At 48.1% G+C, this 143,213-nt stretch overlaps 1 protein-coding gene across 1 annotated transcript; it reads left to right on the top strand.

Moving 5' to 3' along the window:
• The first annotated feature begins 31,998 nt into the window (after positions 1 to 31,998).
• On the top strand, positions 31,999 to 124,567 carry PTH1R (parathyroid hormone 1 receptor). The gene is made up of 13 exons (XM_039726539.1): positions 31,999 to 32,510; positions 70,307 to 70,412; positions 81,889 to 81,999; positions 84,968 to 85,086; positions 94,704 to 94,798; positions 97,379 to 97,565; positions 100,925 to 101,078; positions 107,634 to 107,694; positions 109,621 to 109,687; positions 113,013 to 113,107; positions 114,909 to 115,050; positions 115,525 to 115,566; positions 116,677 to 124,567. The coding sequence occupies exons 1-13, from the start codon at positions 32,436 to 32,438 to the stop codon at positions 117,037 to 117,039; spliced, it is 1,617 nt and encodes a 538-aa protein (XP_039582473.1). The 5' UTR covers positions 31,999 to 32,435; the 3' UTR covers positions 117,040 to 124,567.
• Positions 124,568 to 143,213: the final 18,646 nt, after the last annotated feature.

Raw genomic sequence — 143,213 nt, 5'->3', positions numbered from 1 at the left:
TTAATCACAACCAAGCACAGGGAGATCCCAGAAAATTCCCTGCAGTTCCACAACTCCCACATGCAACAAATGGAGTCACAGCTTGGATTCCAGGATCCCAGAGGTCTTTTCCAACAGAATTGGTTCTGTGATCCTCTGAAATGCTGGATTTTCTCCATGGATAAAGCTTCACAGCAGGGAAGGTTCAGGAGTGTTTGGAATTTGGGATGGACAATTCCAAAGGATATGAAAGGTGGGCAGAGTTCATCCAGTGGCTCCAAGCTCCCTGTGGGTTCCTCAGGAATCAGCTGCTGGCTCCAAATGTTCATCCTATCTGACTGTGCTTCCATCACAGAATTCCACCCCAAACAGAGAATATTCCTGCTACATCCCGTGGAAAGTCTGGAAAAAAGTGCTGTGGAGTCACAAAAAATTTTGGTTTCCATAAGTAAGGATCAGTCAAAAAAAAAAATTATGGGGGAAACCTCAAACTCCTCCTGGGCTCCCAGCACAGGAAAGACCTGGAACTGCTGGAAATTAATCCAGAGGAGGCCCCAGAGAGCTCCCAGGGCTGGAGCCAGGCTGGAGAGCTGAGAATGTTCACCTGGAGAGGAGAAGCTCCAGGGAGAGCTCAGAGCCCCTGGCAGGGCCTGAAGGGGCTCCAGGAGAGCTGGAGAGGGACTGGGGACAAGGCATGGAGGGACAGGACACAGGGAATGGCTCCCACTGCCAGAGGGCAGGGATGGATGGGAGATTGGGAATTGGGAATTCCTGTCTGGGAGGGTGGGGAGGGTCTGGGATGGAATTCCCAGAGCAGCTGTGGCTACCCCTGGATCCCTGGAAGTGTCCAAGGCCAGGTGGGTTTACCCTGGGACAGTGGGAGGTTTCCCTGCCCATGGAATGGGATGGGATTGGGATAACCCTTAAGGTCTCTTCCTACCCAAACCATTCTGGGATCCTATGCCAGGAATGATGAACTGTGATGATCCCAAATTCCATTTCATTCCCAATCCAAGCTCTCCGTTACGTTCCAGCAGTGGGATGCTCCTGAACTAAACCCCCTCTGATGGAAAAGTTGGGCACAAGAAGTTTAAATAACTTTTTTTAGATTCTCAAGGAACAACATCCAACAAACATCCATGGATTCCGTGGATCGATAAAGGATATCGGAATGAGCATTCAGCTGATTTTTTTAATAAAAAGCAGGATTTGGGGTTCTCTAAAGCTGCAGCCCCAAGCGCTCACCAAAGTCAAATCCTGAAGCTGCAGCCATGAGGAAAAGAAGGAGAATTCTCCCTGGTTTATTTCCCAACCACAGCAACAGCGGGAGTCAGATTTCACGAGGCTGCGATGACTCTGCAGAGTAAACTTTGGGAAACTTTGGAAAACAACCCCATTGTCGGGAACCACAGGCTGCTGATTGACAGCCAGAGAACAATGGCTTCACACACATTCCCAAAGCCAGCCTTTATTCCTTCTTTTTGACTTCTGGGATTGGCAACACTTGAAAGGCTTGGAATTTTCAACAGCTGGGTTTTCAGATCTTTCTTTCTGAAAATCACATTCAACACCTTTAAGTGATATTTTAATAAGATTTCTATAAGTCTAATAATGGTCTAATTAATAATTATGAATTAGATAATTTAATGTGATGTTTAAGGGGTTAAAAATTCCAGTTGGGAAGAGAATAAAGTCTGCATTAGCCATGCTGAAATCACAGCTGATCCCCAATAATGACAGCGATTAATTCTCTATCAATTAATGCCAAAAATCCAAATATTTACTCAGGAGCGGGACTGGGAGCTGGGAGCTTTAGGAGTTTCTTGGAATAAATCCTCCTGTTCCCTGTGTCAGCCAAGATTGGCAGCCCGGGGTCTGACCCTCTCCATCCAGGGAATTTTATGGATTTGTCCGTTCCCTGCGGATCCAGATAATGTTTGTGCCATGATTTATCTGTGCCAGGGGGGAATGCCGTGTTCCCACAGTGTCCTGGCGTAAATATTCCTCTTTTGTCAGCAAGAGAAGTCCGGGATGCCGATGGCAAAGATAAGGATCCGTGCCAGGGATTCTGACGGATTCCGGCTGCGCCCAGCTCCAGGAAAGGAGAAAGATGGGAGTGAAGAGGCTCCTCCGAGTTCAAGTTGCTCTTTGGAGCCGTTATTCCCGCCTGGATTTTGGCCAGGAGCTGGAGCTCTCCCGCCCTTCCAAGAGCAGTAAATAAAGCAGTGGCCTCTCCTTAAAAAGGCCGGAGAGTTCAGCTGAGTGTTGGGAGCCTTTTCTCCATCCCGGGATGGCGCAGCTGGAGCTGGAATTGCTCAGGAGAAGGGAGAATTCCCACCTTCCACAGGACGCTCCTTCCACCTTCTCCAATGCCGTGTTTGGGTCTCCTTATCCAGCTTTCATTCCAGGCTCACTGTCCCACCCCAGACTTTTATCCAGCTGCACTTGGGAACTTCACCTGCGTGGAAAAATGGAAAGGGGACTGGGAATTGCAGTCCCACAGGTCCACAAAGATAGGGATATCCACATCCCTAAAAATCCCGGTGCCAACATGGCCATGAAGATTTCCACGCATAGCAGGGCCTGGGATTTAAGGAGGCTGATGGATAAAATCCTGCAGAGATTGAGGCAAGAAAATATTCATATTTCTATGGAAATTTGTGGTTATGTAATCATAGCAGAGAGAATCCCAGGATTATTAAGGCTGGGAAAGGTCTCTGGGATCATCAAGTCCAAACTGCCCGATCCCCACCACAGCCCTGAGTGCCACATCCAGGAATTCCTTGGATACCTCCAGAGATGGGTACTCCAAACCCTCCTGGGAAATTCCAAGGCCTGACCACCTTTTCCATGGAGAAATGATCCCAAATATCCAATTTAACCCTTCCTTGGAACAATCTGGGGCTGTTTCATCTCATCCCTTGTTCTCTTGGAGCACATTCCAACCCCCTCAGCTGTCTCCTCCTGTCAGGGAATGGTGCAGAGCCAGAAGATCCCTCTGGAGCTCCTTTCCCAGCTCCCTCAGCTGGGAATTTCTCCCAGATTAATCCTGGAGCATCTCCAGGCATCCTCAGGGTGCTCGTGGTAGAATTGGAGTGGCTGAAATCCAGGGAAAATCACCCCAAAGTGAGACTGGAAATGGAGCTCAGCTTTTATCCTGAAGGAACTGCTGGACATCAAATCCCAACATGGAAAAAAGGCTTGAGATCAGCCCTGGCTTCCCTGCATTTTATTTTTTCCTGGATATTTTGCATCTCCTCAATTAATCTTTCCTATGGTTTTCCAAGGAATTCATCAGGGCCTGTTAGAAGCTCACAATGGATTTGGTGTGGAAATTGGAAATTCTCTTCTCCTACCCCAAAACTTTTTTCCATCTTCTACAGATAACCAAAATTCCCTTCACATTCCCAATTTTAGCAGCTAGGACGGTCTTTACATTTTTTAAGGAATTTTTATTTTTCATTTCAACTTAATTCCAGTTTGCAATTTCATTTTTAATGAAACATCACAATAGGAGGCTCTAAAAGAAGGAAGAAAATCATCCTTAAAATAATTAGGAAGGGCATGGGCAGCTCCTCAAGCTTTCCCAATGTTTTTGAAAAGAAAATTAATTTATCCATACTGGTTTTAGGAGTTTTTCTGCCTTTAACACACACACACAAAAGTGGATTTTTGCCCCCCAGACTTAAAAATTATTTTAAAAAATGTTTAGGACAAGCACCAAAATATCTTTCTAGAGAAAAAAATTGATGGAATCCCTTCCAGCACTGGAAAATTCCCAAAGTTAACTACATTTCCCAGGATTCTGTGGGTTTTGTTTACCTATTAAGCTGTGGGGAATGATGGGAAATTCCATCTGTCCCATGGAGAAAAATAGGAACGTCTGAACTTTGGAATCCCTCAGGCGTCACAACCACACTGGGGTTCTTGATGGGATCCAAACATTATTCCCAATCCCATTTTCCTGAGGAAAAGCTCATTGGTTGTTGTTCATCCTTAATAACTCAGCACAGAAATTTCCTTTTTCTTTTCCCTTCCTCCTGTTCCAGGGAATAGGAAAATTCCTCAGCATAGGCATCGTCTCCCTGGAATAATTAAAGGAATGATTAAAGGACAACCCTTCCCTCCCCAGCACTTCAATTTCATCCATTTCTCATCCAAAACACCAGGAATTTTCCCCTGGATCAGCTCAAATATCCCTTTCCTGTGCCACGAGGAGTTCCTGCTCTCCCAAAGAACCCAGGAACAAAATTAGAAATCAGGGAGAAAAACCAGCTGAGGGAAAGGAACCTCCAGCCCCAAATTAATCCCTGAATTCTGCTGTTTACTCAAGGAAAGAACACAAGGAATTTTTTTTCTCTCCTTTTTTTATCCTTGCCCCGAGGAAACCAGAGAAGGGTTTTAAAAATCCCAAACCTTCAGCATTTTCCTTAAATTACGGAGTGGGAGTTGGTGAGGGCACAGCGTGGCTCCTTTTTGTGCTGCTCCTGCATTTTTGGGTGGCTGCAGTTCCTCTGGAATGGTTCAGGCTCGGATTCTGTTTTGTTTTTCTGGTTTCCCTCCTCTTCTGGCCACGTTCCGCAGCAACTTTATCCTTGGATTTGGGGAGCTGGTAGGGATCAGGGCCAAGTTTAGTGAAGAATTCATTGTCTGGGTGATGTCAGGGTTCCAAATCCACGGCGTGGGCAGTGCCCGCAGCAAGATCAGGTGCCAAGGGAAGAGGAGAACACCTAAAATGGGAAGGGGATCAGGACAAACACTGAAAAAAGGGGGAATTCCAGATTTTGGGGGAAATATTCTGATTATTTCTCTGATTATCATTTTGTAGAAATGCAGCTGCAAAGAAATCTTGGTGTTTGGAGCCTGTCGTGGTGTTGTTCTTGCAGGAACGGTTGGGAAAGGCTGGCATGGGGCATTCCCAGACTCCAGGGAGAAAAGTGCCAGCAGAGAAATGCTGGGAGAGAAATGCAGCTTGGGATCCCTGTGGGATGCAGGGAAGCTGGGAATGGCTTGGGAATGGCTTGGGAATGGCTTGGGAATGGCTTGGGAATGGCCAAACCCATCATCCCCTGCTGGGGAGGATCACAGCAGAGCTCAACTGGGCCTGGCCTGGGCTGGGCACTGTATAGAAATCCCGGCTTTAGCCAGGTCTGGATTCCTCTTTTCCTTCTCTGTCCAACTCCATCCAAAAACACAGGGATGGCACCCAAAGCACCCACAGAGCCCAGCCTGGGTCCTTCCCTGGGAGATCTGGAGCCTCTGCCCTGGAGCCAGGCTGGAGAGCTGGGAATGCTCCCCTGGAGAGGAGAAGCTCCAGGGAGAGCTCAGAGCCCTTCCAGGGCCTGAAGGGGCTCCAGGAGAGCTGGAGAGGGACTGGGGACAAGGATGGAGGGACAGGACACAGGGAATGGCTCCCACTGCCAGAGGGCAGGGATGGACGGGAGATTGGGAATTGGGAATTCCTGGCTGGGATGGGCAGCTGTGGCTGCCCCTGGATCCCTGCAAGTGCCCAAGGCCAGGTTGGAGCAGCCTGGGGCAGTGGGAGGTCCCTGCCCATGGCAGGGGTAGCATGGGATGATCCTTACGGTCCCTTCCAAATAATTCCAGGATTCCCTGATTCTCCTTTCCCTACAGTTCTGTATTTCCTCTGGGATGACTGTCCTGGCTTCCTCGGAGCAGGATCATCCTGAAATCCAAAATTTTCTTGGAAAAAAAACCCAAACTAAACAATAAAATGTTTGTCCAGGCCCCTTGGAAGAAAATTCCTGGGGAAGGGGAAGGGGAAGGGGAAGGGGAAGGGGAAGGGGAAGGATTGAGGTTTAAGCAACACAGAGAAATGCAGAGGAGATGAAGAGGAATTTTGGATTTCACTTCCAGCCTTCTGAATATCCCTTGGGAGAGCCTCAGCTTCCAGTCTGGGACACAAGATTGGATTTTCCAGCACATTCCCATCCAAACTGGGCTGGGATTGTGCCTCTGGCATTACAGGGATTACAGGAACCTAAAATAGAGGTGGCTTTTTTTGGCTAATTTAAACTAAACTGCTAATTTAGACTAGACTAAACTGCTAATTTAAACTAAACTGCTAATTTAAACTAAACTGTTAGTTTAACACTAACCTGCTGTCTAGTTTAAACTGAACTGCTAATTTAAACTGAACTGCTAATTCAATTTGAACTGCTAATTTAAACTGCTGCTTAATTTAAACTGAACTGTTAGTTTAAACTAAACTGCTCTCTAATTTAAACTAACCTGCTAATTTAAACTGAACTGCTCATTTAAACTAATTCCATGCCAGAAAAGCCCTCGTTTGGGGAGGAGATTCCTCAAATTCCCAGCTCCAAACCCTGAATCCCAATGTCCCACACAGATCCCTCTGGCTTCTAATTATGGAAATTATGTAAATTACGGAAATTATGGGCTGTGCAAATGCAGAGTAAGGGAAAAGAGGGAGTGAGGGCTGTGGTTCATCCCAAAGGTGGGTTAAATCCCGGGAAACTCAACCAGCAGTCCTGTCCTTAAACTTCTTCCCACAGCACAGGGTGGATTCCAGAGGCTGGCAGAAGATATTCCAGGAATTTTAATTCTGCCTGCTCTCAGAGTCCAGGAATACAGATTTAAAGGGAATGCTGATTTAATGGGAATATTGATTTAAAGTGAATGCTGATTTAAAGGGAATGCTGATTTAAAAGGAATGCTGATTTTAAGGGAATGCCAAATCAAAGGGAATTCCATGGAGAGCAAAGACCCGTCTGGAAAGAGGAAGAGGGGTAGGACTGAGCTCTCCGCTGAGATTCCAGCCTGGATTATAAATCCAGGTCTATTGGAGGTCACTGAACCACTCAGAATTTAATTTTAATGTGGGACAGTGACAGAATTTCAATGTTATGGACAGAGAATTCATAATTCCCAGCACCCTGCAGGAGGTTGTGGCACTCAACCCTTGCTCCTGAGAAAAACTGGGAGGAGAATTCCAACTTTATAAGGATCAGCGAGATCTCACGGAGGAAGATTTATGGAGGCTCCAAGTAAATTGTCCTCCTTGGAGTTGAGAATCCATTCCCAGCTCCAGAGGAACCTGGAGAAGGTGGAGGCTCCCACTGGTGACCCAAATCACCCAGACGTGAAACTGTTTTGAACTGGACATAAAAATGGATTTATTTTGTATTTGTGGGGCAATTTTAGGTCGCTTTGGGGTTTTCCAGGTGTTTTTCCAAGGCCACCACAACACAGTTCCAGGTGTCTTCCTTAAATCCTTCAAGGTGAAAGATCTTTTTAGCTAAAAATGGCTGATTTTTAATAAAAGCAAACAGAAAGGGAAGGATAAAGTGGAGATGGACACACTTAATTCCAGGGCCCAGAAAAATGGGATTCATCCATTCGATCTTTGGGAATTTCCACAGTTTGCTGCCTTGGAATAAAAGCCACTGAAATCGCTGTTGGGTTTAACCTTTTTCTCCTGAAAATTAAACTGGATTTCTGTGGGGTAGGATCAGCACTCTGTGGGATCACCATCCCAGGAAACATTGAAGGACCATCAAGGAGCAAGAAATTCCATTTAAAAAATGTTTTCCCAGGATATGAACCAGCTTTGAAAGGGAGGAGTAAAGAGTTAACCTTTTGGAGAATCCAAATCCATGATTCCCAGGAAGTAAACTTACTGTTCCCGATGAAAAAAACCTTTTGCTCCTAGATGAGATAATCCCTGGGAGTTGTAGGGATTGCAGGATAAGGATTCATAAGGATTGACATTTTATCATTTAAAGTTCTGAGATGTCACGGACACTCCGAGGCTGGGATAAAAGCTGGAATCTGACTGAGAGGAGCAACATTGGATTACTCACAACTCACAAGGGCTTCTCCCAGGGTGGGAATTGTCTGTTCCTCCCTGCAATTCACTGCCCTCTCCTTGATGTGGTTGGAGGGGAGGATTATCCGTAGGAATATTACAAATCCTTGCTGGCTTTAAGGAAAGGAAACATTTACATTGGCCCGATGTCCAGGATAATAAATCCCAAATTCAGCAATCCATTAAAACAATGGCCGTAGGAACTGGAGGCGGATTTTGGGACACAATTCTGAGCCCCTGTTGGAGGGAAATGATGCAAGAGGAGGGTGGAGAATTTGGGATACTCCTGGTGTTGTTTAAAAGTCATCTTTGGATGGACACAAAGGATTTTCCCTCCCTGTGGGTGGGTGTGGAGTTGTTCCATCAATTCTGTCACCTGCTGAGTCCTTATCCCACAAAACCACAGGGATGAGACCCCCCAGATGGCAGAGCCTCCTTTCCCTCTTCCAAGTTCTTCCCACTGCAGCAGGATCCAGGAAAATCCAGAAACACAGGGAATTTGGATCCTATAGGATCATGGAATGGTGTGTACCCAGCCCGAAGGATTCAAGGAATACACCAGGGAAATTTTGGCTTGGGAATGGCCCAAAAACTGTGGGGGAAATGGACCTGAGATGGAGGGAAAGGAATCCCAGATTCCCAGCAGGTGATCAGATAAAATCCAGCATATGCCAAAATTCCCAGCCAAGGGAATCAGAAATTCCAGAGGGGATCCCTTTCCCTCCCATGCAGCTGTGGAGAGACAGAAGAAGATGAACCAAAAAATGTCCAAACCCTCAAACCGCCCTCAAAACCATCTGAGAGGGGACAGTGGCACGGAAGACTTTTTCCATTGGAATTCTGGCCTTAGGAATGATTTGGGATGAGCCAGGATCAGTTTTCCACCTCCAGCCAGGATTTCAGGCTCCAGGATGGCCGTGACAGATCTGCTGGAGCTTCTCCTGGTCCTTATTTTTAGATCATCTTGTGCAGTCCTTCCCTCAGGATGAGTCACTTGGAATTGGCCGCTGCAGGAGTTACACAAAAGTTTTATTTTCTCCCAAAATTCTGGCAGGGGACGGAGCTGAGCACTGTCAGCATTCCTGGCTGGAAGTGATAACTCAGCTCCAGCTGCCAGGAGGAAAACTCATCCTGAAAATGCTCCCGGGGGAAGAAAAGAGCTTTAAAAACTTGTGGAGGCTGGAAATAAATGGGGTTTTTTCAGCTGATCTGGAGCACCAGAGATTCCAAAAAATTTCAGCTGATTGGGAGCTCCAGAGATTCCTGAAATTTCAGCTGATCAGGAGCTCCAGAGATTCCCAAAATTCCAGATGATCAGGAGCTCCAGAGACTCCCAAAATTCCAGATGATCAGGAGCTGCAGGGATTCCCAAAATTTCAGCTGATCAGGAGCTCCAGGAATTCCCAGAATTGATGGTCCTGGGGAAAGAAAGAAACCCAAAGCCAGGTTTAGGATAAAATTCTGTTTCTGAGTTGAAATCCTTAAGAGATCCAGGAAGGAAGCACTTCCATCCATTATAAAGCGGATAACGGGACTGATAAGGGGTCAGCTCTTATCTCCTCCCAGGGGGGCCTTATCAAAACAGATCCAAGCCATTGAGGAAAAATTTGGGAATGTTTTAAATGAGGATTGAGGTTTTCCCAACTCCCTGTGGAATGTCGCCAGGAGAGCGATGCTTTGTGAAGGGTTCCTGTCACACTGCCCTTCTTAAATGGGGTACAGGGATAAAATCCATGGAATTCAGCAGGATCATGGATTGAAAATCCTGGGATTTCAGCCTTTGGATTGGTCCTGCAGCTCTCAGATAGATTTTATGGAGAATTTTTTTATGTTATTTTTTATATTTTTCTTCCCTTCCATAGAAAACCTGCCCTGATTCTGGCATCTTGGAGACACAAAAAATCAGGGAATGGAGGGAAAAGGAGGGGGGAAAAAGGGGAAAAAAAACCCCAGTTTTGTATCCCATTGGAATTTGCTTTCCAGCTGCTATATTGGAAGTGTGAAATTCCTTCTGGAGATAAAAACATCTGGATCTGAGGCATCTCTGTCTCATCTGAGGCTGGGCTTCATTTCCAGATTCCGAAGAGTGGGAATTCCCTATGGAATTCTCCTTTTCCTGTTTGCAGGTGACAGCACGAAAGAAATCAAGGAATAAATCAATCCCTGGGATCAGTTGCTTAGATCAGGGATTCCAGGATCCTGCTTCAACTGGATCAAGTATTTTATTCAAATATCCACATTTATCCAAATATTCCCTTTATCCCAATATCCAGCTGAAAATCCAAATGTTTTATTCCCTTTATTCCAATATCCAGCTGGAAATTGGGATGGTTTATTCCCTTTACCCCAATATCCAGCTGAAAATCCAAATGTTTTATTCCCTTTATTCCAATATCCAGCTGGAAATTGGGATGGTTTATTCCCTTGATCCCAATATCCAGCTGTAAATCCCGATGTCCATGAGAAAATGAAAGCAATAAATATGGAAGCATCCCATGGGATTTTTCCCTGTTCCCTGTGCAATGCACATCCTGCTTTCCAGGGCCTCCAGGATCCCATTGGGAATCACATCTGGGATTCTCCTTATCATGGAATCATGGAATGGTTTGGATTGGGAGGAACTTTAAAGATTTAACATTCAACCCTTTCCCACGGCAGGGACATCTTCCACTGTCCCAGGGTGCTCCAAGCTCCATCCAGGCTGGCCTTGGACAATTCCAGGGATGGGGATTAAGGCTGGAAAGACTTTTTTAGGGTCATTGAGTCCAACTGCAAATATCCTTGAGGGGCACCTTGGCCCCACAGGGACTTGTAAGGAATTTTTCTCCGTTTGGATGTGGTTGAACAACTCGGACACTTCCAGCCATGAACCTCCTGCCCTCTGCGCCTTCCCAATTTCCATGGAAAGAGATAAAAATAACTCCATGGAAAAGCTCCGTGGGCAGGGATGGCCTCGTTTGTCAGAGGTGATTAACGCCATGAATAAATTATCTCCAAGTGCATTAATTAATGTCCTGTTCTTTCCATTCCGAGGGGCACGGATTGAACCTTGGGATGGAGCTCCCAGCCAAAAAAATGGTTAATCCCAAAAAATGGGCACGAGCAGGAGCCAAGGACACGAGAGCAAAACAAAGGTTGTGCCAACAGATCCGGCAAAATGAGCATGGAGCAGGAAGAGAAATCCATGGAAGAATTCCCAGCGGGAAAGGAGTTACTCATTTATCCTGAAGGTCATTGTTGGCACTGGAAGAGGAGTTAAAGATTGACCCAGCCCGAGCTGAGGCTGGAAAACAGGAGGGGAATCTGGGATTGGAATCTGATCCCAGGCTAGGTGATCCCAAGCCACAGGAATAACTTCCTACATTTTCAACAGGATCCTGGGAGCACTTGGGTAACACCTGGAGCAGGGACAGCTGTTCCCAGAAAATCTGGAGAGCAGCAGCCTGCATGCATCTCCCTGATGATTCTGGAAGCTCAGATTCCCAGAATCCCAATATCCCAGGATCACAGAACCACAGACTTCCAGAAGTTCCGAATGCCAGAATCACAGAATTTCAGAATCCCAATATCCCAGAATGCCAGAATTCCAGAATCCCAGCATCCCAGAATCACAGAATTCTAGAGTCCCAGAATCCCAATATCCCAGAATCACAGAATTCCAGAGTCCTGGAATCCCAGAATCCCAGAACCACAGAATCCACCATGGGTACAGCTGGATAGAACGCAAACTGTGATCCAAGTTCCCTGCTCCAGCAGGACCAGATTTTCCCAGTCCCTCCCAGCTTTTCCAGCTGTAATTCCTCACATCTCACTTCCAAGAGGATCAGCTGGGATCAGCTCCAGATCCATGTCCCATATTCAGGGCTCTCTGTCCCATATTTCCTTGGCAGGAGTGGGAATTCTCGCAGAATTATTAAAAAAAAAAGTCCCACAAATATCAAAATGTGATGGACCTGGAAGTGCTGGTTTATGGCTGGACTCAGCCCTAGAGGGCTCTTCCTTAATGATTTCTTTAATAATTTCCTTATTAATTTACTTAATAATTTCCTAACTCCACAATTTTTTATCTAATTTATGGGATAAAAGATACAGAAGTGAAACCACTTCAAACCCTCACAGGACTCATATGGGGATGGCAATATTCCCAAAAAAAGGCCAAGAAAAGGGGCAAATGATGGGAATGCTCTGCTTGGAAAATTCTCTCTTCGGAAATCCATTTCAAAATTGTGGTATTTTAAAGTGTGAGGATGAGGAATTGGAGGAAGGGCAGAACTTGAACCCCCCCTCACCCACAGGAATTTGGGGTGTATTTCATGTTCCTGCCGGGAATGGGCAGGATTGGGATCCTGTGGCTGCTTCCATAGGAATTCCTCACTGGGATTTCCTTTTCCTGGATATCCCTTAAAAGACAATTTATAGTTCAATTTAAAAAATTGAAATTTTACCTGCTTCCCACTCCCCCCAAATTCTTTCCAACAAGATTTTTATTTTGAAAGCTGCAAGGAGAGTTAAACTTGAGCTGGGCAAGAGAACTGAGCCAGGCCTAAAATTCAACTCGGGCAATAAATTCCTTTTTTAAGCTGGAGTTTGAACTGAGGGGCTTTTAATGGGAATTCTTTGCGTGGTTTAGAGGGATTTGATCCATTTCTGTTCTATGTTGGAATTCCCTGATTTTGGAAAAGCGCTTTTCCCTGAGGTTTCTGAATATCCAGCAGCAGGGACTGGAATTCTGTCTCAAGGATTGAGGGCATGGATCACACCCAGAATCACCTGGTTATGATCCCCAGCACCTCCACAGCCTCCCTGCCCTTTCCTCATGATGCAAACACTCCCATGGCAACAAATATTTCCAGGGATTCGAGTACAGGGATCCTAAAGCACTTCCCGGAATTCTGGAATGAGGACACGGCTATAGGATTGCAAATTCCCTTTAAGCCAGGCCCAGGCACACCTGGTCTTGGGAAAAGGTGCAGCAGTAAAAGTTGCTGGTGTTGACCTGGAAAATCCTGATTTGTCTCCTTATCCAGAGGGGATAAAGATTTGTTGGACCTTTCTGTCTGAACGGAATGTTCCGCATCCCATTATCCGTGAACTTTGTGCTCATCTCAGTCCCACCAAATTTTTCCACTGAATTTTCCTCATTGACTAAAAAAAAAAATGGTAATCTCTGTTTCAGCAGAACCACACCTGGGATTTTCCGTGGTTTTTATTTTGTTTTGAAATGGGAATATCCAGGTCTGAGCTGCTCCAGGGACAATATTCCCTGATATTCCCTCTGTTTCTCAGCCCTTGATGAACTGTAAATTCCCAGATTTGTAGCTGCTGTGTGGAAATCTTCACCCAAGAAGGTTTTCCTGGAGCTTTTCCTTTCCAAAATTGAGTTTCAGTCCTATCCAGGATCATTTAAAGATAAATTCCCCCATTTCAGTTCCTTTCCATTCATTTTCCCCATTTCTCTAAAAGCTTGAATGCTTCCAAGTTCTTGGAATGCTTCTTTATCCCCATTTTTTGCAAATCAAAAGGCAAATCCAGTGTTCCAGGATGCATTTAAATGTTTTCAATTCTTCTTTATTTCCATTTTTTGCAAATCAAAAGGCAAATCCAATGTTGCAGGATGAATATAAATTTTGGAATTCTTCTTTATTCCCATTTTTTGCAAATCAGTAGGCAAATCCAATATTCCAGAATCTATTTAAGCTTCCTCATTGCAGCTGATGGAAATTTAAGTTCTAACATTTTCAGTGACTTTCTCAGAGCACAACTTTCATCCAAGAGCTGCCAGGGATTGTGCAGGACCCTGAATTCCATGGGGATTTGCTCATCCCAGAAGGAAAACTCAGATATCACAGACAGGCTGGAATTCCATTTTCAGCCTGAACAAATCTGGAGATTTTTCTTACTCTACTCATCAATTTCTAAGCTCGGTTTCATCTCTCATTATGAATCTCTGAGTTGTTTGAACCAAAACTCGTTCTTTAATTCCCAATTTAATCTCCTCCAAGTGCTTTGGGCTGTCCCAACACCACTTGGATCTCCCCCATCCCAAGCCCCCAAATCCAAAGCTGCTGTTCCCAGCCCTAGGGGATAATTCTTGGAGTTGGTTTGGTTTCCCCAGAGCCAAATACTCTGGGAAAAGCCGGAATTTGTCAAACTTCCAACATAGTGAAGGAGGAGCTGGACTTTTCTTGTCCTTGTGGGTCCCTTCCAAGCCTGGACATTCTATGGGTCTATGATTCCAAATATTTGGAATCTCACTTTTCCCAAAATTTTTTACTTTTCCTGCTGCCCAACATCTCCCATTGCCTTTCAGGGAAAGTCTGGAATCCATGGATGCACTGAGCTGCAGATGACGCCAGGAACTCCTTTCTCCCTTCTCCATCTCTCTCCATATTTTCTGAGTAATTCCTAAAAAAATCCCAACTTTACAAGAGTTCAGATTAATTTAATTAGTTCCATCCTTGCTTCCCAAGCCCAGAGCAATTCCATGAAGTTAAAGCAGTAAAGATTGTCAGTGATTCCTTCAGATTCAAATTTAAACTTCCATGAAAATAAAGATGAGCCACATCTGGCCACAAGAAGAATAAAAACTGTTAATGAAGCAAATCCTTGATTATCCTGGAAAAAGCAGGGGCTGGGACGAGGCTGGAATAAAACAAATCAGCACATCCTGCCTGGAAAAAGCAAAATCTGGGATACAGAAGATCTGATGGTGAGCAGGGTTAGCATTCCCTGGAAAAATGGGAAAGGAGATGGAACTTAAGTCTCCTTCAAATGGGGCTTCAAATGATGCCTTGTGCAGGCTGCCCTAGAACAGAGACTGGACAGAGCTAAAGAATAAAGCAGGGATTTATTCAAAGGATCTCCTCCATGGATCCACCTTGGGCAGCACCAGAGCCCAGCCAGGGCTGCACCCAAGATGAACCCAAATGGTCCCAAAATGCACGAGCACTGCCGGGGTCTCTCCCTGGGCTCAGCTCTGCTCCATGTGCACATTGCAGTTCAGTGTCCAACCCCAGCTGCAGCCCCTGCAGTCCCATCCTGCTTGTTTTTCTCTCTGCAGCCCACGGGGTTTGTGCTCCTGGGCTGAGATTTGGATCATTTGTCCTTGGTGCCCAGCTGGAGCAGGAATTGTTTTGTCTCTCTGCTTTGTGCAGAGAGCTCCCCATGCCCTGATGTGAAGCCCAGACCCACACACTAAAGCAACACAGAATATGAAAATATAAAATAACAGAATAAAATATTTTTAAAAACCCCAACATATTCTGAAAAATATAAAAGCTAATACCTGAGGCATCACAAGTGCTGACATCACTCAGCACTCCCTGGATCCCAACCCAGGCGCTGTTTCTGTTTTCCTGCTTTGATTCCTGATCCCAGGATCATTCTGCTGACTGCGGTTCTGTGTGTGGCCGAGAACAGACCCAGCCTAAAGCCTTTGGCAAAACTTTGGAGCAGCTGCTTCTGCTTCCAGAAAAAACTGGGGAAATTCATCCCCAGGGAATAGGAAAGGTTCAATTGTAGGCAAGACCAGCGGAGCACTTTAGCCTGGACTCCTCAGGCCTGGTTTGGGCTTCTCAGGGCTGGTCTGGGCTACTCAAGCTTGGTCTGGAATTCTCAGGTGTGGTTTGGGCTACTCAGGCCTGTTTTGGGCTACTCAAGCCAGGTCTGGGCTACTCAGGCCAGGTCTGGGCTATTCAGGTCTGGTCTGGGCTACTCAGGCGTGTTTTGGACTACTCAGGCCAGGTCTGGGCTGCTCAGCCTTGGTCTGGGCTTCTCAGGTGTGGTCTGGGCTACTCAGGCTTGGTCTGGGCTACTGAGGCCTGTTTTGGGCTACTCAAGTTTGGTCTGGAATTCTCAGGTCTGGTTTGGGCTACTCGGGCCTGTTTTGGGCTACTCAGGCTTGGTCTGGGCTTCTCGGGGATGGTCTGGGATTCTTAGGGTTAGTCTGGGCTACTCAGGTCTGATCTGAACTTCTCAGGCCAGGTCTGGGCTGCTCAGGCGTGCTCTGGCCGTCTCTGGGGCCCAGCAGAAGTTTTCCTCTCTGTCCCCGTGCCCCCAAACCGTTCCCGGATGTTTTGCTGAGCTCGCAGCTCCTCTGGGTCCGGCTGACCCTGGGCTCGCCCGTCCCGAAGGAATTGGAAAATTCTCCCTCTCAGGTGTTCATTACCCACCCTGGGTGAGCATTGGGTAAATCATCAATTTCCAGCTGGATTTTAGCCTCAAGTTTGCTGAGGTTTGTGTTGGTGGGGGTTGAGTCTTAAAGAAACCTTTCCACAGGCAGGGAAGAAGAAATCATGGAATTATGGAATGGTTTGGGATGGATGGGACCTTAAATCCCATCCCAGGGTGCTCCAAGCCCCAGTGTCCAACCTGGCCTTGGACACTTCCAGGGATCCAGGGGCAGCCACAACTGCTCTGGGAATTCGGTGCCAGCGACCAATCTGGAAATATTTTTTAGGGTAATCCCCCAAAAAGTGTTATTCATAAATTTCTGGAAACTAATACATAAAAATATTAATATAAAAATAAAATATAGAAACATTAATACATAAATTAATAAATATATAAAACAATAAAGACATAAAATATTGACTATATCAATTATTAATACAAATATAGTAAATATATTAAATAATAATAAATATTGTGATAATATAAACAGTGATAAATATATAAATTAATTAATGTGGAATGATTAATATATAAGAATAGACATGAAAATTAATAATCTATAAAGTAATTAATAAGAATAGATAGATAAATAGATAAATATTTTTTAAAACATTTAAAAATAAATATAGAAAAGGAGCCCCTAGCAGAACCGTGACTTGGAGGGGAGGAACCCACACAATTAATTGTGGGAAAAGGAATAAACAGTAGAAGCTTTTTATATAATAATGGGATTTTATTTGCTCTATAAATGGGAATCAAGAGCAATCAGAATTTTGGCTGTGCCAGGATCATTGGAACAGCACAAAATCCCTGTTTGTGTTTTGATAAAGCTGGAAAAACTTGGAAGGGATCAACAATAACTTCATTTTTTGAGCCACCCTTGTTTTGGCAGCCAGTTCCCAAACTTTGCCCATGGCAAAGTGCAACAGGACACCAGAAGCAGCAGGATGGCTTCTAATAAAGCCTGGATTAATTAAACTCAGCCTTTGCAGAGTGTGGGCTGAGTGACCAAAGAGCAGCTGAGCCCAGACATTCTCAGAATCCAAACAGAGGCACAATCCCTGTTTTTCCACTGCCTTTTCCACTGCTTTGCTCCTTGACTTCGTTCTGCAGCTGATTTTATTGATTAGGTTGTAATTAATGTGATTAATTAATGCAACAGCGCAGGCGGGCGCAGGCGAAGCTGCTGAGGTTTGCAGGAACAAAACCCTGCAGGTTTGGCTGACAACACAAGAAGTTTCCCTTGGGTGCTGTGGGAACGAGGAGCTGAACCTTTCCTTCTTCGCCTTCCTGGATTTGACACCTCCAGAACTGACAGGAAATTCTCCAAAGTTGTGCTACCCCAATTCCAATAGTTTTTTGGGATGTTAATCACAAGGACAAAGGTGGATAAACCCAAAGGTGATCAGATGTGTCCCAAACACTGAAATTATTTTTAGTCCAGCTGGAAATTTGCGTTAAAAAAAAACAAAGCCCTCAAAAATGAGGAATGTTGGTGACTCTGGCTGGGAAAACACATCCCAGCCTGGCCCATCCCGCTGGATGAGAGGGTGGATGTGACCCAGCTGCATGTGGCAGCAACCAGAGATCCAATCGTGTCCTGGGCTCATCCAAAGGAAGGTGGGGAGAAGGTCCAGAAAGGGAATTCTGCCCCTGTGCCCCACTCAGGTGAGGCCCCACCTGCAGAGCTGCCCCAGCCCTGGATCCAGCACGGGAAGGAGCTGGAGCTGCTGCAGAGAGCCCAGAGGAGGCTCCGGGGTGATCCCAGGGATGGAGCAGCTCTGCTGGGACGGAAGGCTGGGAGAGCTGGGAATGTTCAGCTGGAAGCTTTGGGGTGAGCTCACTGTGACCTTCCAGGATCTGAAGGAGCTGCAGGAAACGTGGAGAGAGACAATTTCCAAGGGATGGAGGGACAGGACACAGGGAATGGCTTCAAACTGCCACAGGGCAGGGATGGATGGGATATTGGGAAGGAATTCCTGCCTGGGAGGGTGGGGAGGGGCTGAGATGGAATTCCCAGAGCAGCTGTGGCTGCCCCTGGATCCCTGGCAGTGTCCTAGGCCAGGCTGGACACTTGGAGCACCCTGGGATGGTGGGATTGTCCCTGCCATGGAATGGAGTGGGAATGGATGATCCACAGTGAGGTCACTCCAAAGCTTCTCTTCTCCAAGCTGAGCATTCCCAGCCCTCCCAGCCTTTCAACATTCCTGAATATTGCATAAAAATAAACTCTCCCCTTCATTTCATGCCAAGGAAATCTGGGATTCCATTTGAGATCCGGGACCTCTGGGCTCTGACCAGGGCTCCTGACCCACCTGAGATATTTTGGGCCTTGAAGTTGCTGAAGACTCAGCATTTCCCAAGTTATCCCAGGCTGACAAATCCCAGGACTTCTCTTGTCGGTGCTGCTATTCCCACAGCACTCTGGGATTGCAGGACTCTGGGATCTGTTTTTAAATTACCTTCCCAGTGAAGATTCCTGGAAATCCAGCTCCAGACAGGTTTGTCTGGGACCTCTGCCACCCTTGAACTCAGCGAACTGAGGTGGCGGAGGAGCATGTTCTTCTTATCACCTTCCCATGTTTGTCCTCCTTAACTCCTGGAATTCCATCGGAATTGCAGGGGAGGCAGGAATGGGGTGAGAAGGGCCAAGGGTTACTGTCGTAAAGTCATGTGGGAATTCTGCATCTGCATTCCAGAAAAAGAACAAAACAAATCCAAAGGAAAATCACGCTGCAAGGTCTAAACCAGCCCTGTGTTGAGATATCCCAGGAATATTCCACAGTTTTTCCCTCCAGCCTCTGCTTTCCTCTCTTTCTGGAAATCATGGATGAGGTTTTGGTGTTTTCCTGGATTTTTTGGGATTTTTCCACCTGGAAAGTCACGAAGCAATTCATCCCCACTGCCTCTAAGTCAGCAAAAATTCCTTACGTTAATAAAGTCTCCGTTAACAAAGAACAGTTGAAAATTCCAAAGGGAAATCCTTCCCCTGGGAAGATATTTGGGACAAAGTGGTGAAATCACCTTCCCTGGAATTTAAAAAAAACCCAGTGGATGTGGCACTTTGGGATATGGTGTAGTGGGAATTTGGTTGAAGGTCGGAATTGATGCTCCTGGAGGTCTTCCCCAGCCTTCATGATTCCATGATTGGCCTAAACCTAGAAAAATCCTACAGGAGAGAACTTCCCACAGGGAAAATAACCCAAATATTTCCTTCCAGTTAAGGAGTGTTAACTTTGGAATAATGATCTCAGGAATAATTTGATTTAGGGAATAATTATGGCGGTGAAGAAGTGGGACAGACTCCCTGCAGCTCCAGGAAAAGAATGGAAGCTCTTCCCTTCCCAATTCCTGGATTTTCACAGGGAGGAGGGTGGGATGAAGGAAGAAGATTCCTTTTTCCAGGTTTTTGTGTTTGTTCTTGGGTTAAACATTTCCACATGATCCAAATATTTGCACTTGGGTCCAACACAAGGCTGAAACTCCTCTCCCAGTTGGATCACGGGCATGGATATTTTATTGGCATTGCTCCCCAGCCTATGGAAATGGGAATTTCCTGCTCATTCCTGAATTCCCATGGAAATTTCCCCCACACTGGCTGGGTCAAGAAATTTCTGGAGTTAAAAGCAACTCCGAATCAATGGAATTAGTTTTATTCTGGATGAGTTTTCCTGCTGGTCCAGTAGGATTTTGGTGGTCCAAACATGGATTGGAGGGAGCACGAATTCAGAATTAATAGGGAATATTCAACATATATTTATTAATTTTAGATCATTTATTTATTTAAATACATATTTATTGATTTTATTGATTTTATTTACTCACATATGTATTTATATATTTAATATATATTTATTATATGTATTTCCAACATGCATTTATTTAACATCTATTTCTTCATTTAAAATATATTTATTTAAATATTTTCTATTTTAAAAATTTATTTAATTAAGATTTGTTATATTAATTATGAGGAATCTCATCCTAGGATACCTAGTAGGAAATTAATCATTCCGCTGGATTTAAATTGGGCATTTGGCTTTCCATAAAATGTCCATCATGGAATTATTTATAAAAAGGGGTCATGCTGGGGCTAGAAATCCCTAAAGGCAAATTTCCATGTTCCTTTTCCCATTGTCCAATTCTTATTTCCAGTCACTGGAGAGGGATCACCCCAAGTTGGATATCCCCACATGAGGATGGATGTGAAACAAAACCTCTGGAGCTCCAACTGCTCCTTGATTCAGAAAAAAGGAATCCAGGTCACGGATTTCACCTGGACACTCCCATTCCATCGGGAGAAAAATCATGCACAGCCTTATTTGAAGTCACCAGGCAAGGATTTATGGGATTTGGGATCAACTCCCAGCTCTATAATTCCAGTTTTTATGATCCCCTGCCATCACTCCATTCTTGGGTGACTCTGTTCACCATCTGGGAAAGAGACATTTTTCCTTGACTCATCCATAAAATTCTTGGAGTAGGAGCCATAAATCTTCTAATAAATGCAGCACTGAGCCAAACACATTGTCCTGGCTGAGGAGTGCTGGGATTCCTGCTCAGCTTTCCTGGGATTTTCTCTATTCTTTGGGAATTCTCCTTCTCCTTCTCATCCTCACCTTCTCTCCTTCCTCTTCTCATTTTCTTCTTCCTCTTTCTTTTTCTTCCTCCTTTCCCTTTCCCTTTCCCTTTCCCTTTCCCTTTCCCTTTCCCTTTCCCTTTTCCAGAATTTACAAACATCTTTATCCCTGCATCTCCATCCCATAATTTTGGTGACTGGTTTTCCATTGCAGCCTCTTGTTTAGGAGTTGGTTTTTTGGTTTTTTTTCTCCTGGAATTTTCTCTCCACTCTCACAATCGATTTTGATGGAATTTACACAAAATACTTACGGGACTTTCATCCTTTTGGGAAATTTATTTGAAATTGAGCAATGGGGTCGAAGGTTCCTGGGGCAGGGACTGGGAGGCCTGGGATTCCCAGGGATAAAACACATGGAATAAACTAACTCAATTTCTTATTAAAAATAACTGGGATGAACTTGATGGTGTTGACGAGGGAGCTGGGAATGTTCATCCTGGAGAAAAGGAACTCCAAGGGGACTTTCTGGACAGGAGGGGGCAGCCAGAGGGAATTTGGATCTGCTCCCTGGGAACAGAGACAGGAGGAGAGGGAAGAGCCTGAAGTTGTTCCAGGGAGGGGTTAAATTGGATATTTGGGATCATTTCTCCATGGAAAGGGTGGTGAGACCTTAAAACTGTCCAGAAGGGTTTGGAGTCCCCACCCCTGGAGGTGTCCAAGGAATTCCTGGATGTGGCACTCGGGGCTCTGGTGGGATCAGGCCCAGCTTGGACTCGATGATCCCGGAGATCCTTCCCAGCCTCGGTGGTTTTAGGATTCTCTGGATGCAAAAGCTGCTTTTCCCAGCTCTGTTCCTCCTCCACACCCTCCAGCCCCTCCCTCAGCCCTGCCAAAACTCTCCAGATGAATTTAGGAACTCCAGAAGAGGATTTTCCAGGGGTTTAATCCCAAACTCCTCAGGATTTTTGGGAAGCAATTAACTCTCAGTTCCAGCATATCTGAGGAAGGCTCAGGTTGGTCACCAGGAGGAATTTCTCCATGGAAAAAGAGGTCAGACTTTGGCAGGAGCTGCCCAGGGAGGTTTGGATTGCCCATCCCTGGAAGTGTCCAAGGAATTCCTGGATGTGTCGCTCAGGGCCCTGGGGGGAATTGAGCACAGCTTGGACTCGACGATCCCAGAATTCTTTCCCAGCCTCAATGATCCTGGAATTCTGTAATTCCAGCCCCACATGCACCTCTCCTAATCCTCAACATGAAGCTTCATCCATCCAATTTAATTCATGGATTTATTCTTTTCCCGGTCCTACACATGGAGAGGGATCCCAACGTCATCCAAAGTCATGCCTACAAGGACATTTTGGATGTAAAGATTCAAATTTTTCCCTAGACGAGACCTTGTTTCTGACTAGCTGGATACTAAAATAAAAATTCCTGAGTTGGGAACTTTATTATCATCCCAAATTTCCTTTGTGACCCATTCCTGCTAAAGCAGCATTGTTTAAAACTAAAGATTTTACTGAACAAGTTGGAAAATGTTCCTGCAGTGAAAATTCCTGAAATCCTGGCAAAAAGCAAATGTTCCAAAGGTTGGGCTGGATTTTTTTTTCTTCCTTTCTCCTTTCTTTTAAATTCCCATTCTGCTCCTTTATCCTTATGCTTGGCTGAGTTGTTGGAACTTGCAGAAGCCAACTTCCAGCTTTTCCTTAGGCAGCAAAAAATTTTATGGAGTGAAACCATCCTGGATCCCAGAGTATTTTATGGATGGTGTTTCCACAGTTCATGGAAGGAAGTGTGGAAGCACAGGGTTCCCTCTGAATTCCATCTAGAGTTTAAGGAAAATCCCAATTCTCAGCTGCCAGATGTGAAAAAAATGGGAATATAAAAATATATAAAAAGGAAATATCAGAACAACTTAAAATTATTTAAAATATTTCCATTCCTGTAAAAAGAAGGAAAAATCCATGATTTTCTATTAAAGCCTGTTTTCATCCAAAACAGATTTAGGAATTGCAGCTTCTTTTTCATACAAGTCCTTAAAAGAGTGGGAAATGTAAAAATGGGAATATAAGAACAACAGGGAATGCTTAATAATTTAATTCCATTTTAACAAGATATAATAAAATAAGTCTTTTCTCCACCAACGCTTGACTTGGAAAAGTTGGAAAGTGACAGATCCTTGGAACCTCTTGAGGCTTCTAAATTTCTACAAATCCATGATAGGAGTTGGTTTGAAGCTTTCCTAAAAAATCTGTGGAATTTCTTTATTAAAAATAGAATTTTAAGTGATAAATGGGAGAATTCCATTCAAATAAATCAGTTTGGAGGAGCTGGAAGTTGGATGGAGAGGACATTTAAACTGGAATCATGGATTTATCCCTGATAAAATGAATTGTGGGATCCTCAGGTTCAAACCTCTAATGAAGGAAAAATCATGGATTGAAGCCGTGGCTCTCCCTGGGCTGGAATTTAGTGTGGGAATGGAGTTTTCCTTGACTTTTCCCAGCTCATCCTTGGTTCTGTGCTTGGAAAATGAGATTCACTCCCATGGACACACAGCCAGATATTCCCACTGTGTTATTTGGGAACTTCCATGGATCCAGGAAAAGGAGAGCAGAAGGATCCAGGGAATGGCTTCCCACTGCCAGAGGGATGGATGGCATCTTGGGAAGGAATTCCTGGCTGGGATGGAATTCCCAGAGCAGCTGTGGCTGCCCCTGGATCCCTGGGAGTGTCCCAAGCCAGGCTGGACAGACTTGGAGAAATCTGGGATAGTGGGAGGTGTCCTGTCCATTCCACTGGGTCTGCATGGGATGACCTTCAAATTGTTCTGTCTCACCCCAAGAGGGAAATCTGGGAAAATCAGGAGATCCTCCAGCAAAACTGGCTCCATGAATTCCAGAAGAGCTGGAAAAACCATCCCAAGGATTTGTGGGAGAATTTAATGCTGAGATTCCCAGAGCCAGGTTCAGACTGATCCCAAAACACTGGGAGAGAAAACAGAGGGATGAGCCCTGATATTTTAATATTTCCAGGATATTCCACCTCTGGGAGGCCTGAACTCCCAGGAAAGTAGCCAGTGGGACCCAGATGGACTGTGGATCCTCCATGGGCTTGGAAAATCAAGAGCATTCCCTGCTCGCAGTTCTGGAATTTCAGAGAGGAGTGAGCTTGGCCAGGGAGGGGTTTCCTACCTGGAAAATCCCTTTTTTCCTAATTTTTTTGTTTTGTTTTGTTTTACCCCAGAACTGCTGATCCACGTCAGATGGAAATTCCACCCTCTGGAATCTCCTGTCTCCAGCAGCACTGGTGATGGATAATGAGGAAACAACAGGCTGGTAACTCCTGGGAGTAGAATTCCTCATGACCATGAGAACAGTGGGAACATCCGATGGTTTTCCATGAAATTCCCCAGCCTCCAACAACTCCAGACTCAGGGACCTCCCAAGGCACAGACATTTCATCAGGTTTTAAAAGCCTGGAATGTTTTATTCCTTATCTAATCCCAGCTGGAATCCATGCAAACAAAATCCTATGCAAGGATTTCCTCATCTCCAGCACCCACCTCGGAGGAGCCACCTCCTTCTTTTGCTTCACACTCCTGGAATTTTCATTGCTGTGTTCCAACCCTTTATTAGGATAAGTCCCAAATCCCCATTTCCCCTGTGGCATTTTCCATGATTTTCACAGATCCTTTTCCAGCTTGAAAAGCTTTCCCCAAACCAGGTTGGAACCCAACAACCTAAAAACGCCCAGGGCTGGACATCCCTTCTCCAGGGCTGATTTTTCCAGGATGGAGAAGTGGATCTGCTGGGACAAAGGTTATGGATTCTCCTGGAATGTTTGGGAATGGGATGAAGGTGCCATTCCATGCTCCAGCTCCCACAGCAGCCCCACAGAGGGACCTTGCTGCCCCTGGTAGCCCCAGCGGGTTTGGGGCCATCACCTTTGAACGCTTATCGGAGCTCCGGCGGACTGTGAACTCCCGGGAAAACTGCCCTGGAGGCGGCTCGGGACAGGCCTCACGTGCTCCCACAGGCTCAGCCCAACGGATAAGCACGGCTTTATGAGAGCCAGGCAGTAAATCCCGGTTTATGATCCCAAGGAACAGGTTCCGAGCTCAAACGGTGAAAAATAATCCCATCCCTCGTCATCCCCTTATCTGAGTCAGCAGTTGGGGTGGGGGTGATTCCAGCTGCTTTCATCCTGATTTTTCCTCCTGGATTAGATCATTCCCAGCCTCTTGGAGCTCATCCTTGTGTCTGTGATTTAAAAAATCGGGATTGCTCATCAAAAAATTGGGATTCATCCCCCATAAATTGGGATTGCTGGTCAAAAACTTGGGATTCATCATCAAAAAAATTGGGGTTCATCATCAAAAAATTGGAATTCCTCATCAAAAAATTGGGATTGCTCATGAAAATATTGGGATTGCTCATCAAAAAATTGGGATTGCTCGTCAAAAATTTGGGATTGCTCAAAAAAAAAAAGAGTGGATTTCTCACAAAGGAGCAACTGAACACAACCAGAGTTTACAAGGTCCCGGCAGCTCCCAAGGCTGTGTTTGGTGCTGTTGGAGCAGGGAAAAACCAACCCATCCCAGAGAATCCCCATTCCCAGATTTCCAGAGAAGTCTGGAGTCAGATTCCCAGCTCTCTCCAGGTTGCTCCAGCTCTTTGAGGCCCAGGATGACCCAGCAAGGCTGCTGAGGCTCTATCCCACTTTTTTCCATGCCTGATTCCCTGGCAGCCAGGAAAGAGCTCCTTGGCTGGGATCGACCTCACTCCAGGGATAATCCCCTAATCAGAGCTTCTCCCGCTCGAAAAAACGCTCCCATTCCTTCATCCCAGGCTGGCACTTGGCTCCTGAGGAGTTTTCCTGAATTGTTTTGGTTCCTGACAGTTCCCAAGGGATTTTCCAGCTCTGAAGTTTTTCTGGTCAGAGTTTGGGAAAAGGGAAAGAAGAATTTAAGTGAGGACAGGGACATCAAGGCAGGGGAGGGGGAAAGGGAAAATAATCCTATAAAGAGGGAGTAAAAAACTTCTTTGATCTGGAGAAAAATGTGGAGGCTCCAGACGCTCCTTTTTGTATTAGGGTGTGGAGAAATCCCTGGAATGGAGAAATTGGGATGAGCAGCAGGAACAGCAGCAGCAGGGAAGGGTGAAACCTCGCAGCTCAAGGTGCTGCTTTGGGGCAGCAAATTCCCAAGAAATTGGATAAATTATTCCAATGAATGGATAAATTCCAACTGTTTTGGAAGATGGAGACGGAAAATCAAAGAAGGAAGGAAGGAATGATCCACTGGAAGAAAAACTGGAAGTGCTCAAGGCCAGGTTGGACAGGGCTGGGAGCAACCTGGGATAGTGGGAGGTGTCCCTGCCCGTGGAATGGGATCATCCTTAAGGTTCCTTCCTACCCAAAGCATTCCATGATTCCAGAAAGTGATCCATGACCTCAAACCCTCCTCAACCCTCGTTCCTCATGTTTCTCTTCTCCCAGTCCAGACAACAAAAATGCTGGAAGGCAAATACAAATTTGGGAAGAGTTTTAGGAGTTCGGATTCTCACTCCAGCTCTCCAGGAGAATTCACTGGAAGTTCTCCCAAGTGGGATGAGAAACACACGGGAATTTCCCTCATCCTCTCTCACTTTTGCAGAGAATTACTGTTCCCAGAGTGTGGAACGCTGCTGGAGAAAACCAGAGCAAGGACCAGCAAGGAAATTACAACTGAACCAAAAAAGGGGAAGTTTTTCCCATATTTTGGGTGATTTCCCAATGGTTGGAGCTGTAAACCAATGGAAGGAGAGCGGGGATGGAATTTTTCATCCCTAGAAAATTTGACATGAGGTGAGGCAGTTCTGTTTGCCATGGAATTCCAGAAAGCTTGAGATGGAAGGGAACTTAAGGATCATCCCAATCCACCCCTGCTATGAGCATCTTCCACTATCCCAGGGTGCTCCCAGCCCCAATGTCCAACCTGGCCTTGGACACTTCCAGGGATCCAGGGGCAGCCACAGCTGCTCTGGAAATTCGGTGCCAATAACCAATCTGGAAATATCTTTTAGGGTAATCCCCGAAAAGTGTTATTCATAAATTTCTGGAAACTACTACATAAAAATATTAATATTTAAATAAAATATAGAAACATTAATACATAAAATAATAAATATATGAAACAATAAATATATAAACTATCAAATATATACATTATTAACATAAAGATAATAAATATATTAAATAATCATATACATTGTAATAATATAAACAGTGATAAATATATAAATTCAAGCCCCATCCAACCTTTCCTTGGACTCTTCGAGGAATCCAGGGGCATCCACAGCTTCTCTGGGAATTCCATCCCAGTCTTTTTCCACCCTCCCTGCCAGGAATTCCTTCCCAATATTCCCAACCAACCCTGCCCTTTGTCACTTTAGTGACCAGGAGAGAGAGAACAGACAAAACAGGAATTTCAACTCCCACAGAAGGGAAATGTTCCCCCAGCTGCAAATCAATTAAAAATCCAGGGAAAGGATAATTTTATGCTTAAATTGCATAAAAATTCCTTCCAATACAGAGCTGATCCCTAAAAGTGATCATTTCTGGCCCAAACTGAAGCAGTTTAAATGGACAATCCCCTTTTTTCTTTTTTCTTTTTTTTTTTCAGGATGCTGATTTCCAACAGTGGAAGCATCCAAACATTTGGAAAAGTTCATTTGAAGCTGTTGGAGAAACATTCCAAGCCCAGCCATTCCCAAGGGGCTCCATAAAACAACAACGTTACAAACGCTCCTTTTATTCCACATTCCTTCCCGCTTCCTTCAATCCCTGCTCATGGATACAATCGGAAAGGGAAGCAAAATAAAAGTGTCCGAATTCCCTCTGGGAGGGATGCAAGCCTGGGACAGGGAATGAAGTTCTCCAGTGGGAAGAATTCCAAGGAAAGACCTCCCACACTTGGCTGCATCATCCCAAACAAAACCAGGATGTGCTGAAGGATTCCCCTGGCTGTCCAAAGACTGCAGGGAGGGGAAAATTCCTCTTGGAAGCAGCTTTGGGATGATGGGAGATTCCAGAATCCTTGGGGCATCCCAAATTCCAGCAGTGGGTCTGGGGCTGCTCCTGGAATAAATCTGAGTTTCCAAGGAAAAGCTTCCAGGCAGAGGGTTGGAATTTCTGCACCTCGTGATCCTTTGATGTGGGGAAAAGCTGGAGAGGCTCTTTGGGATCATGTGGATGTGGAGACGCTCACATGGCCCCTCCGGAACTGGGATGAGATTCCCTGGGATTATAGGGAAGCTCTCCTCCCCTCCTCAGGGTCTGCATTCCCGCTGTTCCCAAAGCACAGGGAATGGGATGAGCAGGGTGGATCCTTCCTCAGGATCTGAGCTCAGCCCCAGCAGTGGGATTCCCCAGAAATCCATGGGAATGATACAGATTTGGGAATCAAACCCTAATTCCCAAGGATCCAAGAGAATGGTGGGAATTGTCCACCCCACCTTGCTCTGAGTGTTTGGGGAAAGGATTCCCTGGAAAAATCCACTTGGCTGGATTGGCCACTTGGCCGACTTTGCTGGGATTTGAAGCCCATCCCACCAAAGAATCGCTCCAGGTCCTGCAATTCCCATTTTTCCAGGAGAAAATGGGGGAATTAATCATTCCCTGGCTGTTGGATCTGGCAGGGGGGATTTTGGATCTAAGGAGCCTGAGGAGTGAGTTTGGATTTTGTGGATAAAAGGGATCCAGAATTTCTCCGTCTTGGAGTCAGGGGCAGATATCCCAGGAGAGCTTCTGGTGCCAGAGTTAAACTGGATAAAAATCCCTTTTTTGGCAGGGTTAAACTGGGGAAAATTTCCTTTTTGTGCAAGGTTAAACTGGGAAAATGTCCGATTTTATGCCAGGGTTAAACTGGAAAAATTCCCAGGTTTATGACAGCGTTAAACTGGGGAAAATTCCCTTCTTGTGCAAGGGTTAAATTGGGAAAAATTCCCAATCTTGTGCAAGGGTTAAACTGGGAAAATTCCCAGTTTTATGCCAGGGTTAAACTGAGAAAATTCCCAGTCTTGTGGAAGGGTTAAACTGGGAAAATTTCCCAGTTTTATGCCAGGGTTAAACTGAGAAAATTTCCCTCCTTGTGGAAGGATTAAACTGGAAAAATTCCCAGTTTTAGGCCAGGGTTAAACTGAGAAAATTCCCAGTCTTGTGGAAGGGTTAAACTGGGAATCATTTCCTTGTGCAGCTCCAGCAGCTCAGGGTTATCTCCCTTTAATGTCTTGAATTTGGGGTAGTAATAAAAAAATGTAAATATGGAAATAATAAAGGAAGTTTAAATAAATGAATTCAAAAGAAATAACTTCTAAAGAAATAAATTTGAAACAGATAAATTACAAACAAATAAAAAAATTATAAGTAAGCAAACAAACAAATAAATAAATAATAAAACGTCTCTAAACAATGAAATGTCTCTGAATTATAAAATATGTAGAAAACCAAACAGGATCAGAGGCACCCCTGGATCAAGCCCTGGACAGGAGGGACTGGACACAGAGGGAACACAAAAACCTGGATGTGGCCATTCCCAAACCATCTCAGATCCCAGTTTATTCCCATCCCCTCCTGGCACTGGGATCTCTGGACAAGGCCCCTATAAAATCCTCATTTTTAATATCTATAAACCTAGAAATGAGATTTTTCCCTGCTTTGCCCTCTCCCCAAGGAATCACCCACCATGGAGCCCCTGGAATTCTGCAGAGAAGTTTTCCCCTCCTTTTCCCAAGGCCTGTGGATCCCTGAGTCCTGGGAATCCCTGGGAAGGATTTCCCCAATCCCAGGCCTCCCTCAGTGGGAAAAGCAGCCAGATCCCACAAAAACCCCGGCAGAGGTGGGAATAGCTGCCCCAGAAATTCCCAAATTCCCCTCAACTTTCCCCACTCTCCCTAATTAATAACTTGGGAAAAACTGCTGGAAAAGCAGATTTGGGATCCAGAAGGAATGGGAATGGGAATGGGGTGGGAGGAGAGTGGGGGCACTGCTCTGGAATCCCTCAGCACCCTCCAGCCCAATCCCACTCCCCTGGGATGGGATCCATGGGATGGGACCGATGGGATGAGATGGGATGGGATGGGATGGGATGGGATGGGATGGGATGGGATGGGATGGGATCCAAGGGATGCAATGGGATGCAATGGGATGGGATGAGATCCATAGAATAGGATCCATGGGATGGGATCCATGACATAGGATCTGCGGGATGGAATGGGACGCAATGGGATGAGATGGGATGGGATGCGACAGGATGCAGCCATGACATAGGATCTGCGGGATGGAATGGGACGCAATGGGATGAGATGGGATGCAACGGGATGTAGTGGGATGGGATCCATGGGATGGGATCCATGGGATGGGATCCATGGGATGGGATGCAATGGGATGCAATCAATGGGACGGGATCCGTGGGATGAGACAGGGTGGGATGCAATGGGATGCAGTGGGATGGGATCCATGGGATGGGATGCAATGGGATGGGATGGGATGCAATAGGATGGGATCCATGGGATGCAATGGGATCCATAGGATCCATGGGATGGGATCCATGGGATGGGATCCACGGGATGCAATGGGATCCATGGGACGGGATCTGTGGGGTGGGATGGGATGGGGTGGGATGCAATGGGATGAATTCAGACCCGTCTCCCCCCACTTCATTCCCAACCCTTCCTTCCTGGATCCCCTGCAATCCCCATCGGGAGTGGGGGGTTCACCCCTGTGCGATCCCCCCGCAGCCGGGGAGATCCTTTGGGATTCCAGGCGAGGGGAAGGCGGAGAAGGAGGCGGAGGAAGAGGAGGAGGCAGAGATCGCACCGAGAGCGGCCCTTTTTTTATCCCTTCCCCTCTCTCCCTCTCACAGGAAGCCCAACTCTACCTTCGCTTGGAAAGAGCCTTTCATAAACCCAGCTCAAGGCTCCCATTCACGGCCATGGAGCTGGGAAAAAAAAAAAAAAAAAAAAACGGGAATTAAAAAAAAACCAACCCGAGCAAGCTGAGAGTTTGGGGTTTCTTTTTTTTCTTTTTTTTTTCCTTTTTTTTCTTTCGCTTCCCTCTCGCTCTTCTTCTTTCTTTCTTTCTTTTTGTTTTTTTTTTTCGGCGCTCTAAAAAATAACCCAGAAATGCTCGCAGCGAAAATTTGATGTTTTTACCGTCTGCTCCCCGAGAGAGGAGAGACCGGAATTCTTCGCTGCTCAACTCCTAAATATCCGAAAGAAAACCGGGAAATAAAGGGGGAAAAGGGAGAAAAAGACCCAAAAAATCCCTCAGAGTTTGATTTTTAAAGTCGAGTGAGTCAGCCCCGGCGCCTCTCTGTGTTTGCCCGCGTGGTGCATCCCTGGCAGGGTTTGTAACCCTTTCCCAGCCTCGCTCTTCTTCCCAGCGTGGAAAAACCAGCAGGGAATGCTGGATCCCACCGCAATTCCCAAATAATCCCCCCCACAGCTCGATCTGGGGAAAGAGCGGGTGGGTTGGAGTTTTTTAATTTATTTTTTTTTTCGCAGAGGAGTTTTATGAATGAAAGCTCCCGGCTGAGCTGGGAGGGATATCCCAGCCCTGGAAGTTGGGAATGCTGGAGAAATCCAGGCTGGGAGAAGGGGGGAGCAGCGGGATGGGCTCGGGGGGGGGCTCAGCTTGGGCCAATCCCGGCAGCTCCAAACCCTTCTCCCGGTTTTCAGGGATCCTGGGATCTCCCGGAGAACTCTGCGCCCATGTGGGTGGAAAAAAAAATTAATTTCCAAAATCGACATAACCCCAAATCCCGAGGATTTCAGGGAATTTCGGAGTGAGGGCAAAGCGCTTTTGCTCTGGGGGGAGAAATTTAAAAAAAACCTCCAAAACCCCTAAAATAAAGGACGGGAAAGGGATGGAAGGAGGGGACGGGAATTTTCAGCCCCACGTTTGCAGTCGGCTTTTCCAAACTGCAGCTCCGTGGAGGCAGAGAGAAGCCCAAAATTCACTATTTTTTCCCTAAAACCAGAGAATTCCCTGGCTGGCAGAACCAATTTTTTGGGACAGCCAAGCAAACCCCCCCCCAGTGCCGCCGGTGCCCCAAAGGCAGCTGCAGAGCGAAAACATTCCCAACTTTTGGGGCTTTTGGGAAATTTGGGATTTGTTTGCGTGCGGCAGAGAGGAGGAGAGGCAAAAAAAAAAAAAAAAAAAAAAAAAAAAAAAAAAAAAAGAAAAAGCAAAACCCCAAAAATAAAAGGGACGGAGGGCGGGGGGGAGTTTGGGGCTTTTTGTCCCCTCGGCGAGCGAAAAGATAAAATTACTGCGGCTAAAAATAAAGCGGTGGTTAAAGGTTCCCCCTCCCTCTGCCATCTCCCACCCCTTCCAGCCCTCTCCCTGCTCCCTCCCTCCTTCCCTCCCTCCTTCCCTCCCTCCTTCCCTCCCTCTCCCGCTGCCTCTCCGTGTTTGCGTTTGACAAAGAAATGATTTGAACTTCCCGGAGCCGCAGAAAATCGGGATCCCGAGGCGCACCCGGGCCCATATGGATGTGATTTCCCAGCCCTCTCCCAGATGATCCAGCGGCACCGGGAGCCGCGGCGCTGAGCGCCTCCGCTGCCTCTCCCCATGGGCTCCGCGGCGGAATTTTGGGAGCTGCCCGCCACTCCAGCCATGAGAAAACGAGGAAAAGCCCCGGGATCTCTCGTCATGTGCCTCTCCGGCTGAAAACTGGGGGAGCCGAAGGAAGGAAATCCCGCGGATCCTGGGGGGCACGCCGGGGAGGACGAGGAGAAATCCGCGCCGCTGGAATTGCGAGCTCGCCTCGTCCCGCTTCCCTGCGCGAGGCTGGATGCTGGAAGCAGCCCCTTGGATATGGGATCATATCTGGTGTATCCCAGCCTGGGTTTGATCCTCTGCTGCTCCGTGCTCAGCTCCGTCTACGCGCTGGTGAGTCCCGCTTTTTTATATTTTTTTTTCATTTATTTTCCCATTTTTTCCCGGAGGATCCGCGCGGATCCCGCCGCCAGGAGGGATAAATGAGGGGATGAAGGATTAAAAAGCTGTTTGGGGTTGTTGGGATCCGCCGGCGGGGCTGCAGGCGCTGCAGTGAAAATGTCTGTGCTTCCCGGGAGTTGGGATCGCTTGGAAAGCTCTGGGCAGGACGTGTGAGGTTTGACAGGGATCCGGGACAGCGTTTGGGGCAGAATTTCGGGATCTGCCTGTGGAGAAAGGACGACTTTGCTTCCTTTTTCATATTTTTATTTCTTTTTCTTCTCTTTTTCTTCTCTTATTTTTTCTGCTTTTATTTTTTTAATTTCTCTTTCTTTTTTAATTTTTTCTTTTTTTCCCTATTCCTTTTTCTTTCATTTCTTCCTTTTCATTTCTTCCTTTTCCTTTCCCTTCACTTTTTCTCTTCCCTTTCCCTTCCTCTTTCCCTTCCCTTTTCCCTTCTCCTCCACCTTTCCCTTTTGCTTCCCTTCGTCTTTTCCTTCTTCCTTTCCCTTTCCCTTCCCCTTCTCCTTCTTCCTCCTCCCTTTCCCTTCCCTTCCTCTCCACCCCCTCCAAGCCAATTTCATTCCCAATTCTCCTTTCCCTGCAAATCCCAATGAAACCGAGCCTCTCCTTTGGAATTAAATTCAGGGAAAACAGGGAACTTGTAGGAACCCTTTGCTCCTTGGCACTTTCCCCCCCATCCTGCACACACCGGGATTTCCAAGGCTGGAAAACCAGGATAAATCCATCCAAACTGGGAAATGGTGTGAGACCTGCAGCTCCAAAACCTCCAGGAAGCAGGGAAAGGACATTTCCTCAGGAATCAGCCCCTGGATGTGGAGCCAGTGCTGGAATTCCCTGTGACAGGAGCTCTCCTGGTTTTCCCCATCCCTGGGATTCTCCCTCCTGCCTCCCATTTCCCAGCGTTTTCCAGGAGGCAGCCAGGACACCCATGGGAAGTGGGATCTGCTCTCCAGGAGGGATGGAAATGGGATTTGGGATCGGGATCATTCCGGCTCCAGTCAGGTCCTTCCTGACCCTCCAGGATCCACCAGCCTGGGCCTTATCCCTGGATTTGGTACTTCAGAATCTTGTGCAAGCTGGGGGGGTTTTCCAGATTTTCCAGTGGGAAATTTCTCCTCACTAAATGAGAAGGAACAGCCCCTTGGAAAACAATCCCTGTCTGAGCCCATCCCTGTTCAATGTGCGGAGAAACCTCCCAAAATCCAAAGAAAATTGGGGAAATCAGGAGAACCGCTTGGAGATTTGCTGGGATTTCAGGGATGGATGAGGCTTTTCCCAGATTCCAGGGCTGGATCAGCATCTCCTGACTTTGGGGCCATGTCCAGGTCCTGCAGCACCTGCTGCCCCCTGCTCCAGAATTCCTGCAATTCCTGCTGCTTTGGGACTGGAAAATCAGGATTGGGAACCAGAGGCTGGAGCTGGGGAAATTTCAGGATGGAAAAAAAAAAACAGGCAAGGCTGCATCTCCCATTCCCATTATTCCCATTATCCCCATTATCCCCATTATTCCCATTATTCCCATTATTCCCATTATTCCCATTATTCCCATTCCTGTTCCCATTTCCATTCCTGTTCCCATTCCCATTATTCCCACTATTGCCATTATTCCCATTCCCGTTCCCAGCTCACTCCCCTCTCCCTGTATCAGGAATTCATAGTGGGATTTCTTTGGGATCGCCCATCCCAAGAGATCCTTTCTATCCCAAGGGATGAGCTGGGATGTCCCCCCATGTCCCCAGCACTGGCTCAGGGCAGGCTGGACATGGCAAAAATTGGGAATGAGCTCTTCCCGAATCCCAGAGGGCTGAGAAATCCATGGGATTTTCTGGGGAAGCACAGGAGTTTCCCTAAAACCCCTCCTGGACCTGGATTTGCCGATCCCACAGATCCTTCCCAGCTCGCAGCTTTCAGGTCCTGCTGCTCCAAACCCTGCTTGGTTTAGTTAGGCCAGGCTTAAATTCCTGTTTTAGATGCTTCCCTTGCTTTTCCAACCGCTCTTGATAGCAGAAGGAATTCCCAGATTCCTAAATCCATCCTGACAATCCAGGAGCTGCAGGGATCCCGAGTGTCCCCCTCAGGCAGGATAATGTCACCCCTTGTCACCCCCCATCCAGGAATTCCTTCAAGCCTGGCTTTTACTGGGGTTGTTCCTTCTTTTTCCGGCTAATTGGATTTTTAAAGGGACTTTGGAAAGAGGGAATGGGACCTGGGGTGGCCAGCAGGGAGAAATTGTGTGGATTTATTCTAAAATGTGTTGTTGTTATTATTATTTATTATGAAATGTGCTATTAATATTTATTATAAATGCTGTTGTTGTTATGGTTATTTATTCTAAAACGCGTTGTTGTTATTTATGGGAGGGTCACAAATATATTTAATATTCGGCTCTGAGGGAGTTGCTGCCGTAAATTTTCCCTTTCCTAGGAGCAACAAGGAAAAATCCATGGATGGATGGGGGTGCGGGGATTTAATTCAGGCTCTGGGCTGAGCTTAAAGCGCTCCCGAGCTTTTCCCCCGGGCTCAGCAGAGCCAGGCTCAGCTGTGGGCTGGGATCGGGAGATTCCCGCAGCCAGAGGCGGCTCCAGGGCACAATTCCCGGCTGAGCCTTGGGAATGCGGGCTCAGATCGCCGGGATCTCTGCAGCTCCGTGATGCTGGGGTGGGGCAGAGCCCGGAGTGTCCCAAAGCCGGCGCTGACATTCCCGGAATTCCCCTTGGAGCCGCCAAGGATCATGCCCAAGGCGATTTTGAGGGAATCGTGCAGGAGCAGGGCTGGGAAATAATTTCTGGGATATCCCAGGATTGGGATCTGGATCCGTGGGATATGCCAGGACTGAGAGCTGGATCTGGATCCCTGGGATATCCCAGAACTGGGATCTGCATTCCTGGGATATCTCAGGATTGGGATCTGAATCCGTGGGATATACCAGGATTGGAGCTGGATCTGATCCTTGGAATATCCCAGAACTGGGAGCTGGATCTGTGGGATATCTCAGGATTGGGAGCTGGATCCCTGGGATATCCCAGGATTCGGACCTGGATCTGGTCCCTGGAATATCCCAGGACTGGGAGGTGAATCTCGATCCCTGGGATATCCCAGGATTGGCAGCTGGGTCTGGATCTGCAGCAGCCTTGGCTGTCCCTGCATTCCAAGCAGGGAGGGAAATCCAGCACTGGGAAAAATCTCTGGGAAGGAGAGAAGAGCCTGGAAATCAGGGCCCTCTTCCCTGAGGCTCAAATCCTTCCAGGATCAGCTTCCCAATCCTGGGATTTTAGAGACAGACTTGTTGCAGCTCTCCCAACAATCCAGGGAAATCTTCCCAACATTTCCCGGAACAGCCCAATAACACCTGCCTGGGCAATGGGGGGAATTCCACCTGGATGGAGTGCCTGAAATCCGGCAGGGTGAGGGTGGGAATCTGGGACAATTCTGCCCTTTAGCCCCAGGATTAAGGAATTAAGACCGGCCTAAGGAGGAGAGCTCTGCAAGGACGGGCTTGAGGAGGATTTGTGGCACTTTGAAAGTCGGGTCTGACACCAGCGGAGCTCGGGAGAAGGGAAAATGTGGGAATGATTTTTGTTTGTGAGGTGCTGGCAGAGGGAAAATCTCCCCGTGTCCTTAAAGGTTGGATTTTAGGATCCGAATGATCTTTCCAATCTAATCCTGGGATTCACTGAGCAAAAATCTCCAAGGTTTTGCTCTTCCAACCCTTTTATTTTCCCTTTGTTTCCTGATTTTGCTCAGCCTGGGAGATCCCAGCCCTGCTGTCACTGGAGCAGACATTCTGATTAATCAATCCATTAATTAATTATTAATAATTATAGGACAGCAGCTTCCTGCAGGGCCTGGGACCAGAATATCCCAGTTTTGGGAAGCAGCTGCCAGGCTGCAGTGGGCTGAGCTTAGGGAAGTAGATCCATGTGGGAAAAGGGTGGGAAAAGGGACCATTCCCACTTTTTCTTGGCTGCCCGGCCTGCTCAGGGTGTTCAGGTGATGTTGAATTTCTCTCTGCTTTTGGGACCATCCCAAAAATTCCAATCCTGATCTTTGGGGGATTGGGAATCTTTTCTGGCACACCTGGAGAGAATTCCCCATTCCACGTCCATCCCTGGATCACTGGAGGAGATATTCTGATTAATCAATCCATGAATTCATTATTAATAATTATAATCCAGCAGCCTTCTGCAGGGCTTGGGACCAGAATATCCCAGTTTTGGGAAGTAGCTGTAGTGGGCTGAGCTCAGGGAAGCAGATCCATGTGGGAAAAGCATGGGAAAAGGGACCGTTCCCACTTTTTCTTGGTTGCAATCCCAGCCCCGGCCTGCTCAGGGTGTTCAGGTGATGTTGAACTTCCCTCTGCTTTTGGGACACTCCCAAAAATTCCAGTCCCGATCTTTGGGGGATTGGGAATCTTTTCTGGCATATCTGGAGAAAATTCCCCATTCCACGTGCATCCCGGATCCCTGGAAGTGTCCTGGGAAAGTCTGGATGGGGCTCGGAGCAGCCTGGGATGGGGGAAGGTGTCGGGGTTGGAATGGGATCATCCTTGGGGTCCTTTCCAAGGCAAAGCACTCTGGAATTCTGTGCTGTTGAGGAAGGTTTGGATTAAGGATGTGCTGGATGGGGTTTTCCTCTTGGACTCGTTCCTTGTTGTGCAGATCAATCCCACAGATCTGGGATTTCTCCAGAAATCGGGAAAAGGGAATGCTTTGAAGTTGGGCGGATGCAAGGAATGATAATGCTCGTCCTCGGAACTCAAATTTATTAAAAATTTAAACATTTTTTTAAACTTTTTAAAATTTTTAAAGTTTAAAAATAATAAAAATAGCAATCAAAATTTTAAAATAAAAAGAAGAGGAAAAATAAGAAAAATAAGAAAAGAAAATTAAAATTAAAAATAAAAATAATAAGAAAAATAATATGAATAATAAAAATAATAAAATAATAACAATAATAAAAATTAAAATAATAAAAGTTCTGTATAAAATCCCACAAATCCCAACGTCATCAAACCAAGACAGGCCCCAAACAATGGGAAATGTCCTTTCCCAAGCACATTCCTGGGAATGAGCCCATCCCTGCTCCCAGATTTCTGAGGGGTTCTCCTGTTGTTACTCAGAATCAGCCAAAATCCCTGGATCTGAACCTCTGATATCCCTGGATCTGAACCTCTCCAGCAGCGAAGACAAAACCAACAAACCCCTGGGGAGGGCAAAGCCCGGCCTGGCAGCTCGGCCCTCACCAGCCAAGAAAATTCCGGCAAATCCGCGCTGGATTTGTGGGAGCTGCTGGCCCTGGGAAGAGGAGGAGCAGGAGCAGAGTTGAGCCCACGGCGGGGTCGGGGCTGCGGGAGATGAAAGCCGAGGGTGGCCCTGAGTCCCGGCAGTTGTTGTTTGGTTTGTGTTGTCCCAAAATAGCCCGGAGTGGTTTTTTGGGATCAGCGGGATTATCCTGGCTGGAGCGTGGCTGTGCCTGCAGGGATCCCCTGGGCAGGGACAGCTGGAGGCATCGGGGCCACCCTTGTCCCTTCCTGGGAGGGACATCCCAGAGCTCTTCCCGGGATACGGGATTGTCCCACTGGAGGATTCCCATCCTTTGGAGAATTCCCTACATCCAACCCAGCTGGAATCAGGCTCCGTTTGCAGAGGGATTTGGGACACAAAGATCACTTTGGTCACCCTGAAATTCCAGCTTTTACATCTGTGGGGTGAGGGGGAAAACTGTCCTGGCACTGACACCCCATCCCACTGCATCCTATTGCATCCCACTGCATCCCATTGCATCCCATTGATCCCATCCCACTGATCGCATCCCATCCCATCCCATCCCATCCCATCCCATCCCATCCCATCCCATCCCACCTCCCTGACCCTCTCCAAGTGCAAACCATCCCCCAAATCCCAAGGTTTGGAGCCTTTCCACCGTAACGATCCCGAGGGTTCAAACTTCTCCCAGAAAAACTCATCCAAAGAAATCTTGGCCTCTGGAAAACGATCCCAGGATCCGTGTCTGGGGCAGGGAAGGGGTCAGGAACTGCTGACTCAGCAGCTCGGGCTCCTTATCTGGTTTTCCACACGGCCACCCCGCTGCTGATCCGGGCTCCCGATGTTATCTCGGCTCCAGCCACCCTCCCCCTCTCTCCGAGAATTCCCAGGGGCTTCTCCAGCCCCAGTTGCATCTGGAAGGGCAGGATTGGATGTTTGAGTGTCCTCAGGAAACCTTCTCTTCCCTTCCCTGAATTTTGGCTGGGGACTGAAATGGGATTTGGGGTTTTGGGGTTTTTTGAGGTTTTTTTAATTTAATTTTTTTGCATGTTTTAACAAAAGGCCCAAAATTCAGCTCCTGCTTTTCATGGATTCGGGGATAAGTGCTTTGTGGGGAATTTCTACCTAGAAGAGGACAAATTATCAATGAAGTACTATTTGTGGGATTTTGGGAATCTCTGCCACTTTTAGGTGATTTTCCTGCTCATTCCAGAGGGGATGGATAAAGTGGCCTTTAAATATCTCTTCCAACCCAGATTATTCCACAGTTCCATGATTTAATTGCTTTATTGCCTGGATTTATCCATCTGGCTGTGAGGACTCCTGGGATTGGAGATCCCTGGGCCCATCCCCTGTAGGAAACCTGGGATTGGGGCTGGGAGCTGAATCCTGCCCCATCCATGTAGGGACACGGAATTTCCCCAAAGGAAAAGCTGGCCCTGGCTCATCCTCAACCTCACTCACACCCAAGTGTGGGAAAAATTCCTTTTTTCCATAACCCCAAAACCTGGGAATGGTCTGGAACACAGTTTAGGGATACAGCGGGACCTGGGGCTCCAGGGAATGCTCATCTGCAGGAAACAATGGCGTCATTAATTGATTAATTAATTGATCTTCTGAATTAAAGCACCTTAAAAGAGCTGAAGACTAATTTGCTTTCACAGAATCCCAGAATTCCCGAGGGAGTTTCTTGGAAGGGACTTTAAAGTTCATCCCACTATTCAGGTGTCTTTTATTTTTCAAAGACACAAATCAAATTCCAAAATTCCCTGAAAACTTTGGACTGGTTTCCATGTTCTTTAACTGCCTGAAGCCCTGGCTTGCCTCAACATCACCTTGACTTCCTTCTCTGATCCCAATCCACATTTCCTCTTGGACATGGAGGAATCTGAGTGGCTTTGGGACTTTGAGCAAGGACACGAACTCCTTGTCCCAGGTTTATTCTGAGACTCAGATCAATATCCATTACAAGCAGCTTTTATTTTGTGGGTTGCAACTTGACTCCGCTCAATAAAAATACCGGAAAATGATCCCTAAAATAAAAGCGGGAGGGAGCTGATGAGGTGGGACTTCCAGGGTGATTATATATGGATCTATAATGGCTTTAAACTGGGAAAGGTGAGGGATAGGGGGGGTATTGGGAAGGAATTCCTGGCTGGGAGGGTGGGGAGGGGCTGGGATGGAATTCCCAGAGAATCTGTGGCTGCCCCTGGATCCCTGGAAGTGCCCAAGGCCAGGCTGGATGGGGCTGGGAGCAGCCTGGGACAGTGGGAGGTGTCCCTGCCATGGCAGGGGTGGAATGGGATGATCCCATAAAATTATTCCAATTTTAGGGTCCCCTCCAGCCCAAACCATTCCAGGGTAACACAGACATGGCAGATTTTTCCACGTGCTGATTTCCCAGGATTGTTTCTCCAGGATAGCCCCAGGACTGGGATAGAGCCAGGACTGGGTTTTCCTCGGGGTGTTTTTTCCTTGGCTGTACAAACCCATGGAATGTGGTACAAAACTGGGATGTGCTTGTGCATCCAAGAGAGTGCAAGGGTGTCCCTGCAGGGCTTGGGATGGAAGGAGAGATCTGGGTCGGATGGGAAGGAAAGGAATTCTGCAAATGGAGAGATCCCAGCTGGATGGGAAGGGAGAGAATTTTCCCAATGGAAGGAGGGTGGTGGGAAAGGAGAGAATTGTCCCAGTGGAGAGATCCCAGTTGGATGGGAAAGGAGAGGATTCTCCCAAAGGAGAGAGGGTGGTGGGGAGAGGATTCTCTAAGTGGAGAGGTCCAAGTTGGAGTTTGCCAAATAGAGAGAGGGTGATGGGAAGGGAGAGGATTCTCCAGATGGAGAGATCCCAGTTGGATGGAAATTGAGAGGATTCTCCTGATGGAGAGATCCAAGCTGGATGGAAAAGGAGAGGATTCTCCAGATGGAGAGATCCCAGTTGGATGGAAATTGAGAGGATTCTCCCAAAGGAGAGAGGGTGATGAGAAGGGAGAGGATTCTCCAGATGGAGAGATCCCAGTTGGATGGAAATTGAGAGGATTCTCCTGATGGAGAGATCCAAGCTGGATGGAAAAGGAGAGGATTCTCCTGATGGACAGATCCCAGTTTTCTAGCCCCATCTCCAAGCCCTGGTGATCTCCAGCAGCTCCTGTGGTTTCTCCCTGCCCTGGGCAATGAAACTCCCCTGAAATGATTCCAAGCAGAGCCATGTGGGGGCTCAGCAAGGCTGGAATGGTCCTGGGAAGGAGGACGGACACCCCAGAATTGTGGATTTTCTGAACCACAGGACAGGGCTGGATCCCGTTGTGGATTTGGAGCTGCTTTTAAGGGCTGCCAAATCATCTTGGAAATTTGGGCAAAGTGAGTTTCAGTATTAAAACCAGATTGGTCAGGAAATTATTTTTTTCTTCTCTGCTCCCCAAATTTTTTCCTGATTTTGCCTCAGTGTCATCAGCAAAGCGATCAATAAATTGAATTTTAATCACCTTTCCATGGATTTTGGATGCAGGACGCATGAAATGTGTATTCCCAATTTTCTGTGCCAGCAGCCAGAGGTGCCTCAGGCAGCTGGAAAAGGGGAGGGGCCGGAGCTCAGGTGCTGGAAAAGCAGCAGAGCTCCCGTGTTTGGGATCCAGGGAAGGAGCTGGGGCTGTGCCAGGGAATGGGATGGCAGGGAGAATCTCCATGTGGGATAATGCAGGCTCCCACAGCTCCCCTGACTCAGCACCCCGGGTGATAAGGGTCTGATAAGGACAACAGAGCCCCAGGGTGACCCGTCTGTCACCCCCTGCCTGGCTGAGGAGAGGCCACAGCAGGGACATTCCCGTGTCCTTCTGCTTCCCAGTTTTCCTATTCCTGCTCCCACGGAGGTGAATCCCCACTCTCCCATCCCTCCTCTCATTCCAGCAGAAATCAGGAATTCCCACCTAGAAGAGAATAAATGATCACTGAAGTGCCATTTGGGATTCGGGGAATCTCTGCCACTTTTAGGTGATTTTCCTGCTCATTCCAGAGGGAATGGATAAAGTGGCCTTTAAATGTCCCTTCCAAACCAGATTATTCCACAATTCCATGATTTAGTCACTTTATTGCCCGCTCCTGCTCATTCCAGAGGGAATGGATAAAGTGGCCTTTAAATGTCCCTTCCAACCCACATTATTCCACAATTCCATGATTTAATCACTTTATTGCCCACATTTATCCATCTGGCTATGAGGACTCCTGGGATTGCAGCATCCCAGGAGATCTCTGGGCCCATCCCCTGCAGGAAACCTGGGAATGGGGCTGGGAACAGACCTGGAGTAGGATATTCCTTAGCTCTGCGATTATTCCACAATTCCATGATTTAGTCACTTTATTGCCCGCATTTATCCATCTGGCTGTGAGGACTCCTGGGATTGCAGCACCCCAGGAGATCCTTGGGCCCCATCCCCTGCAGGAAACCTGGGATTGGGGCTGGGAGCAGACCTGGAGCAGGATATTCCTTAGCTCTGCATGGAAAGGCTGGGATTGCTGGATCTGGGAATTCACTTTGAGCATGGATATTTCCTTTTCCCTTTCCTTTCCCCCTTTCCCTCTGGAGGAACACCATGGCCAATCCCTAGGATTGGCCACCACTCCCAGATCCCAGGAATGTCGATATTCCCACAGGAACATGCATGGATATCCCATTGCAATGTACACCAGGGCTGGATTTATTTGGATACTGGATCTGGTTTCTTCCAATGGGTCACAGCCAGGTTTTCCCTCTCCAGGGATTTTCCTTCTCCATCCCATAATCTCCTGTGGAAAAGCCAATCCAGCTTTTCTCCTCTCCTGCCTTATCCCAGGGCTTCCCTCAGCTCCAGGAGCAGCATCTCCACTTCTTTCCCAGAAAAAGGAGGAGAGGAGGGAGTTCTGGATCTGCCTGGATGGAGGAGGAGATGAGGGAATGCTGGAATTGAGCGGCTGGAGTGAGGAGATGAGGGAATGTGAGAGCTGATCAGCTGGATTTGGGAAATATGGGGATCCCAGAGCTGGATTTGGGAAAGGAGGGATGTCCTGGATGTGCCACTGGAGCTGAGATATGAGGAATATCCTGGAGCTGGGACGTGAGGGGTGTCATTGAGCGGCTGGAGTGAGGAGATGAGGGAATGTGAGAGCTGATCAGCTGGATTTGGGAAATATGGGGATCCCAGAGCTGGATTTGGGAAAGGAGGGATGTCCTGGATGTGGCACTGGAGCTGGGATATGAGGAATATCCTGGAGCTGGGATGTGGGGGAGGTCCTGGAGCTGGGATATGAAGGATGTCCTGGAGCTGGGACTTCAGGGATATCCTGGATGTGCCTCTGGAGCAGGAGCACGTGGAGCATTCCCTGCGGGCTCCGGTGCCCCACACAGAGCCGCCCTTGTTGTCCCGAACATCCCATCCCATTCCATGCTCCGCTCCCGGCACTGCTGGCAGCTCCCACCTGGGTTTTTTTGGGAACAGAACGGCCCTTCCCAAGAAAAGGGGTGTGCAGGGAGCAGAGGGAGAAGGGAGGGGGGTGTCCCGGCTCTGCCGTGGGGCTGTGAATCAGGACATTAAGCAGCATTCCAGGGATCGGGATGGGGTTGGATACCTGTGGTTTGAGGCGTTGCTGGAGCCAGAACACCAAACTCTGCTCCTGGAGTGGGAGCTGCGGCATTCCGGCAGGAATCCAGCTGGGAAAGGGTTAAAGAGGGGGGAAAAAAAACAAAACGGAGTGAGAGGGAAAGGAAGGGAAAGGAAAGAGAAAGGGAAAGAGAAATTCTCCATGGATTTCCCAGCTCCGCTCCAGGATTCCAGGAGGATTTCCCAGTTTTTAACCTGCCTGTTGAGCCTTGATTTCTTTTCCTTTCTGTCCCCTTATTCTGGCACTCTGGAATTCATCTTCAGCTTCCTTCTGTTGCCAGGACAGGTAAATTTTAGTTGGGAATTTTGTATCTCTTCATAAATAACTCCTGAAGTTGAGGCTGGAGGAAAACCACTCCTAAAACACGGCAGAGAAAGGAGTGAGAACCCACAATCCTGATATTCCCCGTATCCTTAAAGGGGAAAAGGAGTGAGGAAATCCCATTATCTCCTTCCTGTGCATCCTTCAGCAATTCCCCCTCTTAAAGCAGCTCACAAAGGAGATATCCAAAGATTGGGAGCGGGGGAGGAATTCCTGGAATTAAAAGCTTTTTTGCTGGTTAGGTTTTGGGGTTTTTTACCTTATTCGGTTGGTCACTGTGGGGTAGAGGGAAGTGTCAGGGGAAATTAGAGAGATCCCAAAAATCCACATTTTAATTCCTGTGGGGATTTGCGTGTACAGGAGCTGGGATCCTCCTGGAATGAGTTGGATTTGTTCGGTGTTGTGGGCATGGTTTGGGTTTTTGTGGTGTTCACAGTGGGAGGATTTGGATGTCAGAGTTCTTGTGGGAGTTTTTGTGGGCTTTTTCCCAAATCCCCTCAGATTTGGGCAATGCACCTTTGGAAAGAGCAAGAGCTGCAGCTTTGGGCGTGAATTAAATTTCAAAAGACTCCAAAAATGGGTCCTGAAGGGAATAAAGGGGACAGTCCCATTCAGAACTCCAGAGCCAAAAGGAATCGGAAAATCTTGGAACAGTTTGGGTTGGAAGGTCCTTGAAGCTCATCCCATTCCCAAGGGTATGGACACCTCCCACTATCCCAGGCTACTCCAAGACCCAGTGTCCAACCTGGCTTTGGGCACTTGCAGGGATCCAGGAACAGCCACAGCTTCTCTGGGAATTCCATCCCACCCTTCCAGCCAGGAACTCTTTGTCTGGATATGACAAATTGGGAGAATCTTCCCAGAAAAACCCCAGCAGCTCCCCAGGCTTTGGTTCACCTTTTGTCTTACAGATATTTCCATGGAACTCTGGAATTTCAGAGCCTCTCCTTCCTGGTTTGGGAATGTGTCCCAGTGGGACACTTCAAAGGGTAGAATTGCTGAGGAATCATGGAATGGTTTGGGCTGGAAAAGATCTTAAAGCCCATCCAGTGCCACCCCTGCAAGGACACCTCCCACTGTCCCAGGCTGCTCCAACCTGGCCTTGGACACTTCCAGGGATCCAGGGGCAGCCACAGCTGCTCTGGGAATTCCACCCCAGCCCCTCCCCACCCTCCCAGACTGGAATTCCTTCCCAAATCCCACCTCTCCTTGTTGCCTCTCAGAGCTTTTTAGGGATTGCAGAGACCATCCTGGCCTAAGTGAGCCCAGATATTCCAAGGAGCTGTGTGAGCATCTTCCAGCAGGACAATTAGGATAATTAGGGCAATTAGAATAATTAGGAAACTGCTTTCTCCTCCAGATGCTCCTGGCTCCTCTTGGCTGGAATTTTTTCCAGGCAGAGACTCCCTCATGCCCTGCTCCCAGTTCACCCTCGGGAAGGAGATTCTGGGGTGTCCAGGTGTCTCCTGGGCTCTGTGGTGGGAATTTGTCCACGGAGCTCCTGGGGAGGGATCCAGTTCTTTCCATGAAGGCTCCATTCATTCCTTGGCCTTCCCGGAGTCATCCAGAAGCACCCAGGGTGTCCAAGAAACCTTCCCAGGGAAGGCAGAGCTGGCTGGGCACCAGCGGGAAGCCGTGGAGCATCAAGTAGCACTCAACACCTCACTCCCACCAGCCTCTGGAAAAGCAGGAGTCGGGATTTTCCTGCCTGTGGTCAGGGAGCGGGGCAGCCCCTGGAAAGGGAGCAGCACCCTCACAAGCAGGGTCTGTCTCTCTCTGTTGACTGAGCTGGGCCTACCCCGGGACAGCTCCGGATTTGGTGGAATTTTGCTCCAAGATTTCCGGACAGTTCCAGTTCCCGCTCCAAATGTGCAATAATTCCGTTTTTATCCCAATAAAAATCCCTCCGAGACTACAGCAAGGGTGGGAATTTTATCCTTCCTTTCTCTCCCAAATACTAAACTCCAGATTTAACGGGGTCTTTTCCAACCTTGGTGATTCCGTGAGATCAAATGTCCAAAATTCTTTTGGTGGGAAAAAATCCATCCAGAATCTAGGGATTTATCTGGTTGTAAATGAAATTCAAAGAGCAGAAGGAAAACAGCCAGTTTAGCAGGAAAATCATGGCACATCCCTGTCACCTCCATGAATTTTCATGGAATGCTGGAGACTGGTTGGTCCAATCCCAGCGTGAACTTCAGGAATATTCTCAGAAACATGTGGAAGAAAAAATAAAATCTGCTGCCTCCCAGGGTTTGAGCTCAGCTCCATTGGCCACAGAGATATTGGAGAAAGATGGATAAAAATTCCCAAATCCATCATTAACAGACACAGGCTATGAGAGAAGGTCCACATCTCCCAAAAAAATGATGGATGAAGGCTGAAAGCCTCCACTCAGTCCACAGTTAATCCTCAAAATTCCCTTCAGACCACCAGGATCTGAAACCTTTAGCTCCAAATCCCAGTGGTTACTCCAGTTTTGGAGGAAAATTTGGGATCAGCTGTGGATTGTGGCATGGGAGCAGCAGGAGGTGACCCGCAGGAGAACAGGGATGAGAATATTTCATCTCATTTGATCCAACTTTTATAAATCATGGAGGTTTTTCCTATGGCCTTCCAGAGTTCTCATCCCATGGAATTTCATGTGTCCTGCTGCTTGTTCCTGCTTTTCACTGAGATCCATGGAAACACCCTGGGCATGATGTTTAACCTTTAGATGGCTCCACTCCTGCTCATCGTTTCAGGCTCTGGGGTGACTTTGAGAAGCTCCTTCCCTTTTTTTTTTGCCTCTTCCTTCCTTCATCCAACTTCCTTCCATCAGCTTGGCTTGGAAGCATCCAGGTTCTCCCTGAGATCTGAGGGAATTCTCCCCAAAACAACTTCCCAGCCAGTTGCTGGCCCCTGAGCCAGGAGTTCTTCCCAGGGCAGAGATGTTTGGTGTGGATTTGTGGGAATTCAGTGGCTCAGGGCAGGGCAGGAATGATTTCCAGTGGGGAAGGATCCTCTGTGGATCCAGAGGAGTGGAATTCAGGGATGTGCTGAGATCCAGCTGCCAAATCCTCCTCACGTCCTACAATTCCCTAAAATCAGCTGTGATCAGGTGGGGCTTGGTCCTTTCTTCCAAGAAATCAGTGGTGGAGGAAAAGGAAAAGTCTCCAGCTGTGCCAGGTTGGATATTTGGAATATTCCTCATGGAAAGGCTTGTCCAGCCCTGGCACAGAGCAGTGGTGGAGCCCCCATTCCCAGGGGATTTAACATCCACATGGATGTGGACCTGGAAATGCCAGCCCTGGTCCAAGGTCTTTGACAGCAGCAGAGACACAGCAGGAATCCGAGGGAAAAACAAGGATAGGGCTGGAATTCCCTGGGGAGAACTCCGTGTCCCTGGGCTGGATGGAGCCTGGCCAGGGAAGCTTTCTGCTCCTTCCTCGTCTCGGCTGTAAATGAGCCAGGATGGGAAGGAGGGGGAGCAAGGAATCCCAGCTAATGGATTTGAGGGATCATTAGGACAGGAACCGGGCCCGGCAGCGCCGTGGCTTCCGCAGCCGCTCGAAAATTCCCATTTTCCCTTTCCCCCTGCACCAGAGTGCTCCTGGATATTGTTTCAGGCTGAGCAGCAAAAGCTGGGTTTGGGGTGTTTCTCTCCTGGTTCTCCTTATTCCCATGGAAAACCCGTGAACCTGGGGGATATTCGGGAGGGCCAAGTCCCAGTTCCTTTTGGATCCATCATCCCTCCCTCCAGCTGCCTTTGGATCGAATATCCCTCCCAAAAATCCCCATTTTCCCTCTGCTCCTGCACCAGAATGCTCCTGGATACTGTTTCACACTCCTGGTCAGCTGAGCAGGGAAAGCTGGGTCTGGGTTTTGCTTTATCCCAAATTCTCTCCTGGCTCTCCTTATTTCCCATGGAAAACGTGTGAACTTCGGGAATATTTAGGAGAGGCAGCTCCCGGTTCCCTTTGGATCCAACATCCCCCCTCTCAGGCCATGGTTGAACATTCCAGCCCTGGATTTCTTTCCCATAAATCCCTTTATGACCAGAGGAAGGGAAGAATTTTTGGAGAAACCCCTCCAGAAGTTACTTTTAAACCTCCTTGAGAATATGGAGGCATCCAAGGCTGGAAAATCCCAGATCCTTTGGGTTTTCCACCTGGATTCCAAGATGAGATCTTGCTCCTTCCCTTCCACCTGGAGCATCAGGGAAATTTTTACTGTTGGTGCAGACTTGGAGAATCCCGGGATTCTTTGGCTGCCATCAATTCCTTGTGGCCAAGGTCACCCGGCTGTGTCCTGAGGTAGCCCTGGAGCCCCGGGATCTTGTGATCCATGATCTGGGAGAGAGCAGACAGGGAGACGTCTGGGCTGGAGGAGATCAAGGGGACACATGATCCCAATTCCCAACACATGAAAGGAGAGGGGAAAACCCTCCCTCAATCCCTCCAGGACTGGCTGGGAAGGAAATTGGGTGAAAAGTCAGAAGATTCCTGGGAGGATGGTGAGGCTGGAATATTGGGAAAGGAGGGATTGGTTCTCACGGGGGGGTCTCAGCTCCAGAACCTCATCAAAGTAATTAAAGCAGAGCTGATCCTGGGTTTAATTAGGAAAATGGGCTCAGTGCTTCCCACAGATCCGTGTTTCCAACAGCTCAGCAAGGCCAGGATTATCCCAACCCCCCCCCCCAGCCCAGTTTTCCCTCCTGCCCAAAGGAGACTTCCCAAAAAAAGGAGGATGAAGGATGTTCCTGGAGAAAAGGAGCTCGGGAAAGACCTTCTGGATCTCCTCAGCTCCTTGACAGGAGAGGACAGCCGGGGGAATCAGGATCTGCTCCCAGGGAACAGGGACAGGAGGAGAGGGAACGGCTCAGGGGAAGGTCCAGGTGGGAGACTGGGAAAATTCCTTCCTGGAATTGGCTGTCCAGCCCTGGCCCAGCTGCCCAGGGCAGTGCTGGGGTCCCCATTCCTGCAGGGATTTAAAAGCCATGGATGTGGCATGTGGGGAGAGGGGTGGCCTTGGCAGAGCTGGGCTCGATCAAGGGGCTTTTCCCACCCCGATAATTCTGGGATTCAAAGGAAAAGCAATCAGCATCTCCCAAACAATTCCCTCCACTCCGAGGAAGGAGAGCAGGGCACAATCCTGGATAAACCATGGGATGTTTTCCAGAGGCTGGGGATGATGGGGGTTGGGATGAGCTGATGTCTCCATCCCAGGAGGACAACTCTCGAGGACAGGGAAGCACCAGATAAAGGATCTCCTGGAATGAGACGTTTTGTGGGATTCTCTGAGTGTTCCTGGCTGGAAGGAGATCCTGGGGCTGTCAGCAAATCCTCCCTTTCCCAAGCGGAACAAAAGCGCTTCCCCTACAGTCAGGCTGCTTTTCCTTTGTTTTGTAACTCCCAGAGTTTTAACCATGGAATTGCATTCTCCAGAGCTGCCTCGGCTCCTCAGGATTGCAAATTCCCAGCCCGGAGCTGCCAGGCACTTCCAGCATTCCAAGGATGCAGAGGACACCCCTCAGTGACCCGAGGAGGGTGCAATCCCTGGAGCACATTCCCGATATTCCCGGCCCCACGTGTGAGGCTTGGCTCATCCCAGAGGGTTTTTCATGGGAATGACCGAGCTCCAGCTGCTTTGCATCACCAGAGCCCTGCAAAGCACTTAATGCAGGCCAGGCAAAGCTTTCCCTGGAATATTCCCGGGGTTTTCCATACTTCTGGGATTTTAAGGACCTTTAGATCTGCTTCACCTTCTGGTTTTTCAGGTAGGAACAGTCAGGCTCTGCTCCCAAGGAATGGGGGCAGGATAATAGGGAACATCCTCAAGTTGTGGTGGGACAGGGGGAGATTGGACAGCAGGGAAAAGTTTTCCTAAAAGGAATGTCCAGGCCTGGCACAGGCTGTCCAGGGAAGTGGTGGGATCCTGGTCCCAGCAGGATTTAAAAGTTTGGATGTGGGATTTGGGGACACGGGGTGGTGGCCTTGGCCATGCTGGACTCTATGATCCTACGGGATCATCCAACAGAAATGATCCTGGGATTCCATAACCAGCCAGAAAGCATGGGAATATGGGAATATGGGAATGTGGGAACATGGGAATATGGGAACGTGGGAGCAGGGGCATGGCTCTGCCTCTGTAGGTGATGATTTTCCATGAGGAAATCTGGGAATTCCATGAGGAAATCTGGGAATTCCATGAGGAAATCTGTGTTCTCTGAGTCTAGAGCTGATTTCCAGGTGGTTGATCCATATTTTCCAGACATCCACACAGAGGTGCAGACTTGATTCCATAATGTCCCAACAGAGCACAGGAATGTGGGAATTGGGAGCATGGACAGAGCTGGGACCAGGCTCAGCCTCTGGTTCTGCTCATTTTCCATGAGGAATTCTGGGAATTCCAAGAGGAATTTTGGAAATGCCAAGAGAAATTCTGTGTCCTCTGGCTCTGGATCTGATTTTCAGGTGGTTGATCCATATATTCCAGATATATCCATGGATGTGCAGGCCCTCTGAAGGTGCTGCAATTCCAGAGCCCCAAAAGCCAGGATTTCCTGACAACTCTGGGCCTTTTCCACTGGAATAAATCTGGAATCTCCCAATGGGAATCTCCAGAGGGAGAACCAAGCCTGCCTAAACCAGTGCCAGTTCTGCTCCCTCTGTCACCAGCATTTTTTTGGGAATATCCCCACTTATGGATCAGGATAATCCTGTGCTCCATCTCTCCAAAATTTACTCATGGAAAGTGCAACCAAGGGATTTTTCCAACCCAATTCAGGCTCCCACTCCTCCTTCCCTCTTTTTAATGGATATTATTTCTCCTTCCTGCCGTTCTATCCAGGAAATGTTGGGATGCTGCTTCTCCTGGAATTCCCAGGAGCCAGAGCTGATCCATTTTTAATTCCATTTCCTTCCCTCCTCTGGCAGATTTCTCTCATAGTGCAAAGCACCTAAAAGAGGCAAAAGGCTGGAAGGAGGCAGGTGGGAATTCTAATTCCCAGAATTGTGGGGATATAGGAAGGCCAAACTGTAGATTCCTGTTAAATTTGGGGGAAAAGGAGGATCTTTCTCCTATAAAAGGTTGGGGAATGGGATAGGCCTCGGAAAAGGGAAGTTTTTTGCGCTGCACTTCTTAAAACCCAGATCCACTCCATCTCCTCACGGGTGCAGCTGGAATTCCCGAGGGAGCAGGGAATTCAATCCCTCACAAATACAAAATATTCCAGTCTGAAGTTCCCACGGAGCTTCAGCAGCCCCAGGATCCAAACATTCCGTGCTGGGCTCGGTCAGACGAGATTCATCCTCCTCATCCCAAGGCTTGTTCCAAAGGCAGGGAATGACTCTCCCAAGCCTTTGGAATGGAGGCTGAGAGAGGATCTTGGAACTGAGGTCTGGAACTGGTAAAAAATCCAGTGTTTATCCTGCTGGGAGATCTGCTCTGGCTCCCATGGATCAGGAACAGAAGGAATTCCATCAGTGGTGAGGGGATTCCAGGCAGGAAGGATCCCTCCTTCTCCCACATGGGATGGGAATGGAGCAAGGACAGGGAATGTTCAGACCATGGATGCAGAACCTTGAGCGGGATATCCCTGGATAAACAGGATCCTTCCCATCCCAAAATCTGCTCTTGCCTGTTGGAGTTCTGGCTGCTGAGAATTCCAGACTTTCTGTGCTGCCAGGCACTGACCCCCAAGAGAACACTGCATTGACCTGAGGCTGTGGAGAAGCTTCCAAAATGGAATGACAGAACTGGGATTGTGGGTGTGGAGTTTGAATAGAAGTGTGTGATACCACAGGGTGGGAAACTCAGAGTTTAAGGGTTTAGAATAGAGTAATATAGATAAAGCAAGATGGAGGTTTTAGGGTGGAGGCTTGTCCTCCTTCTCCTTCTCCTTCTCCTTCTCCTTCTCCTTCTCCTTCTCTTTCTTCTCCATGGGTTTGGGTGGTTTTGTGTAATTGGATAAAAAAGTCCCCATTACCACCATGGGTAGTTGGTTATTGGGTTAAAAGTGAAAATAATTGAGGTGTCATTTCTTAATTGGACAGTTGATCCTTCAAAGGCCTTGCAGAGAGAGAGATGGGGCTCCATTTTTAGTTTGTCAGAGTGCAGTGCTGCAGAACTCAGGGTTTGTGAGAGTGTGACAGAGATAAGAACTGATAAACATCCGAGTCCAAACTAGAAATTCCATCCTGAGAGCTCCAATCCTGACCCAAGGCAGGAAAAGGAGATAAAGAACCAACACCGTCCTTCTCCATCTGCTCCCGCCAGGTTGGGCAAGTCCAGGATTCCCAAAGGCAGCAGCTGGAGAAGGGATGGAGAGAGGGAGGAGGGATGGGGGACACACAGCAGGCACAGCTGGAATTCCCTCTTGTGGGCTCTCCTGCTATTCCCTATCCATAGAAAAAAATCTGGGATAAATATCCTGAGGAAAAAGCCTCTTCCAAAGCATCCCTTTTTCCAGCAATGCCCTCTCCAGAGACACAGAATCACTCCCATGGGAATGCTGAGTTCGGGTGGCTTCGTTTGGGAATCTGGGATATCCCAGCAGCATTTTCTGATCCCATCAGCAGCAGGATTCTGTGTCTTGGAGTGTGCATTTTTAGGGAGCTGATGGGATATTTATTTCTAGGGAATTTAGGAGATATTTATTTTTAGGGAATTTGTGAGATGTTTATTTTCAGGGAATTTAGGAGACATTTCTTTTTAGGGAATGATGAGGTATTTATTTTTTAGGAATTTGTGACATATTTATTTTTACGGAAATTGGGAAATATTTATTTTTAGGAAATTTAGGAGCTATTTCTTTTTAGGGAATTACGAGGTATTTATTTTTAGGGAATTACGAGATATTTATTTTTAGGGAATTATGAGGTATTTATTTTTAGGGAATTTAGGAGATATTAATTTTTAGGGAATTTGTGAGATATTTATAAGGAGCATTGATCAGCCCCGTGGGCATTCCAAGGGTAGGAAGGAGAGGGAAGTGGAGGGAATGCCACAATTCCAGGGTGCTGCTCCAGTTCCCTGCTGAAATCCCCATCCCAACCCTCCAGGAAAAGTTTTCCTTGAACAGAAACCTTCCCACAGGAACCTTATCCCACAGATCCATCGGCCAAATCCCTGGAAGTGTCCTAGGAAAGGCTGGAGCACCTGGGATAGGGGAAGGAATTAAATTATAATTTAATAATTTAATTAATGCTGGAATTAAATTATCTTTAAGCTCCCTTCCCACCCCAACCACTCTGTGATTCCATGAATATTTATTGAACACTTCCAGCGACAGTCATTCCATCATTTCCCTGGGCAGTTTTTCCAATGCTTTGCTCTCTCAGGGAAGAAGGAAATCCCACAGTTTTCAGAGCAGCAGCTCCCAAAACACCCGGAAAATGCCACAATTCCCAGCCCTGCTCCATGAAATATTCCAAATATTTCTCCTCCTCTCAGTAGGTGGCCAAGAGCTTTGGAAACAAATCCCGGGTCAAGGATAATGGAAAACTTCCTTTCCGAATCCAAAACAAAGTTCAGGGATTTCCTGACCAAGGCTTTATTTTCCCACGGAATTCAGGACCTGAGTGGGATTTTTTAGTGGTTTGTTCCTGAATCTGTTCCCATAAAATTTTAACATCCACAGAGTTTTATACCCAGAAGTTTTCCAGCTTTCCCAGAATTCCTGCAGAGTTGGAATTACCACGGCAGGCTGGTGGGATGAGCAGGAGGGAGCTGATTCCTGGATTTCCCAGGGGAGTCTTGGGCATCCCAATTCCTTTTCCCAAAGGAATTGTTGTGTTCAGAACTCCATGTGGGATCCGGACACATCGTGGTGGATCAGGGATAATCCTTCAGAGCTCTGGCCGTGCCTGAGTTCCATTTCACTTCCCAGACTCAACATCCCAAATTTTTTTCCCTTGGAATAAAGAGCTGAGCCGAGTTAAAAACCTGGATAACTCGGGAGCAGGGAACCCACAAACCTTCCTTTGGTTCCTTTAGGATTTGTACAGAGGGAAACATCCCGGGGGTGGCTGGGAGCTGGACATGCCAAGATCACCACAGCAGGAGCGGGAATATGTGGGAATTTTCCATGGGAAGGGGACTCAGGGATCAGCTGTGGAGGAGCCGGTCTCTCCCTAGAGCTGATCCCTGATCCAGCTTTTTCCAGGGAAGCTGGAAGGACGGGACATTTCCCTGGGGCTATGGAGCTCATCCTGCCAATCAATCCCATTCCCATTTCCCGGATTTCTGGGATTCCACAGAGCAATCCCACACCAGAGTGTCCCTGCTGGAGGATTCTCCCAGATACCAGAGGACCTGGATTTGGAGAGGGAAAAGGGAGGGAAAGGGACGGGCCAGGGGTCCTTTGCTGTCCCCAAAACCCTGCTGGGCATTCCCAGGATCTCAAAGACCTTTTCCTCGCCTTCTCCTGGAAAGGTTCAGGATTCCCCGGGAAGGCGGTGGAGGCGGCTCCGGGAGCATCCAGAGGGGGATCCCCGATCCCGAGCTCGGGAAGCGGAGCCTGGCAGGAAAGCGGCTCCGCGGCTTCGGGACCCTGCCAGGACAAACAGCGGCTCGGGATTCCCGGGAATTCCACACCGGGAATGCGCTCCTGCCTCGCCGGGAGGGAGGGGGGCAGGAGTGGAAGCGCCGCCAGCTCCCTGCGCCGATCCCAAATCCCCAGTGCTCGCATCCCAAATCCTGGTGCTCGCATCCCAAATCCCCGGTGCTCCCATCCCAAATCCTCGGTGCTGTCATCCCAAATCCCGGTGCTCCCATCCAAAGCCCCAGTGCTCATATCCCAAATCCTGGTGCTCGCATCCCAAATCCCCGTGCTTGCATCCTAAATCCCGGTGCTCCCATCCCAAATCCCCGGTGCTCACGCAGCACCTGTTCCCAGAATTTCGGTCAGCAAATTCCCAGGGAAATGCTGGTGAAACACCGCCAGGACTGGAAGTTTTCCAGGCATCTGCTCAGGAGAAACAGGGAAAAAGGGAACGAGAAGGCAGGAAAAGGGCAGGAATGTTTTCCAAAACCTTTCAGCTGTGTCCCCTCTGGAGCAGCTTTGCAGCCTCATCCCCAATCCCAGATTATCCCTGGAAATTACTCTCCCATCCCTGCACTTTATACCCGTTCCTGGTGGGAAGTGTGGATTCCGGGATGGATGTTTTCCATGGAAAAGGATTCCCAGGAATTCCTTTGCAGACAGCTCCTCCCTGCTCCCCCATTCCCCACTCCCAGCCTCCTCCAAGCATCCCAGTGCCCAGGAAAATCCAGCCTGGAGCCAGAGCCAGGTCTCTCCCGGCTTTTGCACTATTTGGGATTGGCCGTAGATGGCAGCAAATGTCTCGGAGCTTCCCGCTGAGCTGCCTGCAGCCGGGAAAATTCCTGCATCCCGGAAAATTCCCGCATCCCGGAAAATTCCTGCATCCCTCTGCTGTGCGGGAATGGTCTCTTCTCCAAAGGGAGAGGGAGCAGGGGTGGGATCACAGCTGCTCCCATCCCGGGATCTCCAGTGGAGCAGCTCTGGCACCACCAGCAACACCTCCAGGCACCTCAGCTCCTGGATACTGGGATGAACTGGGGGAACTGGAAGGAGCCAAGCCTGGGGAGATCCTTGGGAATGGTCCTGGAGCTGATCCAGGAGGGATCGCCCTGCAGGGACAGCACAAGGAGCAGCAGTTTCAGACTGGGAAAGGGGAGATTTATGTGGGATATTGGGAAGGAATTCTTGGCTGGGGAGGGGCTGGGATGGAATTCCCAGGGAAGCTGTGGCTGCCTCTGGATCCCTGGAAGTGCCCAAGGCCAGGCTGGACATCAGGGCTTGGAGCAGCCTGGGATGGTGGAAGAATCCCTGGAACAAGATGAGCTTTAAGGTCTCTTCCAACCCAAACCAGTCTCAGATTCTGTGATTCCATGAAAAGTCTGCCCAGCCCAAGGCCCTAATTCCACTGAGAATATTCCCAAGTGCTTGGGAAGAGGAATAATAGAATTGTTGGGAGTGATCCTTCCCGTTCTCCTGCCCCTGCTGTCATTTCAGAGCCCTGTCTCCAGGGATTTCGGGAAGGCTCCCAGTGTTTCCCAGCCATCCTCTGTTCTGGGATCATTTGCCAGGAGTTCCCTGGATCCTGTTTCCAGAGTAGAGCCATGTTCCATGTTCCATGGAATCCTAGAAGCACTTTAAAACCCATCCCATTCCAGCCCCGTGCCATGGGCAGGGACAGCTCCCACCATCCCAGGTTGCTCCAAGCCCCATCCAAGCAGGGAATCCAACACCTTCCCGATCCCTTCTGCACCGAGGAGAGCCAGCCCTGCTGCTCCTCACTTTGCCTTGACTTTCCCAAATCCCTGGATTCTCCCCCTCCAGCTCTTTGTTGTGCATTCCCTTAGTCAGGCTCAGCCCTGGCTCTTCTCCAGAGCCTGGAATGCTGATTCCTGCCTGGTCCCTTCTCCTTTCATTTTCCTTTCAGGAGCAGAACCACCCAGGGAGGGCAGAGATGGGATGAGCAGGAGTGTGGGTTCCACCATACAATTCCCTCTGGAATTCCAGGGCAGGAATGCTGTGGTTCCATAGGTTTTATCCCACAATTAGCAGGGTCTCTGTAATTAGCCCAGGGCAGGAATGCTGTGGTTCCATAGGTTTTATCCCACAATTAGCTTAATTTTCCCATAATTTTCTCTCTGTAATTAGCCCAAGATAGACAGAGCTGGCAAGGAAACTCCTCATCAGCCTAATTCCAAGCTGTTGTAAAACCAGGGAATGAAAGAGGGACAGCATCCATTTGTTTCCAATTGGGAAAAGTGCAGGGTTGGGATCCTTTGTCTTCCTGGGACATTGGGATACTCCGGTGTCAGGGCATGGGGTCAAACCCAGTCCTGAATTTTCCTTGTTTATTTGGCTGCTCCCTTTCTTTATCTATCTCTTTCCCCATTCCATATCTCATCCTGATTTGGATTCCCCAATCTCCTCCATTCCAGCCACAGGGCTGTTTTTTTTTTTTCCAGGGAGTTTGCAGTTGGAAAATGCTCACGTCCATCCCATGAATCTGTGACAGAGGAGAGATTCTGGTTCCTATATGTTCCTAATTTTCTCCTGAGCTGCACAGGATCCACTGAACTTTGACTTCATCCCTTTCCCAGCTTTATGGCTCTTCTCCCAGTTTTCTTCATCCCTGCTCTCCTCTCCCACCAAAACTTTCCTTCCCACCCTCTTTCCTGTCTCCAGCCATGGAGACATTCCTGTGTCTCAGGGGCTGGACAATGCCTTCCACTGCCTGGGGCTGGGCTGGGTTGGACTCGATGGTCTTGAAGGTCTCTTCCAACCTGGTCATTCTGTGATTCTGGGAATTCTGGAATGGTCGCCTCTGGGATCACTGTCTGGGGATGGAATTGTGGCTCCCAAACATGGGTTCTCCCTCTTTTCCAAGAAAACCACTCCGAGATTGTCTCAGCCTGGGATTTTTTGCTCCAGGGTAGCTCTGAGCCCCCTGTGCTGCCCAAGCCTTGAGCAAAGCTCCGAGGTTCTGCAGCTCCAGGAGATGTTGTCCTTCAAAGCTCAGGGGTCAGCTTTGGGCTGGAATTCCTCTGGCTCCACAGGAAATATTCCCAGAATCCAGTGAGACCCTCACTGTTCTGTCCTGGGACAGGGGAACCCAAGACAGCCTTTGGAGCAAAATCCCACCAGGGCAGCTCAATCCTCGTGTTCCAAGCTCCAAATCCTTCTCAGGTCAAACATTCCAAGTTCTTTGAACCTTTGGAGCTCCTCAGAAGATGCTGTGGGGGGACAGGGAAGAGTTGGCATTCCAAAGAGCGCGTGGGGATCCTCTCCTTCGGAAACCTTTGGAAAAGTGGTGGAAAAGCAGGATCTGCACCTGGCAGAGGTGTAGAGGGAGAAATAGGATTTATTTGGGACACAAAGGAGGCTGGGAAGTTGTTTTGGTTTATTCCTGTCATGAGAAAAGCCAAACCCAAAATGTGTGGATGCCTCCAGAGTGTCCTTGAGGATTCCTCCCTAATCCAGGCAGGAATTCCAGGCTGAACTGGCCAGGAATGATTTTGTCAGTGTTTTTCTAGAAATTCTGGATTTTGACCCCAGATTCCAGCAGAAAGATGAAGAGGAAAGTTCACACCTGCCCTTAGGGAGACATCCATCAGGATTTGTAGAATCCCAGAATGATTTGGGTTGGAAGGGACCTTAATGAAATAAATCAAATTTCTTTAAGGAATTAAATTTAAAAATGCCAATTTTCGACTCATTAAAGACTTCTCAGGATTCTGGTTTTTATTCAGGAATTCCACCCCATTCCAAGGGCAGGGACACCTCCCACTATCCCAGGCTGCCCCAAACCCCATCCATCCTGGCTTTGATCGATCCCAGGGATGAGACAGCCACAACTTCTCAAGTCCAGCTCAAATCCAGCTTTTCCCAGCAGCCAGTGTGGGCCATTCCAAGAGGAGCCGTGGCTTGGGCTGGGCTGACTCATCCCACAGAGCCCATCCCTGCCCTTCGTGGTGAGCAGGGGCTGCCACAAACCCTGCTCCCGATTGCGTGCCGTGGGAGGTGAGGTGAGATCAGAGCAGTCGGAGCTGTGGCCGTGGTGTTTTGGAAAGGAAACCAAACCCCTGGATCTCCATGGCTTGGAATTAAAGCCCAAATCCCAATTTACTACAGAATATTGTGTTCCCAATCAGGAAATCCTGCCTGGCTCTTTAGGGCGTTGCAGCACACGTTTCCACCTCCTATGGATGTGCTGCACACCATGATCCAAAATTCCCCCACATCTGCAGAACTCCAGAATTGCTTTTCTGCCATTTCCAAATGTCCAGAAACTCTTCCCAAGTGCCTCAGGATTTCTCCCGGCACAGGGAGCTGCTCCTTAGCCACAGGAATTCCCCCCAGATGGGCTGAAGCCACGAGGAGCCGTGATCTCCTGGCTGTGAACCTCCAAGAGAAGCCCAAATCCATCAGCACGGATTGAATCCCATCACATTTGGTGTGGGGAAGCAAAGTGCTCTTGGATCCATGCCTAGAGGGAATGCTGCGATCCGTTTTCCATCTGAATTCCCATTGGAAGGGATCCATTTGTGCCCAGGGTGAGTGAAGGGATGGAGGGGCTTCCCTCAGATCTGCTGTGAACCCACCAAGACCCTGAGCCAGCTCCTGTGTCCCGGGAAACCTGAGCTCCGTCCCCTCCCGCTTTTTCCTTTCATCCCTCCTCCATCTGCTTCCCTAAGCCTGGCTTAGAGGAAGGCTCAGGACTAAAGCCATTTGGATGCTCTCTGGGGCTGTGTTAACAGAAATGGTTTCCCGTTGCAGCTCTTTGTTTCGGGGTCACTGACTCCAGGTGCCAGAGGCCACATTTCCCCTTCTCCTTTCCAGGCCCTCTTTCCGTGCTCGTTGCTTCCAGTCGGGATTCGTCACCCGCTGGGAACAGCTGCTGTGGGAGTCGGGAGGCCACCACTGCAGGGGCCAGGGTCCCATGGTGGTGACAGGGGACAGCAGTGGGAATTCTTCAAAGAAAACAGGCCCAGACTCAGCTAAACCCAGCTGGGCTTTTCCAACCCCATTCCCAGCTCCAAAGGGGCCAAACTTCACATTTTAGGAGGTATGGAAGAAATTCCATTGTAAAATTGTGTGGGGTAGCATCCCTCCCTCTCCTCCATCCACGTTTATTTTCCAGCCTCTGACTCCTGAATAAAAACCAGAATCCTGAGGAGTCTTTAATCAGTTCAAAACTGGAGTTTTTAAAATTGAACTCTCTAGAGAAATTGGATTTATTTCATTTTGTGTTTGTGCACATCTGGGGATGGACATGGATCATCTACAGAGTCCCTTCCAACCCTGACTGTACCATGATCTTCCCTTGCAACTCTAACTTTCCAAAAGCTTGGAATATATTGGAGAACTTGGAATCAATCTGATTTTTAGCTGAGGTATTGAAGCTGCTCAGAGTCTGGAAAATCCCCCAGGAGTGAGGGGAGAGAAATTGGTGACCTTGAGAGCTTAAAGTTCAGACTTGCCCTGGGTTTTATTACCCAGTGAGGCATCCAGAGTCCAGGCTGGGATAAGCTGGAATTCCCTACATCCATTGTTTACTCACAGATTTGCTGGCATGAACTATTCCTAGATACAAAACTCCAGACGGCATTCCCTCTGTTATTCCAGAACAAAGCCCATTTCTCACGGATGAGATCCCCATCTCTTTTTCGGGAGGCATCCAATCTATTTTTTTTTTTTTTTTTTGTCAGATGGAGAGGAGTCTGTGCTAAATTTAAGGCCCAGACAGGAGTAAATTCATCATCCCAAAGTCACGGGCCTGGGTGTGCCCCGAAATTCCCGGTGCCACTCCGAGTGTTTCTAACCGCGGCACCAGTAACACGATATCCGCACGTGCTGAGAGCCGGCTCCGTCGGGATATTCCTGGATACAAACCCCGGATTGTGGCTGTGGGATTCTCGGCTGGGGTCTCAGTAAGGGATCCTTCCCCAGCTGACGTCAGCGGGGCGGCTCGATTTCCACCGGCCGAAATTCCAGGTCTTTTTGCCGTGTCTCAGAGAGGCTGGGGATGCTGGGAGAATTTGCGCCATTCCCGCTGTGATAGGGATTGGAAAATAGCACCGAGGGCTGGGAAAAAAATGCAGCCCTGCATTTCCCAGCTCCGGGATGAGGAGCACAAAGGGAAATGCCAATGGATATTGGGTTTTTATGAGCCTCAGATTTGCTTGGGTTTGGATAACTCCAAACCAGACCTGGGAATGTGAGGCTTAAATATCGTTTTTCCCTTGATTTTAAGGTGAAGGAGAGTGCACTGAGATTGGATTTTGAGGAGAAATTCCTGTCTGGGAGGGTGGGAAGCGGTTGGGATGGAATTCCCAGAGAAGCTGTGGTTGCCTCTGGATCCATGGAAGTGTCCAAGGCCAGGATGGACACTGGGATTTGGATCACCCTGGGAGAGTGGAAGGTGTCTCTGCCCATGGAATGGGATGGGATGGGAATGGGTGATGCTTACATTCCCTTCCATCCCAAACCATTCCCTGATTGATTACCTGATGTGGGACAGCCAGCTCAAGTTCAGCCAGGCCTGAGGTGACTAAATCAGGCTCAGCTCGTTCTGGGAATGACCAGTGGATTGTGGGACACCCCCAGATCTGCAGTGGGAAGCGGCCAGAAGAGTTCTCCTCCCAGTGATGGGACGACCCTGGGGAGATATCCCATTGTCAGGGAATCCCTGATGTCTGAGAAAAGAGGGATGAACCAAACTCAGCAGTGACCACGAAAAGCCAGCAGGATCGGGTGGCCTCAGCTTTGGTGTCAGAGCTGGGATAGTCCAGCCTAAAGTCCAAACAACATGGACAGAGGGGGAAAGTTGGGATCACAGGAAGTTATGTATGGGCAGTGCAGGCAGGGGAACAAGGTGACCCCAAAATTGTGGGGTGGCCACCTGGGGATGGCTGGGAAGGTTCAGCTCAGGGAATTGGCACTTAAGCCAGACGCAGGGAGTGCAAGGTCTTAGGCTGGTGAGGACAACTTAAATGCATCTTGCTTCCCAGAAAAAAAAAATAAAAAAAATAGGGAATGGCCTTTTCCAGCACACACCCAGAGCTCCTGGCAGCATCTTTACAGCTGTGTCCAAAAATCCCAATCAGGAATAGTCGCAATTAAGAATATTCCCTGATGACAGAACTGGGAGATTTCCAGAGCCATAAAAACTCATTCCTTTCACCTCTGATTTCCAGAGTTTTCCTCCTCTTGTTTTCTGATGGAAAATCCCGGTTCACTGACAGGGAGAAAAGTGCAGGAGGCACCTGCCCGGCTCAGGTTTCCTTTCCCAATATTTCCATGTGATCCTGATCCCAGAGTCACAGAATTCCAGACTGGTTTGAGTCGGAAGGGACCTTGAACACCATCTCCAACCCCATGGGCAGGGAAACTTCCACTATGCCAAGCTGACCCAAGTCTTATCCTTGGACACTTCCAGGGATGGGGCATCCCTTGAGTCCTACTCCAGTCTCACCTTCTTACAGCTCCCCCACATCCCCGTGATTCCAATGGAATTTTTTCCCCTCTGTTTCTTGTTGACAGCCAGGTGGAGCCTCCAAAGCAGGATGTGAGCACTGTTTGTTGGAATCCCTGCACCAACCTCATCCCGAAAAAGTCTGTTTTCATCCAGACAAAAACTCATTACTTGTTTTACGGGCTTGTGGATGGGCACTGGCCTTGTTTTGGAATCCAAGGGGAATTTCTGGAAAAGCTTCCAGATGGGAGGGTGAAATACAGGGAGATATTTTTAGTGTGGGGTTGTTGGGGTTTTTTTCCTTCCCATAAATCATGAGGATCTGCCTCTGTCCGTGCTGAAAAGGTCACGGGTAGCTGGGAATTTTGGCTGTGCTGGAGGGATCAGCACATCCTTCATCCTGGAAAAGGTGATGGAATCTCAAGTGGGGGGTCCCCACCATTTGCAGGAGAAGCTGGTGATTAATCAGTGGCTTTTTTAGGGAAAGCAGCAGCAGCAGGAAATAAATCCCAGCCCCAGCCAGGTGATCCATGATTCCCCACCACAAAGCTCTGGCTCCAGCAGGGAGCACTTGGAATGAAAACTCAAAGTTGCAACACTTTTAAGGAGGCCGTGGCTTATCAGGAACATCTGTCCCTGCCTAAGCCGGGCTGTTGACTTTATAAAGCCTGAGTTAAGAGGGCAAAGCCAGGGATTGGCATCGGGAACAGCAGTTCTGGGAAAGGCCCGTGGAGAGGAGGGCACAGAGGAGAGGGAGGAAGGCTCGAGCCCCTTTGGGTGGCGGAGCCGCTCCCTGTGAGCTCATCCCAGGCTCCCTTTACGGCCTCCCAGGGAAAAGAGGCACTTTTAGGGAATGATTTAAGGAATGATTCATGGCCCTGTTTACGTGTCTGGGTTAGGAGGAGATAAATCACTCCTGGCACTGCAGGCACCGCCGGCTCCAACAAACCAAACACCGCCTGGATCCGCTCGGGATTTCACTCGGGATCAAACTGCTCCGGCCTCCGGCGGCGCGTGGCCCCGGCCCAGCAGAGAGCAGGGATGGGGCTTATGCCGTGCCCAGGAATAATCTGGGATGAAGGAATGGGGCAGCCCACAGATCTGGGTGCTGCTTCAGAGCCACAGGGGTTCCCCAGCCGTAACTCATCCCTCAGGAATATAAATCCCAGATATTTTGAGCAGATCGGGGCTGGCATGGACGCGGCTCCAGGTGCCCAGTTCCAGCAGGATCTGCACGGATCAGCCAGATGCTGCCAAAATGGGATTTAAAAAAGGCTTTGGGCCATGTGGACTTCTCTATTTTATATGGGTCCAAACACAGTTGCAAATGGGAAGGCAAGTGTGGAGGGAATAGAGGAAGGGTTAGGTGGGACCTTGGGAAGGAATTTCTGGCTGGGAGGGTGGTGAGGAGCTGAGATGGAATTCCCAGAGAAACCGTGACTGCCCCTGGATCCCTGGAAGTGTCCAAGGTTGGATATTGGGGCTTGGAGCAACCTGGGATAGTGGGAGGTATCCCTGCCCATGGAGAGGTGGCCTGGGATCATCCTTTAGGTCCTTTCCAACCCAAAGCATTCCCTGATTCCATGATTAAGCAGTAGGATATATTATTTCCTCTGATAATCACCCTCACCCCACTCGTTTGTTCCATGTTTTTCATGGAGATGTGTCTGAGCCTGGTTTTCCCAGTGTTTATGGACAGTCTGGGCCAGCAGTGTCCCCCGGAATTCGGGTCACTGGTGGATCGGGGGAGCGCTGACTCACAGAGCAAAGGCATCACCACCTGCAGCCTCGTGTCTCACAGGGACACATCCGGGGATTTTCCACACAAATCCAACAGGGAGGCAAAAATAAGAAACCTTCAGGGATTGACCAGACTGAGGAATTTGTTATTCCAAGAGAGGGATGGAAACCAGAAGCTGGAGTCAGAGGGGGAATCTGAAGAGACAGGAAGTGTCCAAGACCAGGTTGGACATTGGCGTATCCTGGGACAGTGGGAATTGTCCCTGCCATGGCAGGGGTGGCACTGGGTGATCCTTGAGGTCCTTTCCAACCCAAACCATCCCATGCTGGTGCTGGATGTTTGGATTCTCCAATGCAAACCCACAGCCCCTCTCCCAAATGTGATTCCTGGGATTCCTGCTCTGGATAAGATCCAGACCGGGGATCCTTCCCGTGCCTTCAGTGATGCTCCAACCTTGACCAGGGAGCAGACTCTGTGACATCAGCCTTGTTGGGGTGACAGCCAGGCCAGGAGGAGCCCCCTCCCACTCTGGAAATCCTTCTTTTCCTGCCCTGACCTCCAGATTTCTGGGATATGGAGCTCAGTGGTGGAAATGGACGGGCACAGCCCCACCCCACCATGGCAGCTCCCATCCCGAGGGACAATTCCCTGCCCAATCCATGCTGGAACATGTCCCTGCTGTCCCCGGTGTCTCCTGGGACGTGTCCTCAGTCCTGGAGGTGCTGCCCACGCGGATGATGATCCCGAGGGAGCAGCTGTTGGCACCCGGAGCTCTCCGAGGTTTCCCTGCTCTGGCTGTGGCTCCTGGCACACGCAGAGCAGCAGGAACGTGGCCCGGAGCTGCCCCATGGAATTGGCACAGCATTCCCAGGGCACGGATTCCGCGTCTCCCCGCGGTCCCATCCCACCGGCAGACGTGACTTGGCAGGAGTCAATCCCAAATCCCAGCTGGGGCAGTGGGGAGGGATGTGGGATTGACCATTCCAGCAGAAATATCTTGGGATAATATCTTTAGGGACATCAAGGATGGCAAAGGGAGAGTTTTTCCCCCAGCTCAATTTCTCCCGATGGGAGGGGAGAAGGGAGGGCTGCTGCAGCTCTGTGCCTCTGGAAAAGGGAATTGCTGGGATTAGGATGCAGCTGGATGTCTGAACAAATGCTCCAGGGAAAGGAGCAGGTTATCCTGACCTGAAGGATTTGTGCTATCCCAGGTTTTCAGGCTGCAGCAGGGAAGTCATGCCAAGATTTTGCCTCTCTCCCAAAATTCTTGGGCTGCCGGAGGCCACAGAGTGATCCTGTGTTGATTCCCAGTCAGGGCTGCTGGAAGGTGAGGGGTTGGTGTTTTGGAAGGAGGAAAAACAGGGAAATGGAAAAAAAAAAAAAAAAAAAAAAAAAAAAAATTTTAAATTTGAAGAGGAGAAAAAAAAGAAAAAAAAAAAAAAAAAAAAAAAAAAAAAAAAAAAAAGTTTAAAAAAGGGGGGAAAAAATGAATCAATCCCAGCATGGGCTGGAGCGGCTGCATTGGGATTTTAGTAAAACCTTTGGATAATTCACCCATGGGAAGGCTGGAATTTGGGAGCAGGAGCTCTTTTTACATTTCTGGTGCAGGCAGAGCTCCCCACAATCCCAGGGGAAGAGAAATTCCTGCATCTCCAGCTCATTGCTCCCAAATCCCTGCTCCCAAATCCATCTTTTCCTTCCCCCTCCTGAGGCAGAGGACCAAAATCTTTGGGATAGTACAAAGGGATAAGGCAGGGAAAGGGGAGAAGCTTTGCTGGGCCTGTGGGAAACTGAGGCAGGATCTGCTTTTCACATTCCCAGATGGAATTCCTTGGGGAGCTTGGGGTCACCGAGGTGTGCGGGATCTGAATGTCTGGAGTTCAGTAAGACAAGGTCACTCAGAATTCCCAGGTGACTCCTGAGGATATTTTGCCTCTTGAGGGATATTCCAGGTTTTTACCTGGAGCAGGACCATGGAGGGGCCACAGATGATCCCAAATCCTGGCTCTGCTTCTTCAGGAGACTTGGAGTCTCCTCCACAGGTCCCTTTTGGCTTGAAAGGTGTGGCTTGAGGAGGACGAGGACTTCTCCCAGGATGGAATTCCTGGGAATATCAGAGACATTTTGGTTGTGATCAATCATTCCTGAAGTCTGGAATGCCATGGGTGTTGATGATCCAGGAATAGAATTCCCACCCCTGCTGATCCCTCTGCAGCAGCTCCATGCTCTGATCTCTGGGAAGGACATCTCTGCTCAGGCAGTCTGTGAGGAAATTATGGGAATTTTCTCCTTGCTTTGAAGTTGATTTTTCCATAGCTCAGCCCCTCAGGTCCCACCTCGTTTGCTCCAGGGGTGGAAAACAGGAAATCCTTTGGGTCTGACAAATGTTGTCCCCAAATTCCTGTTCCTGGAAAGGCACCACAAATCTCAGTTCTCCTGGATAAATGGCATGTGCTGACTGCAAATCATGGATTCCCAATCCCTGGAAGTGCCCAAGGCCAGGTTGGATGGGATTTGGAGCACCCTGGGATAGTGGAAAATGTCCTTGCCCAGGGAATGGGATGATCCTTAACGTCCCTTCCAACCCAAACCATTCCAGAACTGCAATGTTTTCCCTTTTCCCTTCTTTCTCCTGCACTCCCTTTCCCCTTCCTAGTGATTACCTTGTGTTCTCCCAGCAGATCCCAGCATTCCTTGCCCTCAATCCCAACAAATCTGTTTGCCTGGAGCTGCTTTTTGAGCTGCTGCCAGGCAAGTGGCACAGAAAGGATCCTGTTATTCCCTAAAATGAGTTCCATAAACGAGGATGACCGGGACCTCCCCAGGGACATTTGGGGTTTGCTTTCATGTCTGGGACATCAACCAGGGAATGAAAATTCCTGAGGACATCCTCATCCTACCCCAGAGGCTCTAGAGGAGCAAGGAGAGGAGGAAAAGGGATCCAAATGGATTTTACAGCCTCAGGATAAAGTTGTTGTGTCCCACTTCCCTTTGGCATTTCTGCTTTCTCCAGACAAGGAGGGAAAAGCAACATTCCCGGATCTTTTCTCCATTAGGAACTTTAATTTTCCAGCAAATTCCAGCACTGGGAAGAGAGAAGGGGATGATTGAGCAAGAGGAGCAGGTGGGATTTGATTGGAAAACCAGGAAGCCCAGGGAGGAGCCTCTATCCCTTCCAGGTGCTCCAGGGATTTCAGGAACAAAGGCAAAAACATCCCTCGGGATAAAACTGTTCCTTGGATAAGCTGAACGCCAAGGAACTCAGTGCACGAATTTCTGCTGAGGAAATTTAGGGAAAGCTGATTTAAAGGGATTTGCTGGCAGCTTTTGAAGGGATTAAGTCTGCAGGGACAGGATAACCTCGACCTCTTCCTCCAAAACAGCTGGATTTGGGAGCTGGACACGTCTGGGACAATTTCTGCCTTCCCTTGGATGCTCCTCTTGCTCCCTGAATTCCCATCAGCAAAAAATTCCTCCTCAAAAATCTTCTCAGTGCTCCTGAGTGGCCAATTAATGGGAAAAATGGGGTGGGGGAAAAGAAATCCCAAAAAAAGGCTGATCCAATTCATTTCAGGTGCTGGTTTGAGGATGGAATACATTCCAGCTGCTCTGGGCAGGAAAATACTATAGGAGGAGTTCTGAGGGAATAGCTCAGGTTGGTAAATCCCATCCTGTATATTCCCAGTTTTTCATCAGGGCAGGGATTATTGGGAAAAATATATTCTGTATTTATTCCTTTCTGTTGGATAAAGGGTTTTACCAGGATGAGGGATTTTTGGGGGGGATAAAAAGGTGAAGGCACGTGAGAATTTGATAAAAGAGGGGGGAATTGTTGAATGTGGGAATCTTGAGGAGGTTTTGGCTCTGGAATTCACTGGGATGAAAAATTCCCAGTACCTTTTATCTCCTTTTTCATTGTCCTGAGCACAATGTGCAGGGAGTTCATGGAATAAACAGTGCTGAACTGGAACAAATTCTGGATATTAATGTGGATTTTGGGATTCTCAACATGGCACAGGTGGCCTTGAAAAGAGCAAATCCTTGGAAATTGATTAAAATATCCCTTTTTTGGCCAATTTTCTATCCTAGCCCAGTTCCAGGAGGTGCCAGTTTAGGAAAAGGGGGCTGTCACCTCCCAGCTTTGGGTTGGTTTAGGACATTCCTGCTCCCAGAATTTGCACCCACGCTCTGGATTTTTCCCAGTTCCTGCTGGATTTGGGCTTTGCTCATTTGTCTGATCCTGGTTAGGATTTGCTGGGATTTTTCAGTCCTTGCTCTCTTCATCTGACTCTCAAATCCTGCAAACTAGGGATTAATTTCCCTTCTCTCTCCGTATCCTATGGATATCTCATCCTGGGACATCCATCCCTGTTTTCCTCCCATCCAAAGGGATCCAAATCCTCTCCAAAGCAGTGGCTGCTTCATTCCCAGCACTTCCCACCCATTCCCAAATTCTAAAACCCACCTGGGCACTCCTGGAAATGAAGCCACTTATTTTGCTGCCTGGGAATCTCCAGATACCCAAAATTCGGCACAAATTATTTAAGCAAGGCTGTCCCGTGGAATTTTTTTGGATCAGGTGTTGGGATTGTTTTTCCAAGGGAAAGCTTTGCCCAGCCAGAGCCAAACGTGCCTTGGATCAGGAAGTTATCACAAGGAAAATATTCCCATGGATTCCTCTCACCTTGCACAGCCAGGCTGGGAGGAGGAGCAGGGGATTTAATTTTGCCTTAATATCAGGAGATCCAGGGCAGAAAAATCCAAGGAAAATCAGGAAAACATGCAAGGAAAATCAGGAAAACATGCAGTCCAGGATGTGGAATTCCTCCAACAGCTGGAAGATCCAAAGGTGTTCCAGGGTTTTGAGCTCTGGGTGTCTGTGCTGTCCCACCTGCTCTCCCTTGATCCCAAATTTGAGGATTTCAGGCTTGGATAATCCCCAATCCCTGGGGATATTTCAGCCCCATGGAGGCACTGAAATGTCCCCACAAGGGTTGGGACAGAGGGAATGCCAAGTTCCCAACTCCCAGTTCCCAGCCTGGTTTTCCCTGGGTGTTTAATGGGATTTGTCCAGCACCATTCCACAGTTTTCTCAAAATCTTTTGAGAACTGATGTCTTCAAACACCAGGATTCAGTGAAAATCTCTGCTTTAATCCATAAATTTATTTACATTCACATTTCCACCCCTTTGACCAAGGGGAAACCCACAAAGTCAGGTCCTAAATAGATTTTTTTAATTATTTATCCCATTTTTGGGAGGAGAGGAGGGAATGTAGGGTCAGTTTTGGTGGATTTTTTTAAGGATAGGGCAGGTTTAGGAAATTAAACGTGAGCTGAGCTTGGAGCTCTGTCTTTGCCCAGCTCCAGGCCCAGCCCTCAGAGACTTTTCCCTCTTATTTCTGGGAATTAAAATGTGTTTTCTGTGCATCCCTCCAAGCACAGCCAGAGCAGCCGAGCACTGAGCGTGCTTGGGATGAATCCCTTGGAATTCCTGAGGTCCCATCCCTCTAAATCCAGCCTAACTCCTCCAGCTTTGGCGGAATCGCTCCGGCTTTGTACAGATCCGAGTGCCAGCGGGAGCTGACCCCGAGCCTTTCTGTTCCCAATCCAAGCTGAAATGAGGGATGGTGCCTTAAATGTGGACAGGCCAAACATCTGGGAAGGGCTGGAACCGTTCCCATTAACGTGGACGCGGTTTGGAAGCGACTCCCGCTTGTGAAGGGTTTTCAGCCTGGATTTGTTCCAAGGACACGAAAACCCAACTCCTGTTTTACTCCCGGCCCCTTATCAGATTTAACTCCACAGCTGCGTGTCCGCTGCCTCCGTTCCTCTCCCTGGGAGCCCACTGGGAAATCGAATCCCGGCTTATTTGGGAGCTGGGATTCATTAACCCTCGTTATGTCATTTGGAGGGAGTTTGTGTCGGGAGTTAATTGGCGCTCAGCTGGTTCCTGTTACTGGCTTGGCAAAGGGGATGGACTGGAAAGGAGGGAAGAAACCTGGATTTGGGATGGGGATGGCTTGGGGAGTGCAGGGAATCATGGAATGGGTTGGTTGGGAGGGATCTTAAGGATTATTCCAATTCCGTCCCATACTTCTGCCCCAGGGTGTTCCAACCTGGCCTTGGGCACTTCCAGGGATCCAGGGGAGGCACAGCTGCTCTGGGAATTCCATCCCAGCCAGGAATTCCTAATTCCTAGTATCCCATCCATCCCTGCCCTCTGGCAGCGGGAGCCATTCCCTGTGTCCCCAGTCCCTCCATGCCTTGTCCCAGTCCCTCTCCAGCTCTCCTGGAGCCCCTTCAGGCTCTGGAAGGGGCTCCAAGGTCTCCTGGAGCAGAAGGTGAGGAGATGCTGTCAGCTCCCAGCTCTCCCTGGGACAGATCCCTCCACACATTCCTGGAGCCTGACACCTGTGGATGAAATCTGTGTGCAGAGGGGGAAGCAGCACAGGAGGTTATCATTCCTAACAGGAGAAGGTTCCTTGGCATTAAATTATTTACTAGGAATGTTTTCCTCCTGGAGAGCAGCCCCATCCCTGCAGTCTGGGATGCTCCATCCCAAAATTGCTGCTTCCACGTGTGAATGTGCACGATGGGATCAGCCCCAGCCTGCAGCTCCTCTCCCACCTCCAGGGATGATAATTCCACGGAGGAGCTTCTCCTTGGGACACAACTGCGGAGGCAAACCGGGATTCTCAGGGCGAGGCTGAGGAACTTATGGATGCAGAGGAGGGTTTGGAACTGGAGTTTGACCTCTGTGTGCCCTCCCTGCAGGTGGATGCCGACGATGTCATCACCAAGGAGGAGCAGATCTTCCTCCTGCTGAAGGCCAAGGCCAAGTGCGAGCGCCACCTGAAAGCCAAGGTGCCCAAGGTGCACGGTGAGTGCTCCCAAATGCCGGGGCTGGATCCACCCCTGCTTCTCCCAGCCCTTCCCCTCAGCCCCACATGCTGGGAGCAGGGAGGGAAGGAGGCACTTGGAGCATCCCAGCGAATCGGTTTTTCAGGATAGTCCATGGAGAGGAAGTTTGGAAAGCAAAGCTGTCCCAGGCTTGTTCTGCTCTGGAATTCCAAAGGCTGAGGGTCCAGGAGGATGTAGAAGTTGTGGAGTTTTAGCCCTGGTTGTTACACCCAGTGCAAGGAGAGAGCACCAATCACCAGCTCTGCTGGGATCACAGAATTCCAGAATGGGTTGGGTGGGAAGGAACCTTAAAGACCCCATTCCACCCCTCTGGAATGGGCAGGGACACCTCCCACTGTCCCAGGCTGCTCCAACCTGGCCTTGGATACTCCCAGGGATCCAGGGGCAGCCTGGATCTGGGAATTCCATTCCAACCCCTCCCCACCCTCCCAGCCAGGAATTCCCAATCCCCAATCTCCCATCCATCCCTGCCCTCTGGCAGTGGGAGCCATTCCCTGTGTCCTGTCCCTCCATGCCTTGCCCCCAGTCCCTCTCCAGCTCTCCTGGAGCCCCTTCAGGCCCTGCCAGGGGCTCTGAGCTCTCCCTGGAGCCTTCTCCTCTCCAGGTGAACATTCCCAGCTCTCCCAGCCTGGCTCCAGCCCTGGAGCAGCTCTGGGGCCTCCTCTGGACTTGTTCCAGAGGAGAGCCACTATCCAAATCCCAAAAATCCTTTGCAACCAGTGAGAGGGAAAACAAAACATCACTCCAAGACCTTTCTCCTTCCCCACTCTCTCTCCTCAGAAGGGTCTGAGCTCAGCTGAGCCTCTTCCTTCCTCTTCCTTTCTATTTTGGGCTGGCAAATCATTCCCAGATGTGGGGCTGGGGGGAGGAGGAAGGAGAGAACTCTCTGATGTGGGGAGCAAAGCCCTCACCCCCTGCTGGCTCCTTCCCTCACATTCCCAAGTGTTAATTCCTGAGGGACCCTTCAGTCCCTGGGGTGGGTGTCCTGTCCCACTTCCCTGCACTATCCAGGAAAATGGGACAAGCCACGATGCTCCTGCACCTCGGCTCTCCCTTCCCTCTGGGAATTCTGTGGGAAAGGTCCCCAAATCCAGCTTCACCACCTGCCCTCCCGGTGCCTTTGGAAACGCCAGCAAGGGGCCATAAAATCCCAGCTTTCCTTTGATTCCAAGCCTCCTGTTTTCCATCAGGAAACCTCAAGCCACATCCTCTACTGCTCCTTTGTCCCCTCACCCCGTGCCCAATTAACACCTCGTTAATGAGCACATGTGTGAAGGCATTTCCTGCTGGTGTCTCGCTGCCCACCTGGTCCTGCTCCCAAGCCCCTTTTCCAGCTTTCCTGAGGCAGCCTTTGGGATCGATCCCCTTTCACTGGGGCCAGGGATGGGGATGTGATTGACAGCTGGATTTTGGGCTCTTTCCCAACAGCAGAGCAAAGGAAGCAGATCCCAGGGATTTGGAGATCCTGTGGTTTTGGTACCTGGGAGAGTTTGAGTTTGAGACTTGGGTCTGGGACTGGAACAGAAAACTTCCAATATCCAGTGGTTTAATTCCATGGACCAAATCCTGCCCCTGGAAAAAGCTGTCCTGAGCTCCTCAGACCCCCTGCTCCATCCTCTACAGCAAATCCAATCCCAAATAGTCCAAGAGGAGGAATCACCTGGATTTCAAGGCTTTGGAGACTTCACTCATTAGCAGAGGAAAATTAGATCCAATTAATCTACACTAATCCAAAGGCAGAATGAATTCTCTCTTAACCTTTCGCAAGGAATGTTTTTTTTAGGATTTAGCACCCCAGAAATTCCCTCTGGGAGTTCCCAAACAAGGCAGGGATTTGCCAGACTGCCCCTGAGATGGTTTAAGGAGTTTGTGGTCACAGCAAAGACCTTTCCAAATTGGAAAAGTTCTTCCCACTTTTCAGAGGAGCTGCCATCCACAGATTTGGGGATTCCAGATGCCCTTGGACACAGGGAAAACATCTGGGTCCAGTGCATTCCTCCTTGGATGATCCAGAATTTGGGATGTGGTGGCTGTTTTGGGATATCCAGACCTGTGCCCTCCTCATCCACGGGGAGGATCTCATCCCATTACCTCTTCCCTCAGTGCAGATCCCAAAGAAAAATCTGGGAAGGGCAACAATCTTCACAGTTATGATGCTCCAGGTCCTATTCACAGACAGGAATTAAAAGGAAAATTTTCTGAGGAAAAGTAGGGTTGTTTTGGAGCAAAATAAATCCTGGATGTGGTTTCCAGTTGACCCATGGTCAAATCCATGCAGGGTTTGTCATTCCAAAGGGAAAAGGACAGGCCCATAAAGAGGCAGCAGTTTTGGGGAGATCCTCAGGAAAACACAGTTATCCAAGGATGGGATTTCTCCAGCCTTTCTTAGGGAGTTGTTTGTGGTGAGGGATAAGATCCACATTCAGCTCTGCTGGAAGGGATCTTCCTGGAGAGCCAGAATCCCTCTGGGATCATCCTGGAGCAACTCCAATTGAGGGCCAACCCTGCCGACAGCCCAGCGGTGTCGGATGTTTGGGAAAGGAGAAAGTTTCCACTTAAAATTCCTGACCCAACTTGAGGGGGATCTCTCCTGGGAAACTCCTCACCACAGGGGTCGTAGGAAAAGAGTTCTTGACCCTATTCCAGAAAGTGGGAACATGTCCTGGCTGGCTGGGTTCCAAAGAAATTCCAAATATTCCAAATAAAAATCTTAGGGAACAAAAAGGTTAAAACTCTCTAAAATTTCAGACTTTCTTCAGCCACTGTTTATGTGTAAAAACTCCAAACTCCCTTTTTTTCACCCCCTAAAAAGGTTAAAATTCTGCTCTATGGGAGGATGAGGTCTGTCCCTCCTCTCCTCCTGGAGGGCTCACAGGGATCCTCTGGCTCCTGGCCACCTCCCAGGTGTCTCTGAGCCCTGGCTCCTGATCCATGTGGCTCCCACGTGGATCTGTGCCATGGGGAACTGAGGCTGGGCTGCTCCAGGAGCTTCCAAGGAGCCCTGGCAGGATTCGTGCGTCATCTCCACCTTTGGCTGAGGCACTGAGGGCTGGAGACCCAAAATACGAAACCAAAAAAACCCCAAAACCCTTCCCCCACAAGCATTTGGTTTCCTCCTTTTCTCTTTTTTTTCCCCCCTCCCCCTTTTTTCCCTTAAATTTAGTCTCCAGATGAAAGCCTTTGGGAAAGAACAGGAAACCCAAAAATTTCTCTTCTCCCGACACAAATATTCCATCCCAGCCCTGGTGGGCAGCTGATGCCACCCCAAAGTTAAACCTGGAAGGGGATGAAGTGAAATTCCCAGCCCTGAGCCATCAGACCTGGCTTTTTTTTTTTTTTTTAATCCATGAATTAAAAGCTTGTCTTTCCCTGGTTTGGAAGAGGAGATGGGACATTTTGTGGGGAAAGAAGAGGGAGTTTTGCACAACCCTGTCATTAGCAAAGGCCATGGCCAACCCTTTCTCTGAGCCTGAGGTGTTGCAGCTCCAAACCGGGTTGTTTTTTTAATAAATAAACCTATTTTCCCAGGAAAGGTGTTATTTTTAGTTGGGGATCTGGGTCTATTTACCTGCATCCCAGTTTGGTTTCACTGTCCCTAAAGGACCTAGAGCTGATTTCAGGCTCTCACTGGGCTTGAGGAACCCCAAAATCTGCTCCTGGTTTCCTCCCCAGAGGGTCCAGCACCATTCCCTGATGCCAGGAGCTCCCAGAGGCTGGGAGAAGCCTCAGGTACCTCAGAAATTAAGGGAGACAGAGGCAGCCTAAGCCCCAAACACCCCAGCCCTCTATAAATCCGTAATTTCTCCAGCTATTTCCATCTTCTCCCAGTTTCTGTTCTCAGTCCTTACAGGTTTGGCCCAAATTCCATTAAAAACCCAAACCATTCCTTGTGAACATATTCCCAGCAGAGTTTTGGCTTGGAAAAGCTGTCACTGCCCCAGTGGACACCAGCTGGGGGGTCAACATGGACCAGGAGACTTTTTAGGATGGCATTATGGACCAGGAGAGCTTCTAGGATCAAATTATGGACCATGAGAACTTCTAGGATGGAATTATGGACCAAGAGAGCTTCTAGGATGGAATTATGGACCAGGAGGGCTTCTAGGATGGAATGATGGACTGGGAGATCTTCTAGGATGAAATTACGGACCAGGAGAGCTTTGAGGATGGAATCACAGACCAGACTGTTCTTCTGGAGTGTGAGGAAGTTTAGAGTCATGGATATAAATTGTGATGGACTTGAAGGAGCTGAACTTGGGATGTGGCCTCTACCTGCAAAGTTTTATGGTTCTGGAGCTCCCAGTCCTGCTGAGGAATGTCCACAGAGCAGCTAAATAGGGTTTAGAACACACGGGAGGGATGGATCTTGGGAATTACGAGAGACACCAGTGGTCTGTAGTTTAGATTTGTAAAGGAACATGGAGAAAGGGTGGAAAACATTCCAAAGGGTGGCTGAATTAGCATCAACCTTGTTTTAATGATTGTGATGGTATTTTTCCCTCTCCGAGGGAGGCTGGAGGGGTTTGGAAGGACTGGATGTGCAGGAATGAGGAAAGAATGGGATGTGCCAGCAGTGGCAGGTCGGGAGTTCCCAATGGGATGTTGGAGGTTGAGTTTCTGCTCCTGGGCTGGGAAGTTGGGGGGTGGATGGGCATGTCCAGAACTGGCTGCTGAGGTCAGGAAGGTGTCTCCAGGGCTGGGTCATGGAATTGTCTGGTGGCCTTGGGCCCGGGATGAGCCAAGACATGCTGTGACCTGGAACAGCTCCTGGGCCCCATGTCCATCCCCTCCAATGTCCCTTTCCTCCAGGGCTGAGCACGGAAGGGCTGCTCTGTCCATGAGACACTGGGTGAAGAGCACAAAAGGTCTTTGAGTAGTGACAGACAGAAGCTGCATCCACCCATGGCCATGGAACTTCTGGAGCGGGTCCAATGGAGCTGAGGGAGGGCCTGGAGCATCTCGGTGCCCAGGAAAGGCTGAGGGAGCAGGGGCTGCTCAGCCTGGAGAGGAGCCCCAGCTGAGAGGGGAACCACACCTGGGTGTCCCTGAATGTCCCTGGTTGTCTCTGGATGTCTCTGGGTGCTCGCTGAGTGTTCCCTGAGTGTCTCTGGGTGTCTCCGTGTGTCCCTGGGTATCCCCGTGTGCAGAGAGGGTCAGAGCAGGGCCAGGCTCTACTCTGGGGCCCAGCAATGGCACCGGAGCCATGGACAGGGACTGATCCCAGGAATTCCTCCAGCACAGGAGGCAGAACTTCTGCCCTCGGCATTGCCCAGCCCTGAACAGAGACCAGAGAGGCTGTGGGATCTTCCTCACCGGGAATATTCCAGAACTGTCAGGATGTAATCTTGTGTTCTGTGCTCTGGGATGGCCCTGCTGGGGCAGCTCATCCACTGTGGTCCCTTCCAGCCTGATTCTGTTGGATCAGTGAGGATCCCACTCCTCATGTCCTTCCATTCTGTCCAAACAATGGGATCCACACGCAGCTGGGTCACACCCCCTCTACCTCCAGCCACACCCCCTATAGACCAAGACGGACACAAAAGCAGCCCCTCATCCCCCCTGCCCTCACAGCCGGGTTTGAAATCCATCTGCAAACCCCCAGATTTAATTCCTGCCCTTCCAAGCCCCCATTCCTCCCTTGTCCTATCCCAAAATTATTTCTTCCCTATTCCTATCCCAAAACGATTCCTCCCCTCTTCCTATACCAGAACAATTCCTCCCCACTTCCTACCCCAAAACAACTCCTTCCCCTTCCTATGCCCAAATGATTTTCCCTCCTTCCTCTCCCAAAATGTTTCCTCCCCCTTACTATACCCATATTATTTTCCCCCTTCCAATCCCAAAACAATTCCTTCCCCTTCCTATCCCCAAATTATTTCTCCCCCCTTCTATCCCAAAATGTTTCCTCCCTCTTCCTATACCCAAATTATTTTCCCCCTTCCAATCCCAAAACAATTCCTCCCCCTTCCTATACCCAAATTATTTTACCCCTTCCTATCCCAAAACAATTCCTCCCCTCTTCCTATACCAAAATTATTTTTCCCCCTTCCTATCCCAAAATTATTTCTCTCCCTTCCTGTCCCAAAATTATTTTTCCCCCTTCCTATCCCAAAATTATTTCTCCCCTTTCCTGTCCCAAAATGTTTCCTCCCCACTTCCTATCCCAAAACAATTCCTTACCCTTCCTATCCCCAAATGATTTCTTCCCCTTCCTATCCCAAAACAATTCTCCCCTCTTCCTATCCCAAAACAATTCCTCCCCTCTTCCTATACCAAAATTATTTTTCCCCCTTCCTATCCCAAAATTATTTCTCCCCCTTCCTGTCCCAAAATGTTTCCTCCCCACTTCCTATCCCAAAACAATTCCTTCCCCTTCCTATCCCCAAATGATTTCTTCCCCTTCCTATCCCAAAACCTCCCCCTTCCTATCCCAAAATTATTTCTCCCCCTTCCTGTCCCAAAATGTTTCCTCCCCACTTCCTATCCCAAAACAATTCCTTACCCTTCCTATCCCCAAATGATTTCTTCCCCTTCCTATCCCAAAACAATTCTCCCCTTTCCTATCCCAAAATAATTTCTCCCCCTTCCTGTCCCAAAACGCTGCCTCATTTTTTTTGGTCGCTCCTCCCCGCCTGCTTCCAATGCCCCAAATGTCCTTCCCGTAATGGAGTGACCACAATCACACAGCGTATTCCAACTGTGGTCTCCCGGGTGCCGGAATGAGCCAGGCTGATTTATATTCCGTGCCCCTGGATAAACACCTCGAGCCCGTGTTTGCATTTGTGCAGCTGCCAAGGAGCCTCGCAGATGGCTGGAATGCCTTCTCCACATGCAAAGTGTCCCATTCCGGCTGGAACGGGGATTGAGGCTGGGGGAAAGGGAAGGAGCAGGAAGGGAAGGGAAAAGGGGGGTGGGATAAGAGCAGGGAGGAGGGAATAACTCTCCATGCACCCTGAGCAGGGATGGCCCAAAGCTGCTCCTACTATTCTCTCTTCTACCAAAGCAACCTCTGGGATTCTGGGATTCTGACTTGGCTCAGGCGGGGGAGCAAAGTCAGGGAGCAAAATGAGGGATACATTTGGGACAGCCCCTTCCCAAAGTGTTCTGGGATTGGCCTTCCTGCCTTCCAGAGGGAAATCCTGCAGCAATGACATCCAAGAGTGGTTTTGCTCGTTCCCGTCTTGGAATGACTTCAGCTTCCATGCCCTGAGATTCCAACCTTCAACAGGAAAGGACTGATCCAAGAGATGTCTTGGTGGACAAGAGCCAGTGGGATCCTGGAGGGATCCCATCTTCCCTTCAGGTTCATTTCTTCAGGAGTGTTATTGAAGAGAGTTTTTGCTTGTTCCAATCTTGCAATGACTGCAACTTCCATGTGCTTCAAGGGGGAAGGAGAGATCCAAGAGGTGTCCTGGTGGACAAGAGCCGATGGGATCCTGGAGGGATCCCATGTTTCCCTTCAGGACTCATTTCTCCAGCACTGAAGTCGTCGGTGATGTCCTCAAATTGAGAGGAATTCCAGTGCCATTCCCACCTGCCGTGTCCACATCCATGAGAGACGCAGCTCTGGATTCGGAAGAGGCAAATCCCTGAGGGATAAACAGGATCGTCCCTTCAGCATTGTCTGGATGACAGATGCACGCCCAAAACACTCTGGGATGTGGGATTTGTGTGAGATTTCCTTGTTTTCTTAACAGTTTATGAATTCCTTTGGACTTCCATCATCCGTGAATCCTCCTATTTTTTCCAAGGAAAGAAATGTTTGACTTTTCCAGTTCCACGTCCTGAACTACCTGGATTGATCCAAACAGCACAGTGGAAGCCTCAAACACATTTTCACCAAAATTCTAAGGGGTTTTCAACAAGCTTTTCCAACTGGATCCTTTGGAATTCTCTGTGCTTTGGAATATTGTTACCAGTGTGTCAAGAGGGACAGATTAACAGGACAAACTTCCCCAGTTTTCTGCTTTCTTCTTGGAATTCAGCCTGGATCTCCTTGGAGAAATGGCCGGGAGAAAAGGAAAACAAAGGGAGAAGCCAAGTTGTTGATACTGTGAATGTTTTTATAAATTCAGGGAAAAAATGTTTGGAGGAGGTCTTTGGGAAAACAAACAGAAAGGAATGGCTTGTTTGGATTCCAGCAGAATGGGAAATATGGGATTTTCTCTTCCTGTTTTATCAGCGATTCATGGGATGATTTGGGTTTGGGAGGGGCCCTAAAGATTATCCCATTCCGCCCCCTATCATGGGCAGGGACAGCTCCCACTATCCCAGGGTGATCCAAGCCCTGTCCAACCTGGCCTTGGACACTTCCAGGGATCCAGAGGCATCCACAAATTCTCTGGAAAGGCTGTTCCAGTGTTCCACCATTATATAAAAATTATTAAAATTTTAAAAATATATAATAAAAATTATTTTAAATTTCATTATTAAAATTACTATAATTATAAATTTTTATAATTGTCATTATAAAAATTGCTTCCTTGTAATTAGTGGGAATGAACCCTCCTGTGGTTTAAACCCATCCCTCCTTGTGCTTCCAGGAGGTCTCCTTAGATGGGAGAACTGGAGGGATTTGGGATAGGAGAGGAGGATGATGAGGCTCCTCTCCAGGACACAGAGGTGGCAAACAGCTTTTGTCTGTGTTAAACCCCAGGAATGTGGATCCAACAATCCCAAAGTGCAGCCACTCTTGATATCAGTCCGTATTTCCATTTGAGAAAGGTTTTCCAAGAGTTTCAGTCAATGTAGGAGCACCTCAAAGTATTCCAGGAGCTCCAGAGGCACCTGGCTTGACCTTTGGATGTTCCTCACCAGGTTCGCCTACCTGCAATCCCTCTTTGCAACCCAAATCCTCTCTCCTTCCCCCGTGGCTCCTGGGATATTCAGGGAACAGCTGTGTTATCCTGAATTTTAGGGGGGTGTACAGGTGGCAGATCCAAAATATCCACCCACCCTTCCCTGAACTCATCATCCATCACCAGAGAATTCCAGGAAGGAAACAGTCACTGAGATGTTTTATCCCTCCTCCACATTTTTCTGGAATGGCTTTTCCAAGCAAGGAATGGGGAGAGAGAGGCCAGAGATGATGGAGAGGAGGGGGAAGAGATTTCTCTGGGGGGGTGCAGGTCCTGATAACAGCGACGGATCCTTCTGTTGGGAAGCTCAGACGCTTCCCGAATTTTGAGTCCCAGTGGATTCTTATCAGGACTTAATACTCAGGATGACTCAGGATAATCCTTTGATGACTCAGGATTAAATCATTTAAGGAATCATTTCCACACAGAGGTCAAAATTTTAAATGCAACAATCATCTTTTTAAATATTTCTAGGGCAGCTCTTGGTTTCCCAAATTGTCCCCCCATAAAGCAGCATTCCAGAGGTGTCCCACCACCCTTCCCTTCAGCTTTTGGGGAGGATTTTGGGGGCTCAAAGTATCCAAAAAGCAATGATTGTGTGGTTTGTTATCAGTTTTCCATGTTTCCAGCACAAGGAGGATGCACCCACCACAAAATTTAGCACTTTCTTCTTTTCTGGCCACACATTTTGGTGGGACGCAAAATGAAACCTCTTAAAAGTGAAATTGCCCTTTGCAATTTGTGAAGATTTTGGAGAAGTTGGAGATTTTCCCTCTCATTTCAGAGCACTTTTGGAGGACTGTTTTCTCTCAGAGCTGTTTCTCCAGTGTGTTTCTTTTAATGTTTACTCAAATTGATTTATTTCGTCATAGGAACTTATTTTATTTTAGGCAAGAGCACTTTGAGGGCTTCATTAAATCTTTATTTACTTTCTTGTCTGCAGAAAAGACGTCAAGGACATCAACATTTTGTCCTGAGCCAAATTTTGTGGGGCCCTGTGTTGTTCTTTGGTTTATTCTTTTGTCTTTTGTACCTTCCAGAGAACTGAGAAATAAATAAACTCTTTTTTCCTGTGTAAATTATCCTGCAAATAATGAGCCAGAGGGAAGGATTTTCCCAGTTTTCATGAATAGGAAATGTATTTTTCTTCTCCTAAGAAGCAGAGAAAATGCAATAATTTATTTCCCTCTTTTTTATCACATGGATGTTGAGGAATTTTTGCTCCTGACCCTCACTCCCAGCTGATGCTTTAGAAGAAAGCCTGTGATTTGTCTGGTCCTTTTCATCCACACTAAATTAGAGATAAGAAATCAGCTGCTAAACAAGGAGATTTTTCAGTGTTTTTCATGTCCTAAAAACCACCAAACTGAATTAATCCGTGTCGGCACTGAGCCTAGACCAGCCAAAGGGCTTCGAAACAATCCTGGTTTTCCTTTAATCTTGGGGAGTCACATTGGTGAGGAAGGATGAATTCTTGGGAGGTGGAAAGCTTTGATATCCATGCAACATGCTGAGATCTGCGTTTGGATTTAATTCCGCGAGGAGATTTTTGTGGATTAGTTGGCCCTGTTTGGATTTAGTTCCCTGAGGAGTTTTTCGTGGATAAGGGCAGGTGGTTCCTGTTCCTTTTGATTCCCAGGTGACTCCTGTGTCCAGCACTCGATAACCTCGTGGCTGAGGGCAGACACAGCTCTGGGAGCAGATTTGGGACAGATCCACCACTTTTAGTGTTTCATTCTCAATATTGCACTGCAGCTGGAATTCCATGGGTGGGTGGAGTTTTCCAGCCCAAAGCAGACGAGTTCCCTGAGGACATGGAGCTGGGAGCGGGAAATGCCTTGAGGGGTTGTGGAGCCCTGCAGAGGGACCTGAACAGGTTGGGGACCTGAACAAGTTTCCAGGGAGGAAACTTGTGGAATTCAGCAAGGGCAAGAGCAGGTCCTGGACCTGGGAAGATCATCCCATTCCTCCCCTGCCATGGCAGGGACACCTCACTGTCCCAGACTGCTCCAACCTGGTCTTGGACATTTCCAGGGATCCACAGCCGCTCTGGAAATTCCATACCAGCCCCTCTGCACCCTCCCAGCCAGGAATTCCTTCCCTGTATCCCATCTAAATCTATTTCTTTCAGCTAAAGCCATTCCCTGTGTCCTGTCCCTCCATCCTTGTCCCCAGTCCCTCTCCAGCTCTCCTGGAGCCCCTTCAGGCCCTGCCAGGGGCTCTGAGCTCTCCCTGGAGCCTTCTCCTCTCCAGGTGAACATTCCCAGCTCTCCCAGCCTGGCTCCAGAGCAGAGGGGCTCCAGCCCTTCTCTGGAGTTGCCTCCTCTGGACTCTCCAGCAGTGCCACGTCATTCTGATCCTGGCGGTCCCAGAGCTGAGCTCACTTTGTCCTTGTGGCATAAAACTTGGGATAATTCGCACCTTCTAGAGCCACACTCTAAGAAGGAATTGGCAATATTCCTAGGGCAGGTTTCCCAATGGAATGACAACGCTGGTTCTTCAGGGAAAAAGCAGAGGGGCACCGGTGTCACCTCTGCAGGTGCAGTGACTCCTCTTTGTCCCCGTTCTCTCCCACAGATGGCTTCTGCCTTCCGGAGTGGGACGGCATCGTGTGCTGGCCCGAGGGCGTGCCCGGCAAGGTGGTGGCCATGCCCTGCCCCGAGTACATCTACGACTTCAACCACAAAGGTGGGTCTGGTCCCCAGAGCAGCACGGGCCCTTCCTGACAGCCACAAAATTCCAAATTCCCCTCGTCATCCCTTTTTTCTCACGTGGTGCCTCCCTTCCAAGCAGGAGTAAAGCCAGGGAAAAGGAAGCAAGGAAAGAAGAGGTTGTTGTTTATTGATAATGGAAGAAAAGCTCAGTTTTAACTGAAATAATGATAAATTTCCCACACAGATTGAAACTTTCTTAGCACCTGCTCTCAGCTCCCATTTGTAAATCCTGGCAATTTCCAAGCCTGGATTTGTTTGTCCCCACAAACTCTGTGTAGCAATAGAACCCCAAAATATTCTTCCAACTTTTAATCTCCGCCTTGGCCTTTGTTAATCCTGTGTCCAGAGCCCTGGTGGGTGTCTGGGAGCAGAATGTGGGAATTCCTCCTTATCTCCCTTTCCCTCGGGCTCCACATTTCTTGGCTCGCTGGTGGTGCCGGGAAGTCTGAGGGTGTTTTTAGAAGTGATCAGAGCACACTTGGCCCCTTAATGAATGTTCCAAGTACCCAAGGAGGGGAAAAGGAGGGAATTCAGACTCAGCTGAGGCTTTCAGAAAGCAAGGAAGGATATTCTCAGGCGTCCTGGTTTCCCACAGTGTGTCCTGCCTATCCCATAATGGACTGAGAGCTGGGATTGACTCCTGGCTGGTGACCTCTCACTCTTCACCTCAGAGGCCAGGAGGAGCAAGGAGCCAGACAATCATGGAATTATTTAGGCTGGAAAAGCCCTCCAAGATCAGTCCATCGATCCCAGCACTGCCAGGGCCACACCTGACCGTGTCCCCAAGTGCCACATCCACATGGAAGTCACATCCCTCCAGGGATGGGGACTTCACCCCTGTCCTGGGCAGCTGGGCCAGGGCTGGACAGACTTTCCAGGAGGAACATTCCCAATATCCCACCCAAGATCCCACTGCCTTAGTGCAATCCTTCCCTTTTTTCTCAATGTTCCAACATGGCTTAGATTTCTCATGTCACTGATATCAGCTGGATAAGTCAGGGAGTGTGGGAGCCCAATGGAGACCCTTAAGTGATAAAATCAGAGAATCCTGGAATGGTTTGGGATGGAAAGGACCTCAAAGATCATCCCATTCCACCCCTGCCATGGCAGGGACACCTCCCACTGTCCCAGGCTGCTCCCAGCCCCATCCAGCCCAGCCTTGGGCACTTCCAGGGATCCAGGGACAGCCACAGCTGCTCTGGGAATTCCATCCCAGCCAGGAATTCCTAATTCCCAACATCCCATCTATCTCTGCCCTGTGGCAGTGGGAAGCCATTCCCTGTGTCCCGTCACTCCAACCCTTGTCAAAATCCATTTCCATCTTTCCCTAGGCTCTCTGTTCTCCCTCTGTAGTCCCAGGATCTGTGGGATTAATCCCTGTTTTCTGTGAGGTGATTTTAACACATGCCTGCTGCCGCAATTCCCACACGGACATCTGAACACGGATATTCTCCTCTGCCAGCCGAACTCAAGGATGAAACCTGGCATTCCTTTCCTTCTGCATCCCCACAAGGAGGGCAGGGTGACAAAAGACCCCTTGACATGACCTGAACTAGCAAACAAAGAGCAAAATAGTACAAATCACCTTTTTTTTAAATTTATTTCATAGGGAGAGATGCAAGAAATTCCGAGGGTAATTCTGGGCTTTGTGGTTTTCCAGGTCTTTTCTCCTTGCTTTGCAGACCCAACATCTGAACTTCACTGAGAGCAACTAAAAGGCTCTGTGGTGTTTCTCAGCTAAAAAATTGATAAATTGAGGTGGAGATGGAAGTTGGTTTTTTAGCAACCCAGCTTCCAAGCACACATGGGGCTCAGCATGGATGGGCTTGTGAAAAACATGATCACCCTCCTGTGAAAATGTAAAAAAGTTTGATGAAGGACAACAGGAGACAAGAACCACAGAGCAGAGGTTATTATGGCCGGGTGCATGTTGGCTCTCAGCCAAGAGCACCCTGTTACCTTCAGGGATACCCCTTAAATACCTCTTCATTACATCAGCCAGTTGCATATTTATAGACCCTTATGCATAATAAACTTTTCCTCAAAGTAGTTTACATTACTAGTTTACAATTTACATTTACTAGTTTACAATTCCAAGAATTGTTTAGCACAGCTCCTCCTTGGATCAGCCTTTTTAGAGGATGCACATTCCTTGGTTGTGCTTTTAGTCCTTTTTTATCATTATCAGTTTTTGGGCCCTGGTCCACGCTGCCTTCAGAGGGTGAGTGCTGCTGGCTGGCAGATCCGTACTGGTGTGCCCATCCTGTGTCCATTGGGTGTTATCCCATCCCAGCAGGCATTTAACACAAGCACACTGATATCAGCTGCTTCACTGAGCTTAATTAACAGCAGAAATAAAAGCTGTATCTTTATAACAAAGTTGCTTTAGCACCACACATACAGAATCCATTTTAATAGTTGCAAAAAGCCAATAATATAACATGTATCTATAACAGGCTCCACTTGGGGATGAATTTCCTACAATTTTCCTGCTCATTCCATGTCTCCTCTCTCTTGGCAGGGATGAGTTTGGGATGAATTTCCTGCCCTTTTCCTGCTCATTCTCTGTCTCCTCTCTCTCGGCAGGGATGAATTTGGGATGAATTTTCTGCTGTTTTCCTGCTCATTCCGTGTCTCCTCTCTTTTGGCAGGGATGAATTTGGGATGAATTTTCTGCCCTTTTCCTGCTCATTCCATGTCTCCTCTCTCTTGGCAGGGATGAGTTTGGGATGAATTTGGGATGAATTTCCTGCCATTTTCCTGCTCATTCCATGTCTCCTCTCTCGGCAGGGATGAATTCGGGATGAATTTCCTGCCACTATCCCGCTGATTCCATGTCTCCTCTCTCTCGGCAGGGATGAATTTGGGATGAGTTTGGGATGAGTTTGGGATGAATATCCTGCCATTTTCCCACTGATTCCATGTCTCCTCTCTCTCGGCAGGCCACGCTTATCGCCGGTGTGACCTGAACGGGAGCTGGGAGCTGGTCCCGGGCAACAACCGCACCTGGGCCAACTACAGCGAGTGCGCCAAGTTCCTCACCAACGAGACGAGGGAAAGGGTAGGCATTCCCATTCCTGCACACAGCAGGAATTTCTGGCATCGTGCCGGGCTAACCCACGGACCTCTGTGTCATTTAAAAGCCCGGATGAGCTCCAGCTCATCTTCCTCCTGTTGGAAAACTTTCCTGAGTTTGCCAAAGCCACATCATACTTTGATGGGCAATGATTTGATTGGAAAATTGTCCTCAAAGGCAGAAAAATTTCCTGCAGCTGCCATGATCCCATTCCTGAAGAGATCTTGGGGAAAATTGGAGTGGTTTTGGGGGTGCTCAGAAGTGGTTGGAGATTGTTCCATGGCATTGAGACGCCCTCTGCCACAGCAGGAAATCATTTTGCTGCCAGGTTGTTATCAAAAATTCCAATGTTTATGTGGCTGTCTCTGGGAGGGGATGTCCAAACAGATGAGGAATCAAACCCAGAGCGACTGGTTGGGAGAGCTGGGAGTGTCCAGCCTGGAGAAGGGAAGGCTCCAGGGAGATCTCAGATCCCCTTCCAGGGACTAAAGAGGATCCAGGAGAGCTGGACAGGGACTGGGGACAAGGCATAGAGGGACAGGACACAGGGAATGATTTTGAGCTGAAGGAAGTAGATTCTGATGGGATATTGGGAAGGAATTCCTGGCTGAAGGGGTAGGGAAGCCCTGGCACAGCCAGAGAAGCAATGGCTGCCCTTGGATCCCTGGCAGTGTCCAAGGCCAGGCTGGAGCAGCCTGAGACGGTGAGAGATGTCCCTGCCCATAACAGGGAGTGGGAATGGGATGACCCTTAAGATCCCTTCCTACTCAAACTTAACTGATATTCCATGATCTTGAATTAATTCTGGTATAGTCACAATTTGGAAACAGTGACACCAGTCCAAAGTTGGAAAAGGGTTTAAAATATGGAGAGGGTCTGTGTGGTCCTGGAAAAAAAAAAAATCATAAATCCGTGAGCCATAAATTTACAGAAATTCAGAAAATGATAAATAAGTAGATGCTAGAAATTTCCTTCCTCCCCATGAGCCAGCCTGGAGCCCTGTAATGCTGGAAGTCTGGAACGAATTCCGTGCTAAGGTGACAGCAAAGCTGTCCCTAGTGTCTCTTGGGAGGATGTGACCTCCTTGTCCCACAGAGAATGACGTTCCCACCCACATGCACCTGTAATTCCCAAAGAATTTACCCAAACCCTCTGGTTTTCCAGTGGTTTTTGGAAGAGTCCCCTTGGACACGGGACATGGCATCAGGGACTGATCAGCTGCAGGGAGAATTATCCCAGAGAGCTGGAGATAAGGATCTAACCACAGCTTCCTTGAGGATGTTCCAGGGGCCCTTCGGGACAATGTCCTTAATTTTAAATTTAACCACTGAGAAGGGTTTTTTGGAGTTGGGTTTTTTTGTTTGTTTGTTTGGTTGTTTTTTTGTTGTTGTTGTTGTTGGCTTGTTTGTTTGTTTTTTGTTGTTGGTTGGTTAGTTTTTCTTTTGGTTTTGGTTGGGGATTTTATTGTTGTTGCTTTTTGTTGTTGTTGTTGCTTTTTTTCTCCTTAAGAGTGAAGCAACTCATGAATGAAGTGATTTTACAAAACAAGGAAATGAGGGAAAGGAGGAGATGCATTCTTTGAGCTGCTGAATGTTTTCTTTCGTGTGGACAAGGAGCAGAAGGTTGTGTGCCCTGGGTGCTGCTCCAACCACTCCAGCAAAGGCCTGGATGACGTTCTCTTCCAGAACCAGTTTGGTGGGACTTTTCCCAGTTCATAGTGGAAAGAACTCTTTTAGCCCTGGAGTTTTCCAGGAAGGTCCTAAAGCAGGTGTTGGGGTCATGGAGCACCTTGATCAATGCACAAACTTCTCACCTCTCTGAAATCATCTCCTCTGTCCCACTACCCTCAGGCTCACCCTGGGTGGGAATTGTCCAGCTGATTTCCAAGAGTTCTTCCTGGGAAAGGACATCCTTCCTTTTTAACCTCCAACTGGCAGGACTTGTCAGGGCGACTTACTAAAGGAAGGGCACAAAGAACAAGAGTTGCCCATATTTTATTTTTTTTTTTCACCACAAGGAAGAAATAGAGACTTTCCACGTCCAGGGTGATTTAAAGGGCTGAGGGTGATTTAAAACCTGTGGTGGGTTTGATGTGCCTGACTTTGTCTGTGTCCCCTGAGTGGTCACAGGGTGAGGAGTCTTTGCTTCTTTTTGCCAGAGTCAGGATTGAACATGTGAGACGGTGTTTCTAGTTTGGATTCAGATGTTTATCAGTTCTTATCTCTGTCACAGTCTCACAAACCCCGAGTTCTGCAGCACTGCACTCTGACAAACTAAAAATGGAGCCCCATCTCTCTCTCTGCAAGGCCTTTGAAGGATCAACTGTCCAATTAAGAAGTGACACCTCAATTATTTTCACTTTTAACCCAATAACCAACTACCCATGGTGGTAATGGGGACTTTTTTATCCAATTACACAAAACCACCCAAACCCGTGGAGAAGAAGGTGAAGAAGAAGAAGGAGAAGAAGAAGAAGAAGAAGAAGAAGAAGAAGAAGAAGAAGAAGAAGAAGAAGAAGAAGAAGAAGAAGAAGAAGAAGAAGAAGAAGAAGAAGAAGAAGAAGAAGAAGAAGAAGAAGAAGAAGAAGAAGAAGAAGAAGAAGAAGAAGAAGAAGAAGAAGAAGAAGAAGAAGAAGAAGAAGAAGAAGAAGAAGAAGAAGAAGAAGTACAACAACAACAAGAATAACAAGAACAACAAGAAGGAGCAGCCTCCACCCCAAAACCTCCATCTTGCTTTATCTATATTTCTATATTCTAAACCCTTAAACTATAGGTTTTCCACCCTGTGATATCACACACTTCTATTCAAACTGCACACCCACAATCCCAGTTCTGTCATTCCATTTTGGAAGCTTCTCCACGGCCTCAGGTCAATGCAGTGTTCTCTTGGGGGTCAGTGCCTGGCAGCACAGGAAGTCTGAAATTCTCAGCAGCCAGGGCTCCAACAACAGGGGGGTCACAGCACAGGGAACTCAGGCTGTGCTTCCCAGCAGAGACATTTACAGGAGGTGTCACTTCATTTTTATTCTCAGCCTCTTGGAAAATTACTGCTCCTCATGAGCTCTCCCTTAAGGAGCTGTTTTAATAACCCATCCCAAAATCCTCATTATCCTGTAGCCAAAGCTGAGGCATCTTTTGCCAGGAATTTTCTGTCATATCTACCAAGGTGAATGGAATAATATTTCATATTAAGACAAATTAAACCACCATCACTGTTCAGATTAAATGACCAGGCTGATCTTACTTAAGTGGTACTTACCCAGGGCAAAGAATGCAGAAAAAAATTGATGTTTCTGCCAGATTTGAAATTGTATCTTGATCAAAAAATGCTTTTTAATGACATCTATTTATCAATTTTTATTCTTAGTAAAATTGTTAACTTTATATTTGCAAGAGTTCTGTTCCTCAGGCCTGGCCTCACCTCAGCAATTCTGTGCCTTGTCACAGAGTTCCTTGATTTTATCACAGAGGCTGAGTTATTGTGACAAGTAAAGTGCATCCACCCAGGTCTCTTAGGCCTTCGGGTATGAAAACCACTCTGGATATAAAAGAGGAGGAAAAAAATGCACTTTTTCCCTCAGTGTGTTGAAGCCTTTACTCACAGAAAGCACACAAGGCCTCTTGTCACATTAAATGTGGCACTGCAGCCCTGGGATTAATAAACCTTCCTTTGATTTCTTTTTTTCATGGAGTATATTTTCAACAACATCTCTTTATTGATTTTAATAATAATATTATTATTACTATTATTATTATTAGCCTTTTATTTGCAAGAGGTCTTCTCAGTCCTGCCCTGCCCTCAGCGATTCTGTGCCTTGTCATGGAATTCCCTGATTTTATCACAGAGGTGGCTGAATTCTGGTGACAAATGAAGCACTATCTGTGCATTCTCTGCAGGTCTCTTGGGCCTTGGGGTATGAAAACCACTCTAGAAATAAAAGAGGAGGAAAAAAATGCACTTTTTCCCTCAGTGTGCTGGTGCCTTTACTCGCGGAGAGCACACAAGGCCTCTTGTCACATTAAATGTGGCACTGCAGCCCTGGGATTAATAAACCTTCCTTTGATATCTCTTTTTCATGGAGTAAATATGTCCAGAGATGTCAGAACAGGGGAATTTGGCCACATTGAGCCGTTGTCTTGAGCGAGAGATGGTTTTCTATTATTATTTCCCTCCCTGGGGAGCAGCATCTTTGCGTCACCACCAACAGCTGCATTTACCCAAGGTTTTGCCAGGAGATCGTGGCTGACTCCAAGCAGATGCAACCAGAGGGAATTTTAAGAAACTAGGCTTTTAGGAAAAAAAAAACAACAAAACCAACTGTCTGTGGCTATAAATATATGGATTTGCTGGCTATCTCTGGAAATAGGCCTGAACCTATAGATAGCTGGAGATATCCACACCTAAATAAACACCATGTGTGTGTGCACATCTCCAGCCAGGGATGTTTGTTTAGGTGGGGAGTTTTCCCATTTTAGCCATGCTGGGATAATTTTAAGACTGGCCAAAGCAGCAAACAGAGGGCCCCAGAGCAAGCTGGTGTCCTGTCCCGAATAAATGGGGATTATTTCACACAGAGCAGCTCGGAAACCGCTCTCTGCAAAGAGCAAAGTGTGTTAAAGCCATCAGAGCCTGCAGAATTAACAGCTCGTAACTGCCCGGGGAGCAACTGCTCCTGGGCTGCTTCCTTGGGGAAAATTACCACTGGAGGATGGGAACTGACAGCCCTGGAGGTTGATTCCTCCTTTAGACAGGTAGGATGAAGCCATCCAGGGAAGTGTTCCCTCAAATTCCTTCCAGATAACGTTAAAGAGGGAGTGAACAATCAGCTGGAAGTGTCCAAGACCAGGCTAGATGGGGTTTGGAGCAGCCTGGGATAGTGGGAGGTGTCCCTGCCATGGCAGGGGTGGCACTGGGGGGTCTTGTCCCTCATGGCAGGGACACCTCCCACTGTCCCAGGCTGCTCCAAGTCCTGTCCAGCCTGGCCTTGGGCACTTCCAGGGATCCAGGGGCAGCCACAGCTGCTCTGGCAATTCCATTCCCATGCCTCCCCACCCTCCCAGCCAGGAATTCCTTCCCTGTATCCCATCTCTTTCAATTTGAACCCAATCCCTGTGTCCTGTCCCTCCATGCCTTGCCCCCAGTCCCTCTCCAGCTCTCCTGGAGCCCCTTCAGGCCCTGCCAGGGGCTCTGAGCTCTCCCTGGATCCTTCTCTTCTCCAGGTGAACATTCCCAGCTTTTCCAGTCTGGCTCCAGAGCAGAGGGGCTCCAGCCCTGGAGCAGCTCTGTGACCTCCTCTGGATTTGCTTCAGCAGCTCATATTTATTGTGGATTTGTTCTCTTCCCACACTCTTCCCTAAGCACACCTTCCTGGCCATGAAGGAGACGGGCAGCAGAGTTAAAAGGACTTTTGTTCCCCGAATTCCCTTAAAACCAGGAGGGAGGGTGACCTGTATTCCTGGAGCTCCAGAATCTTTGGATAAAATGCAACACAAATGATGAGTGATGAACCTCAGGCAGCTTTCTAGCCCATTTCTCCCCAAATTCCATACAACCACTGACTGTGGATCCCTTACCTTCCACATATCCAGCAGCAGGATCATTTTTCTGGTCACTTTTTCCAACAGTGGCAGCAGCAATGGGATGTTTGGGTCAAAAAAACAGGAATTTCCCCCACCCCCTTCTCCCCCAAAAGAACAGGGATGCCAAACACAGCTGATTTGAAAGCAGGTCAAACCCATCCTCTTTCCAAGGGTGAGCTGAAGGGTGAATGGGATCTCCACCTCCCAAAATCCAGCGGAAGGGGAGTCAGAGCCAGCAACTTGGGAGGTTGGCTCAGCTTGGGAACCACCACCAGCAGGATGGGCCATCCTCAGATCCAACCCCAATCCTGTCTTCATCTGCTCCTGCTTGTTTGTAGCGTGAGGGTTTTACGGCTTCCTGGGAATTTGGAGGGGCCTGGAGAATCCGTCCCCTTCCAAACACAATGGGAAGGGCCCAGCGTGTTGCAGGGCTGCTTTATCTAAACCCCATTGTTCCAAGCAGCAGTCCTGGAGCTCTCTGGGGTCCTGGGAAAAACAAACAACTTTGTGGAGCCTCAAAGTGACGGCACAGGAATGGGTTTGGATTGTTTTATCCCCAATTTCCACAAAGGAATGTCAGCAAAGTGTCAGGACATGGGCAGAGGTTTTAAAGTCTGTGGAGGAATAATAAAAAAAAAAATTATCTGGGTGATGTTTTGTTCACAATTTTAATTAACCCTGAGGTGCCATCCTCATTCCATGCCTATGGATTTGGTCTGGTGCATTCCTGGAAATAGAATCTGAGAATCCTGGAATGGTTTGGGTTGGAAAGGAGCTTAAAGATTATTTTTATGAGCATGCGTGTCTAAATTGGGGTGTCTGACAGTAAATTGGAGTGTCTGAGGCTAAATTGGGGGTCTTTTGTGAGAGCTTATCCCAGTCACCCTCCAGATTGGGAGGATTTAAGAGCCTGGAATGTCTGTGGATGAGGGGAACAGAGTCCTGCAGGAACAGGGCCACCAACACTCAAAGTTTTCCCTGAGGCTTTGGAAATCAGTGCCTGTTCTGTGCCTTTTGCAAATATCTCGTTTTGTGAATATCCCATTTTGTGAATATTCCATTTAGCTTTTTGTTTAGCCTCATTTTCCTGTAAAAAAAAATGCAAGAAAAGTAAGGACAGAGATTTTCTGGCTTTGTTTATCACTCAAAGAAGCACACCCCCAATTCCAAATGTGTCCTTAACGACATCTGAATCAGCAGCTCAGGAAAAATTTGCAGAAATTCCATCTGGAAAATCCTTATTTTTCCTTCCAGCCCCTGTGCTGTTGATCCCACCCTTCACAGCCTTCCCATTCCTCAAAGAACACTGGATCCCTCCCAGCTTCACAGCCCGAGTGCTGCTGGTGTCTTGCTAAAGGGGAATAAAAAGGATGAAAGGAAAAATTTGGATACAGGGCACAGCTCCATGAAACTCAGGATAGGATTTGCCACCCGAAAATTCCTGCTTTGTCTGGTTTTCCTTTTCCTTTTGCACACGTGGCAACAGTTGAAAGAGTGGAGGGTTCCTGCAGGAATCTAGTTCAGGGAATCCTGGAATCCTGAACTGATTGGGGTTGGAAGAGACCTTGAATTCCAGCCAGTTCCAACTCTGTCATGGGCAGTGACACCTCCACGAGCCCAGGTTGCTCAAAGTTAGTTCAGGGAATCCTGGAATCCTGAACTGATTGGGGTTGGAAGAGACCTTGAATTCCAGCCAGTTCCAACTCTGTGTCATGGGCAGTGACACCTCCACGAGCCGAGGTTGCTCAAAGCCCTGAATATTCAGATTAAATTAGAATTAAATTGAATCACGTTGGTTTAGTTATCACACTTTATAGACCAGGATCTCATGGCAAGGCCAGGTTTGGCCTCTTCCAAAAAGGGATGACCAGGGATGGTCAGTCTCTCCTCAGGGTGGACTTCCAGAAGACTTCCAGAGAACTTCCTGGAGTGATGGATCTCCAGGTTGTGTCCATGGCTCGGCCATCACAGCCTTTGTGATTTTCTGGGAATTATTTAACTTCCCACCCATATCAGCTCCCTAAGGATGCTCCTCAGACCACGGAGATCGTCGTTGCAGCTGGCAGATCATTCAGTATTTTCATATCTGGATGATCTTTCCTGGTTGTTCGTTGTGGTTTTCATGGAGACAGGACCTCCCTTGGGAGACATGGAACCCCTTTGGAGATTTTGTCCCCTCATGGGTAAATCCAGGGAGGAAAAGCTCCTGGAAACTACCAGCCCTGAGCTCCAAGTGAGGGAGAAGTGAAGTGGAGAAGCTCAATTTTTTGCTCCAAAGGGTTTTCCCAAGGATCTGAGTACCCCCTCCACAAAATCATTTTCCCAGGGGCATTCCAGAGTGACTCCAGGTAGGATTTGGGGCACCTCCTCCTCCAAGGAGGGCTCCAGGATAAACTTTCTGTGTCTTGGCTCTTGGTGCTCAACCTCCTTTCAAAGAGAGGCCCTGTGGTCAATCAGAGCACTCAACTTTCCAAAACCTCCTGCCAATCCAGAAGCTCTTCCCAAGGACATTCCGCCCATAGGAACATGGATCTTCCCAGTGAAATTTCTGAATGGGGCTCAGGGATGTTTTGTTAAGGCCTCACAACTTTTATTTTACTGAAAATTCCAACCTTGGAGTAAGATTATTATTACTATTATTATTAATTACTATTATTATTATTATTATTTCAATTTTTACTATGGAGTCAAATGTTTTCCAGCTCCAAAAGGATTCCAGCTTGGCAGCAGGAAAATCACACCAGGATATTTTTCCCTGAAAGCTTTGAAATCTCTTCTTCTTGGCTTTTCAGGGCCTGCTGCCTGCACAGACAGATCTATAAAAATCTATAAAAATATCCCATAAATACGCACAGACACACTCAGTAAATTAATATTGGCAAGGGCTTCGCTCCTCCAGTGCAAACCGCAGAGAAACATTCCCAAATCTGTGGATTCTGATGTAATAGGGCTGAGGTTTGGCATTCCAGGACAGCGTTCCAAGCCTCAAATCCCAATCAGAGCTGTCATTCAGAGCCCAACATTCCTGACGTTACTGCAGCCCCGTGGGCAGGGCGAGGGAAAGGAGGGAATGAGGAGAAAGATGCTGATTTGGCTGGGTTTTTTTGGATTTTTTGCTAAAGTCAGTCTGGGAAAGGCAGAACAGGCTGGGATGGGGGCAGGCATTTTAACCCTTTCCAGGAATCCCTGAGTTCAGCTGCAGGATCAAGGAAAATATCCCGATATTTAATGGAAACCTCAGGGTTTCAAGGCCAGCGCTGGAAAATAACAACCTAAAATTTGCTAAATGATTAATTATTAAGAATTCTTCTGTGACAGAGCCTTTTCCAATGGGATTTTGGCAAGCTCAGGTTGTGTCTGGATTGGATAACCACAGGCAGAGGTTGCTTGGGATTTTAAAAAGGGAAAAATAAATGCAGGTGATTTTTTTCCTCATATCCCATAGCCAAAGTATTTCCTTCCTGTGTTTTCTGGTGTGGCTTATGCTCCCCCAGGCTGGACATCAGTCATCCAGCAACAGCTAAATTGTGCAATTCCAGCAAAATTCCCAGCTCAGCAGGCTTTTTTGTCCAGGTGAAAATTCCCAAGTGATCCCTGGACTGGGCCAAGGGTTTGTAAAGTGCTTTGGGTCCCTTTGGGATGAAAATGCTGTGAAGTTCCCAGGCATGGTATTAACCCCACTCCATCATTAATCCCTTGCCAAATTCCCAGCTCAGCAGGCATTTTGTCCAGGTGAAAATTCCCAAGTGACCCCTGAACTGGGCCAGGAGTTTGTAAAGCGCTTTGGGTTCCTTTGGGATGAAAATGCCGCGAAACTCCCAGATATGGGACCAACCCCACTCCATCCTGAATCCCTTGGGAAAATCCCACCTCTCCACCTCAGGGAACACAAGCCCCGCTTCCTAAGCTGCCAAAAAGATGGGATTCCCGAAGGATCCGGGCTCTGTGTGCTGCCAGGGTTGTGTGGTGCAGTAGGGCCGCGTTCCCCATGTGACGCTGTTTTCTCCATCATTTCTGCTGCAGGAGGTCTTTGATCGCCTCTATTTGATTTATACTGTTGGATACTCCATCTCCCTGGGATCCCTCACAGTTGCTGTCCTTATCCTGGGATACTTCAGGTAGGCGGCTCTGTTTTTACCTAAGCGACGCCGGAAAAGCCGCGGGTTTTTCCGGAAGGATAAAATTGGGGTGGCGCAGTTCAGGAAGCCACCAGTGGTGGTGGCATCTGTGATTTGGGCTGTGTTAGGGTATCCCAGGGCAAACTTCCTGGGGGATGGTGGGTGGGATGTTGGAACTCCTTCCGCTTCCCTCAGGTGGAGTTTTCCAGGCCCTCTTTGTAGCAAATGGGAAGAAGGGCGTCTCCAGGAATTCCTTGGAAGACTCTCCAGGATTTTCTGTCCCTATTATCCCTGCAGGTGACTGGCTTAGCTTTAGATGGCTGATTTGCAGAGAAATAAGATTCCCTGAGGGAAATCCCACTTTAAGTCCAAATGTTCGTGAAGGATAAACCAGTTGAAAGGCATGGAAAACTCCCAGGCTGATTCCTCCAATCTCCCCACACTGCTGCTCTTCCCAGGGATCCAAAAACTACCTTCCTGACTCCATCGTGTCCCCTCCCTTCCCACCATCCCTGTCAAGGAATTTAGACCCCTAAATGCCACTTTGAGCCCTCGTTATCCATTCCTCAATCCACTGTCACAGCTTAATCCCTGGAAGTGTCCAAGGCCAGGTTGGACAGGTCTTGGAGCAGCCTGGAATAGTAGAAGGTGTCAGGGTTGGAATGGGATGATATTTAAGGTCCCTTCCAGCCCAAACCATTCTGGGATTCCTGGATTCTTGCTGGCACAGACAGCATGGGATGGGAGGGATGAAAGGTGTCACCCATATCCAGGGATTTGTCCTTTGGAAATGTTCTATCTGGTGACCCCATAGAGCAGGGTGTCCCCAAACCCTGAGCCCCAGATTTGCTTCCCTTCTCTGTCTGCTCATGTCTTCTCCTAAAAAAAGCCAGCAAGACCTGGACAAGAGCTGGTGTGACCCAAAACAGCCACATGGTCTCTGCAGAGGGATTTGGGAAACTTGAGCCAAGCCCTGGACATGGAACATTGGGAATGAAATGTGTGGCTTTGGGCTCTGAAAGTGCTCAGAGCTCTCAGCAGACAGCAAAAGGTGTCAGGGGGGTTTACTTGGACAGCAAATCCCAAATCCATGACAGACCAAATCCAAAGGGCTCCGCAGACCCCATTCCTACACCATACTCCTGTTCTCCCAACCTTTTCCCTCCACTTCATTTCCCACTGGACACTGGCAAGGTTGTTAAAATATTCTGTGTCCATGTGTGCAAGAGAATTCCTGGTTTTCCTTTATCCATATCTTTATCCCACTTCATTTCCAGCCCAGACCACTTGGGCAAGTGTGCTGGAGCATCTTTATTCCAAGGATCAGAGCAGCAGTAGGGATCAAGCCAGATTTTATCCTCGATAATCCAGAGATTCATTGACTCCTTTTCAAATGCAGGGAGCAAAGCCAATCCTCATTTAATAAACTTAATCAGTTCCACTTGGAGTAATTTGGATTATAAAAGCGCAGAGAACAACTGGTGTTGTTATCATAACATCCTGCAAAAGGGATAAAAACACAGCCTTTAATTAATGCAGATTATTGGGATTTAATGGGAATATAAATCCATTCATAAATGCAGTCATGACACCAGAGCTCAAGAGGACAGAGGGGACCCCAAGAGGTTGGTTCCTTCTTCCCTAAATCCTGATTCCTGATTCCAAAATAGACCTCTTCTTCTTGGTTCTGACCCATTCACATCTCACCATCCCCAAAAAAGCTTTTCCTCCAAAAAGGACCTCAAAGCGCTTTACAACCGGGATTTGTGGGGTCACTGCTGCCATTGCTGGGGTGAAGCCCACAAACTGCTCCAAAGGATGACATTTACAGCAGGAAAACAGGGACAGCAGCCCAGCACACCCAAGTTACTGCTGGAGTTGCTCCTAAACTGAGCTGGGAAAAAAAATTAATGATTTACAGGAAATTCTGAGAGGTTTCCAGTGGCCCCAAGTTCTGGAGCCTCTGGAATCCAAGGGCAGGATTGGATAGGAGAGGGGGAATGGCTGCCCACTGACAGAGGGCAGGGTTAGAGCAGATTTTAGGAAGGAATTCCTGGTTAATGGTTTACAGGAAGTTCTGAGAGGTTTCCAGTGGCCCCAAGTTCTGGAGCCTCTGGAATCCAAGGGCAGGATTGGATAGGAGAGGGGGAATGGCTTCCCACTGACAGAGGGCAGATTTTAGGAAGGAATTCCTGCCTGGCAGGATTGGGAGGCCCAGACACAGGGTGCCCAGAGATGCTGTGGCTGTCCCTGGATCCCTGGAAGTGTCCAAGGCCAGGTTGGATGGGGCTTGGAGCACCCTGGGATAGTGGGAGGTGTTCCTGTCCATGGCAGGTGGTGGGATTGGATGGGCTTGAAGTCCCATCCATCCCAAACCATTCCATGATTCCCTGAAGCCCCTGGAGAAGGTATTAATCCATTTCCCAGCCCCATGGGAGAGCAGGGAGCCATGACCCTCACTCTGCTCCCCATGGGGGCACAGTGCCAGGGGGAGGAGCTGGGGCTCTCCAGAGCCAGAAGTGGCCCTGGCTCCATCCAACAGCTGGACTAAACTTCCCAATCCTTCTTCTCCTCTTCCAGACGTTTGCACTGCACTAGGAACTACATCCACATGCACCTGTTTGTGTCCTTCATGCTGAGGGCCGTCAGCATCTTCGTGAAGGACGCAGTCCTGTACTCCGGGTCAGCCCTGGAGGAGATGGAGCGGATCTCCGAGGAGGACTTGAAATCCATCACGGAAGCACCTCCAGCGGATAAATCGCAGTTTGTGAGTATTCCCTGAGCAGTGGTTTTCCAGGATTCGTGTCTTTGTCCTCTCTGCTCAACACTTACATTCTTTTGGGGAATTTTCCATCCTACTCGTCTTTCACAGCCTCTCCCCATCCTTTCCGATTCTCAGTCCATTGGTTCAGAGGGATTCCCAGTTCCTGAGCTAAGGAAAAGCTGCTTCCATGGCAGTCTGGGTTGATGGTTTGATTCCCATTTACATTTCCTTGATACCCCCTGGAATTTACAGCTGTGGAAACATTCCTGACCATCCCAGCACAAGGCACATCCAGCTTGGCTCACAACATTTCCATGGATGGGAAATGCACAACTTTTCTCCCTCCTATATGGAGAAAAAGACATTTTGGAAGGGAAAGTGCAGGGAGGATGTGGTGTCATAGGAAAGGGTAGGGCTCATCTGCAAAAAGGAGGTGGTGTCTGTGAGAGAGACCTCGGACAGAATCATTGACTTGGAAAAGAATTCCAAGGTCATCCAACCTTGGAATTGCTGGTGAGTCCCCAATCCCAGCCTTGTCCCCAACCCCAGCCCAGAGCCCTGAGTGCCACATCCAGGAATTCCTTGGATACCTCCAGGGATGGGCACTCCAAACCTCTCCAGCAGCCTCTTCCAAGGCCTGAGCACCCTTTCCATGGGGAAATTCCTGCTGGTGTCCAACCTGAACCTCAGGCTCCCTTTATGGTTGGGTTGAGTCAATGCAGTCAACCCAGGCAGACGAGTCAACATCCCAAAATGAAAATGGAAGTGAGGTCAGTTGGACTCTTCTCCAAAATTCCATGCGGATGTCACTGTATAGAAGTCTCTGATGGCAATATCTGCACTGTCCATGTGCTTGGGTGGGATGATCCTCTCATTTCCCACATTCCGAAGCTCTTGGCTCTCCTTGTCATTGGACCCATCCCGGATTTCCCATGGAAACCCAGGAGGTTGTAAAGTGCTTTGGGTTCCTTTGGGATGAAAATACCGTGAAACTCCCAGGTATGGGATGAACCCAACTCCACCATAAATCCCTTGGGAAAATCCCACCTCCCCACCTCGGGGAACACAAGTCCCACTTCCCAAGTGGGAAAAAAGACGGGATTCCAAAAGGATCTGGGCTCTGTGTGCTTCCCAGATCCTTCTCACCTTCTCGGGGTTCCTTTGGGATGAAAATACCGTGAAACTCCCAGGTATGGGATGAACCCAACTCCACCATAAATCCCTTGGGAAAATCCCACCTCCCCACCTCAGGGAACACAAGTCCCACTTCCCAAGCTGCCAAAAAAGATGGGGTTCCCAAAGGATCTGGACTCTGTGTGCTTCCCAGACCCTTCTCACCTTCTCACTTCCCACAGCTCCCTGAAGGGAGGGGACAGCCGGGGGGGTCGGGCTCTGCTCCAGGGAACAGGGACAGGAGGAGAGGGAACGGCCTCAGGCTGGGCCAAAGCAGGAATTTCCCCATGGAAAGGGTGCTCGGGCCTTGGAAACTGCCCAGGGATGTTTGAAGTCCCCACCCTGGAGGTGTCCAAGGAATTCCTGGATGTGGCACTTGGTGCTGTGGTGGTGATCAGGCACAGCTTGGACTCGATGGTCATGGAGGTCTTTTCCAACCTCAAGGATTCTGAGATCAGCTTCCTGCTGTGGATTTGCTTGGCTTCTCAAATCTTTCCCAGCTTGTGCTACAACCAGGGACCAGCGACACCCTGTGAAAAATCAGAGGATTTGGGAATGTCCCACTGTGCATCCAAGTGTCCCAACTGGAACTTTGTCATTGTGTTCCCTTTCCATCCCGGAGATCCGTGTCATTAATTTACAGATTCTCACTCAACACGCTCCAAAACTCTCATTTTTTTTGGAAAGAACACAAAATGTTTCACTGCATTGTTTGGTGTTTCTCCTCTTGCTGAGCTCATTATAAGGAATAATTAGGATAATATATGGCATTCTTTGGATATTAACATTTAATGGCATTCCCCACTCTTCGGAACTGCAAGGCAAACAAGCGATGAAGGCAACAATTAATGGATTTCTTTTGTTTCCAAATGAAGTGGGAACTTTGCAATTAGCGCCTCACATTCCCTGCATGCGGCAATAAATACAAAAAATAAATATGGAAAATATTATCAAACCTAGATGAGGATTATTTTAATAAATATTAAAAAATTAACTAATTTAAGGAGATTTTTAATTAATCTATTTTAACTCCCTCTGTCTATGAAAGACAATGAATGTAATGTGAGCATATCTTATCAATATGCAAATATATGTATAGATGTATATATTGATGAACAAAAAATTAGCAAAAGAGCTGCAGCAGGATAAAAAAAATTGTCTTTTTATTTCCAAGGTATTATTATTATTGGCATTTTCTGTCAGTCCTTTGTATTCCTCTTAAAGGAAGGGACAGCACAAAGATGGACCAAGGGATGTGGCAGCCACAGAATTCCTGGGAAATCCAACTTCCCAGACTCCAAGGATATCCACATTGACAAGAGCTGGCTTTGTACTGATTAATCCCAAAGTGGCACCAATATTTTGCAGCCTTTCCCTACTGGAGCTGAGAAATTGGGAAGAAGGATGGCTTTGTCCAAAGGGAATGTTGGGCCACAATCAGGGTTTTGCTCCCAAAAAAATTAAAAAATTTCAGCTCAGCGTGGAATGAGAGCTCAGCTTTAACTCCGCGATGTCTTGGAAGTCTCTCCCAGATCCCCCACCTTGCAGCTCAAGTGGGACACCTTGGGATTTCCAGGAAAAATCCTCCAGATCCTGTTTGCCCTTGGAACACCTGGCTCCGAAGGCAGCTGGAGCCATCTGCAACACCTCTCAGTTGTTGAGGACAGACAAACAACCCTGGAGGATCCAGTGGACATCCATGATGGGATGGGGTGACTCCATTCCACCTTGGTCTCTCCATGAGCTGAGGAAGGAGTTGTAATTCCAAGCGCTGGGACTTCAGCAGGACACCCAGACCTGGACAACTTGGCCGAGGCTCTTTGGTCTCCATCATGGACAAAGAACACAGGGAAAAGATGAAATACAGGGAAAGATGAACCCTAACCGCTCCAGGAAGTGTGTGAGCCCCTCATCCCTGGGTTGGGAGAGAGCAGGATCAGGCCATCATCTCTTTTTCTCTATTTCCCAACTCACCTTCTGCAGGAAAAATCATCTTTGGCTCAAGAGTTTTTTCCCAACAGTTCGTCTTTCCTGCTCTTCCACAGGTTTTCCCCCTCATAAAGAACCTGAAACAGAATTTTCCGATTTAATTCCCTTCTCCACCTTGTTCCCCACCCCACCTGATTGTGTTTGCCCAGCTCAAGAATTTCACCCCGTGTTCCTTCTCTGTCCTTCTGTGGTCGCTGCAGGTGGGCTGTAAAGTAGCTGTCACCTTCTTCCTCTACTTCCTGGCTACCAATTACTACTGGATCCTGGTGGAAGGGCTCTATCTCCACAGCCTCATCTTCATGGCATTTTTCTCAGAGAAGAAATATCTCTGGGGATTCACATTATTTGGCTGGGGTAAGTCATGGCTGCTCCTGGAAAAGCCTCCTGGAGGTGGTTCTTGAGGGAAATTCTGGATGTACAGAAATATGGGAGAGGGGATGGAGGCAGGATGAGCAACTCCTGCAAGCACAGGCATTCCATCCTGGGATGTGATAATTTTTTTTTTTTTTTTTTTTTTTTTTTTTTTTTGTTGGGGGGAGTTTTGAACAAGTTAGAGATGGGATTTTTGAGTTTTAAAAAATTGGACTTTAAAAAAAAAATTACAAGGCCTTTAATTATAAGAGTTTTCAAGGAGTTATTGATTAATAAAACACTAATAATAAAAATATTTCTATTTTAACCTAATCTTTAAATATTTTGACTTGTATTACTTTCTTGTAATACTTGTATTAAATAAGAAAGTATAAACTTTCTTATTTAATTATATTATATACAAACTTATAATACTATATTCTAATATTTTTGCTTACTTCTATAACTACTTTTATTTTTTCTATATCTTAAACTCTAAAATTCTAAACTTTATTTTATTTAGTTTAAGGTGTCTTCAAACTATAAGTCTACATTTTTATTTTTAATACCTAAATTTAAATTTTTTTTTAAGTCTTAATCAAATCCTGTGTTTAACTCTGAACTTTGACTTACAAATTCAGAATTCTAAAAATTCCTTATGTTTCGAATTCCAACACTGGGAAGCCTTTATCATTCTGGAATTGTGGTGTTATCATTCCAGAATTGTGGTGTTTTCACTGCGGCTCTTCCAGGCTCTCCAGAAGGATCAGCCCAGGCTTGGAGAGGAAGCACAAAGAGACAGGGAATCCCAGGATGGGTTGGGGTTGGGAGGGACCCCAAATCCCATTCAGTGCCACCCCTGCCATGGGCAGGGACACCTCCCGTTATCCCAGGGTGCTCCAAGCCCCATCCAGCCTGGCCTTGGACACTTCCAGGGATCCAGGAGCAGCCACAAATCTCTGGTGGTGCCTCACCACTGCCCCCATTCTGCCACCCTTCCAGGGTAGGAAATGTGAGGGCTAAATTTGGGATGAGACAACCAATTTCAGGGATTTATCCCCACCTCTTCCCAGGATCTCCCGCTGAGACACCAGGGCTGAGCTGGACGGGCAGAAATCTGTGGGAGGTTTTGAGCATCTGCTCCCAATGAGAGCCCCAGGCTCTGATTTCCTCCCTCAAACCTCAGCTGGTTCAAATCCTTGAGGTCTCCTGAGCCTTGGAACACCACTGGAAACCTGCAATTTGTGGGGAAGAGTTTTTTATTTTCCTTTTCTTTCAACTTGGGCATCTTTTCCCTGAGTAACGAGAAAGGGGCGGGATGTGGGTGCAGGGAAGGGGCTTATTAGGAGAAGACGTTCTGGGCACGCACATTTCAGAGGAGAATGGGATTTCTGTTCACTCCTGGCTTTAATTTTGGCTTCCCAGGAGTTACGAGGTGCTGGGACAATAAAACAACTGCCCACAGTTGTCTCGGAGTCTGGAGGTTGGGAGGAGAACAGGGAATGTTTCCGATGATCCTTGAGGATGTAAGGAAGGATAATGGGGTGTGGGTTTAAACAGGAATTAGCAGGAAAACCTGTCCAGGGGGGCTGTGGTTACCTGGCACAGCCCTACTTCCCAAATTCCACACTCCAAATCTACCTGGCCACATCCTGAGTGCATTTTTAGGGCAAGGTTCAGGTTTGCACCACCCCCACCCCCATTCCAGAATGAGATTTTTATGGAAAAAAGTTGGTGGCTGTCCTTAACAGTGGAGCTCGGAGCAAGGCAGGGAACCCAGAACTGAGTTGATGAAGGATTGCAGATTTTTGGGATTCAATACTCCAGGATAGGGCTTTCCCCAGCCTTTCTCCTTCCCAAATGGCATACAGAGAAGGAGCTGCTTCCAAAACTCCTGTTCAACTGCTCCATATGTCAGAAACTTCTGGTGCTGCCAGATGATAATGATGGGAAGTGTAAATACAGAAATATTCCAAAGTGGGAATCCATCTCTCAGGAAAAGCCTGGTCCTGGATGGCTGGAAAAATTTTGGGAAAATTAACAAATTAAGAGATATTTGATGGGACTTGGAGCAACCTGGGACAGTGGAAGTTGTCCCTGCCCTTGGCAGGGGGTGGAATGAGATGGGATTTAAGGTCCCTCATCACCCAGATCATTCTGGGATTCTATTTTGGGAATTTGGCATTTCTTATCTCAGCTGCTGAGGGCCGGAGAGGGCTTTGGATGGCACCTCTTTGCTAAAGCAAATGAACAAAACCCCAACTAAATTAAATTAGAAAAGAGAAATAAACTCATCTTCATCCAAACCTTCAGGCTCTGTAAAAACTCGCTCTCAAAAAACAACATTAAACTGCAAAGAGCAGACTTAAAGAAGCAATTCCCCAGAGGGAATTCGGGAGGAGAGGGAAGCAGCTGGAAAATAATGCCATGTGTTTAACAAGCAAAACCAAAGGAAAAAATTGGGACAGGCAGGGATTGCTCTCGTTAGCTCTCCCAAGTTCTCCCAGGGAATAATCATTTTATCGGAGCGACCACAGGGCTGGAGTCACACCTGTCACAACAGCCAGCATCCCTGGGCTTCCAGGAGCCTGAGGCTGCCCCGTGGAAATTCCTCTGGAATGAGAACACACGATCCCTCCGGTGGCAGTGGGGATTGCTTTGTTTGGATTGGGATGATAATGTCCGCACAGGCACCCGCTCAGGCGGATTGTTTGGATAATTTTTGGGCACTGGAAAGGGCAAACCAATCCAGGAGCCACTGGAGACAGTGGAAAAATTCCAGTTCCCTGCAGCGGGCACTGGATCCTGCCCACACCGCAGCAATGAGTGACAGGGAACCAGGGATGAATTCCACAGAAAAGACAGGCTTGCCCCCAAAACTGGAATATTCTGGCAATAATCAGCATTGAATTTGTCCTGCTTGGAAATCTCCAAGGTAGAAACAGGGAGCGAAAATCACTCTGAAACATCTTATTTCTTGGAAAAGCAGGACAAAGAGCAATTCTTTGATGTCGTCTCCACGGATTTCTGTCCAGTATTTTCAATCCACATCCTCACTGGCACAAGCTCCATCAAAGTCCTCAATTCCCTTCTTCCAAGGGAGACCCTGCTGATGGAAAGGAATTCATTCCATGCCAGCACCCACCCAAAATAAATAAATAATGACATTATGGGCAACAATAAATCCCTTGGGAGACTCCCAGCTCCCTGCAGCTGTTTTTTTGAAGGAAGTTTAGGAACCATGACCAATAGCCAGGAAACCCAAGCTGATCCCATTGGCATTTCTCCTTCACACGGCGTTAATTCTCACACACATGCCTGGGCTGCCCTGGATTTCAGCAAACTGGGGATTGCAGGGGCACCTGGAAAAGATAAAAAGGATGGTGGGAGGTGCCCCAAAAATCCATGATGATGAGCTCTGCATTGAATCCAAGCAGGAATAATCCTGCCCTGAAAAATGTGTACCAATCAGGACCAGAGGCCTTAAAAGTATTATTGTTATTCCCATTAAACATCAGGAAAAAGGGACACAGAGGGACTCATAAAACACAGGCATTGTTCCTCAGAGAAGCTTTTAAATCCCAGGGAATTGAGACCAGAATTCCCAGACCTACACAAGGACTTTATTCGTAAACTCCATTCCAGAAGTCACTCCCTCACTCCACATGCATGAAACCCATTTTTCTCATTTTTCCATTTTGAGACAAGGACATGGGAAAGGCCCTCGAGGGGGTGGGGTGGCCAGAAGATCTTTCCCATTTTCTGGCTGCTGGGGAGATTCCTGACTTTATAGCACCTGCATTGTACACACTGTGTGTGTGGCTGGAAATGCACAGCGCATACAATGTGGATTCTGTACAAGTCGCTCACGGCACGGCAGGGGCTGGGCTGGAGTCGGGAAGGGCATCCATCCATCCATCCATCCATCCATCCATCCACCCATCCATCCATCCATCCATCATCCATCCATCCATGTATCCATTCATCCATCCATCCATCCATCCATCCATCCATCCATCCATCCATCCACCATCCATCCATCCATCATCCATCCATCATCCATCATCCATCCATCCATGTATCCATGCATCCATCCATCCATCCATCCATCCATCCATCCATCCATCCATCCACCATTCATCCATCCATCCACCATCCATCCATCCACCATCCATCCATCCATCCAACCATCCATCCATCCAACCATCCATCCATCCATGTATCCATCCATCCATCATCCATCCATCCATCCATCCATCCATCCATCCATCCATGCACGTGTTGGGATTTTTAGGGATAACTGTTTTCTCCTGGGTAATTTTTATTCGGTTGGCAGCTCAAAGTCAGCACAAGATAATTAAGAATGGGAATTGTGTCTCTTCTGAAGCTCAGGACAGGCAAGAGAGGAACAGATTCCTGTCAAGTATATCCAAATCTCCCAAAAAATCCATCCCTCAGACTTAGAGCTTCACTGTTGTGGGAATATCCAATATCCCATGGACAGCCTTTCAACATGGCAGCTCCTCAGAAGAGCACCAAAAAATTCAATCCATTTAAACCTTGGATGATTTTCCAGAGCCTGGAAGGGGTGGCTGGCAGAGAGGAGGAACGAGCTGGTGCCTGTCACCTTCCCCGAGCCCTCACTTCCCTCACTCCAAGTTCCCAGTGCGACAGGTCAAGGATTTTCTTCCCAGTGCCAGCAGCACAGGGAATTGTGGAGCGGGATGAATTCCTTATAAATGTGGCTTTGTAGGAGCGCTGGGCCTGAGTGAGGCTCTGTGTTTAATTATTTATGCTTTCTTATATTACCTCGGCATTCCCAGCTCCCAGCCTGGATAAGGGCCCCGTTGTCCCTGGGTTTGGGACACAGCCGTCCCTGCTCCACACCCCGTGGTCAGGAAAACCTTTAAGCACCCTAATGAGACTTAAGTGCATGCTGAAAGTTAAGCCTGGGCTTATCCCCGAGCCCCAGTGAGCTTAGACTGGGAACAGCCTCTTCACAGTCCCCGCTGATAAATGTCGCCTTTATTTATTTTTTAATAATTTTTTTTCCACCTGAAAGGGGTCATTCTTCCCAAATTTGTGGAAGCTACTGTGGATTGGATCCTGCTTTTTAAGGCAAGCCAGTAGGGGACTCAGTTGTACAAATAACTGGACCCTAAAAAAAAATAAATACAAGGTTGCATTTGGATATTGGGGAAATTTTTTTCCACATTTCATAGGGAAAAGATGATGGCCTGGGGTAGCTGTGCTGAAATCAGGATGGCTCCTTTGGGAATGAACCTTTGGCTGGATATTTTGGAAGCACAATCCTAAATTTTAGCATTTCTCTGCTTCGTGCACCAGGTCTCTTGTATTTAACAGAGCTTCCAATCCATCCAGGGATTTTCTGTGAAAAACTGTCAGAGCCTGACTCTTGCTTTACCCTCTCCTTCATGTGAAGGAAGGGAGGAAATATCTTGGAGAAGGTGTGCTGCGTAAAACCATTGGAATCATGGAATAGTTTGGGTTGGATGGGGTCTTGGGGATCATCCCATTCCACCTTCTACAGTGGGTAGGGACACCTCCCACTATTCCAGGCTGCTCCAAGCCCTGTCCAACCTGGCCTTGGACACTTCCAGGGATCCAGGGGCAGCCACAGCTGCTCTGGGAATTCCATCCCAGCCCCTCCCCACCCTCCCAGGCAGGAATTCCTTCCAAATATCCCACCCATCTCTGCCCTCTGGCAGTGGGAGCCATTCCCTGTGTCCTGTCCCTCCACGCCTTGTCCTCAGTCCCTCTCCAGCTCTCCTGGAGCCCTTTAGGCCCTGCCAGGGGCTCTGAGCTCTCTCTGGATCCTTCCCTTCTCCAGGGGAGCATTCCCAGCTCTTCCAGCCTGGCTCCAGAGCAGAGTTCTCTGCTTCCCATGGGATGAGTTGGCCAAAGCCAGTTTCAGTCTCTCAGGTTCCAGCACTCTCAGACTTCGGAGATCACCAAGTCCAACCGTTCCCAGCACTGCCAAGGCCACCCCTGACCATGTCCCCAAGTGCCACATCCACAGAGATTTTAATCCCTCCAGCAATGGGGACTCCCCCCTGCCCTGGGCAGTCCCAATGTGTAACAGCCCCTTCTGGGGAAGGAATTTTCCAAATTTACCCCCTGAGCTCCCCTGGCCCAGCCTGAGGCCATTCCCTCTCCTCCTGTCCCTGTTCCCTGGAGCAGAGCCCGACCCCCCCGGCTGTCCCCTCCTGTCAGGAGCTGTGCAGAGCCACAAGGTCCCCCCTGAGCCTCCTTTCCTCCAGGCTGAGCCCCTTTCCCAGCTCCCTCAGGAGTTTTCCAGACCTTTCCCAACTCCTTTCCCTCCTGGACACGCTCCAGCCCCTCCATGTCTTTGTTGTGAGCACCCCAGACTGAACCAGTTCAGCTCTCAGATGTGAAAGCTCAGCCTTTCCAAGGCTCAGTTATGCCTGAATAATTAAAAGCTGCTCCTTCCTCCTTCCCCTAACCCACTCCACCTGGAATTTTGGTGCCGGAGCCCTCGGTCCCCACTGACCTCGTGTCACCTGTGTTCTTTTGCAGGACTCCCTGCTGTGTTTGTCACAGTGTGGGCCAGCGTCAGAGCCACTCTGGCCGACACAGAGTAAGTCCCACTGGGTTTCCTTCTCTCCCTTTTATGTGCAGAGTTTTGTGGGATTTATGGGTGACTCCAAAAGGAAAAAGAACCAGATAAATTTGGAATTCTATTGTGACATCATTAACTTTAGATGGAGAGCGGTGGATGGAAGGGAAGGATAATTTTTCCTTTCGTTTTGCAGGATCCAATAAATGGGAATACCTGCAGTTGTTATCCCTGGGGATAAGGGGACTGTGTCACAGCTGGGCAGGGACAAGACAGGGATCCTTAAAATCCTGAATGAGCAGAAATGAGTTTGGGACACAGCAGCTGCAGCGCAGTTAGAGAATTTGGTGGTGATGGAGTGGTAGAACTGTAACTTCTCCATGGATTTTGCAATCCCAGCATGGTTTGGGTTGGAAGAGACCTTAAAGCTCATCCCATTCCACTCTTGCCATGGGCAGGGACTCTTTCCACTATCCCAGGTTGCTCCAAGCCCTGTCCAACCTGGCCTTTCCCCCAAAACTCACAGGCCTGACCACACAAGGACTTCCATGTTCCCAGGATCCTCCATCTGAGGGTCCCCAGACATTCCCAAATGGCTCTGCATGGGAAGACACTGCTTTCCAAAGGGGATTTCAGCTCCAGGCTTGGTTGGGTGGATCAGCAGAGCTGCTGAAGGGTGACACATCCATGACACCCGCTCATCCTCACAGAGGTTCCAGGGAGCACTGGTGGCTTTCCAGCCTCGCCTTCCCTGAGGAGCTGGCCTGGGAAAACTGCCAATGCCATGTGGGGGTTACCTGGATCAGATAAGGAAAAGCTGTGGCATTCCTCTCTCCAGAGCTGCAGAGAATTCCAACAGAATAATTAACGCTGAGTCAGCTTTTCCAATGGCTGCTGGAAACTCCTGGGAGCAAATAGAGCCTGTTCCTCCTTGGCAGATGGAGGACTGCATCCCAACATCCCAACATCCCAACATCCCAACATCATCACTAATTGGCCCTCCCAGTCCTCATTGGGATAAGGACAGAAGGTGGATGGAGATAAAAGATTTTGGGGGATTTTGGCTGCAAGGGCAGGGTTGAAGGAAACCCCCAGGAAATGAGTGTGGAACCCCAGCACTGTCCCCATCACCACCTGTCCCCATGGGAAGTTGTGCAGGTTTATTCCAAGGGGGAATCATGGAATGGTTGGGTTGGAAAAGACCTTTAAATGTCACCTAATCCAAGCCCCTGCCATGAGCAGGGACATATCCAGGATTGAAGAGGCCTACAGGGAAACTGAAGGGATTATTCATCAGGAACTGGAGGGAGAGGACACAGGGAATGGCTTCTCACTGCCAGAGGGTAGGGATGGATGGGATATTGGGAAAAATTCTTCCCTGTAAGGGTGGGGAAACCCTGGCACAAGTCACCCAGAGAAGCTGTGGCTGCCTCATCCTTGGAAATGTCCAAAGCCAAGTTGGACAGGTCTTGGAGCAACCTCTCTCCTATGGCAGGGATTGGGATTTAAATAATCTTTAAGGTCCGTTCCAACCCAACCCATTCCAGGATTCTGTGATCCCACATCAGTTCAGCCTCTCCTGTGTTCATAAAACCTGGGTTACTTTTAATGTAGGGATTTTTTTTTCTGGTGAGGAAGTGAAGAAGTGGAAAAGGATCTGTTCCTGCCCAGAAGGGACGAATCTGGATGGGTGTGGAAAGAGCTGGAAAGAACTTCACCCTCTGGAGAGCAGAACCATCCCAACCATAGGAATATTCTCATTTTTTTAGTGGCATAACAGCAGGAAAAGGGATATTCCCAAGTCTCACTGAGTGCAGGAAGGGTTAGAGCAAGATCCTTCCACCAGGCTTTGGAGGAACTCATCCTTCCAGGGGGATTTTTCCTACGGAACTCTTGAGTCGATTGCTCTTCCAGTGCTTTCCTGACAGGATGTCCATCTCTCCTCAGGTGTTGGGACTTGAGTGCTGGCAATTTAAAGTGGATTATTCAGGTGCCCATCCTGGCAGCTATCGTGGTGAGTATGGGATGAGTGAGGGGCTGGGAGGCCTTTGGGTCCTTGGGAAGAGCTGATCCAGGATTTCCTACTCCAATCACCCTGTTATCAAAAATCCTGCCTTATAATAATTCCTCCAGGTCCACTTTGAGGGGTTCATGTTTGTCCTGCTTGGAATTTTGGCAGCTGAATATGGCAGAAGGGTTTGTGAGTTAATTCAATGAGAAAAAAATCCCACATTTTTATGGCTAAGACCCGAAAATCATCAATAAAACAAACATTCAAGGCAATATTTCCAACACAGGTGACCTTGGAAACTCTCAGGTATCATAACACATTCTTACCAGCCATCTCCAGTCAGAACAGATGGAACTTGGGACCTGTAGCTGGACCAAAGCTTTTCCCAGGAATTTTTCAGGGTCATCCCATTATTTCTGAGCTGGTAAAAGTTTGGGAAGCCTGAGGTGGGAAGGGAAATGAAACCATCCCAGCTTTGATTGGATCTTTATTCACTGAGGGTGGATTATTCCAACCCCCTCCCAGGAGCCAGAGGGGAAAGGAAGGATCCAAGTGACATTATCCCAACACAGGAGGAGCTCTCCAAAGCTGGAGAGGGCATTATAATGTTATATATATATATATATATATATCTGCACCAGGTGAATTAAATTATGTCCTAAATAATGAATTCATTAATTACCCTCTTCCCACCTCTCTTTATTTGGGGTTCTCCATTGCTCAGTCTCCCAGTGGAATCCATGTCAAAGAAGGAGACTCCAAAGCAGAGGAGAATCCATGTCAAAGAAGGAGACTCCAAAGCAGAGGAGAATCCATGTCAAAGAGCTCACGCACTCCCCCAGATCCCATCTCCCTTTCCACTCATCCATTCGTGGAGCTGGTAGGAATCTTTCCACAGTCCAGAGGGTTTGGAATGAGGCTCTTCCTCCTGCCTCCCAAATCAGGAGGCCTTGGAAGATGCCCAGTGTGGGTGAGAAGAGCAGCAGACACACAAAGAGCAGGAAATTTTCCGAGATGGATGTGCTCTTCTGTGCCATTAGGTGAGACCTTTGGGGTTTGGGGAGCCTGGATTTCATCCTTTTGGTGGAAATGCTCCACCTGGCTCCAGAAATTCCTTGGAAGAAACGCATCACCAAGACCACATCTTTGGAAATGGAACAGCAGACGCTGGAGAAAAAAGTTCAGATGGTTCAATTAAATTAATTCCAGCGGTCCCATCGCATTTCATTTGAAGGCCAATTAGCAGAGGAGAAAGAGCCCAATTGAGGCTTATCCTTGGAAAAATAAGGTTTCTCCAGGAGGTTGTGCCGGTGCCCTGGCAATTTGCAAATCCAGCTGTTTATTATGCAAAAATATTCTGTGGGTTGTGTCTGTTTAATTTCTGTGGGTTCATATTGTTCACTTGGCTGCTTCTGCCATTCCCACGTTGCTGGACTAAGTCCTGCATTTTCTGGACGAGATTTTAGAGGCTGAGGGGTTTAAAATCTCTCCACTTTCTGCTAATTTGGATGTGATTCCTTTGTCTGGATTTCTTTTCAAATTTAGCATATTTGGGGAAATCAGAGGAGTTTCCCTTCTGGGTGTGATAAGGTTGAGCATCTTTAATTTTGCAGAAAAATGCAGAACAAGATCCTACTTTGGAGCCTTTAAAGCTGGAAAAGCTCCTATAGAGACATAAATCCTGCTTGGTTTTTCCCTTTCAGATGTTTTCCAAGGAATTAAATGCCCCCAGGCTCTGTCCTTCCCTGCCTGTCGGTCTGTCCGTTCCTCCTTTATAATTTCTGTGTCAGTCAGGAAATTTCAGCCAAATGGAACTCAGGGAATGGTGTTGCAGGGATGTAAAATTCCCACAAACCTCATCAAAATGAGGAAATGGATATGGGAGAGAATTTTCTCTCATGCCCCAGTGACAGAAAGGGTGTGGCATGACCTTCCCTGATTTTTTTATGGAGAACATTTCCAAACAAGCTTGCACCTCCTCAAAGAAGGAGGAATCCAACCACAGGTGACAAAGCCATGGCAAACCAGGCCCTGCTGGCTCAGCAGCTCAGGGAATTCCTGGTTTTCCCAGGGAGGATAACTGACTGTGAGAACAACTCTTCAATGGTTTTAGGGAGAAATCTCTGTCATGGAAATGCCAGAACATGGATCTGCTCTGGCTCCAGCCAAAATGAATCCAAGGAAATCTCCTGGATAATCCAGCTTGAGGTTCATAATGGTTCCTCCCAAAAACTCCAAGCCAGTGTGTGGTGTGGTAATTCGGTGTCTCAAGATGCTGAAGGCTCCAGAGGAATCCGTAGGCATTATCCAACAGCGTGGATCTGCTCACTGAGGATACAGGATGTTCCTGCCTGTACCCTCTCCATAATCCCATGGAAGGGTTTGGCTGGGCCAGCAGCTGGTGGGATCCAGGGAAACCAAGCTCTGAAGAGCTCTACAAAGATGGGAATCTCCCCAATGCCAGCCCATCTTTCTGCTCCATGAGGTGTTGCCATTAAATTTTCCTCAGGGGGTTCTTGTAAGACAAGACTGGAATGATGGAGTCACGAAGGTTGGAAATGTTCTCCCAGGTCAAGTCCAACCTGCACCACCACGGTCACCACTAACACTTGTCCCCAAGTGCCACATCCACACAGGATTCCACCACTTCCCAGGATGAGAATTCCACCACTTCCCAAGATGGTGATTCCACTTCTTCCTGGGGCAGTCTGTTCCAAGGCACCACTGGAATTATCTTGAGCAGCTGGCCACGAGTTGGGTTCACAGATGTGTCTCCCTGAAAGGCAGTAGATGATATTCCCTGACTGTCCTCGCCTGCTCCATCCTAAACACTTCCCAGAGGAAGTGGGAATATGGGAGAAATCCAACAGTTTCATTGCCCTTCTGCATTCTTGAGCTGTCATCTCCAGTTAGGTCCACTCTGTGTCTTCACCATGGTGCCTTGGTCTTGTTCCTCTTTCCTTTTGCACATGGAAATGTGGGAAGACATCCTACGAGTGTTCCTGGTATCCTGAGGGGATCTTAATCCCAGCTGGGCTGTAAATACAAATAAAACCTAATTTTGGCTTCCTCCAGGTTCCTGCTGGTCTGGCTGGCTCAGATGTTTCCATGTGAGATGTCCACACCTCATGAGCCATTCCATATTCTCCCTGAAGGTTAAAAACCCCAGGATCATTCCTGGAATGATCATCCCTTCCACAGGAGGAGCTTCCCCCCAGTCCCAGGCCCTGCCTCACCTGGGGGAAACGTCAACTGAACAACTCCACCATTTTCATCAATTTTTTTAACGGCTCTCATTTCTTTGTTGTTTGTTTTCTTGTCCCTGCAGGTAAATTTTATTCTCTTTATCAATATTATCAGAGTCCTCGCAACCAAGCTCCGAGAGACGAATGCAGGGAGGTGCGACTCGAGACAACAGTACAGGTGAGTGTCACCTGCCCTGTCCCCTTTCTGGGATGGGACAAAGACCTTGGTCCCCCTTGGCTGTGGAGAAAGCCCAGGGTGACACTGGTGCCACCCAAAATAACTCGAAAAGTTTGTTGTCTTCAAACTGTAATGCAGAATGAACCAGAGCAATTTAAAACTCTCCTAAGCCTTTCAAATCCAGCCTGCTGGAGGTTCGGGAAGAATTCCTGCTCTTCAGCCAGTTTCTGAACCCAAAGTGCAAAAATAAAACATTGTTTGTGCTGTTGAAGGCCATAAAACTTGTATCAGTTTATTTGCTTATTTTTATTTCCCTCCTGTGCTTTGTTAAGCTTGGCCTATTGGTTAAACTGCCCTTGAGCGGGTGTTTCAGTGCCTTGGCTGAACTGAAAAAAAGATTCCAGTTTAGTTTCATTTTTTGTTTGGTTTTCCTTTGTTCTGCCAGCTCATCTCCCTTGATAATTCAGGTTATTTGTAGCATGGTCAAAAATTGGATGGAAAAATCAGATTGCTGGGACACCACGGCTGCTTGAGAGCTCCCAAGGCTTCTCAGGATCTCCTGGACTGCCCAACAGGACATTTGGGAAGGGGGGAGAGCGGAATGGTTTGGGATGTAAACCATGAGCTCATCACTCCCACCTCCCTCTCCAAACACACATTTGAGGCAGGAGGGAGATTTGGCAGGAAAACACCTCCCAGTTTTCCTCTCTGCCCTGTCAGGGCTCTGATTTATCCATTTATTTACTTCTCCCTGGCTGAAGCTTTGCCATTAATTATGGTTTGGATGTGGCCCGCTCCTTTTAAAGTGTTAAATTCCCTCGGTGGTTTGCAGGCACTGGACAGAGGCGGTGCCGGGCCTTGCTGGGAGTGATTCCTGCCCTTCCCGATCCCTGCTGCACTCGGCCACTTGCTGGAACTCTTGGCACGAGGTCTAATCCCTCAATTAATGTCACTTCCAGGCAAAGCTGATTCCCTCCGGAGCCAGCCCAGCCAAATACTCCGGGTTGTGGTGCCTCCGTGGAGTCCCCAGCACTGATCCTGTGCTGAGGAGGAGCTGCTCCCTGGAAAAAGGAGCTTTTCCAAGTGATGCTGAAGCCCAGAGCACCTCCTAGGAGTGTCCACCTCTGCTCTGTCCTCTTCTCCAAATATCTGGAGTAATTCCACTCCTAACCCATCTCCCTCTGCTCCAGATCTGCTCGTTGCACAGGAGCCACTGATCCAGGGTGGATTTTCCTGTCTTGCCTCAACAGAGTGGTTGAGGTTGGAAAAGACCTCTGGAAGTCAATTCTCCACCCTCCTGCTCAAGCAGTGGCAGCCACTGCGGGTCGTGTAGGACCACGGGAAGATGGAGAATCATCCTTTAGGGATAAGGGGATTTGGTGGATTTTAGTTGGAGACTGAGGGCTGGAATTGCAGCACAAATTCCTTTTGTTCCTTTCCACCTTCCCCACCATAATCCTGACCCAAACCTGGAGTTGGTCTGAGGCTGGAAAAGCCACCTCAGTGTTGTCACCTCCAGCATCACACAGGGCCATGTCGAGGGTTGGACTGGCCCACGCTGGAGCATGAACCAACAGTTTGGAAATTCAGGTGGAATTCCACAGCACCTGTGTAGGCATTCCATATCCAAGGGGACAAGGAGAAAACCATGAGCAGCTCATACCCAGGGACAAACCTGGCTGGGCTGGTGATGCTGGGGAGGTTTATCTATGCATTAATTCTTTTTTTTTTCCTTTTTTTCCCCTTTTTTTCCCTTTTTTTCCCCCCTTTTTTCCCTTTTTTTCCCTTTTTTTTCCCACAGGAAGCTGCTGAAATCTACCCTCGTCCTTATGCCTCTGTTTGGCGTTCACTATATTGTTTTCATGGCTATGCCATACACAGACGTGTCAGGGATTCTTTGGCAAGTTCAAATGCACTATGAAATGCTGTTCAACTCTTTCCAGGTATCAGAACTCTGGGAAAACATGGGAATTTCAGCAGGGAGAGGAGGGGAATGTGGGTGCAAGGCTGCCTTTGGAAGCAGGGCTGGGTTTACAGTACACTAGAATTAATTCATGAGGGGATTTGAAAACATTTGAGCCTCAAATCTGTTTTCGACTTGCAAAACGCAACAAGAAAATGGGAAATTTGTCCAGCAAAAAATGTTCTTCCCAATTCTTCCCAATGCTCCCCAAGATCCCGTTGGCCTCTTGTCTCCCAGGACACTCTGCTGGCTCCTTGTCCACCAGGAGCTCCATCCACAGGGAATTTTCTGTTTCCCTCTCCTGCCCCACTGAACAATCCCACATTTCTCACACACATTTTCCACAGAAGATTTTTAATGTCCCCAATCTCAGACAAGCCTGGGGGTGCTGGGCAGAAAAGAGACCCAAATTTCCCTAAATTCCCATTAATTTGTTGTTTCTTCCTCCTTCCAGGGATTTTTTGTTGCCATCATATACTGTTTTTGCAATGGAGAGGTGAGTCATGAACATCTTAATTCCCTCCCTTCTTGGGTTAACTCCACACCCAGGTGGATGCACATCAGCACATCCTCACTTTTCTATAATAAACAAACTTATCTTGCAGTCCGAGGTCTCTCAGTCCCCATAAAAAATTAAAATCCTCATTTTTTTTTCTGGTGGAAAACCCCCAGGTCAGCATGGTACCGATAAATGAGCTACTGGAAGCAGCTAATGGAGAAAAAATGTGGAATTTTTAATTTCCTAGCACAAGTGCTGCTTAATGCTGCTTTATTTCAAATTAGGGGGAAAAATGGACTGATAGAGTCACTGATTAACAAAAAAAATCTGGATTTCTCCTGGCTCTTTTGACTTTTTTATCTATTTCCAGAATAATATACTTTATTTTCTGTATTTCCATTAATTCCCTCTATTACTGCTAATTAAGAAAGTGGATGGTCACTGGCTGCACCCGAGGGAAGAACTTCCACAGACTGGCATAAAATGAAATTTATGGATTTTAAAGGGAATTTATTACCTAAATTTATGTATTTTAAGGGAAGGGAATTTATAACCTAAATTTATGGATTTTAAGGGGAAATAAAACTTTTAAAATAACTGTTTATTTTCTGCAGATAAAATGAGGATAAAATCTAAAGGGAATTGATCTCATCCTAAATTTAGCAACCTACTTTAGACCCAGTCTAAAATTCCCGTTCTAGGGAATTTTCTCAGGATTCAGGTGCCTCTCAAGGTGGTTTTCCCACTGACACGTGATTTTTATGGGACATTGAGACAATTCCCTCCTGGATGTGCTTCTCTCCCTTAACCTTTGGGCAGAGCTATCCCACCTTTCCAGCCAGATGTTTTCAGCCATTCAAGCTTCCCAGTGTCCAGTATTTCATTTGGAAAGGGCAGATTTAATGTGAATTTATTATTTATTTAATATGAATTTATTCCAACTTCATGGAATCACAGATTCTCCTGAGTTGAAAGGGACCCATAAAGACCATGAAATTCCAAGTCCCCACAGAGTTTCCCACCCATTCCATCTATGGACACCACATATTTCTGGTATTTTTCTTCTCCCACTCATGGGGTTTTTTCCCCTCTTTTTTTTCCCCTCAGGTCCAAGCAGAAATAAAGAAGTCATGGAGCAGGTGGACTTTAGCACTTGACTTTAAAAGGAAAGCCCGGAGTGGGAGCACAACCTACAGTTATGGACCAATGGTTTCCCACACCAGCATCACAAATGTAGCCACCAGAGGGGCGCTTGCCCTCCACCTCAACACGAGACTTATTCCAGGGACCCTCAACGGCCACCGGAATTTGCCAGGTTATGTGAAAAATGGCTCCATTTCAGAGAATTCCATGCCTTCCTCCGGCCCGGAGCAGTACAACAAAGATGAGGAATACCTGAATGGCTCCGGGCTTTATGATGGAGACAGACCCACGGTCCTTGTGGAAGAGGAGAGAGAGACAGTGATGTAAGGACAGGAGGAGGAAAGAAAAAAATTCAGCCAAAGGATGAAAAAAGATTCCTGGAGAGCATGTAGTGGGAAAAGACCATCAGGCCATGCAGCGGATTCCAAGGGTTTCCATGCAGCTCCTCTGTTCTGTGGAATGAGAGATTAAGTTATTTGGGGGGGGGAAAAAAAGTGAGCCACCAGCGTGGCCAGTGGGTGATGCCATCCATGAATTCCATGTTCCACGTTGTCCTGGTGATAACAGAGCTCTCCAGACCTGCTGGACACCGGAGATCCTGGGAGCTCACCAGGGAGGGCTGCAGAGCCCTGCGTGGTCCTTGGATCCCTCGGAGAGTGTGGGCGGCCAAGGAGGACGGGAGCGTCCCCCAGGAAAGCAGGAGGCGTGCAGGGAGGGTGCAGTGCCATCGTCCTGGGAGGGGACAAGCCACCCTGGGGGGCAGTGGCTTGGGTTTGGTTTGTTCTCTGCCTGTGGATCTGCCTGGCGACACACACAGGGTTGGGGAAGGCCCCGCCATCCGTCGGTCACATGTTGGGTACCACCAGTTCCATGATCTTCTTCCCTTGGGAATTCTCACTCCGTGGCAAAATGCTCTTCTGTGGTGGGGAGGGTTAACAGCTCATGCAGGCAGGCAGGGATTGTCCTCTCCTTTCCCTGAATCCTGGGAGCAAGGCAGGAACTGGTACAATTTTAGGGTTGGATGTGGTTATCGGAATGTGCGGCATTCCTGCTCTTCCAGAGGGGGAGTTGGAGAGGGAACCACCAAGGTGCACATCCCAGAGGGGTGATTGTGGCCAAAATCAGCTCCTAGGGTGGAAAACTCAGCCCTCCCTTTTTGTGGGTGCTCATGGAAAACGGCTTCAGTCCTTTCTTAAAACTCGGGATTGTTCCTCACTCTTCACATTCTCCTCACAGAATTCCAGACTGGTTTGGGTTAGAAGGGACCTCAAAGGTCACTTTGTTCCACCCCCTGCCAAGGCAGGGACACTTCCCACTATCCCAGGTTGCTCCAAGCCCTGCCAACACTTCCAGGGATGGAGTATCCACAGTTTCTCTGGACAATTAATCCACAATCTCATGTGGAGGAAGACTCCATTAGCTGTTCTTCTGAGGGCTAATTAAGGATTAATTTCCCCAGACTCTGAAGGAAGTCAGGAAGAGCAGGTGGGATCCTGACTTTGTGTCCTACATCTTTATCAACCTCTCAGATCAGGGCCTGACCAAAGCCTGGTGGAATCCGGGATAAAGTCTCCTCCCTCTGACATCTCCAAGGTTTGGATTCAGACCTGGAGGGGGATGTGGTGGCTGTGAGGTTCTGACAGGAGCTGGAGCTCCTCTCCATCTATTGCAGGTCACAGAATCCCAGAATCCCTGAGGCTGGAAAAGCCCTCCAAGGTCATCAAGTCAAGCTGTGCCCAATCCCCACCACAGCTCTGAGTGCCACATCCAGGAATTTCTTGGACACTTCCAGGGATGGGAGCTCCAAACCTCCCTGGGCAGCTCCTTCTGAGGCTGATCACCCTTTCCATGGGGAAATTCCTACTGGTGTCCACCCTGAGCCTGAAAAAAGGCCTGAGGCCGTTCCCTCTTGTCCTGAACAGAAATCTTTGACAGCCAATATTTATTTGTGATGTTCTTTTCTTGTTTCACCTCATCAAAAGAAGTCAGACCTCATCATAACCCTTTCCCACCAAACAAGAGTTATCAAAATATCAACTTTTCAAAAATTAATCCATTTTCCTGCTCTCTTCTTCTACCCCTCCTGATTTTCTGGCTCAAAAACATTTCTAAATTATCATTTCACTGCTGGAACAAAGAAAAAATACCAAAAAACCCCAACCAGTGACTCACTCTTTGCTTGTGTTTATTACTCAAGATTGAGAACATTTGACAATCCCTCAGAAATTCAAGGAATCAGCAAAAGCCATAAATTTATTTATAAACAAACATAACCCCCCTCCTAAAATGCAGCTCTCACTGAAATGAATTCAACACTGGATTATTTAGGATTAAAATAAATCAAACCTGGTTTTAAATGTAGATGAAAATTACAGGCACTATGGTTGTGCAGGGGGAAGAAATATTTTTTTAAATCCTTTGAATTGCAAATCATAAATAGATTTTTCTTTCCTGAATGTTTGTGTGCATGAGCAGCATCCGTGTAAAAACTGGGATAATGCTGACACCAAAACAGAGGGAAAACTGCCACTAAGGCCCAGCAGGATCTGTTTGTCACAGTGTGTTCCCATCATTCCTGGGCTGATCCCAAACTCTTGATTAAGTCTATGGATCAGGATTATCTGGAGATCCAGGGTCATCCCTCCTGGATTTTAGTGAGGAAGAATCAGAGCTGGCATGTCTAGAAAGAGAGAAGAAGCCCCAGTTTCGGGTTAGGATTTGCCCAGGAAGGACAAATGGAATGATCCTGTTGGAGCTTAGCCAGTCCTTCGGATCCAGAGCAGGCTTCTCTTCCCTTCCCCCATCACCAGAGCTGAGGACATTTCCCAAGGAGTTTGTCCCCATCCAAAGGTCTGAGTTCCCCTGGGTTCCTCCCCTGTGGGGTTTTCCTGTGGAAACACAGCCCCAAAAACCATGGGAAACAGAAACCTTGGAGGGGAGGATTCATTAGTTCAGGATTCACTCACTGCCCTCCACAAATCCTGCAGGAATGACAGGGCTTGTGCCCATCCTGGTTCAGATCCAACATGGGATCATGGAGAGGAGAGCAGACTGGAGCTGGGGTGCAGCAAACGTGGCACGGAATTGTTGTCATGGAATCATTGTCATGGAATTGTTGTCATGGAGTTGTTGTAATGGAATCGTTGTCATGGAATCATTGTCATGGAATCATCCCAGAATGAGCTGGGCTGGAAAGGACCTTAAGGCCCACCTCATTCCATGGGCAGGGACACCTTCCACTATCCCAGGTTGCTCCAAGCCCTGTCCACCTTGAAAAACAGTGGAAAAAACTTTCCCAAGTTCACTTCAAGGAGGAGGAAAAGATCCAAAAGAGCTGTTCCCTGTTTCTCCCTTGTTTTCCCTCCTCCTTTGTGTCAGATCTGTGCCCGTTTTCCTCTCATCCTAGAAAACATCTGGCAATGCTCCATGGAGTATTTCCATGGAGCCTCTCACTTCTACAAGCCAAGCTGTCCATTGCAGCATCCCGGCTGACTGGCTCACATGGAATCTCTCTGGAATCTTTTGGATCATCATCCTCTTCTTCAGAGCCACATGTTGGGCTTGGACAGGGAATCTCACCCCCGGCAGGTTCCTCTATTGTTCCTCTTCTATTCCCATCCACGGCAGCAGAGTTCTCCTCGGGATTCCTTGCTCCATGATCCTGCTCTTCTCTGGGATTTGACAGCTGTTTAATCTTCCTTTTACTTTTTGGGATGACTTTTTGGCAGCAGTTTTGCCGTTCCTGCTTCTCCTGGATAAGGGCAGACAATTGTTTTTCTGCCTCCTCCATTCCCCTTGGTCTGGGTTCAGATGAGATCATGTCTTGTCCTACCCCTCATCATTCCTCAGCTCTGCTCCTTGTCTTGTTCTGGAGCCAAAAAAGTTCACAAAGATCTCCCAAAATTGAATTTTTTAGCCAGGGATTGGCTTTGTTTATCTGTTTATGGGCAATCAGCTGGAGGTCAGGGAACATCCACAGTGCTGGGAAGAATTTTCCGCTTTTTAAACCATGAAAATCCACAGAGAGGGAAGATCTCCAAAGTTTTTATTCCTTTTGGTTGTCTGGACAAACTCAGTGGCCAAAAGGATTTTTAATTTCAGGTTCTGATTTTTCAAAAAGTTAAGAAACCTCATTTATAGATTGGGCTCTTTTTCTCACATGTCTTCCTTGGTGATTCCATGTTATCCTTGAGGTTTTCGTGTCCTCCTTGGTGTTTCCAGGTCATCCTTGGTGATTCCATGTCCTCCGTGGTGATTCCATGTCCTCCTTGATGTTTTAATGTCCTCCCTGGTGTTCCCAAGTCCTCCTTGGTGTTTCCAGCTCCTCCTTGGCCGTTTAAAGAGACACCAAACAGAGACACCAAACAAACTTTGCTGAGACACAAATCCATCTGATCTGCTTCAGTTAGTGATTAACTCCAAACTAATTTGCTGTCAAGGCTTTTAAAGGCCCTTGATAAATCTCCTAATCCTGGTTTTCCTTCCCTCAGTGCTGACAGGAATCCTCACTGCCTGCTCTTTGCTCTGTAGGAGGTTTGGAGCCTGGATTTTCCTCTGGGAGTCTTTTCCCACACTTCAATTCTTTTTTCCAAACTATCCCTCCAAAACAACACCAAAATCTTATTTAAATAACTTAATTCAGCATTTAATTTCCCCTTTTAACTGGGTGCAAATTTGGCTGGAGAAAAGGATTTATGGTTCAAAGCCAATCTCAGCTGACAGTTCCCAGACCAATCCAGAGCTTTGGGATGGGAATGTGATTTCCTTGGATCACCTTGGATCACTCACTGTACTCATCACACCTGGGGCAGAGTTCAGGTGTCGTGGGTTGGAAATTACTCCCAAATAGTCCTAAATCTTGGTGGATTTATGGGAAAAGGGCACAGAGATCAGAGAAAACACTCATTGTGTTTGTGCCCCACTCCAGGAGGATTTCAAACAACAAAATAGAAATCTTAAGCTATTGTTGTTTATTTTCTGGGGTCCTGCTGAGTGCTCTGCTGGGCTCTGGACAGTGTCTGGAATTCTGGCTTCTCCCAGTTCTCTGTGCTGGATAAAACCTCTCCAGTGAGTGGGCAGAGACGTTCTGAGCTGGACTCCAGGGCAGGACAGCTGGAAGCAGCTCCAGTGTGGATTTGATATTCCTTGGCATGAGGCAGGAGCTGCTCGGCTGAGGGGAGTTGGGGGAACTCAGAGCAGAGAAAAGGCAGAACAGCTCTGGAGCTAAAGCACAGCTCAGGACTCAGGTCCAATTTGCAGAATGGATTTCAAATCCAGCTTCCAACTGCAGCTCCAGAAATGCTCTGCTGAGAATTACAGACCAGGCTCGGTGTTGGGATTAAATCCAAGGACACCCAATGATCAGCTGGACATAATCCCATTTATCCTTTCCTTTCCTTTCCTTTCCTTTCCTTTCCTTTCCTTTCCTTTCCTTTCCTTTCCTTTCCTTTCCTTTCCTTTCCTTTCCTTTCCTTTCCTTTCCTCCTTCATTCTCCTTCCCATCCTTTCATGTGAACTCAGATCCTCCAACTTTTTCCACTGTTTTCCAGGTTTCCAGTAGCCCCAGAGCACACAAAGTTCCCAAAAATATCAACATTTTGCCAGGATTTGGGAGTCAAGTGGAGGAAAGATGATCCTGGGAGAGCATTAAAAGAAAGATTAACTCAGGTTCCTCTGGAATCTTTCCCACAGAGCAGGGAAGGGTTTCCAGCCCAGCATTTCACCCTCCAAGTGAACAACAGCTCCCCTCAAGGATCTCAGTGCTCCAGAGTTCCCAGAAATCTTTCTAGCATGTCCAGGGATTTGAGATTAGAGCTGATACAACGTTACATATTCCTGTTTAATTTGAGTTTCACCCTCTCATCTGCTCCTGTGGTTTCTGCACCCAGCTGTGGGGTGGTGAGTCTGGTTGGAGTCGATGATCCAAGGGGGCTTTTCCAATCCCAGCGATTCCTGATTCTCTGATAGGTCTCCTTTGGGAGCACTTAGTCCCTTGAGTACCCATGGCACATCCCAAAATCTGTCCCCAGAGAGGCATTTCCAGGGCTGGAAATCAGCTGAGGGGTTGGCAGGGGGCAGGAATGAATGGATAAGTTCTGGAAAGCTCACCCCGTTAATCAGGAGTAACTCCAATAAATCTGACTTCTTTCCATGCAGACAGATCTGACAGAGATAAATTAGTGCCTAATTAGGATTTCTCCTAATTGGAGGAATATTAAGAGAGGAAAAGGGGGAAGGTGGGGTGTGACAAAGTCAGTACAATTTCCTTTTCATCCTCACTGCCACTTTTCCTTCTTTTTTTCACTAGCAAAAGAGGTAAATTAGAACAAACTCAGCTTAAGAACACAGAATTCTGACCCATTTTTTCTGGGTCCCACAGAGAAACTTCTCCCTTCGACTGGCGCAATGGTTTTCCTGGCCCATTAACTAAGGAATTCAATGGAATTTAATTATTTCCTCTGACTGGGGGTTAATGATTTTGGGCTAACGATGGGGTGTGCAAAACCAGAGGTGCTGGCACAATTTGGGATGAAATCCTGATCCCAAGAAAATCAGCACTGAGGTGTTTGTTGATTTCCATGGAGTGGCCTTCACCCAAAAATTCTGAAAAGGGCAATTATTCAAATAAATTCCCTGTTCCCAAAACCTTAATTGGCACTGGGACTTCAGGGTGTCTTTATCCTTCAGATCCAGAATCCAGCAGGATCCCTGACATCCAGAGGTAGGAGAAGGTCTGAGGGGAAGCTTCCTCTCCTAAAATTCTTCATTTTCTCTTGGTATCAGCTTCCCCATTTGGAGATTTAGGATGTGGGAGACACTTGGCTGGAAGTACCTGGAATTAAAATGTTTGGGATGGAGGGATCAGTGTGTGCCTGGTTTCCAAAATGCCCAGGGTTGCATCCTCTGAAATAGGGATAGAAAAGCCACTGGAAAAGCAGCTTAAGCCCAGCTTAACTAAAGAGTGGCCCAAGAAGGGAGCTCAGGTGCCTGAAGAGGAGACAAAACCATGAGAAGCAGCATTGATTTAAAGCAGAGCTTTATGAGACATGAGCCAGCCTAAAGATAGAGCTGAGCTGTTCTTGCTAGGCCAGTCTTTTACCTCATCCTCTATCTAAACAAATCCTTCTTCCTTGAGAGCTGCAGGAAAGGAGCAATCAGAGAATCCCAGGATGGGTTTAGGTTGGAAAGGAGCCTTAAAACCACCCAGTTCTGGTTCCATGGAACTATCCCAGGTTCTCCAAGCCCTGTCCAACGTGGCCTTGGAGAAGAAGCCATTTGTTGTCAAAGGTGGGATCTCTGGAAGGCCAGGTTGGATGAGGCGGAGCTGGTGGGACAGGAGTGGTGGTGGTGGGGGAAGAGGAAGAACAGGCACAGCCGAGCACCAAACCCATCCCACATTCCAGATCCTTGGTGGAGCTCTTCCCATCAGGATCCACGAGGAGACAAACCTGCTGCTGAACCCCTTCAGCTCAGCAGCTTCAGGGTGACCCAGCCCTGGTGGTCACCACAAATCACGGGGTCTGGCCTTTGGGAAAAGGAGTTTTTCCAGGATATTTGCTCCTTTTTCCACTCAGAGCAGAAGGGAGAGGAGCAGGGGGGTGTTTGTCCCTCTGCAACACTGAAGTGGGTTTCAAGACCTTGTTCCCCTCCAGAAGAGGCACAAACCCCAAAAAGCTACAGGATAAAGGTGTGATTCCAGGGGCATTGCCATGTGTGTGTCTCCAGGCAGGAATTTGTTTTACATTCCTCCACTTCTGCTTTCTGCATGGACCAAAGCAACGAGCGGGAAAAGGCAAACCACAGGTGTATGTAAAAGGGAATTCCAATAAAAAAGAAACCTTTATTGATTCTCATGGAATTTTTCTGCCGTGTCTTTTCCTGTCTCTTGGACTCAGAACCTCAAAAATCCTGTCGGGAACACTTGGATGGGTGTGGGTTAATTATTCCTCTGGGCTCATGAGGAAGGAGCTCCATGGGATCCTCCAGTTTATTAAGGACTCAGAAATATTGTAATGAGTTTCTCTGGGAATCCTACAGGAAAATCTCACACTGGGTGGCTTCAAAACCTCCTTAGGCTTGTGATTTTCAGGAGCACTGGGAACAGCCCTGGTCAGCTCCCATCCGTGCTTGATTCCAGGGGCATTGCCATGTGTGTGTGTCTCCAGGCAGGAATTTGTTTTACATTCCTCCACTTCTGCTTTCTGCATGGACCAAAGCAACGAGCGGGAAAAGGCAAACCACAGGTGTATGTAAAAGGGAATTCCAATAAAAAAGAAACCTTTATTGATTCTCATGGAATTTTTCTGCCGTGTCTTTTCCTGTCTCTTGGACTCAGAACCTCAAAAATCCTGTCGGGAACACTTGGATGGGTGTGGGTTAATTATTCGTCTGGGCTCATGAGGAAGGAGCTCCATGGGATCCTCCAGTTCATTAAGGACACAGAAAGATTGTAATGAGTTTATCTGGGAATCCTACAGGAAAATCTCACACTGGGTGGCTTCAAAACCTCCTTAGGCTTGTGATTTTCAGGAGCTGGGAACAACCCTGGTCAGCTCCCATCCGTGCTCCCAGGATTTCTGGAGATGTAATTCCACTGCTGACATCCTTATCCTCAGGCCTGGCTTGGCTCCTTCAGTCAGAGAATCCCAGAATCATTTAGGTTGGAAGGGATGATCCAGTGCCAACCCCTGCCATGGACAGGGACACCTCCCCCTGTCCCAGGCTGCTCCCAGCCCTGTCCAACCTGGATATAGAAAGGCCCAGTCTCACTGAAATAAAATTCCTCTCTAATCTGGTCCTGGTGAAGTTGTGAATTCTGGAGTCACTTTGTTTTGGGATGACCAATCCAGGAGGGAAGAGCTGCAAGAGGAGTGAATTCCAGGGAGGGTTTGATGGTACTGAGCAGCCAAAGCAGTGGGAATGACATTCCATGAAGGACTGCCTCAGTTTCCCTGGGATTGTATTTCACATTTGCAGGAGGAGCAGCCAATGCTCCTGCCCTGCTCCAGCCTCCTCCCTGTGCAAAGCAGAGCTCCAGGGATCCACGAGGTGCCACCAATCCCAGAGGGGATCTGGGAGCTTCCTTCAAAATGCAGGGCTCCATGCTGTGGGAGGGACAAAAGGGACATTTGGCCAGTTCAGCTTTTCCCACTGTTTTCTGTTTATTCCTCAATTTCTCCTGCATTCTCCAGCTGGGATTTAGGGCCACTCTCAAAGAGATGCTGTGCAGCCTTTTATTCCAGGGAAACTTAAGGAAAACTATGTGGGAAAGGCTCAGTTTTAACTGAGGTCAAGGGAAGGCTCAGATTTACTGAACTGAATCTTCTAAGAAATTGTTTTCCCCAGGGCTGGTTCATGGAAGTGGGTCTGGAGTGATCCTACTGTGATCCAATACAGCCAGGACTGGGAGAAGGGTTTTTAACTAAATAAGGGAAGATTCAGACTGGATAAAAGGGGTTTTAACTAAATAGGGGAAGATTCAGACTGGATAAAAGGAAGATAATTTCAAGATGAATGTGGGGAGGGGCTGGGATGGAATTCCCAGAGAAGTTGTGGCTGCCCATGGATCCCAGGGAGTGTCCAAGGCCAGGATGGACATAAACCATGGATAATTTTCCCCCTGAGAAACAAGAATTTCAGTTTGAAACAGGGGTTTCAGATTTTCAGCAGCTCTGCAGCTCTCTCTCGAAGAACAAAACCTCTGGAAAACATTTTCCATTTCTCTTCGCTCCAGGGAATGCCACAAGGATTAACAAGTAATATCAGCTCTGCTGAAGGGCCTTCAACTGCTCCTGGAAAAGAGGGAACATCCAGGCAGCCCCTGGAAAAGAGGGAACATCCAGGCAGCCAAACTTGGAGTGAGAAAATGAAATTCAATCCAAACGAAGTCTGTTTGGAATCAACAGCCCTGGAGAGGGGAAGGGTCGAGGTGTGCCAAAGTGCTGACACACAGCTGGATTCCACATGCAGCACTGCACAGGCTTCCTGCAGGAATCCTGCTGGATGCAGGGATGGGGAATGCTTTCCCTGGAGCAGCAGGTGGATCACAAAGCACGTTCTGAGCTGGTTTGTGTGGGAGGGATGAGGGGCTTCAGCCAGGGGTAAATTGAGGCCGTGGATGCAGCCAACCAGTCCATTCCACGAGTCCATCCAGAGTCTATCCCAGAGTTCCAGCATCCAAAGAGCTCATGCAATATTCTTTGGATATATTTGATCCTGTTTGAGAGATGGCAAAGCAAGTGAAATCACCGTGGTAAAGGAGGAACCTGGAATTCTGATTTTGAGAGGCTTTTTTTGACCTGGAACTCTCTTCTGAAAGGTTCCTCATTCCCAGTGGATGCAGTTCCTGTGAGTCTGGGGAGGATATGAGAGGGATGGAGAACTTTTCTTGTGAGGAAAGGCTGGGAGAATTGGGAGTGTTCATCCTGGAAAGGTGAAGTTTTGGGGTGACCTCACTGTGCCCTTCCAGGACCTGAAGGAGCCACCAGAAAGATGGAGAGGGGAAATTTCCAAAGGCTGGAGGGACAGGACACAGGGAATGGCTTCAGACTGAAAGGGAGTAGCTTTAGATGGGATCTTGGGAAGGAATCCTTCCCTGGGAACGTGGGGAGGCCCTGGCACAGGTTCCCAGAGAAGCTGCAGCTGCCCCATGAAGACTGGAAATTTTATTTGGATTTTGAGGGAAATTCACCCTCCCTGGGAACAACCACAGGACTCCAGAAGCAGAATCCTGAATTTTCCAAAACTCCCTTGGAAAAGCTGCAGTAAATTCAGAGGAACCAGCAAGGCCTGAAGGGCAGCGGGAGTTATTTGAGGGAGTGTCTGGCAGGGAAAAGCTGAAGGGAAAGAAGACACGAGACCAATCCCGAGGGATCCATCCGATCCAAAACAATTCTTGTTGTTTGTTATTGTGCACATTCCCTTGGTCAGCTCCTATCTGCCAGCAGGATCCAAAGGAAAAACAACTTTGGTGCATTCTGAATCATTTTCCTTGACAAAAACAGCTGAGGGATGTGGGGAACGGAGTCTTCAGTTTCAGGCAAAAAAAAAAATCCAGTGTTAAACAGCTGGAATGCTGCCGAGGGAATGCTGAAAATCCTTTTTTTCCCCCAATCCCACTGTTAATTCCAGTGATGTTTGGAGGTTTTGACTTCTCTTGGATTTGGTTCTGTCCTGCCTTGTCTGTTCATCCTCCCTCCAATACCTTCCCTGATCTTGGTGTGGGATTGGGGTAAAGGCACTTCCATAAATCTCCGTGTGCATCCAAGATTTGGAGAAATGGGAATCCTGGGGAGGGTCCCAGAACAGGAGGGGGTTTTGTGAGATGGAAAAATTGCAAAAAAGGATTTGTTCAGAGAAAAGGACTTGGGATTTTTGCAGTCAAAATTAGAATGTGCTGAAAATTGAGGATGATTCCCAATAGAGGTTTTTTTCCAATAATTTCATGGAGCACTATAAAAATCAGGATAATAATAGTAATAGTAATAATAATAACTATTATTATTATTATTGTTGTTGCTGTTATTGTTATTGCTATTATTGTTATTATTGTTATTATTTTTATTATTATTATTATTATTATTCCTTTATATTTGACATCAAGGTCTCCATGCCTCTAAATCACTGAAATTCTGAGAATGTCAGCTCTGGAATTGACTCCCAAATTTAATTACACTGGATTCTCTCATTGTTCCCAAACCCCACGCAATGGAGACATGAGGGGACAATGAGGGACAGTGACGTCACTGAGGTCAAATTTGGGGATTAAATTATCCCATTTCTTTTAAATCCCACATATCCACATGAGGCTGTTTGGAAAACTTTATTACAGAGACAAAACTGGTTTTTATTCTCTGCCCAGACAACTCTTTTACAACAGGTAATAAACAACCTTATTTTTATCCTTTGATTGGATTATCTTCTGGATCAAATTCAATTCTATGGACAGCTCCCATCTCCAAACATCTCTGATTAGTTTATGCTGTCTGAAATTATTCATTTCCTCAATAAAATGCTTTTCCCTAGTAAATTCTGTCTATTTAATACATCTCCAGCTTCATTTCCCTGTACAGGGCAGAAGAAGCTTTTCCATCTCCCAGATTTCAGGAGATTCCATGAAATCTCTCTCTGGAGCAGAGTGAGGAGGTTTTGTCCTTGTTCTCAGTGCTTTGGACAACCAAAAAATTCCAGCCAGCTCCAAACATTTCCCTTTGTGTTTTTCCCTGTCCTTGCCATGTTTATATCCAGCCCAATCCATAGGGGAGATTTCCAAGAACCTGGAAGACATTAAAGGCCTAAATCCATATAAAATCTTAGAGAAATTGATGCTTTGCACTCCTGAATTTTCCCTGGGAAATGTTACTGATGGCATTTTCCAAATTCTCTTTCTCCTCATCACACCAACTTCCCAAGGTATTTATGGGAGCACCAACTGCACTTATTCGCACCTGGATACCTTCAACAGATAAATTTAACCCAATCCATGTTTATTTTGTTCTCTCTTCCCAGGCAGGAACTGAAACCTGGGAAATTCCCTTGAATTAGTGGGAATTAGAGGTTAAGGGTCCTTTGTTTCCTGAAAATCTGGGAGATTCCTGGTGCCACCACCAAAGGAAGAACCCCAGCTGAGAGACCTGGAGTCAACCTGGCCACAGCAGAAGGGTGGGAATCACCACATCTCCAGAATGGGAAAGACATGGATCTGTTGGAGCAGAAAAATCTTAACCACAGGAGGCCACAGATTGCTCCAAGGGTGGGAGCTGCACTGGAGCCAGGCTGCAGAGCTGGGAATGTTCACCTGGAGAGGAGAAGGCTCCAGGGAGAGCTCAGAGCCCCTGGCAGGGACTGAAGTGGCTCCAGGAGAGCTGGAGAGGGACTGGGGACAAGGGATGGAGGGACAGGACACAGGGAATGGCTTCCTGCTGGAAAATGAGATATTTGGATGGGATACAGGGAAGGAATTCCTGCCTGGGAGGGTGGGGAGGGGCTGAGATGAAATTCCCAGAGCAGCTGTGGCTGCCCCTGGATCCCTAGAAGTGTCCAAGGCCAGGTTGGAGCAGCCTGGGATAGTGGGAGGTGTCCCCCCTCATGGAATGATCCTTATGAGCCCTTCCAACCCAAATTATTCTGGGATGTTGAGATATTCCCTTCACATTCTGGATGTTGTAATATTCAGAGTGTGACCACTCTTTTAATCCAAAATTTCTGATTTTCACAGCAAAACTCTCCACAACCAGCCCATGGAAAAGCTCTGGAAGAGCAGAGCAGGTTCAGCACTCCTGCAGGAAGCTCATCAACATCCTAGCTGATCCCAGCCAGGAATAACACTCTGATTTGTCCCAAAAGAGGGACAATTCTAGTTCCCATTCCATTCTAAAACATTTCCTGGCCAAAACAAAGAGAAGGAATTCCAGGACTCTGCGCAGTTGGGGAGCTGTCAAAAAATGGGAAAGAAAAATATTCCAAACCAATTAAAAGCCAATTAATGGTAATTTGATTGCATCATTAAGCAAACCCTGCTGAGCTCTGGGTATAATATTCCAAGGGAAACCAGGGAGTGGGGATGTGAAGAGATTCCCTTTCCTTTGTCTGAAGCTCCTGAATTTTTCATTACTCTGCAGGAGGAGAGATCCCAGGGACGTGTCCCTGACTTCACCTTGCCTGACACCATTCCTTCAACGGGAAACAAAGGAAAAGGGGTTGTTTGTCCAAGGTGGTCTGTATCCCACTGGGATGAATCCTGGGCTTGAGTTTTACCCTCAGAGAGATCCAGGAAGGAGGAAATTCTGCCTTTCTTGGAGCCAGAGGGTCCCAGGTACAGCTGGGATCTCCATCCCTCTCCATCCTCTCTCTGTGTGTCATATCTGTATCCTTGGATTGATATCCCTGGATTGATATCTATAGATTGATAACCATGGATTAATATCCATGGATTGATATCCCTGGATCGATGTTCATGGATTGATATCTATGGATTGATATCCATGGGTTGATATCCATGTGTCAATTATTTTGCTTCTTTTTTCTGCCAGGGTCGGGATTGAAGTGCTCGAGATGCAATTTCTAGTTTGGACTCAGATGTCTATCAGTTCTTATCTCTGTCACACTCTCACAAACCCTGAGTTCTGCAGCACTGCACTCTGACAAACTAAAAATGGAGCCCCATCTCTCTCTCTTCAAGGCCTTTGAAGAATCAACTGTCCAATTAAGGAATGACACCTCAATTATTTTCACTTTTAACCCAATAACCAACCACCCGTGGCTGCAATGGGGACTTTTTTATCCAATTACACAAAACCACACAAACTCATGGAGGAGGAGAAGGAGGAGGAGGAGGAGGAGAAGGAGAAGGAGAAGGAGAAGGAGAAGGAGAAGGACAAGGAGAAGGAGAAGGAGAAGGAGAAGGAGAAGGAGAAGGAGAAGGAGAAGGAGAAGGAGAAGGAGAAGGAGAAGGAGAAGGAGAAGGAGAAGGAGAAGGAGAAGGAGGCGCCACTACCCCAAAACCTCCACCTTGTTTCACATATATTACTACATTCTAAACCCTTAAACTCTGACTTTCCCACCCTGTGATATCACACACCTCTATCCAAACTCCACACCCACAATCCCAGTTCTGTCATTCCATTTTGGAAGCTTCTCCATGACCTCAGGTCAATGCAGTGTTCTCTTGGGGGTCAGTGCCTGGCAGCACAGAAAGTCTGGAATTCTCAGCAGCCAGGGTTCCAACATCCATGGATTGATATCCCAGCTCCAGGACAGCCCTTCTGCCTGAGGCCATCTGTTCCCCCCACAGTTTGTTCTTCCCAATGGGAAAAGGTTACTTTTCAGTGGAATAATTTTCCTTTTTTTCCTGTCCCAAGGCTCTGGGCAGAGTCAGGATCCTCCACATTCTCCCCATGAGCTGTGAAACCAGGGAAAGAAGACATCCCTGTTCCCAAGGAATGCTGAGCTCCTGCAGCACCGGTGACAATCCAAGGATTTTAATTAGGAGTGGGATCATTAATAACCACCAGTTTTTCTGCTGACAAGCATTTACTCCAACAACTCCTGGCTCTTCAATTCCATTAATTTCCACTCCTCCTAAATTTGGCTTTCCGGGGCCCCTTCCACGGTGACAAATTCCATTAAGACCCCCCAGGCACGTTCCTTGATTTAATCAGGAGATTAACTAGACTCAGCCCTTGCCTGAGCTCAAGTTTAATCCCACTCAGCTCTTGGTGTGCAGCTTTCCTGACAGTTCCTTCTGGAGACGCTGCCACAGGCTGGAAAAGCAGCAGCACTTCCTAAAAACATTTGTTCCTCCCCCAGCACGGAGCACCCAGCGGGAATTTTGGGATGTAAGACCAGCAGCCAGCTCTGGATCCTCCCTCTCCATGGAAAAACAGCATCCAGACAAAAGGGAATGACTCCCAAGGAAGAGCAGGGCTCTAATGCACTCACCGAGTAATTACAGTGACAAAACCATGCCCCGAGCTGGGAATTCTCTTCCCTGGAAAAATGAGGAGAGCAGATCTGGGGCCTTTTTGTGGATCTTCCCTGCTCCTTCTCCATGTGAGCTTTGGGACCTGCCCAGAGCTCCCCATGGGGAAGAAATCACATCCAGGAAAATCTCTCCCACTTCGTCATGCAGATCCCAAAAATCCCAGCCTCCAGGAGAGGGGAAAAGGGCACAAAGACAGAGGGAATTGTGAGGGTCTCTTTGGAATTTCACCTCCAGAGTCATCGCCTCCCTCAGTTTTCCATTTTTTTCCTTTGCAAATCTCACCCTCACGGATTAATTTCCTCTCCTTGGGTGATGGTCTAAGGGTTGGGAAGCAGAGCATTGCTAATCCAGGGAGAATAATTCCTCTCCCTTAAATCCCCTCTGGACTAACCATCCCTAGGGATTCCCATGGAATGCTAGAATAACGTTTAGGTGAAGAGATCTTGTGACATACTTGTAAAACCTCTCCAGAGAATAATTAAGGGTGGAAATCAGAAAATCCTGGAATTTTTCTGTTGGAAAAGACCCCAAAGCCCAGCCCATTCCATGGGCAGTGACACCTCCCACTGTCCCAGGCTGCTCCAAGTGTCCAGCCTGGTTTTGGACACTGCCAGGGATCCAGGAGCAGCCACAGCTGCTCTGGGAATTCCATCCCAGGACCTCAAACCATTCTGGGATGATTCCATGATCCAAACAGGGCCTCCCAGTAGGGTCCCAGCTGCTCCCTCAGCCCTGCCATTCATGGAATTTCATCCCATGTCCATTTTTAGGGAGCCAGCCATGGATCACTGGCTCTGGATCAACAGTTTGTGTTGTGAGGGTCAGGTCAGCCAGTGTCAGGAATCTTCATTCCTGGGAAAGTGGGAAAAGTGTTCTTTCCTGCCTTTTTTCCCCATTTCTGGTGGACTGGATTTGCCGGATCCCTTCCCAGTGTCCCTCACCAAAGCCAGGCTCACTTAAGCTCAGCTCTAATTTAAGCAGGGAAGATCTTTCCAGCCTGGGTCCCAGCACACTCCAGTCCTCCCTCCTGGCTCTCTCCATGCTCCCTCTGCCTCCTTCTCCCTGTGTTCTCCACAGAAAGGATGGAACATCAGCTCCTCCCCTATTTACAGCTCCAGTGACTCCACTCCATGCTTTTCCCTGGCAATTAAAAGGTAATTAAGGGGTATCCCCGAGGGTAACAGGGTGCTCCTGGCTGGGTGCTTGTCACAACCTTTGCTCTGTGGTCCTTGTCTCCCATTGTCCTTTACTGAACCTTTTACATTTTCACAGGAGTGTTTTTCACACTCAGCATTCCTGGGAGCATTTCCCAGCCCTGACCCTGTGGGGACACTCCCAAACCCACCTTGGGCCTCTTTCCTTCTTCCCAGTTATGTCCACAGAGCTCCGTGTCCAGCCTGGCACAGCATTCCCAGTTCCCACTGCTCTCCAGTTGGGATGTCTCCCAGGGAGTCCTGCTCTGTGCTGGTGGCTCCCAGAGCCCAGGGGACACAAATCCCTGGAGGTGGTGCTTGGGGACACGGATCCGTGGTGGCCTTGGCAGCGCTGGGCTCGATGATCTCAGAGATCTTTTCCAACCCCGGTGATTCCACAGCCTCTCCTTGCCCCCAGCACAATTCCTGGTGTGGGATGGGAGCACCCAGAGCTCCCAGCAGCAGCCAAGGGTCTGGATGGATCCAAATGGAGCTGTGGGACACAGGAGCTGCTCTGGAGCACCAAGGAGAGTCCTTGGCCAAGCCCACAGAGGCAGGGAGCATTCCCAGATTTCCTTCAGGAGCTGCATTCCCACCTTTCCTTCAACTTCTGCATTCCCACATCTTCCCTCAGGAGCTGCATTCCCACCTTTCCTTCAGCTCCTGCATTCCCACCTTTCCTTCAGGAGCTGCATTCCCACCTTTCCTTCACTTCCTGCATTCCCACTTTTTCCTTCAGGAACCTCATTCCCACCTTTTCCTTCAGCTCCTGCATTCCCACCTTTTCTTCAGGCGCAACTCAAATTCATGGAATTTTGTTGCTGTGTTGAGAAGGAACAGGATGGAAACTGGAAGTTTTCCATGGGCAGAGTCGAGGGCTGGGATCCTGGTTTATAAAAAAGGAGATTTGAAACAGAAAGAAAGGGATACAATCCAAGGAACTCAGTCTAAAACTATCCCTGGATTTATTTAACTGTAAAATCATGGAATAGTTCAGTATCGGAATCTGCTCCTGGATCATTCCCAGATAAAAGGACTGGGAATGGGCAAAGGCCAAGGCAGACTCATGGAATCATTTGGGATGGAAAGCAAAGCCCCACTCCCTTTATCCCCTTTTTATGCATCCAGAGGAAAATCCCTGGAGATGTCAGAGCCTCAGGCCAGCTGCTGTTCCTGTGAGGAATTTCAAAGATCCCAGGATTTACACCAGAATAACAACGGGGACAGTTTGTATCCAGGGATTTATTTATTTCCCTATTTCTGTCCCGTCTGGGAGTGGGAAGGTGGGAGGGAATTCCTGGGCTGGTTTTAAAGGAGGCTCTGTGGAGGCTTTTGGAATTCCCACCCCTCTGGAAAAGAAAACAGACTGAAAATTCCCTCCAAATAGTCCAACAAACAAACAAGCAAACAAACAGGGGTTGTTTTTTGGGAGCAAATGGCTCTGGAATGAAGGGAATGAGGTCACAACCCTGCTCCCAGTTTGGTTTTGTGGGATTTTTTTAGGAGAATGGAATATCCAGCCTGGGAAAGGAGCAGCTCGGTTTTTAGGGAGCATTTTGCCTGGGAGAAATGGACAAGGAAAAGCTGAAGGAATTTCACCCAGGATTTGGGAAGAGAGGATTGGAACCCCGACCAGAAAATGAGGGAATATTCTGAATTGGAAGGACCCATAGGGATTATCCCCCACCCCTGTCCCCAGCAATCCCACCCTGTGCCTGGGGGCATTGTCCAAACCTTCCCGGAGCTTGATAATTCCCCCTTGGGAATATTCCCATTCCCTGGGGAGCCTGTTCAGTGCCTCTGGGGGAAGAACCTTTTCCTGATATCCAACCTAAAAATTCCAAAGAATAAAGGCCCACAATTCCCAAAACCTAAAAACTGCACAACTAAAAATCCAGAATTGCAATTCCCAAAAACCTTAAAAATCCAGAATCGCAGTTCCTAAAAACCTACAAATACACAACTAAAAATCCAGAATTGCAATTCCCAAAACCCTAAAAATCCAGAATTGCAATTCCCAAAAACCCTACAAGTACACAACAAAAAATCCAGAATCCAGGGAATCTGGAGGCTTCCTGTGCCTCTTCCCAGTAGCACAAAGTAAGGAAAGAGTGGAAAAGGAAGGAATTGCCAGAGGTTTGGAAGCTGAGTTTTGGGGGTTTTTTTCTCTCTTCCTAAATTTGGTGGGAAGTGGAACAGAATTCCTTGGCTCTGCTGCTGTTCTGGCCAGTTTAGGTATTTTTTGAAAATATTAATCCCTAATCCAATTATTGCCCCCTTCCCTGGGCTCTCTGGAAGAAATCCCAGTCCTGCTCTGTCCCATGAATGGGAAACCTCTGGATCATCAGGTAAATGTGAGGAACCTCTATCCCAGATCTTCTCCAGGCAGAACAATTCCAGATCCCTCCAACATCCCCTGCTCCGGCCTCCAGCTGTCCTGGTGTCCCTTCACTGGGCTCCCTCCAGTGTTTCCATGGATTTCCTCTCCTGGGAAACCCCAGACTGGACAGTGCTGATCCATAATCCCCCATTACCACCAGGACCCCTCATTCTTTTCCATAAATCCCTTTTCCAGCTCACAACTGTGGAGCTGTGGGGTTGGGGATCCCAAATAATGGAATTACTCCTTCTAATTACTCCTTCCTTTTCTTCAGCACTATTCCATGATTTACTCCTCAGTAACTCCTTTGTCTTTCCCTTTTTCAAGCCCTGCCTTGCACTTTTCCCTCTCCCAAGTCCCTCATCTGTCTTCCATGTGCAACAGCCCTTGGAAATCCTGCAATTCCACTGCCTGGCTCCTAAAATATTTAAGGATGGAGCGAGGGCAGCCAGCTGGAAATCCTCTCAAGCGCTGGAGTGTTGAAACCAGCTCATTCCCTGCTCCAGACCGGGATTTCCCTCTTTATCCCTGGATTTAATGCTCCCTGATCCCAGATGAGATTTTTGGGATACACTGCACAGAAAGGGCACTTCAGCCTTCCCAGGAATATCCAATATTCATGGATCCAAATCCAGCTGCCTCTCAGATCTCCAGCTGGTGGTGGCAGGGCCATAAAAGTGCCTCCAAAAGGGGCTGGTTTTGTGGGATTCCTTTGGGAATATCCTGGAGGTGTCCTGGGATTCAGCCCCACATGGAACACACCCCGGGGGTTGTTCCCAGTGCCCCGGCCAGATGGGACACACATTTCGGGAATCCAGATGTAAAGGCTCCATGGAATTCCTTTGTTTGTTTTCTTCCCAGAGTGGAGAGATAATTTAATAACCCAGCCTTTAATTAGTACCACAATTAACGAGATTTAGGAGCTGCAGCATGAGGACGATCCCTGGAGCTCCTACAATCCCTTTCAAGTCCCGTTGCTTCATCCCAGCCTTGGAAATTCCCAGGGCTCTGCTCCCTGAGCTGCACGAAGCCTCTGGAGCAGGTCCCACCCATTCCAGAGGGTCTCCAGGCTGGAATTTGTCATTCCTGGGTTTTTCTCCATCAGTGGGAAGAGCCTGGAATGGAGGTGTGGGTACAGACACAACTGGGACAGCAAGGTGCCTGGAAAAATCCTTCCTGGACTTTTTCTGGAATTCTGGAGGGGCACATCCAGCTCAGGGCAGGACAGAGAGACCCTGAGCTGGGACAGGGCAGAACTTCTGTGGGGAATCCCAGTGGGACTGGAATTTAATTCACATTTCCCACAATTTCCATCCCAAGAGCGTGCATTGGGTTGGCGTGGCCAGGCTTTGGGAGTGAGGGAAAATCCCCGAACAGGGACAGCTCCCACTATCCCACGTTGGCCAGAATTCCATCCAGCCTGGCCTTGGGCACTTCCAGGGATGGGACAACCCCAGTTCCTCTGGGGAATCCATCCCAGTGTTTTACCACCCTCATTGGAAACCTTCCTTCCTTATCTCCAATTAAATCCCCCCTCTTTAATTTAATTACTCCACACCCTCTCCTTCCCTTGTCCTCTCTGTCCTGGTATAAAAGGCCACAGAAATTCCATCTTTTCCAGGCCCATGTGGATATTTAAATGACCTCAGGACATCTTATTTTAACTCCTGCTACCTTTGTATGGACAGCAGAAGTGACCCTTGGAATTCTGCTGGAATTCAAGCAATCCCTGATTATTTATTAAATTGAATTCCAGGGGTCTAATTTTGATATAAAATGGGATAAATCCTGGTCCCTCCTGCCTCATTTGCTCCAGAGTGTTCCCAATCCCTGCATTAATTCCTTTAAAACAGGTGACATATGCTCAGTTAGAGTTTATCTAATTCCACACCCCTGGGATTGAGCACAAAATCTGATTTAGTGCTTCCACTGCTGCTCCAAAATCTCCCATCCCTCCTAAAACCAGTCCCTGACACAGGACCAGGGGGAAGGAAAACAATTCCACACATCTCCAATGAAACTGTCAAAATCCAGTGGGGGATTAAAAAAAGGGAGCCTCGTGTTCTGCCCCAAAACCTCCCGGCAGCAGCAGCAGCAGCAGAGGGAACTGGGAATGGTTTTTCCTCCCTGCTGGATCCTCTTTGATGCTCCTGGGAGACACCAGCATGGAAAGCTGCTGGAAAGCTCAGTGCCTGCTGCAGATGGGAAATCAGAGCCCTTCCAGCTGGAGCTGGAAATTTGGGACAGCCAGGGATTGTGACAAATTGTGTTTGCCACTCTCGAGTGTCCCGGGTTTATTCCCTGCTGCTGCTTCATTACTGCAGACAAGGCACGATCAGTTTGGGACACAGTAATTTTGGGAATTTCTTTCTGTGAGGGGTAATTAAAATCTATTTATAGGATCAGGGTGTCTGGTGCAACCAGGCTCACATCTCCAGAAGAACGAGTCCCCTTTTCCCTGCGGGAATCTCCTCTTCCTCAGGATTTGTGAGTATTTTCCCCCTATCAGTTAAAATATTAGGGATTGGGAATTCCAGCTCAGTTGCCTTTCTCTGTCAAGGATGTTTTTCCTTCCTGTGATGTTGTTTGGATCATTAGGACACTGAGACACTGGAAAAGGGTGTCCAGAGGGTTTGGGAAATCTCCACTCGGAGATTTCCAAACGGGCTCCTCTCAATTCCCAGCTGGATTGGGAAGCAGGGGTGGCTCATGGAGGGAAGACAGGGAGCACAAGGGAAGGACAAAAAAATAAATAAAAAAAATTCAAGGAGTTACAGTGATGACTCAGGTTTTAGCTTTTATGTTTTCAGGTTCTGTGCTGCTTTAGTGTGTGGGTCTGAGCTTCACATCAGGGCATGGTGAGCAGGAGGTTGGATTCCAGAGCTCCTGCCTGGAGCTCTTTCCAGCTTCCATGATTCCATGATCCTTCTGCCCTTCTTTTGTGGATGCTGCCCTGAAGCTCCTTCCTTTGAGGCACCCAGAGATATTTAAATGTCCTTCAAAGCCAGGATTCCCCTTAATGCAGCATCCATAAGAAATCCATAACTGGGATAGCTCAGCAGCCATTGGGAGTGAGCAGGAGGTTGGATTCCAGAGCTCCTGCCTGGAGCTCTTTCCAGCTTCCATGATTCCATCATCCTTCTGCCCTTCTTTGTGGATGATGGCCTGGAGCTCTTTCCTTTGAGGCACACAGAGATATTTAAATGTCCTTTAAAGCCAGGATATTTTCCCAAAGCCTCCATTTAGTGCATCATCCATAAGAAATCCATAACTGGGATTGCTCAGCAGCCATTGGGAATATTGAATTGGGAAATATTGAATTGTCAGATCATGGAATTCCAGAAGGGTTTGGAGCCTCCATTTAGTGCATCATCCATAAGAAATCCATAACTGGGATTGCTCAGCAGCCATTGGGAATATTGAATTGGGAAATATTGAATTGTCAGATCATGGAATTCCAGAAGGGTTTCTTCCAATCTTTAAAGCCCATCCAGTGCCACCCCTGCCATGGCAGGGACACCTCCCACTGTCCCAGGCTGCTCCAAGCCCTGTCCAGCCTGGCCTTGGATATTCCAGGGATCCAGGGACAGCCACAGCTGCTCTGGGAATTCCATCCCAGCCAGGAATTCCTTCCCAGTATCCCATCCAAATATCTCTTTTTCCATCAGGAAGCCATTCCCTGTGTCCTGTCCCCCCACCCTTGTCCCCAGTCCCTTTCCAGCTCTCCTGGAGCCCCTCCAGGCCCTGCCAGGGACTCCAAGGTCTCTCTCCTCCAGGCTGGAATCCTCCTGGGTGGGATTCACCTGCAGCTCCAGCCTCCCCCACGCTGCCCCTCTTCATCCCAGTGGAACAAAGGGAGAGGAGCTGCTGGGTGGTCCCTCCCGTAGGACACGGGATCCGAGGGGAGGAAAAGCTGTGGAGCTTTGGGAAAGCAGAGCCTGCAGGAAGCTGCTGAGGCCTCTGTGGTGAGCACACACACGGCAGCTGGATGAGATTTATTCCAGCGGTGGGAATGATTAGGATCAGGAAAAAAAACACAGCTCACACGACTTCTTCAAGGAGGGGGGAAGGACCAGCACAGTGCACCCCCCACAGAATTGCAGGGAAAACTCCAGAATTCCAGGCATCTTTCTGCCAGGGATAAGGAAGCAGAAGTGCAGGTGCCAGGCACTCCTTGGATTGCAGCTCTCCAGCCTCTCCCTCACATCTGGGCCTGGAGCTCCAAATCTCAGCAATATCCCAAATTCCAGAGCCAAAATGATCCCAAAATGCACGAGCGCTGCCGGGGTCTCTCCCTGGGCTCAGCTCTGCTCCATGTGCACATTGCAGTTCAGTGTCCAACCCCAGCTGCAGCCCCTGCAGTCCCATCCTGCTTGTTTTTCTCTCTGCAGCCCACGGGGTTTGTGCTCTTGGGCTGAGATTTGGATCATTTGTCCTTGGTGCCCAGCTGGAGCAGGAATTGTTTTGTCTCCCTGCTCTGTGCAGAGCTCACCATGCCCTGATGTGAAGCCCAGACCCACACACCAAAGCAGCACAGAATCTGAAAATACGAAAGTTAAACCTGAGGCATCACCGTAACTCCCTGGATTTTAATTTTTTTTAATTGTTTGTTTTGTTTTTTTTTGTCTTTCCCCTGTGCTCCATGTCTTCCCTCCATGAGCCATCCCTGCTTCCCAATCCAGCTGGGAAGTGAGAGGAGCCCATTTGGTTTAGGGATTTGCCATCAGTGTCACATCATGGACAGCTGGGAATGCCACGGAGGGAGAGGACACATCTCAAAATTCCCTCTTCCTTCATTTCCCTCCGCCTGGGAGCCACCCATGTGGATTTTAAGGTTCTGCTCTGCAAGCTCTCAGGCCCACAATCCGTAGGAATGTTGTTCCCTCTCACAAAGGGAAATAATTGAAACCGAGGAGGGGAAAAAAAAAAAAAAAAGGAAGAAAGACTGGAGGGAGAACTACGGAGTCTCCCAGGGATTCTCTGGAAAACAGGCAGCCCCCTGCAGGCTTGGATTGCATCCCGGCCTCGGGAGCAGGACTGGGAGGCTGCCACCCAACAGGACAGCGGGCTGGGAAGGGACTGGAGAGCTTTGTTCTGGAATTCCAGGCTGCATCCCGAGGCACGGGGACGGGGGAGCCTCGGGATGAAGGGCATGAAAGGCAGGGAAAGCAGGAGAGGTGGGAAATTGTGCCTGGAGGAGGCTCCGGGTCCTTATCAGAGCCGGCACAGCCTCAGGGCCTCGTTAACATATCATTTGCATATTCATGTATTCATTGACGTCTCCAGCCAATCACCAGCCGGTGCTGATGTTGATGCAATGCGGGGAAAACCTTGGGCTGCTCAGGAGCTTCCTGCTCGGAGCCCACGGACACGGGATGGTGTCGGGATATCCCATATCCCATATCCCATATCCTATACCCCATACCCCACATCCCATATCCCATACCCCACATCCCATACCCCATATCCCATATCCCATACCCCACATCCCATACCCCATATCCCATATTCCACATTCCCTATCCCATATCACACATCCGATACCCCATATCCCATACCTTACATCCCATACCCCATATCCCATAACCCGTACCTTACATCCCATACCCCATATCCCATAACCCGTACCCCATATCCCATATATCCCATATATCCCATACCCCACATCCCATATCCCACATCCCTTATCCCACATTCCCTATCCCATACCCCACATCTCATATCCCATACCCCATACCCCATTTCCCATATCCCACATCCCATATCCTATACCCCATATCCCATACCCCATATCCCTATCCCTATCCCATATCCCATACCCCATATCCCATATATCCCATATATCCCATACCCCATTTCCCATATTCCATACCCCATATCCCACATCCCGTACCCCACATCCCATACCCCACATCCCATATCCCACATTCCCTATCCCATACCACATATCCCATACCTTACATCCCATACCCCATATCCCACATCCCACATCCCATATCCCATCCCTGCATCTCCCCGAGCCTGTCCTGGCCCATTCCCCCATGGAATGACCACTCCCTTTTCCAGTCCCTGTGGCCACTCTGGGGCAGCCCAGGGTGAGCTGGACAGTCCAAGGTGACCAATTTGGGACAATAATCCCGGCTTTAATTCCAGCCTGAAGGATCCTTGGAATCCTTGATGGATTCTGTCAGCACTCCCATCACCTCCAAGCAGGACAAGTGCTGGAAATCAAGCTCTGCTCTCGGTGTCAGTGATAAATATCCCCCACTCCTGATAATCCTTTATCCAGAAAAGATGGATACCTCAGCCAAGGAAAGCCGGATCATTTATTTGGAAGATTTAATCTTTCCTCATGGATAAGCTGTCAGAGCATCCAAACACCTCCCAGTCCATCTGTTATCCAGGGAATAATGAGGAGAGCAGGACTCACAGACACAGAGGGAATTTTTATTGCCACTTCAGGGAATTATCCAGCATTTATCCTCTTTTGTCTGGAATTACTGACACCCTCCTATCAGCCCTGCCCTTGCTGTGAGCGGTCTGGGATTTTCAGCCTCTGATGAGATTCTCTGGTCAGATTCCCATTAAATCTTAGCAGCCAATTAAGGCTCAGTCCTGCCAGGATTAGGAAAATACTGGGGGGAAAAAATGTTTGGATTTGAACTCTTTTTGTTGCCCCAATTTCAGACTGTTGCGATTTGAGGGTTTTCTATCACACTGTGGCCTTTTAATCCTGGAATCCTGGAATGGTTTGGGTGGGAAGGGATCACAAGGATCATCCCATTCCACCCCCTTCACACCTTCCACACCTCCCAGGCAGCTCCAAGCCCCATCCAGCCTGGCCTTGGACATTTCCAGAGATCCAGGGGCAGCCACAGCTGTTCTGGGCTGTGCCAGGGCCTCCCCACCCTCACCCCCATCTGATGAAAAGGGAGGAGGTGAAATCCCAAATCCCAGATCTTTGTGTCCAAATTCTTCCTGAAAATGTTTTTTTGGTCAGAGTCCCTGTCCTCTTCCATGAGAAATGTTTCCTAAAAGTTGTGGAGTTTTTTCTGTTCCCTCTCTGTGGAGTTGGCTGATTTCCAGCCTAAATGTTCTCTCGAGGGTTTCTGCCTCCAAATTCCTGTTCTGCCTCCCTGTGGATCACCTTGTCCTTAGGATCAGCTGTTTGGTCCCATGGATTTCCAGCACCATTTCTCCATCAGCACATGTAGGAATATCGAGGGAGTTCTGCTCCTTTTTGGAGCTGGTGACCCTTAGGGAGGAGTTTTCCCTACTCCAGAACTTGATGGAGGCCACCAGAACTCTTGGATCACCACCTAGAAGCAATCCAGCCTCCTGGCAGTGGGAATTCCTTCCAGGCATGGAATGCAGGAGCCATAAATATTTTTACAGCTCCAAACATTGAGCGACTCCAACGGGAAGAGCCCACGGGCTCTCCTGAGCA

Source organism: Passer montanus, unplaced genomic scaffold (genome assembly GCF_014805655.1).
Source record: "Passer montanus isolate IOZ18808 unplaced genomic scaffold, ASM1480565v1 scaffold59, whole genome shotgun sequence".
Lineage (NCBI taxonomy): Eukaryota > Metazoa > Chordata > Aves > Passeriformes > Passeridae > Passer > Passer montanus.
The sequence above is the reverse complement of the archived record's forward strand: the minus strand, read 5'-3'. Positions and strand labels throughout refer to the sequence as shown.

Excerpts from the sequence above, each read along its gene's own strand:
- PTH1R (XM_039726539.1), top strand. The coding sequence starts at position 32,436 with ATGGGATCATATCTGGTGTATCCCAGCCTGGGTTTGATCCTCTGCTGC. Across the intron at positions 113,108-114,908 it reads GACTCGAGACAACAGTACAG|GAAGCTGCTGAAATCTACCC; the intron begins GTGAGTGTCACC and ends TTTTTCCCACAG. Across the intron at positions 115,051-115,524 it reads TGCTGTTCAACTCTTTCCAG|GGATTTTTTGTTGCCATCAT; the intron begins GTATCAGAACTC and ends TCCTCCTTCCAG.